The sequence below is a fragment of the Leuciscus leuciscus genome, assembly GCF_965113295.1.
Source record: "Leuciscus leuciscus genome assembly, chromosome: 7".
NCBI lineage: Eukaryota > Metazoa > Chordata > Actinopteri > Cypriniformes > Leuciscidae > Leuciscus > Leuciscus leuciscus.
The window spans coordinates 6,224,273-6,346,168 of record NC_138731.1 but is presented as its reverse complement, the minus strand read 5'-3'; the positions used below and the strand labels follow the sequence as shown (position 1 = coordinate 6,346,168).

At 41.2% G+C, this 121,896-nt stretch overlaps 6 protein-coding genes across 16 annotated transcripts in view; 4 read left to right on the top strand and 2 right to left on the bottom strand.

Moving 5' to 3' along the window:
- Positions 1-10,378: 10,378 nt before the first annotated feature.
- insig2 (insulin induced gene 2) lies at positions 10,379-20,538 on the bottom strand. 7 transcript variants are annotated; one of them, XM_082176297.1, is made up of 6 exons: positions 20,386-20,538; positions 19,084-19,365; positions 16,813-16,937; positions 15,879-16,045; positions 13,201-13,300; positions 10,379-11,828 (listed from the first exon to the last, which is right to left on the bottom strand). In XM_082176297.1, the coding sequence occupies exons 2-6, from the start codon at positions 19,316-19,318 to the stop codon at positions 11,787-11,789; spliced, it is 669 nt and encodes a 222-aa protein (XP_082032423.1). In that variant the 5' UTR covers positions 19,319-19,365; positions 20,386-20,538; the 3' UTR covers positions 10,379-11,786. The 7 variants fall into 7 exon arrangements, with proteins under 7 accessions (XP_082032423.1, XP_082032424.1, XP_082032419.1 ...); XM_082176293.1 differs by lacking the exon at positions 10,379-11,828 and adding an exon at positions 12,868-12,956 and having other exon boundaries at positions 13,143-13,300; XM_082176292.1 differs by lacking the exon at positions 10,379-11,828 and adding an exon at positions 12,875-12,956 and having other exon boundaries at positions 13,127-13,300.
- Positions 20,539-20,743: 205 nt separating this feature from the next.
- Positions 20,744-66,741, top strand: usp37 (ubiquitin specific peptidase 37). 3 transcript variants are annotated; one of them, XM_082176072.1, is made up of 24 exons: positions 20,744-20,902; positions 28,860-29,107; positions 32,463-32,628; positions 32,949-33,043; positions 33,123-33,238; positions 34,584-34,661; positions 35,070-35,158; positions 35,244-35,337; positions 38,636-38,791; positions 41,274-41,405; positions 42,263-42,386; positions 45,702-45,907; positions 47,463-47,580; positions 49,258-49,337; positions 52,496-52,660; positions 52,839-52,886; positions 53,591-53,708; positions 56,063-56,270; positions 56,623-56,783; positions 59,798-59,858; positions 59,952-60,067; positions 61,943-62,012; positions 62,103-62,241; positions 65,649-66,741. In XM_082176072.1, the coding sequence occupies exons 2-24, from the start codon at positions 28,934-28,936 to the stop codon at positions 65,728-65,730; spliced, it is 2,796 nt and encodes a 931-aa protein (XP_082032198.1). In that variant the 5' UTR covers positions 20,744-20,902; positions 28,860-28,933; the 3' UTR covers positions 65,731-66,741. The 3 variants fall into 3 exon arrangements, with proteins under 3 accessions (XP_082032198.1, XP_082032199.1, XP_082032200.1); XM_082176073.1 differs by having other exon boundaries at positions 20,747-20,902; positions 28,831-29,107; XM_082176074.1 differs by having other exon boundaries at positions 20,748-20,902; positions 28,891-29,107.
- Positions 66,080-70,995, bottom strand: ybey (ybeY metalloendoribonuclease). Of its 3 annotated transcripts, none has more exons than XM_082176303.1 (4): positions 70,555-70,995; positions 68,587-68,718; positions 68,419-68,487; positions 66,080-66,884 (listed from the first exon to the last, which is right to left on the bottom strand). In XM_082176303.1, exons 1-4 carry the CDS (start codon positions 70,969-70,971, stop codon positions 66,756-66,758), a joined length of 747 nt encoding a protein of 248 aa, XP_082032429.1. In that variant the 5' UTR covers positions 70,972-70,995; the 3' UTR covers positions 66,080-66,755. The 3 variants fall into 3 exon arrangements, with proteins under 3 accessions (XP_082032429.1, XP_082032430.1, XP_082032428.1); XM_082176304.1 differs by having other exon boundaries at positions 66,080-66,877; positions 70,555-70,989; XM_082176302.1 differs by having other exon boundaries at positions 66,080-66,857; positions 70,555-70,980.
- Positions 70,996-71,091: 96 nt separating this feature from the next.
- Positions 71,092-73,920, top strand: ndufb3 (NADH:ubiquinone oxidoreductase subunit B3). Its single transcript, XM_082176331.1, has 3 exons — positions 71,092-71,243; positions 71,726-71,854; positions 73,640-73,920. Exons 2-3 carry the CDS (start codon positions 71,727-71,729, stop codon positions 73,788-73,790), a joined length of 279 nt encoding a protein of 92 aa, XP_082032457.1. The 5' UTR covers positions 71,092-71,243; position 71,726; the 3' UTR covers positions 73,791-73,920.
- A 5,740-nt stretch (positions 73,921-79,660) lies between these two features.
- Positions 79,661-94,245, top strand: cflarb (CASP8 and FADD-like apoptosis regulator b). The gene is made up of 10 exons (XM_082176198.1): positions 79,661-80,125; positions 82,602-82,902; positions 83,843-83,948; positions 84,037-84,172; positions 84,940-85,001; positions 85,094-85,160; positions 85,666-85,718; positions 87,499-87,568; positions 87,817-88,318; positions 92,993-94,245. The coding sequence occupies exons 2-10, from the start codon at positions 82,619-82,621 to the stop codon at positions 93,120-93,122; spliced, it is 1,410 nt and encodes a 469-aa protein (XP_082032324.1). The 5' UTR covers positions 79,661-80,125; positions 82,602-82,618; the 3' UTR covers positions 93,123-94,245.
- Positions 94,246-98,272: 4,027 nt separating this feature from the next.
- Positions 98,273-121,896, top strand: part of dip2a (disco-interacting protein 2 homolog A) — a 162,527-nt gene continuing 138,903 nt past the window's right edge. Inside the window, 1 exon segment of the mRNA XM_082176032.1 lies at positions 98,273-98,789. Coding sequence (XP_082032158.1) covers positions 98,672-98,789 — 118 coding nt within the window. The 5' untranslated portion in view covers positions 98,273-98,671.

Below are 121,896 nucleotides of genomic sequence, written 5' to 3'. Positions count from 1 at the left end.
AAATTCATTATAATCAACACCTGCAAGTGTACACTTTGAAGAGTAAAAATGACATAGAAGGTTAGCTAATTCAACTTTATTAAAACTGCATATGGTAATCAAATTGCACTTCCAAAAGTCATACATTTGTGAGAAGAAAACAAACAAACAAACATATTATACAGGGAGTGGACTAACTAGCATGAGCAAACATGCGAAAATCTGGCAAAAAAAACGAATGAGACGACAAATCAAAGGAAAATATAAACAGGTGTGTGAGCAGTTACAAACATTTTTTTTTTTCTGTGCGTTTCCCCCCCCCCAAAAAAAAAAAAAAAAAGTAAAAACAATAACGTGCAACAAGAAGGCTACGCGTCGCTGCCTGTGCTGAAATCAATTACTCATCATTAAAGTAATTTTGGCTTCATACTTTTGCCATAAAGTTAAATATTTGTCATACCTGACCAGATGATGTTAAAAAAAATGTCACATCAGATAAGGAAGTTGTAGGTTGTGTTTGAATAATTACGTATCTTATTTAGCTGAGGTAAATTAAACGCAATTCTCACATATCCTTGCCTGATGAAGAATGAGACGGCCCAACGATCAGTTGAAATTCTATGGAGGGATTATTGGGTCAGATTGAAAACTAAAAGTCTAAAACTAAAAGTCTTAAACGAAAACAAAGTCTAAATTTGAAACTAAAAGTCTAAGTCGAAAATGAATTTGGTATTTAGGATTGGGCATTTTGTATTTAGGATTGGGCATTTGGTCATTTAGCCATTTAGGATTTAGGATTGGGAATTTGGGGATTTAGGATTGGGGATTTGGTATTTAGGATTGGGCATTTGAGGATTGAGGAGTGTATGCAAATAAGGAGGCGTGGCCCAAATACTGGAGGCTGGGTTTGAAATGGCTGGTGCAGAGGCACCTTATGGACAGCAGAGGGAGCTCCCAGTGCTAAGGAGCACACTGTAATGAAACCAAACAGAGCGAGTGAGCAGGGCTGGAGCGAGTACTGTACTTTATGATGTGATAACTTCAACTTAATGACAGCGTTGTAACATTTATGTGGCCTCACACACAAAGTCACCAGTGAAAGAAGTGCTATCGGTCTGACGACGAGAAAGCAGCAGACAGTGCAGCAGGTAAGATGCTAACATTAGCTACTAGTTATATTAGCTGATATTGCTAACATGCTTTAGTAGGCTATTGTTATCCGCCGTTTTTTGTTTTGTTTTTAACTATGGTTAACCCCACTGACAGGAGTAACGTTAGATACACTCCTTTCACATTGCCAGTAGATATGCTTGTTTCTGTTTTTTTTTTTGCTATATAGCCTATATATATATATTAACTAAAAGCATCAGAAAAAACAAGGTTAGGAAACAGTAACCGTACGTTCACACCGCCGCCGACTTGAGCTGCAAAGAAGCTCTGGCCGCCCTGTCAAGGACGCTTGTCAAAAAGTACGGGGAAGCTTGTTGACGCTTGTTGACAATGACAATGACAACGCTTGTTGATAGTGAGTGCGCGCGCAGATCTATTGTAACAGTACACAGTACACAGTGATATTGTGAAAGCCCTGGCAAGAGACAAGCAGCTTCTTTATTACTATACCTGTGTGCTGTCTATTATAACTTCTGCTTAAACAGGTGCTTCCTATCATTATCGGATTAATTGCACAGTTTAACCATCATAGAGTGAAAGTTTATCATTTGCATGTCAGTTTAACAAGGGCGCGCTTGACAGGGCATAAGAACGAGCAGAGAGAGAGAGAGACAGAGAGAGAGAGAGAGAGAGAGAGCGCGCACCCTCACTATTAATAATAATAATAGCTAATTATTCTTTTTTTCCCGACCAAATGTGACCAAAACGGTTATAAAAATGCTGTCATTATAAAAGGTTTCTAGTGGCAATGTATAGCTTGTTTTTTCTGTTTACATTTCATGGTGTGACACAGACTTCAGAGCGGCCAAAGCGTCAACAAGCTTCCCCGTACTCTTTGACAAGCGTCCTCCTTGACAGGGCGGCCAGAGTTTCTTTGCAGCTCAAGTCGGCGGCGGTGTGAACGTACAGTTACTGTTTCCTAACCTTGTTTTTTCTGATACGTTGCGTTAATATATATATATATATATATATATATATATATATATATATATATATATATAGGCTATATAGCAAAAAAACAGAAACAAGCACATCTACTGGCAATGTGAAAGGAGTGTATCTACTCCTGTCAGTGGGGTTAACCGTAGTAAAAAAAAACAGCGTATAACAATAGCCTACTAAAGCATGTTAGCAATATCAGCTAATATAACTAGTAGCTAATGTTAGCATCTTACCTGCTGCACTGTCTGCTGCTTTCTCGTCGTCAGACCGATAGCACTTCTTTCACTGGTGACTTTGTGTGTGAGGCCACATAAATGTTACAACGCTGTCATTAAGTTGAAGTTATCACATTATAAAGTACAGTACTCGCTCCAGCCCTGCTCACTCGCTCTGTTTGGTTTCATTACAGTGTGCTCCTTAGCACTGGGAGCTCCCTCTGCTGCCCATAAGGTGCCTCTGCGCACCAGCCATTTCAAACCCAGCCTCCAGTATTTGGGCCACGCCTCCTTATTTGCATACACTCCTCAATCCTCAAATGCCCAATCCTAAATACCAAATTCCCAATCCTAAATCCCCAAATCCCCAATCCTAAATCCTAAATGGCTAAATGACCAAATGCAAAATGCTCAATCCTAAATACCAAATGCCCAATCCTAAATACCAAATTCCCAATCCTAAATCCCCAAATCCTAAATGGCTAAATGATTAAATGCCCAATCCTAAATACCAAATTCCCAATCCTAAATCCCCAAATCCTAAATCCTAAATGATTAAATGCCCAATCCTAAATACCAAATTCCCAATCCTAAATCCCTAAATGCCCAATCCTAAAGCCTAAATGACTAAATGCCCAATCCTAAATGGCTAAATTACCAAATGCCCAATCCTAAATACAAAATGCCCAATCCTAAATACCAAATGCCCAATCCTAAATCCCCAATCCTAGATCCTAAATGGCTAAATGATTAAATGCCCAATCCTAAATACCAAATTCCCAATCCTAAATCCCTAAAAGCCCAATCCTAAATCCTAAATGGCTAAATTACCAAATGCCCAATCCTAAATACAAAATGCCCAATCCTAAATACCAAATTCATTTTCGACTTAGACTTTTAGTTTTCGTTTAAGACTTTTAGTTTTAGACTTTTAGTTTTCAATCTGACCCAATAATCCCTCCATAAAATTCAAAAGGCTGATTTTCGCGCTTCAGGGCAGTGACGAGTACATATGTTGTCCAGTGGTTGTCCAGACACCCTAGGCACAACCTTAAAGGGATAGTTCACTTTGAAATTAAATTTTGGTATGTTTTAGCTTACCTCAAGGGCATCCAAGATGTAGGTGTCTTTTTTTCCGCAGTAGTTTCAATTTTGATATTTTTAGGTCAAACCGTTCTTGTCTGTCAGTCATATAATGCAGGTCTATGGTCACTGTCTCAAAGAGCATGCACAGAGTCCAAATGAAACAATTCCCCATCGTAAGTACACATTGATGGCCTAAGACACGAAACGAGCGGTTTGTGTGAGAAAACGAACAGTTTTTATATCGTTTTTACCTCTTGAACACAGCCATGTCCAAGTGATCTGAGAGCGCAGGCGGGTATAGATATATACAATAGATGTCGCCTTGGCTACAGTTTAGCGCTAAAGAAACCTCATTGCTTGACTTGCTACTCTCTGCTGCTGACTCAGACTCAGGACGACATCTTCAGCCACCGTAGCTTCTCCTTCGAGTTTGAAAAGGGAGGGATAGGCCGTGAGTGACTGGCTGTTTGCAATTCGCAAATCTCCCTGAACGGTGGTTCAATGTCAACATTGTGACAACGCTGTAACAACCTTCACCACACAACGTAGTTATAGCAACCTTTTTGCCATGTTGTTAAACGTTGTTAGAAGGTTGGGTACGTTGCGCCAACGTTCTGTGTTTGCTGGGAGCAATCTTTGGAAAACAGTCTTGACCAGTCGAACCATGAACGCGGTGCTACGTGAGACTTGAAATCTGTTTTTCGCTTAATTATTAACACTAAATCATACCAAAATTAACCTAAATGCATGGGTTTTCAATTTCTGATAGTTCGTTAGCATTTGCTATGAGCATTAGCCTAATTTAGCCATAATGTTTTACCACTCAGATACTGGCCCCATTCTCCCTTGCGCGGCTGCTTCGCTAGGATCGTCGGATGCCGATCGCAATGCGGGAGTTAAGACCACAGTTTCAGTCGAATTGATATGGCTCTGGCCCTGTGTCACCCTCCTCCACTTCAGGAGAAGGTGGGGTAGAAAAGTCCTGTTGCAAAGCTACTTGCGTCACTCCAGTCACTCTCCATGTTAGCGAGTCTGACAGCAGCTGTCAATTAATCCGTCACTGCGGGTCTCAGGTGCACGCCCATGCTGTACAGAAATATCTGTGGGGTATTTTGAGCTAAAACTTAACATACATACTCATACACACATACACACATGTCCCACACTGGGACAACAGAGACTTATTTTACATACTGTAAAAAGGGGCATTATACCACCGCTTTAAACCGCTGCATTCATACAGGATACTTTTACAACGTCTTTATGCACTTTTTGAGGCCTCAATGTCTTTGGTTTCATGGACTATAAATTCTACCAGAATATTAAAAATATCTTTATTTGAACGAAATGAGCTTGAGTGATTGATGACAGAATATTTGGCTGAACTGATGCTTTAAGATGTTTATAATTGAACCCACCCTGAGAAAGAAAAAAAAAAAGGTAGCAAAAAGCAACTGTCCAAACATATTGGCGAATGCATTGTTGCTGCACAAAATAATTCATCCATTTATCATTCAGTGTTCAAACTGGTGGAAAACTAAAAATGAAAATCTAGTTTGAATGAATTCAGAGTCACGAAGCGAGATAAACGGCAAACAGCTGTGTGAGTAAATGCACTGGTTCACACTTGCTTCACACACTCTGAAACTGAGAAGAATGGATTAACTTGAGCGCAAAGCAGGTCTTCTGCATTAACCTTTACACAGCGAGCCGGAGTGTGTGTGTGTGTGTGTGTGTGAGGCAGCAGTCATATTTCTGCCAGATAACTGTCCGTGGAGAGTTAGAGATCACTGGTTGTTCAGGCTGTGAGCAGTTGCATGGGACCACACACAGACTGACACACACACACACACACACTGACACGGTTAAATCCATTAAACTGGGATTATAGCAGTCAGAGTTACTGAGAAATGGAGGAACCAGTGATGCTGAACATCACCCATTAAATCTACACACACCCAGAGATACACACACACACACACACACACACACACACACACACACACACACACACATACACACACACACACACACACACACACACACACACACACACACACTCTCTCTCTCTCTCTCTCTCTCTCTCACACACACACACATTGATTGGGTTTCCATGTTTTATAGGGACTTTCCATTGAAATAGTGAGTTTTATACTGTACAAACTGTATTTGTATGTAATTCATCTTGACAGCATTAGGCTATTTTATGGATTTATTTATTTATTTTCAAGTGGTTAAGTTTAGCTTTGGGGATATGCTTACTGTATTTGTAAATGAACGCTTAATAATAATGCAATTAATGTCCAATAAAGGTTGGTTTAAAGCACCCAATTAATGACATTTTCCAATATTCCATGACCTAATCTAAAGAGAGAACTATTAATAACATTTAATAAGATGTTAACAAAGCATTATCTAACTATTTATGTATGAGCTAATTAAACAATAACACTTTGTTTATTACAGTGACAATGATTTAAGAACTCACTGTATAGTCTATTAATGTATTATTAACTACAGTTTATAATCATAATCATACATCTTCTCTGAGGTCAACTATTTCCCTGTATTGTGCTTTTAATTTAATAACTATAATAATATTGGTTAAATCAGGTGGTGCTCTATCATGAGCGTGACCCACCCTGATTAAAGTTCATTATACCCTGAATACTGGATTCTGATTGGCTGGAAGGTGTGCAGTAAAACCGTGAGTTTAATTAATCAGCGCGCTGTTTTCACTGAAGCACACAGACACACCTCAATCACGTGCACGTCTATCGTCTGAAAAATAGATGTATATTGTCATATGTCATACATCTGATGCATTGATTGCATTATTGTCAGGGGTGCACATAACCTTTGGTCTGGTTCTCGCAGGAGGAGATCTGCTTGGACTCACGCTTCACACACTTATCCTACCTTCTATGGAAGTAGAATAATGTCAAATATTTTTGAAATAAAAAGCCTATTGAATTGCACTACTTGAAAAAAAATAGGCATTGCATTAACCATGCTTGCATTTTAATGCATTGTATTTTTAGTGCTGACATTTTTATGGGCTGAAATTCAACATGGTTGAATATTTAAGCTGTGAATATGTCAATTAAAAACATTTCAAACACCTTTTCATTATTAAAAATTCAATAATCCATATTCACCTTTCATATTTCACTTCCAAAATATTCAAACTGTTTAAAAATACAACCAATAATATTCAACAGGCAATTTTCGGTCCATTTTATTTCGCTTTGCAAATTCGCTTCCACAAATTCAGTGGTTCAAATTCGACAGTAAATTCAACATTGACGTCCAGGAACTGCAGGAAAAGCAGTAGATTGCCGAGCATACTCTCCATCTGCTGTTAGTCGACCTCACCATCAGATGGTGCAAAAGCGCGTGTTGTTGACGAAGACATTCATTCATAAAATGAAAATGATTATCTGTGTCAGTATATGCGGAAAAGATGATAAACACACAAAAGCTGTGTTTATGTTTCATTCAATAACTTCATTGTTACTTTCCCTGTGTATTCTACATGTCATCAGCTTTCTCTACCATGAACAGGATCGGTTTCCCTCAATACCTCATACTCAAGGATTTCCCTTCCGTTGATAATGAAATGAAAGACCAATCTTGCACCTTATTAGGGAAGTAGGTTGTAGGCTATTGTATAGGCTACAGGCAAGAAGATGGACTCAGAATATGAACTTAACGCGCAAAGTTTCATGCTGAGCGTTTCGTGATTTACTGGCATAAAATCAACACATACATACATATATATATATATATATATATATATATATATATATATATAGTATGCATACGTGTATTCCATTAGCTTAAACTGTCACAGCACTTGCATATTGTCCTCCTATTGTTAGTTTAACTGTAAATCGCTTTGGATAAAAGCGTCTGCTAAATGAGTAAATGTAAAATTGGCTTGACATTGGACATTAGCACATTTAGGGACCGTCTCTAAAGTTGCATACAACATTGGCATACACGTTTCTAACTTCAATAGCAAACTTAAATTTATTTGAATAAATATCAAAAATCCAAAGGGTGCGCAGTATGCCTGACACTAAATGAACACTTTACATTTGGTTTTATGACTGTAAGTCGTTCTATTCAAATGCTATCGGAGTTAGAAACGTGTATACCAAAGTCGTATACACTTTAGAGACGGTCCCTAAATGTGCGAATGTCCAACATCAAGCCATCTGTATGCCAATCTATCACTGGGAAACGCTCAGCATTAAGCTTTACGCGTTATTCTGATTCCATCTGTTTGCCTGCGAGTTTGATCTTTTACATCACTGTAGTCCATTAAGCTACGTTAAGCGTTGTATATGTCCAGCAGAGGAATCCTGAAGTATTGAGGGAAACCCTAATAGCCTGCATGCAGCACATCGCCACAATATAAAGTTAAGGCAACTAAACAACCAAGAGAAATATATGTCAACCTCAAAAATGTAACATTGGATCTGTACATCCGCATCGGGGAATAACATTATAATCTCGTTCACGGTAGAGAAAGATGCATGTAGGCTACACAGGAAAAGTAACCGTGAAGACACTGAATTTAACATAAAACATCCGTCATAATAATCACAAATACACTTACATTGCTGTAAATGAGTTTTATGAATGAATGACTTGTTCTAACTGTTCCTGGCCTTCAACACGCGCTTTTGCACCATCTGCTGGTGAGGTAGACTAACAGCAGATGGAGAGTATGCTCGGCAATCTACTGCTTTTCCTGCAGTTCCTGGACGTCAATGTTGAATTTACTGTCGAATTTGAACCACTGAATTTGTGGAAGCGAATTTGCAAAGCGAAATAAAATGGACCGAAAATTGCCTGTTGAATATTATTGGTTGTATTTTTAAACAGTTTGAATATTTTGGAAGTGAAATATGAAAGGTGAATATGGATTATTGAATTTTTAATAATGAAAAGGTGTTTGAATTTTTTTTTAATTGAAATATTCACAGCTTAAATATTCAACCATGTTGAATTTCAGCCCATAAAAATGTAAGCACTAAAAATGCAATGCATTAAAATGCAAGCATGGTTAATGCAATGCCTATTTTTTTTCAAGTAGTGCAATTCAACAGGCTTTTTATTTCAAAAACATTTGACATTATTTTACTTCCATAACCTTCCTTCTGACTGCTCCCCTCACTGTCTTCTTTTCTCTCCAACATGGTAGTTGATGATGATGATGATGATGATGATTTTTATTTTATCATCACTAATGACACAGACAACATCAGGAATATTAGGCTGCTGTCACTTTAAGACCGAATGCACGGACCAAATAATGATAAACATCTGGTTTCTTTCTCAACTGTTCATGTATGACATAACCGACATAATATTTGCCAAGACAGGTTTTTTGACATTATTTTGTGTGTGTGTGTGTCCGTTCAGTCGCAAGTAAACGAGAAAGAGGAATAAATTAAGTGTTCTAGCGCTGCTTAAAGCCAAGTTCAGACTGCACGATTTTCAAAGTAGTCGGGTCACTGTTCTTTTCACACTGCGTGACTATCTGGAGTAACATTCAGTTGCTGGTGTGTTCACACTGCATGATGCATCGGTGACAGGAGGTTTCACACTGCATGAATTTCAGGAGGAAGAATCGCAGACAACTTCTGTCTGGTCCGCAAACAGCGTTTCACAACCAAACACACGCGAGAAGTGATAAGGAAATAGCGCAAAATCCCGCGTGCGTAGACCGCAGTTCTCGTGCGAGACTGAAATTGTTATTAAAAATGATAGCCTGGAAGAAGCTTGCGATCCAAATTGTCTGTGCACTGATTTGCAGCGAAAAGGAGAAAAAGAAAAACATATTATGTATGAGGAAATGGCTGGGAAGACAAGGGGAGCAAGGACTGTGTGTTCTGCAAAGAGAGTTGGGGGTAAATAAATAATTTTGCAATGTGCTGCTGTTGCTGCTGGTCAAGCAAATGTTTGTGCTTTGTTTCTGTTTGATATAATTGTAAATATATTAAAATACTGATATTCTGGTCTATAACTCCTCCCTGAACTCCCCGCTGCTCTGTATCTTGCTCTCTCATTGGCTGTCGGTCATCGCCGATGTAGTTTTCAGTCAGAACACTTTCACACAGCAGGATTTTGAATCGCCGACAGGTCCAGATATTTAGCATGCCAAATATCTCACGGGCGTCGGCGACTCGTCGGCGAGCGTCTTTGCTCATTCACACTGCGTGATTGTCACTCGCGTGAACGAGCACCGATTTGCCTGTGATTTCGGGCATTTGTCGGCGATTTCTCAAAACCTGTCGGCGAGCCAAAATCGGGGCTAAAATCGTGCAGTCCGAACTCGGCATTAAGCGCCTCTCTCTCTCTCTCTCTCTCTCTCTGTCTCGGTGTGTCTGTTATAACAGCGCGCGAGTCCCGATTTTCGCCTCTTCTTCCGTGTTTAAAATAATTTGAATGTGTAAATTGGCCAGACAAAACACATCCAAATGACAAACTTTCTCTCTATGTTAACCGCGAATCACGTTAACCGTGGAGCTGGTCTGTTCGGATCAGCTGCGATCCGCGGAACCCTATAATAATTAATGAACACACACTTATCGTCATGACTGCTATCATACCAGAGATGGAGAATATCCAAATCCAGAAAGTAAACGCGTCTCTGTCCCCAAAATCGCAAAAAAAATGCTGGTACCCAGAAGCGCTTTCCTCCACGTGTTCTGCCGCGCGTCGTTTATGTTTACCACGCATGCGCACCTGCACACACCAGTTTGACCATTTTATAGATTTCTTTGCTTGTTTCTACCAACTGAATGAGTTTAAAAATGACTTTATGTGCATGCCACAGATCAGATAGAGATCAAGCGTCAATTAACCTCTCTTTACACCAATAGCAAGACGTTCAGGGTTAAATAGTCACTGATTGTAGAATGAAAGCCTCAGAAACCAAAAGAAACATATTATTATAATATTAAACACACAAATTAATTTCAAAGAAAGTCTCTTTTAATAATGCAGATAACAAACATGTGACTTCAACTTCAAAAAACAGTAAATGTGGTCAAATACAAACCATGGATCAAGTGATCGCCAAAGCATGAGAAAACATGCAGTTTCTGACGGTCACGGATGATTCGGATGAACTGCAATTACTCTCGTTCTATACAATTATTTCAGCTGTAAAAGATCATTGTAAACACTTAATAAACCATGTTGATCCCACTTACTCTAAAATGTCCTCGCAAATAAAAAGAGGAAAGATAATACAAAAACTCCCTTAATTAGTGGTCTGCCTGTCCCAGCCGTTCACCTCCAGCTCCAGTACATCTCGTTTTAATGAGTGTTGGGCAACGATTAATCACATCCAAAATAAACGTTTGTGTTTACATAATATACAGTATATGTGTGTGTATTGTGTATAATTATTTTGTATATGATACACACACATGCATGTACATATTTAAGAAATACTTATATTATATATAAATATACATATTTTATATATACATATATGTATATTTATATACAAGTATGTCTTTAAATATATTCATGCATGTGTGTGTTTCATATACAAAATAATTATACACAATACACACACATATACTGTATATTATGTAAACACAAACGTTTATTTTGGATGTGATTAATCGTTGCCCAACACTCATTTTAAGGCTTAGGTAATCAATGGAATGTCATTAAAAATCATTTTTATTCTGAAGCTGAAACGGGCGTTTATATGAGTGATTTCTGTGTGTAAGGATGCGTCTTTCAGTCAAACGGAGGAGATGTTTGGGTCTAGCAGGGAATGATCAGGCTATTACGAGGAACGCATCATCTTAAAGTACTGAAGTTGTAATAAACACCTTGTTGAACATTAATTCCCTCCCCAGTTGAATATGGTGACGCTCTGACGCCCACTAGTGCTGGATATGAGCCAGTGGCCAGCGGGTGTCCTGTGATGTGTAACAGAGGAGAGATTCTCCCTCATAATCATTCATATAACTGGTTTGGGATCTGATGAATGAGATGCTATGGTGGCGTTGTGTCCAGATGTCTCGTCACAGAGGAACAACAGAAGGAAAATCATATTCTCTGATTGACTGTGTGTAATGTGTCTAAATATTCAGTCAATATATTGTCCGTCTCACACCTGCAGTCATGAGGACAGTCCTGTGGTTTGACCAATCACAGTCCGTTTGGCACATCTCAGCGCTGGCGCAGACGGTGTGTTTGAGACTGTGACACACACACACACACACGTGGAGAAGCTGAGCGTCTGAGGAGGTGAATGGTGGATCATCATAACACTGTCGCTCCTCAGTGACGGGTCGCTCTGTCCCGTCGACGTCTCGCTGCTTCTCCTGCTTCTCCGGTGTGTGCAGAGGATTCTCCTCAATCCTGATGAGTCTTTTCCTGACTGACTTTGTACTCGTACTGCAGGAAATACAGAAACACAAATCAATGCACTGCTTAGTTTCAAAAGCAGCAGACGGGGGGGAAAACAGGACATTTCACAATTTTAAGAGCTTCCAAAATTGAGTAATGCCTCTAATCATTTGCATTTGATATATTGCTTTGTAAAAAAAAAAAAAAAAAATAGTGAAGACTTATTAACCTTACCTTATATACTCAAAACACATTACAAGTAACATGCATTATGTAATCAGATTACTTTTTTGATTTAATAAGTAACAAATTACTTTATAAATGTACATATTAATATTTGAGTCATTTTTAATAAAATAATTACTTTTGAGTTTAATTAATTTGAGTAAACATTTTGAAACTAGTGAGTTTGAATTCTCCCTCTTCTCCGTAACGCAGTGGCCGACACTCACACACTGTACAGTCAGTATATAACCTGGAATGTTAGAAGAGCTTTTGTTTGACACACATCGCTCTAGAAGTCAGGAAATATTATAAGTGCTCAGAATATTAATATTCTGACCGCCGGTTTCACAGTCAGTCTCAGACTAAAATGCATGTTTGAGCTGTTTTAACTGAGAGCGATATATCGTAAAATATGTCAGTTATTGTTTTGTTTTTCTCTAAGGCACGATTATTAAAGTTACTTCAATGTCCTGACTGAACAAAGGCCTAACTCTGGCATAATCTAAGCCCTATCTGTGAAACTGGACTAACTTTCCCCAACATACTGTGCTCTTCTGCTCACCAAGGATGCATTTATTTGATCAAAAATACAGTAATATTGTGAAATATTATTATAATGTAAATCAGCTGTTTCTATGTGAATATATAGTAAAGTGTAATTTATTCCTGTGATCAAAGCTGAATGTTCAGCATCATTACTCCAGTCTTCAGTGTCACAAGATCCTTCACAAATCACTCTAATATGATGATTTGATGATCAAGAATCATTTATGATTATTATCAGTGTTGAAAACAGTCGTGCTGCTTCATATTTCTGTGGAAACCTTTTTTTTTATGAATACAAAGCATTTACTTGAAACAGAAATCTTTTGTTATATTATGATGTGCCTTTACTGTGTCTTTTGATCAATGTAATGCATCCAGTCTTTCTGACAGCAGTGTGAAATCTTGCTGATCTCTCACACACACACACACACACACACACACACACACACACACACACACACACACACACACACACACACACACACACACACACACACACACACACACACACACACACACACACACACACACACACACACACACACACACACACACACACACACACACACACACACACACACACACACACACACACACACACACACACACACACACACACACAGGTTAAGAGCAGATTACGAGAGTTTACCAGAGCGAGCTGTCGTCCGATATTCCCCACAGTTATCACTCCTGCGAAGAAGATACAGGGCAGCCAGGACCGGATGTAGAGGAAGTCAGGAGAGGTGTATCTAGACACACACACAACATGCAGGTCTGTGTGTAAAGGCTGCACGCTTATTCAAAGTACAATCACAATACAGGATTATAAAGGCTGAAACCTGATAATAATCTAGTCCTGATGAATGATAGATGTGCGCTCTCATCATAACAGAGCGTGATGTCTGTTGGTGTGGACTTCAGACATCTTCAGTGGTTCACTTCAGAAATTTCCTGATAATTTACTCTCCCTCACGTCATCCAAGATGCTCATGTCTAGTAGAGCTGCACAATATATCACAATTATTGATATATCGCAAATGTATATCGCAACGGCTTGCAATAACTGGTCATGAACAAAACACAAAGAGAAAATCACTCACTGCTCTCGGCTGAATAACGTTTGTAGCTTTAATAAGAATCAGTTTTACATGTGATTATTCAGTTTCTGTTGTTAAAGGGCATCTTGCAGGTTTTTTTCATTCAAAATTAATATATAAACTTGTATGAAAATACCATATGAAAAGTTAATGCAGGATTTAAAATTGTTTTGCAAGACGTAATGCACAAATTTAGTAGAAACGTGACAGTTTCCTTGACCGTGTTGAAAAAGCTGTTTTTTCATCATCGCGTCACATGAGGGAGTCGTTTGCCGGGCTCTGCGTTCACTTAGTGCAGAGATAGGTTGGTGTTCAGTGAGAGCGCTCGTGATTCAGTGTGTTTTCGGTGGTTATTGTATTTCAATTAATCATTGTCGTGGTAAATTATTGTGAATTATGGCCTGTCAGGACTTCGAGTCCACAGGTTTCCGGATGATTGCGATTCAGGATGGTGCTATCTTCCGTGCCTGGCTGCGTTATGTGCAGGTGAAAAGACGGGACTTCACTTCTGCATCTGCTTCGAAAAACATGGTAGTGTGTAGCGTTCACTATAGACTGGATGATTATAATCCCTGCGATATGATGGAGTTATATGAGATGACGGCGATATGTGCACACTGTCACAGCATCTTCATCGGGTCGCCCGGTCTGTAGTCAGAATGTGGTTGTAATGTAATGTAATGCATTTATGTGTTTGTTATTAGTCTGCAGCCGAAACTTATTATTATTATAAATAGTTCTATAATTCATTTTCAATCTGTACAAAACCACTTATATGTTTGTGTTGGCTGTTTCTACTTATAAAGTTTTTATACAGTTAGACAGTTGTGATTATTTTTTATTCATTGTCACCAAAGGGGGACCATTCAAAGCCTTTATAAAGTCCCTCCTTCTCTGGAAACTTTCTCCTAATGGCTGACACAACACATGCAGATATTAAGGGTCCAATACTTTGCTATTGCCTGATAGGCCTACATGATAATAATCTGTACAATATTGTGATCGGAGTATAGTGTTATACTACGGTGACACATTGCTGCCACATAGCCTACATATTATTTTTTCCCCTCAATTATGTCGTAATCAAGCATGTTTATTAATGAACTCGTCTTTTCTAAATCAGTGTAGGCTGCCTGCAAACATATCTCCATACATCTCCGCTGTAATGTAGATGCGCCTTTCTTACGGACAGGATTACATACTCGGATGGTACCGTATTTGCTTTCGATTGGATTTTTTTAGTTGGTGGACATTTTTTTTTCTAAACTTTATATAGATAGTTATATTTCTCATGTCTGTGAGGCTTGTCTATACACTGTTCTTCAGTTCATTTTTGAGACGCGCTCCAATTCACAGAGATCATGAAAGCGCGCCCTGTTCGTTCTTTTCTTTTACAAAAGCACAACGTTTTCTTGTTGTTGTGAGTTTACACAAATAAAAGTAGTTGCCTGGCCTGTCCTGCTCTCTTGGCTGCATAGCAGGCTCATAATTAACTTAAATGGCTGAGGTCCGTCATACGAGTAAACATTTACAATTTCCTCAGCGTCCGAACTGTCATTGCAATCCATTGCTTTCCTATTGTTTACTTTGACCGCACTCCCTCCTGTTACGTCACTTCCGGCGGTTTTCAGATGCGGAAGTAAAATTCTCACAAAAACGACTCTAGAAGCCTTAATAGCGTTTTATAAGTATATATTTATATTTAAATCTAGTTCCTACATTATTTTTCTATACACTGACTCACTGGGTAGTCTAACCTGCAAGATGCCCTTTAATTAACCCTAATGTAGGATAACCTGAACCCCGAGGTTATTTTGACTGGTGTTAAAATAACTCTTCTTATGCTACTGTAAAACACTGATGTTCACTTTCAGAAGCTGTGGGGATGTTTTCTTGTCACGAAAAGAATGTGAAACATGTATGTTGGTTATTATAATTTTAAATATATTTTAAAACATAATTTAAGTTTATTTTACACATTTTAAGCATTATCATATTGAATATCGCATTATTTAATAAGTTATCGCATATCGCATTTTTTGGACCTTCGACCCCATTGAAGACACTATATGGAGAACAATCCTGGAATGTTTTCCTCAAAAACCTTCATTTCTTTTCGACTGAAGAAAGAAAGACATGACGTGGGGAGAGTGAATGATCAGGAAATGTTCATTCTGAAGTGAAGTAGTTCTGCCTTCTGTGATTTGGCTGTATGAGGGTGTGCACTCACTGAAAGACACCGTTGTAAACCAGCAGCTGAGTGGCGAGAGTGGCGAGTGTAGCGATGACGACACCGAGGCCGAACCCACTGCGAGAGCGGTCGAACGTCCACCACAGGCCCACGGACAGCGCAGCCAGAGTCAGGGACAGCTGCACGTTATTCACGAAGTCCACCTTCTGTCGGACACTGAGTTAAAGACAACAGCGCTGTCATCAGATCAGGTGCAGTTCAGCATTTATAGCTCCATCGACCTCAACTGGCTTTTTGAATGGGATTTTGGTTAAATATGAACCATATCAAGATATTTTCACACTCTATTCTGAGACATAAACGACACATCAGTAAAAGCTTTCACTTCAAGCGTTTGCCTGTCTAAACATGTAAACTCATCTACTCACTACTCCACTTTCACATCATTGTGTATTGTTTATTCCAACTAAAACTTTTAGAGAAAATGTTTTTTGCAGGATCAGCTCTTTCCTCAGATAACGGATTCAGTCTCTAAACCCCTCCTTTCCGGGAGCTTACTCTGCTCTGATTGGTCAGATGAACCAGTCTGTTGTGATTGGTCTACTCTGCTCTGATTGGTCAGATGGCCCAGTCTGTTGTGATTGGTCTACTCTGCTCTGATTGGTCAGATGGCCCAGTCTGTTGTGATTGGTCTACTCTGCTCTGATTGGTCAGATGGCCCAGTCTGTTGTGATTGGTCTACTCTGCTCTGATTGGTCAGATGGCCCAGTCTGTTGTGATTGGTCTACTCTGCTCTGATTGATCCGATAATCCGTTTCACTCGGATGTACGTCACAATAGGGAAGAAACGATCTGTCGCTACTTGCGTTACATTTAGACTAAGATAGACTGGATAACAGTTGAAGAGCTGGCCAGAACGACTGTTACAGGAGGTCAGGCATGAGAAGAGTGAGATGTTGTAAGAGAAGGATACAGCACTGGCATGATTGATGCCCACGAACACGGCCACACAGCGCATGACGTTCGACCACTCCCTCTTGAGGTTATGGGGCTCCCCGAGACGCCGGTCCATACAGGGGTACAGCAAACCTATCAGTGCTGAACACACAAGAGGGACAATCAAAGTGACATCATAGATCTCACATGCACACACACCTGCAAACCTGTGTGATGGATTTTTCAATTAATCATAACTAACATTTGTTTTACTTGCAGGAACAATATTCATATGCTTTTGAATTTGAAATGTATGTTTCCCCTTTCAGAAAACTCGTGACTTTGGTTGAGAGTGTAAAAATAACAAATATGGGAAATGAAACTAGACAGATGTCTAAACATGAAACCTTGTGGTTACTTATTAACAAGAGGGCTTGTCTATGAAGAACCAATCAAATTGTAGTGAAATTATGTAATGTTTCATGTAATTTTCTTCCATTCTCCTATCCATAAAAACTGTTGTATTTGTGTTCGCTGGTGGGATTCTCAATGGAGTTTGTCTGAGATCCTCCGGCCGTGCTTCTTCTTGGGAGCTTCTCTGGAGAACTGCTCTGAGATGCCCCGGCCGTGTGATTAAAGCATTTACAGGACATTTGCTGAAGGCTGTTTGTCGGTTATTGCTGCTCAGCAAGGAAGCTAGTTAGGGGAACAAGTTAGGGTAAGGAACTCGGCCAGGTGTCGACTGTAGACGCCAGAGCTAGAGTATAAAGATTATTGGGTGTCGATTATAGACGCCCCAGATATTTATTAGGGCAGTCATGGCCTAGTGGTTAGGGACTTGAACTGGTGACCCAAAAGTTGCTGGTTCGATTCCAGAACCGGTGGGAAATGACTGAGGTGCCCATGAGCAAGGCACCTAACCCCTAATCGCTCCCCGGCCGCCACACAAAAGGCTGCCCGCTGCTCTGGGTGTGTGTATCCATGTTTGCAGTGTGTGTGTGTTAACTACTCACTACTCTGCTCCTAATGTGTGTGCATTAACTTGGATGGGTTAAATGCAGAGGTCAAATTCCAAGTATGGGTTACCATACTTGGCCGTCACGTGTCACTTTCACTTTCACTTATTAGGTGTCGACTGGAGACGCCCCAGGTAAATTTATTTATGAAGTTTCGACTGTAGACGCATGTAATTAGGTTCCAGGTACGTAGTTAGGGAAAAATCTTAGGGAGATTTCCCTAAAAGATTAGGGAAAAATCTACCACACCTGACAGCAGTGTTCATGTGTGTGAGAATCCTGATCAGGGTTGTACAGACATGGTGAGGAAAAAATGAGATGGAAGGAAAAAATATATTTCAATGCTCGCAGAGTTCACTTGTAAAACTTTTGCGTTCTCTGCGAGTGAACACAAAGTTTCTCAAATGCAAAAGCGATGACATAATTTTTCCTCATCAGCATGTCCCTTTAGGGGCTCAGTAGGGGCTCAGTAGGGGCTCAGTAGGGGTGCAGGGTCTGCGGTTTTTCCGCATTTAAACTGTTGCCATGGGTTAATTTATTCCTGTGATCAAAGCTGAATGTTCAGCATCATTACTCCAGTCTTCAGTGTCACATGATCCTTCAGAAATCACTCTAATATGATGATTTGATGCTCAAGACACAGTTATGATTATTATCAATGTTTAAAACAGTCGTGCTGATCCATATTTCTGTGGAAATCGTGATGCTTGATTCTTTGAAGAATAAAAAGTTCAAAAGAACAGCATTTATTTGAAACAATATTTTGTGTATCATTCAGATATCTAGAAAACAGAATCTTGGCATTACCAGGTCAAGTAATGAAAACACAGCCTGTCGACAGACAGAGGCAGTTCAAACACTCACTGGTGCTGATAACAGTGTGTGTGAGAGCGTGTGTGTGAGTGTGCACGTGTGTGAGAACGTGTGTGTGTGTGTGTGTGTGTACCTGCAGCCGTCCCACAGCAGGGAGGAACCCACCAGGCGGAGGAGAAGATGCTGCTGATGAGTGTGTGTGTGTGTGTGTGTGTGTGTGTGTGTGTGTGTGTGTGTGTGTGTGTACCTGCAGCCGTCCCACAGCAGGGAGGAACCCACCAGGCGGAGGAGAAGATGCTGCTGATGAGTGTGTGTGTGTGTGTGTGTGTGTGTGTGTGTGTGTGTGTGTGTGTGTGTACCTGCAGCCGTCCCACAGCAGGGAGGAACCCACCAGGCGGAGGAGAAGATGCTGCTGATGAGTGTGTGTGTGTGTGTGTGTGTGTGTGTGTGTGTGTGTGTGTGTGTGTGTGTGTGTGTACCTGCAGCTGTCCCACAGCAGGGAGGAACCCACCAGGCGGAGGAGAAGATGCTGCTGATGACATCAGGAGGGAAGAGCGTGACGTTACGCTGCACCTGCAGGAGGTTCAGGACGAGCGCGAGAAACACTCCCACCGTGAAGAGCAGTGTGGCGCGCATCAGCAGGTTCAGCGCGCGGCTGGTGACGGTGCTGATGTACGGCCCGCGGGGCGTCACACCGCTCACAGTGTCCGCCATGACCACCGGGACTGAAGGACGAGCGCTACAGCCGAGACATCACATGCCTGTCAGAGAGAAAGAGGTCATAATGCTGCTCCTACAACCCCAGAAGCACAAGAGCACGCTTTACACACAGATATGAAGCAGCACAACGTTTAACACTGATAATCATCAAATCAGAATGATTTCTGAAGGATCATGTGACACTGAAGACTGGAGTAATGATGCTGGAAATTCAGCTTTGATCACAGGAATAAATTACACAGACACAACCGCTACATTAAATTATAATAATATTTCAAAATATTTCTGTTTTTACAGGGTTCGTTACAGAAACAAGGACTACAATCACTTATCAAAAAATATATTATCTTTCAAATTCTAAAAGAGGTAAATAGATTAATAAAAATAACTAATAAAGCAAAATGGTACAAATTAAGTGTAGCACATGCAATGACTGTGTGAATACAATCACTAAAAGGATACTATGACAAAGATATCACTTTCCTCATTTAAACTGATTACATCTCAATTATTCCAGACTTTTGAGTCAGGGCAATTTCATAATAACAATTAATTACATAGTCAAAGCTGAACGTCCTAGAAATTAAGTTACTGGGAATATAATACCATATGAGAAATATACACACTTAATATCTGCAACCAGAGTACTGTAAATCACTTTAGATAAACACACACACACACACACACACACACACACACACACACACACACACACACACACACACGCCATGATGGGTCACTGCGGGTCATGTTAGTTCAATATCTCTCACTGATCAAAGGCCACATCAGCAGGAGGCCTTCAGCTTCACCTCCATTACTGTCTCTATCACACTCCCACTACAGTTCACCTGGATAACGAGCGCTTATTATTCAGCAATAAAGAACACAGTGAAAGTCCTAGTAGATTGAAGATGATGAATTCTCCAAAACATCATCATAACATCACAGCTAAACTCGTAGTGTCTGACCCAGTGGGGGGCAAAACACGGTCATATCCTAAATTAGCTAACTTATTAACTCTATTACAATAGATATCTAATAACATGTCAAAAATGACTCACCTTTGCGCAGTTTTAACAAAATCTCCTCTCTGTCTCTCTGAGTCTGAACTGAGATATTAAAGTCCTATGCGAAAGAAGACCGTGGACACTGAATAATGCTGAACTTCCGCCCCGCTGATGGCGTGGCTCCCTCCGCAGCCAATCAGAAGGGGCGCTGATGACGTAAGGAAAAACCGTTTGACAATTCATAATGTTTTTATTTTTGTTTGTTTCCGGAGCAATCTGATTACGCTTAGGTTGTTATTCGTGCACATTTAATTCTCACAATTGTTGATAAAATGTTAATATAAAAAATAGTTTTTATAGTATTCTGAAATCTCGCGTGAGTTCACGCGCTTCTTCTCACCTCCCATTTCCGCTCTGAATTTTCACATTCCCGCCATCATCGGCTGCTCGTGTGACTCGCGCGCAGAAAACATCAGCATACCCGGCGAAACTCACACACTGACAGAGAGAGTCACACTGAGAGGATATATTCACTCCCCAGCGCTTTCTTTAAGGAATTACCCTCCCGCAGGTAAATGATATGTGGTTTATGTGCCGAATTCGCCCAGGGTTTTTCTCAGAATGGTCAGTTAGCAGAAGCAAGCCTGTCACTCGGCCTGGGCTGCTAATGCTAGTTAATTAGCCGCGTGTGGATGATGCGTGTGTCAGTATTTCACCGCGACGGGACATAAAGACCCGCTTCAGAGAAACGCGCGAGTGTTAGTTGACTGCGAGGCGGGGAAGTGAGCGCCTCCGAGAGGAAGATCCCGTTAGGCGAGTCGGCGGAGTTAAAGCGCGCGTGATGTCGTGATGTCCGATGCGTTTGTTTACCTTCATCTCTACTCGCTGTAACTCCTGCAAACATGCGGGACTTCTGCGATACAACCGCGTAGAGGACAGCTTTAGGCATAGATGTGATGCGAGGTTAGGTGACTGCTAATGTCAGAAGTTTGCCATAGTTGAGCTCAAGGCTTTTAAAGCAGCAATAATGTGGTTTGACTTAAGGGATTTTGTTTTATGTCACGTGGTATGTTTGTAAAGTTGTAGATGCGAGGAGTTTATCGTGTTAAAGCAGAATTATACTGTGCTCTAGTTGTCTGAAAGGTTAGTTTGAGATGTCTGGGATGTGATTATTAAAGCTGGAAGATTGTTAAAGGAATAGTTCACCCAAAAATAAATATTGTCATCATTTACTCACACTCATGTTGGTCCACACCTGTGTGTGTGTGTGTGTGTGTGTGTTTCTTCTGCTGAACACAGTAATGATATTGTGGAGAATGTTGGTAGCCAGACAGCTGATGCTAGCCATAACATTCCTCCAGAACATCATCTTTTGTGACAGGATAAATAAATATCTTCTATGATGACAGAATTTTCATTTTTGGTTGAACTAACGTTGTCCCTTTAAATGCCATTTACACATGATGGGTTCACACACTGTGACTTTGAGAAACTACGGCTTAGTTTATTATTTGTGAGTCAGCTTCATTAAAAACACAAGAGTTCTGTGTTCAGTTTTCATGTAATGTGTATTTGTCTCCTTCACAACAGATGTCTAGCATGAGGCATTCAGGGTCAAGTCTCCCTGTATCCCTTAAAACTCATCTTTGATCACCAAAATGACACATTTAAATGTTTTTTTCCTTGATAATATCTTGAATGAAACTCGACACCCTTCCCTCATTTATAGTCCAGTCATTTTATGAAAAAAAGGTTGAACAAATTGCAACAGAAGCAAACTCAACTGTGTATCCTCAATATGTCCTGAGGAAGAAAAAAAAGTCCCGAAGAATCCCATTAGGGGGAAAGTTTAGGAAAATACCCAAATATTCATACGCCTATTCATTATTTTTCTTACGTGAATAGGGTACACATTAACCTTTAGATATCACCATGAACATTACTGAGTTGATTACTTGCATCAAGACAAACAAAACATGTATTACAAGTTTTTTGAAATTGTTTGAAATTAATTACGTATGTGCTAATTTGCATAAATACCACAACAGGTCTAAACATTGGGTCTAGCCAGGTGAACATGTCTTGTTGAATCTTGTTGACACATAACAGTAAAAGACTTAATATTAAGGTCTGAATGGAGCCCATTACGGCTACCCATGAGCATTAATACATATAGGCAGGAAGAACCAGCCTTTATTAATTATTATAGCAGAGATGGGGTTTGGGACTGAGTCTGTGGGACTGTTTCTGGGGGTTCACTTTTTATTTTGCCTACCTTTTGTCTTCTGCATTCTCCTTACGCTTGTCTCCTGTTCTTCCCTCAGACTCGTCCCCCAGAAACAGTCCCATGGACCCAAACCCAATCTCTTAAACATTAATAAAGGCTGGTTTCTAAAGTACTTCTTCCTGCCTCTGTGTATTAATGCTCATGGGTAGCCGAAATCTGTTCCATTCAGACCTTAATATTAAGTATTTTACTGTTATGCGTCAACAAGACATGGCTATACCCAATGTTTAGATCTGTTGTGGTATTTATGCAAATGAGCACATACGTAATTAGATTATGCACCGTTTGTCCATGTTAACAAACAATTTAGAAATACCCTTGTAATACATGTTTTGTTTGTCTTGATGCAAGTAATCAACTCAGTAATGTTCATGGTGATATCTAAAGGTTAATGTGTACCCTATTCACGTAAGAAAAATAATGAATAGGCGTATGAATATTTGGGGCTTTCTCGAAACTTTCCCCTAATGGGATTCTTCGGGGCTTTTCTTTTCCTTACTCAGGACATATTGAGGTAGGGATGTCACGGTACCACAATTCCAGTAGTCGGTACCGATACCATTACAATTTTACGGTTCTCGGTAGCAATTTCGGTACCACAGCAAAATCTGTTGGAACAATTTATTTATTTATTTTACTATTTGAGAAAAAAATTAAATTCAATGACTTTATTTATTGACGGTAATCATAAGTAAATAATACATAAGCATTAAAGGCTACATGCTGTTTAAACGTAAATATTGCTTATTAAAAAAATCCCATGGAGACGTGGCCAGATCTACTGTACAGCCTAATTATTCCTGTCAATTTCTTCAAGTTAAACCGAACTTTTATTTTGACGGGTTGCCGTGAAGATCTTTGAGTTTGTGTGTGTGTGTATGATATGACGATAGTTTTTTCTTAAATTAAATGGTAAAATGCTCATGAAGTGACTCTCAGAGCGGCTCTAGAGATGAAGTTCATCATGTCGTCATATCGTGAGGCAGCAGAGACTGAACACTAGAGGTGGGCAGATCGATCCTTGAGTATCGATATATCGATACTGACGTGGTATCGAAAAGGATCGATCCTCACATAAAAATATCGATCCAAATGTGTTTTGTTTTTTTTTACCAGTAATTTTTTATTAATTTAGCACGCAATTCAGTGCGTAAAATAAGCTTCTAAGTGGAAAAATAAGCGAATGTTAGCAGATAATTGTGTAGGCTATAACTTTTTCTCCTAGTCATCTGGATACAAGACGAGACCAATCAATCACAGAGCGTTCGATGCTGGTGCTTCGCTGAGCTCACAGGACCAGTGCGTTTGGGAAATGAACCCTTGCTTAGATGACAGAGAAACAATCTGGTATTTTTTTTTTTATAAACAAAGCAAAAGTGTATATAACGGTTCAAAATGTTGACGTCAGTAAGATTTTTTTAATGAAATTAATATTTTTATTCAACAAGGAGCAATGCATTCAATTGATCAAAAGTGACAGTCAAGGGTTTTTCACTGTTAAAAAAAACTACTTAATATAAATGCTGTTCTTTCAACTGTGTTCTTTAAATAATTCTGCATCATGGTTTCCACAAAAAATATGAAACTGTTTTCAACATTGATAATAATAAGAAATGTTTCCTGAGCTGTAAATCAGTATATTAAAATGAATTATCATCATGACTGGAGTAATGATGCCGAAAATTCAGCTTTGGTCACTTGAATAAATTACAGTTTAGTATGACATAGAAAACAGATAGCCTATGTTAAATTGTAATATTACAGTTTTTACTGTATTTTTGATCAAATAAATGCAGAAGAGAATAAAAAATCTTACAGACCCCAAACTTTTAAACAGTAGGCTAGTGTACAATAGTACTTTTACTATAATTAGGGAAGTTTTGTAAAAGTCACTGACTAATAATTACAGGCGAGTTGAGAGCACAAATCACAAAATATTTAGTAGTCATGAAAACGTATTCAGATTTAGCATATTAATGATGCATTCACCTCATAAATCATGACACACTGCTCTAGCACAGGAAAGTGCATAAGTTCAAGTGCATGCTTTTAAAACGAAAAAGTATTGGTATCGGTATCGATATCGGCGATACTGACCCTGTATTTACTTGGTATCGGATCGATACCGAAATTTGGAGTATCGCCCACCTCTACTGAACACAGCGCGAGCGTCACTCGTGCTTCAGTGTGTGTGTGTGTGTGTGTGTGTGTGTGTGTGTACTGCGCGTCTGCACCATTCATTCACACAGAAACAAGCAGAACATGCAGGGTTAATATTTAAATAGTCTTTTTGCAGTTTAATATACACAGACACTATATATGGTGGTATATATCGGCTACAGACCGTGCTCTGCTCTAAGTAAAAGAGTTAGTCTGGAGCCGCGCTTAGATAAAAACACAGAAGCGACTTAAAGCAGCTCCTAATAGTGGGTATATACCCGGTACTACAGAAATGCTGGTATCGTCACATTATCAGTACCGACTTGGTACCGAAGTACCGGTACTTTGACAACACTATATTGAGGATACAAAATCAGTTGAGTTTGCTTCTGTTGCAATTTGTTCAAGGTTGACCCCCATTTTGGCTTAAAATGACTGGACTATTAGTATACGCAGTTCTATGAGTATGCAAATGAGCCCCGCCTCCACTCACTCACTCAGCTCAGAGATCCACTGGTTGACGATCACACGTTGATCTGATTGGTTACAAGGTAGTTTGTGACGTCAGAAACACCAGCGATTTCAAAGCGTGTGTTTGAGACTGTCTTTGGTTCACTGCAGTTTTAAGGAGAAAATACTCAGCAATGCTGTCGACTTATGAATTTATGGTTTGTCTTAAAGCTTATTAAAAACACCACATAGACACATAAACAACATTAAAAGCTTGATTTTCATTTCACCACAGGGGGACTTTAACAGAAACACTGGCTACGTTTACATGCAACCAAATTATGGGATTGTCGGCTCAATCGCACTGAAAGTCTTCATGTAAACGCATTAATCGATCCGATTGAGCTCGATCCCAACGACATTCCGATGGGATTGAAAGAGGAGGTTTATTCCTTTTCTAATCCGATCGAGGGAACGTGAACACTTGATCGGACTGAGAACTGAAACTGAAAGGACTGCGCATGTGCAGTGATGTAGAGAGAGCGTAATGACCAATGAGGAACAAGCTGTTCCTGATGAATAAAGTGTCGTATAAACGAGTGTCTCGTCAGTCTATAATCCTCCTTTCCCCTCGTCTGTGAAGTGGAGCAGGACAATGTCCCACCAGTCCCTGTTTCAGACTCTCATCCACACGCGACTGGTTTCAGACTCTCGTCCGTCCACACGCGACTGGTTTCAGACTCTCGTCCGCACGCGACTGGTTTCAGACTCTCGTCCGTCCACACGCGACTGGTTTCAGACTCTCGTCCGCACGCGACTGGTTTCAGACTCTCGTCCGTCCACACGCGACTGGTTTCAGACTCTCGTCCGCACGCGACTGGTTTCAGACTCTCGTCCGTCCACACGCGACTGGTTTCAGACTCTCGTCCACACGCGACTGGTTTCAGACTCTCGTCCGCACGCGACTGGTTTCAGACTCTCGTCCACACGCGACTGGTTTCAGACTCTCGTCCGCACGCGACTGGTTTCAGACTCTCGTCCACACGCGACTGGTTTCAGACTCTCGTCCACACGCGACTGGTTTCAGACTCTCGTCCGTCCACACGCGACTGGTTTCAGACTCTCGTCCGTCCACACGCGACTGGTTTCAGACTCTCGTCCGTCCACACGCGACTGGTTTCAGACTCTCGTCCACACGCGACTGGTTTCAGACTCTCGTCCGTCCACACGCGACTGGTTTCAGACTCTCGTCCGTCCACACGCGACTGGTTTCAGACTCTCGTTCGCACGCGACTGGTTTCAGACTCTCGTCCGCACGCGACTGGTTTCAGACTCTCGTCCGCACGCGACTGGTTTCAGACTCTCGTCCGTCCACACGCGACTGGTTTCAGACTCTCGTCCGCACGCGACTGGTTTCAGACTCTCGTCCGTCCACACGCGACTGGTTTCAGACTCTCGTCCGCACGCGACTGGTTTCAGACTCTCGTCCGTCCACACGCGACTGGTTTCAGACTCTCGTCCGTCCGCACGCGACTGGTTTCAGACTCTCGTCCGTCCGCACGCGACTGGTTTCAGACTCTCGTCCGTCCGCACGCGACTGGTTTCAGACTCTCGTCCGTCCGCACGCGACTGGTTTCAGACTCTCGTCCGTCCGCACGCGACTGGTTTCAGACTCTCGTCCGCACGCGGCTGGTTTCAGACTCTCGTCCGTCCACACGCGACTGGTTTCAGACTCTCGTCCGTCCACACGCGACTGGTTTCAGACTCTCGTCCGTCCGCACGCGACTGGTTTCAGACTCTCGTCCGTCCGCACGCGACTGGTTTCAGACTCTCGTCCGCACGCGGCTGGTTTCAGACTCTCGTCCGTCCGCACGCGACTGGTTTCAGACTCTCGTCCGCACGCGGCTGGTTTCAGACTCTCGTCCGTCCACACGCGACTGGTTTCAGACTCTCGTCCGTCCGCACGCGACTGGTTTCAGACTCTCGTCCGTCCGCACGCGACTGGTTTCAGACTCTCGTCCGCACGCGGCTGGTTTCAGACTCTCGTCCGCACGCGACTGGTTTCAGACTCTCGTCCGCACGCGGCTGGTTTCAGACTCTCGTCCGCACGCGACTGGTTTCAGACTCTCGTCCGCACGCGGCTGGTTTCAGACTCTCGTCCACACACGACTGGTTTCAGACTCTCGTCCACAGATCAATATAATATATGTGTGATCAATATAAACAGCGGCACAATGGCTCATTTACTCCAAATTATGACCAGAAATTAGGGGTGGCACGGTTCACAAAACCCACGGTTCGGTTCGTATCACGGTTTTAGGGTCACGGTTTTCGGTTCTGTACGGTTCTTGTTGTTGTTTTTTCTTTTAATCTTTAACACTCCAAAAATTTACTTCAGCATATGATATATAGCTGAATTATCTAATTATTAATTAATTAATTTCATAAATGGGGTGTGTTTGCAAAACGCAGCTTCTCATTTCCCGTGGGCTGTGTCGGACAGTTATTTGTCACCACTTTTTGCCAGGGTTGATATTATGTCCCAGCACGGATGTACCAATACAAATAAATAAAACATTTCCAGTTAACTAGCAAAGTATTCGTTTCGTTCGTTTGTTAAATAAGAAGCAATCTAGCGCTGAAATGTGTTTTTTTTTAATCAAGTGATCAAAGTGCTCGTTGCCGTTGCGATCAGTGGCGCTGATACAGTGTTCTCGTGGCTCGCGCACACACCGCAGCGGCCGCACATTCTTCACTCAGACGCGCGCTTCAGTCCGTTGAGGAGACTCTAGGCTACTCTATTCGTTCCGATGAAATCACAAAACAAAATTCATACAAATCTGTCCCTGCTTGATATACAACCGCTGATAAACATAATCGGTTTTGATGAAAAAGAAAAATATATACGAGTGCAGATTAGAACTCAGAACCTTTGACACGCTTGGCAAGTTCTGCCACTGGACCATTAAAGTACATACCGGTACGTGGAACAGTCGATCTATGTAGCCTATTTATTCACGTGAAAAAAACAACATATAGCCTAGTGGAGTTGATCTCATTAAATGTCTAAGTAAACCCAGTGTACTATTTAAATCGATTGCTGGACATTGTAATGTTATTCTACATTTGTCTGATTTATGATTTAGCATTGTATTAGCAGTAGCACGGGCACAAGGCTACATTGCGCATGCGTCGAACCGTGCGAACCGCGCGACGCACACACGCACCGAACCGAGACAAGCGAACCGAACGGTTCGGATGTTTTTTCATGTACCGTGCCACCCCTACCAGAAATGGATAAATATTAAATCTGCTGTTTAAAACAAATAAAGACCTGATGTAGGAGAGTAGTTATTATGAGCAGACAGTGGGAAACGCTGTATATTCCTGCAGTTTGCGCATGTCAAAGATCTATCCCGATTTGAAGCTTGTGACATATAAACACACACATCAACCTGATCACATGATTTGCCTTCATGTAAACACTACATTCAGATCCATCAATCGGAATGAATTCATTCAAAGTTGTGCATGTAAACGTAGCCAGTGATTGCAGATCTTATATGTGTGCAGTATGTTTATATACATTGTCCTCTTCCCAGTGTGAAGTGTTTCCGCTTCTGCATCTCAGGCGTGTCACCTGGTCTCTGGTCTCCTGTCAGGATCGTTGGCCTCTTCTGTGTGCCGGAGATCGAGGAGGTCCTGATGTCTGTCTCCGGGCCCAGACTGACCAGCGGCGGCCCGGTCCGCATTCGCATCCGCTGTGGGGAACTGGGAACCACTAAATGGAGAGAGGGCGTCTTCGAAATCCACGAGAGAGACAACAAGATAAACCTGCTGGTGAAGTTCAACAGCGGCGGCGCGCCGAGGATGTTCCAGGTGCAGAAACCCCGTCCTTAACACATGTGACACAATGCTCAGGAAACTATAGGGGTTTTTATTTAAAGTGGATCGAACCTTTAGACCAAATCTAAAAAAAAAAGTTACACAAATATGCATTTTTGAAGTATCATATTTGATGCATCAGTTTTTTATAACTCATATAGTGAGAGAATATCGAGGGGAATAACAGCTCAGGTTTATTCAGAAGCAAAACTGAGCAGAAATATGCAGTTTGGTGCAGATGCTGATATTTAAATGGACATAAAATCATATAAATATCAGTCATCTCTCTATATCTGCCAGTAATGTGTCTAAGTAATATGATATTTAATTAGGGGTGTAACAATACACACAACTGACGGTTCGGTACGTACCTCGGCTTTGAAGTCAAGGTTCGGTTCAGAGATATATATATATATATATATATATATATATATATATATATATATATATATTAGGGCTGGGAATCGATTAAAAAAAATTTACTAATTAATTGCACAATTTCTGTAATTAATTGCAATTAATTGCGCTTCCCCCAAGCTTGTAATCATCAATATTTAAACTTAGAATCACCTAATTAAACAACACAGGAAAAAAAGGGAACAGAAAATAGCCCTATATTAAACATCAATATATCAATATATTATTCTTTTTCAATAATCAATCAACATAATCAATTTAACAGATTATTATTATTATTATTATTTTATTAATTATTAAAAATAAGGCAAAAAAATAGGCAAAAAAAAAAAGTGCTGCGTCAATTGCGTTATTTTTTTTTAACGCGTTAAACATTTCAAATTAATCGCAAAGATTAACGCGTTAATTCCCCCAGCCCTAATATATATATAGATATATTATTTTTTATTTTAGTAAATTGTATTTTACCAAATAAAATGAGTCTCTGTCTTTAAATTAATTCAATTATAATTGAAAGATTCTTAAGGATAAACAGTTATCTCAGAAATGCTGTAAAACCCTATACTCGAGTATGCGTACACTCTAACCCTATACTCGAGTATGCGTACACTCTAACCCCTAACCCTATACTCGAGTATGCGTACACTCTAACCCCTAACCCTATACTCGAGTATGCGTACACTCTAACCCTATACTCGAGTATGCGTACACTCTAACCCCTAACCCCTATACTCGAGTATGCGTACACTCTAACCCCTAACCCTATACTCGAGTATGCGTACACTCTAACCCCTAACCCTATACTCGAGTATGCGTACACTCTAACCCCTAACCCTATACTTGAGTATGCGTACACTCTAACCCCTAACCCTATACTTGAGTATGCGTACACTCTAACCCCTAACCCTATACTCGAGTATGCGTACACTCTAACCCCTAACCCTATACTCGAGTATGCGTGCACTCTAACCCCTAACCCTATACTTGAGTATGCGTACACTCTAACCCCTAACCCTATACTCGAGTATGCGTACACTCTAACCCCTAACCCTATACTCGAGTATGCGTACACTCTAACCCCTAACCCTATACTTGAGTATGCGTACACTCTAACCCTATACTCGAGTATGCGTACACTCTAACCCCTAACCCTATACTTGAGTATGCGTACACTCGAACCCCTAACCCTATACTTGAGTATGCGTACACTCTAACCCTATACTCGAGTATGCGTACACTCTAACCCCTAACCCTATACTCGAGTATGCGTACACTCTAACCCCTAACCCTATACTCGAGTATGCGTACACTCTAACCCTATACTCGAGTATGCGTACACTCTAACCCCTAACCCTATACTTGAGTATGCGTACACTCTAACCCCTAACCCTATACTCGAGTATGCGTACACTCTAACCCTATACTCGAGTATGCGTACACTCTAACCCCTAACCCCTATACTCGAGTATGCGTACACTCTAACCCCTAACCCTATACTCGAGTATGCGTACACTCTAACCCTATACTCGAGTATGCGTACACTCTAACCCTATACTCGAGTATGCGTACACTCTAACCCTATACTCGAGTATGCGTACACTCTAACCCTATACTCGAGTATGCGTACACTCTAACCCTATACTCGAGTATGCGTACACTCTAACCCCTAACCCCTATACTCGAGTATGCGTACACTCTAACCCCTAACCCTATACTCGAGTATGCGTACACTCTAACCCTATACTCGAGTATGCGTACACTCTAACCCTATACTCGAGTATGTGTACACTCTAACCCTATACTCGAGTATGTGTACACTCTCTGGGTGTGTGTGAGGGATGGGCTATACTCGATAATGTCAAATCGCACATCGTTAAAACAACAATTAGGATATTATCGCAGATGATGTATATCACACTCCCCTAGTGGACACTGAATGACTTGCCTGAGGTAAATGTGACATTGTTTACAAGCTGTTTTATATTGGTCTTCCCCCGCTGAAGCACTGATTGAGCGACTGCTCGAGAGATGATGCGTTTCAGTGAGTACCGTATCTGTCAGCATGCCTTCAGGTGTCCATGTTTATTCTGTAACTGAGGAAGAGATGATCGTGTTCAACTCGTGCTTTATTTATAAAATAAATTCATTGTTTGAATTTCGTGATAAAATGGACAGAATTTGAAAGATTACACTTTTTCTTAAAAAAAAAGTAACAAAGCGCGGAGCTGATTGTGATTATTGGTGGTTAATGTGGTGGTTAGGCTTCAACGCAGTGTTCGTCCAGTACACAGAAGACACACGAAACATTCGCACGGCACACATGTGTACCGTTACACACCTAATTACTAATTACTGTTTAATCAAATGTCAAGGAAGAAAAACTTGTTTTTCGGTTCGGTTTGAGTATCGTTACACCCCTATATATATATATATATATATATATATATATATATTTTATTTGATCAAACCTCTGTAGTTTTAAAACATAATGCAATGCCATACAGTAATGATTGAGAGATGAACAAATAAACCTTCCTCTAAAGCCTGATGATCATATTTGATCTAATAAATGATGGATAATCAAGAAAAACTGCTTCAGTAAGTGTTCATCTTGAAATTTGACTAACAATATCAAAGTTATTCTTGCGTTTCCTTGATAAAATCAGAGCAGATTTGACACAGAAAGACTCGTGAAGCTCGAGCTGAAGGAGGACGTGTGTACAGTTATACTGAAGACTTTTACTGGGTAAAACAGTGTGAACTATCAGTCAGAGACAGAAGGACTGGAGGACGACAGCTTCTTTAGCATTTAGACGCCTCAGAAATATGGGTTTAGAAACCACTGTTAGAGACACACAGTCTGATTAAGACATGAGCATTACATGTGTTTTTCTGAATGCTATTTAACCTCATTTTGTTTATTTTATTTCAGCTGAATCACAATGTAAAGCAGGTTTCGTGGTATCCAACGCACGGCCCGAACCGAGTGACTCTGACCCTGAAAGACTCGAGTGTTGTCATGATGGACAAAGTGAACATGTTGGTGGCAAAAAAAATGAAGGAATACCTTGAAAAGGTCCGGCTCGGTAAACCAGCAGGTGTGTGTGTCCGCCCGTTACACTCTCTAGTCGGCACAACCCTGTCAACTGTGTGTATATGTGTATATGTTTATTAGGGCTGTGCAACGATTAATAATGATATTTTATTTATAAATAACAAATTTTTCTTAAATATATACATGCATGTGTGTGTGTTTACATATACAAAATGACACAGTACACACACACACACACACACACATTATGTAAACACAAACTTTTATTTATTTTGGATGTGGTTAATCGTTGCACAGCCCGACTGTCAATTCTTTATAGCAAGTCATGTTAATGTGTGTTTGTCGTTTTCATCCTTCATTCAGTGCTCAAGACGAACCAGGGAAGTGCTAGTTTTGGGTTAGTTCTCGGGAATCGCGCCGCACAGAACGACTCTGGTCTTTCTCCGTCAGATAAACAGGTAGCGCAGCATCACAAGCCCACAAATACTCTTCAACTCTTCCCTAAACGTCACATGACTGAGCTGTTGTTTCTTTCAGACCCCCCCGAGGCGTCCCAGTCTGGACAGCAGAGAGGACAGCACGCCCCGAAAGCCCCTCGCGAGCCCCAGCCGGGTCACAGCCACACCGGGCCGGAACGGGCTCTCCGAGAACAGGTGCGCACAGTCACCCTGGCGATGCCTTTAGGTTTGAGCACAGTGTCTCTAGTAGGGCCGCCCTTGACTAAAGGGATACTCCACTTTTTTTGGAAATAGGCTCATTTTACAACTCCCCCAGAGTTAAACAGTTGAGTTTTACCGTTTTCAAATCCATTCAGCCGAACTCCGGGTCTGGGGGTCCCACTTTTAGCATAGCTTAGCATACATCATTGAATCGGACAGGACCATTAGCATCTCTCTCAAAAAAATGTCCAAAGAGTTTTAAACCTATTTAAAACTTGACTCTTCTGTAGTTACATCGTGTACTAAGACCGACGGAAAATGTAAAGTTGTGATTTTCTAGGCTGATATGGCTAGGAACTATACTCTCATTCCTGCGTAATAATCAAGAAACTTTGCTGCCGTACCATGAGTCCAGCAGGCGTAATGATATGACGCAGCGCCTGAAAATAGGTCTAATAGGTTAGACAAACATAGTCCCGCTCACGCTGGAAGTTACCGAGCTGGGGACTATTTTCAGGCGCTGCGTCATAATCTATGATAGTCATGAACTATGCTAAAAGTGGTACCGCCAGACCCGGAGATCGGCTGAATGGATTCGAAAACGGTAAGACTCAACTGTTTAACTCTGGGGGAGTTATGAAATGAGCCTATTTCCAAAAAAAGTGGAGTATCCCTTTAAAGATGTGTCTAGTCGACTAGTAGTCGTACGTTTAAGCCTGTAGTCGACTAATCGCGCGTTTATATTAACAAGCCATAAATCATAATAATAATCACCTTTAATTGCCTATATAAAATACGTATAGCCTAGTCAGCGCACAAACTCAAACACAAAGCTTGCCTCAGCGCACCAGTAAAAGTAATGATTATCAATGTGTCGTGATAAAAACAGATTGAGACTACCGATAACTTATTAAAAATGTTTAGATGGTGTTTTCGGCTGCAGGTGCGCACATTCACCCCCGCAATGCTTTAGATTTGGGTTCAGGCTCTCTAGAAAGTGTGTTGTTTCACTTTTTCAATTCAATTCACATTTATTTGTGCAGCGCTCTTCACAATACACAGCTTTACAGAAAGTGCACGAGTCCACATGAGTGATGTTATCAGAGGTGACTGTCTTAGAAATGTACATGTACAGAATCACACAGCATAAAAATGTGTTTAACAATTTAATAATTAAAGGCAGAATCAATGAAGTAATGAATACTTGTTTAACACATGATTGACATTTAGAAGATATTTGCATTGGTGCTTGTAGATTAAGAGTTTACTTTAGCTTTTGTTATTTTGAAAAGCACATTTATAGCCTTGAGCTCAGCTAAAAGAAACTGCTGTCCTGTAGGAGTGAGAAGAGGAAGAGGATGATGAACTCTGATGGAGATCTGGCCGAGGACTATCCCAAAGAGAACGACTCTTCTAGGTGTGTGTGTGTGTGTGTGAACTTCAATGATTTTGACACTGCTGTGCAGAAGTTTAGGGGTTAGTAAAGCCAATCAGCTTATGAAATCTGATGCATCCAGGAGAATCTTTACAGATGGTCTTCTCTCAAATCTCAAACATGCACACGCTGCAAGATTTGATAATTGTAGCACATCACACACTGCAAGATAGTGTTAAAGCAGTGGTTCCCAAACTAGGGTATGTGTACACAATACTGAGTCTTTACTTGTCTTTAATAATGCTTGAGATTTACATTAGTTAGGCTAGTTGTTTTTACTGTATTTCTGATCAAATGCAGACTTGGTGAACATGATTTTTTTCCTTTTTTTCAAAATCTTTAAAACTTTGGTCCTTAAATGAGAGTAAGCTTTATTTCTCTGGTTTCCAGCAACAATAAGGCCATCACAGACGCGTCCAGGAAGTTCCTGCTCAGCTGCAAAGAGAAGCTCAAGCAGTCCGAGGAGAACCGAGCGTCGGGTTAGTGCCTCACACTCACTGTGTATCAGCTGTGACGGCTTCTCAGCCGGGTTCATCACACGTAATCCTTGCTTTGTTTCCTCAGCGCCACACACTCCTGCTCCTCTTCAGCCAACATCCTTTTATGGGAGCCGATCAGGAAGTAAAGACTACACACAAACCCATTCGTTCCTGGACAGGTAAAGAGCCGTGACTCAGCAGGCTGTGCACTAGCGCTGGCAAAATGGCTGAAAGGATACATTTGATTTTCTTTCTTAAAGGAGAACTCCGGTGAATTTTTAAGTTAATCTTGATCGTTTTACCTTTGTGAGTACTGTCTATAGAAAAAAAAACGAACCGGATCGGTGCTTGCAACGCGGAGCTGTTACAGTTAATGCCCAGAGCTCCCATTCAGCTAAAACGTTCAGTAAAAAAAATCACGCGCACTTTTTCCGACTACAACTGAGTTCCCACGGGACTTCAGCGCGAGACTACAGCTAGCCGTCTAAAACACTATTTAGGTGAGTTTAAACAATGGCTAAGTTGCTAAACGCATCTTGTTGTCATGTAAGGGCCCTGTTCATAATGGACAGACAGTTTAATTGCATTTTGTGTCTGTTAAGAGGCACAAAGACACTCTTTAGGTTTATGCCCCCAAAACTGCCGTTTTAGCTGAATGGGAGCTCTGGGCATTAACTGTAACAGCTCCGCGTTGCAAGCACCGATCCGGTTCGTTTTTTTTCTATAGACAGTACTCACAAAGGTAAAACGATCAAGATTAACTTAAAAATTCACCGGAGTTCTCCTTTAAATATTAGCAAAAATCTAAATATATTCGATTTGTGAAGGCAATACTTGAAGCTGCAGTCCGTAACTTTTGGCGCTCAAGCGGTTAATAAACAGAAGGCATGTGGTGTAGGGATGGCTCGATACCACAATTTTGGTTTCGGTACGATACCAGAACCTAATACCCTCGGTATCGATACTAAATCGATACCACAGGTGACAAATAACCGGCCTCAAAATTTAAGTGAATTGAAACTATTTTATTAAAAAACACTGCTTGAAACTCTGCAGTACCGAATATGCAAACAAAAAGTATCAAAATGTAAAAAATTAAAAATAAATTTAAAAAAAACAGTCAGGGAACATACAGTAGCCTAGGTTAAATTTTGATTTTGGAAAGAAAAGAAAAAACCTGAAATGATACAATTAAAATAGGTTAATATCTATAATAATAAATTAATATAGAATAATAATAGAATAATGAAATGACATGTTAACCATTAGCTGTCAACAGAGAATTATCAACATTTATAGCATTTATTCATCTTGGTTTGAGTACTGTTTGGGTTCATATTAGTTTAATGCATTGCATAAAGTAGGCTAATGTTAACATGCTAAACATGTATTAGTATATTTAAATAATAATTACTGATTGATCTAGATTAATACATGTTATAATACTGTTAGGTCAGGTTACCTAATGAATGTTGACAAATGTAGCTTAATTGTAAAGTGTTATTCTAACATTCATATTAGTAATATCCATATTACTACTATTACTCTTTCTCTCTCGGCTGATTCCTAGGGGTCGCCACACTAGCAATTTTACTAGCACTAATACTAAAATGAATATTACTAATCTCTTTATTCATTCAAATTCAATTAATATATGATTGTTTGAATGTGCAAAAATTATGAGACCTAAACTTCATTGGTTCTAGCGTGTCATGCAAGCACATTTGAGCTTTCGTGTTTACCGTATCATATTTAATTGATAAGCTCTTATGTATGTGCGCTGATCAGTGTTGTGAATAGAAGTCTAAATTAAATCAGTTGAATGATGCTCACCTGTCGATCTCTGAACTCTTTGAACAAGTCAGGATGAGCAAGTGACAAGTGCTTAGCCAGACTGTGTTGCCTCCCGTGGCTAATTTAAAGCAGCGTTTGTAGAGTGGTGCATTGAGGTCTGTTGCTTCACCTTTCTCATTACTTTTGTAAGCAAAGTAATGCTATATTTCACTCCTACTGCTCTCTTTATTTATTAATTTCGGGCGTGTAGAATCATAGACAGTATGTGTAGAATGAGCTTCATCTGTTTGATCCATCGTGTTCCTCCGTTGTCACGTTTGCCGGTTTTGCGTGACCCGCGTCAGTTTGGGTAGCGCACTGCCGCCTAGCGGTGAACTTCGAAACAGCAGCGCATCAAATACCGAATTGAGCAAAATTATGATATTGTACCGTTTGAAATATAATATATACCGGTATTTTTGCAGTACCGGTATACCGCGCATCCCTAATGTGGTGCGAGTCTGAAGTCTGAATATAAACACTTATTACAGGCGTACTGTAGTGATTTGGGATAAGACAAAAACACAATTTGTAAAATGGATTCATGATTGTACTTGCTCTTGTGATATTGATATTTTTGTCCGTGAGTTCAATATGCGCAACACCCTTTTTCCTGAGCATGTGATTGGCCAAGACTTTCCGTCCCTGGAACTAGCTTGGAAAGCCTGTTTTTTTCACAGTGATTGCTTTTAAAATATATTATTAGGGGTTTAAACCATTTTGGTCAAATAGAAGAAAAAAAAGATCAGGCACAGTATCTTTAATATTAGAGGATAAAAGTGCTGTATTGTCTCCTATGCCCTCAAGAGGACGCATGCGAGCGCAATAAGCAAATATACACCAAATCAAGCATCGCATCTTTTATTGAAATGAAACGACATTCACTTTTGAAAGTGCATTTACTTTTGAAACATTTGTTCTTTAATTAAATATAATGTCCTTTATGTGCGTGCAAGGAATTGAAGGTGACAATAGTGCATACAACTGTGTGTGTGCATCAGTGACCTGAGAAAACACACTTCAACACACATCGTAATGAACTACATGAACACACATTCAGAAACACTCCACTTCTCTTCACTACATCTACATCTTCATCATCATCATCATCATCAAAACACCAGACGCTCAGCTCAGATTTTTGCCTCCAACTGAGTGTTTTTCGTCAGCAGGGCTTTTCCCACCATTTTTAAATGATCAACGTAGTTGCACTGCTAACAAAAACACTTGTCCGTTACGTCGTCATGTCTCGCGCACCTCTTGACATACCAAAAATTCGAATGTGCAGGTTTTTTTAATATATATATTCAACGAATATTCACATTTTTCTTTGCCAGCCCTACTGTGCACTTTCTAAACCGGGCACTGATCTACAGCATCACAGCCATAACGTACATTTGATCAAAGTTCATACAGAATAACTAGTGCAGGCCAGGTCACAAACACCAGACCATAAGTCGTTACAGTTAATCAGTTTATTGAGTCCTGTGCTGAATTCATCAGAGTGGTTACTGGCCCACAAGTCTTTACGTCAGTAATGTGTAGTAATTTCTCAGGGTTTTTGAGACTAAAATCAGTGCATGACTTGCTGAATGAGATCTGATTCTGAGATCTGACCCTGTGCTCCTAAATCTTCATTTTCAGGCCCAGCAGCACAGGCCAGTGTCCGTCTGCCAAAAGAAGCCTAATGTTACCCAATCACTCAACTCCCTTTAAGAAGGTGCGCCCCACTCTGGACTACGGTGGCTGGAACAAGCCCAGACCCTCGGCTCTGGCTCAGCCTCAGCCTCCGCTGCAAGGGTGAGTTTCCGAGACCCGCTGACCCTGCCAGTACAGCTCAGTCTGCTGCTTCCCCCACAAGTGCCATGCTTTCAGTTTCAGTTTTCCTAAAATATTGATATTTTGCTGAGATTCCACTGGATCACCATATCAGTGTACATGTTAAAGTTTAATAATGTGCGTGTAATGCCATTCTCCCTGCGTGTTCTGTGGAGAGCAGCCCAGCACATGTCTTGTGCTGACGGTATAACATGAAACGATGTGCATCAAAAACAACATTTCACTCTCTGAGTTTGAGCACCAAAATGCACATCGGGAAAGTGACGATCAGACAGTCAAAGACATGCCAAAACGAAAAATATCAGTGTTTCTCAAACCCCGTCTCTGTTGAACACCCGTGCTGACGGCACACATGCTAATATAACCGCTGGCTCCAGTTGTGCCACTGTAAGAGAGAGAGAGCGAAAACGACAAGACACAGGATCTTCTTTGGTGTCAGAGAATGAACACCCGAGCACAAGTGCAGAAGGGCAGAGTCTTTCGTGCACAGCGTGGATGAGCTACGACAGGTAAACATGTCATCTGTGTGATGCTAACGTTAGCGGTAACAAATACTGTTTTTAATTTATTCTCTGGGTGTGCGATATTTACTATCTCTATTAATTTATCACTTAATATTAACTGCTTGTTTATTGAAATGTATAAAATCAATATCACATTTGTAATCATGCTGATATTTGGAGAAAAAACTGCACTCTTCGTGTGATGTTAACTATATTAAACGATATAAATATAAAAGATATAGAGGTATTTTTGCCCCTTATATTGAATATTGGGGTCATTATAAATGCATTTTAAAGTGAGGGACAAACTCAATGTCAGATCACACATCATTAAAACAACAATCACGATATTATCGTAAATAATACAATAATTGAGACTGATATGGATTCTTATTCTCGATTAATCGCAGTAAGCTTTGTTACTTACAATAAAATCTCACCTTTAAAATTCTGTTTGTTTTAAAATGAAATTCAAGCGATAAGTGTGTTTTTGCCGCTCTTTAATATGGCATGATGGATCGCTGTAGGTTCAAGCGCTCGTGAACCCATAATCTCTTCCGCTTTACTACTAGTTATAGCATGAAATTAGCATGAACGAACATCAGAAGGAATGCAGGACATCATATCTCAGATGTATTTCAACCGCAGAAAGACGTCGTTAAAACAGCTTGAGAACAATGTCACGTTTACCGCAGAACAACCGTTCAGTGACCGTCAACTTGTTACTTGTTAAAAAAATTAAAATAATCTAAAAACCTTTATTTTCTTTTTTTATATAATTTTTTTGTCCTGGATTGTGTTTTATGAATTTTTAAAGATGCTGTATGTAGCTTTTCTACTAAAACGAATCCTTTTTTTATTGCCTGTGTGTGAAGGGGTTGTAATCTCACATTAAAATGATCCATTTTGCGGGTTTTGCTATTACCTCTGAAAGCAAGTATTCTTATTTTTATGTGAAGGTGCCGGGTCGGATTTACCGCGAAATCCAGTGACATCACCTGCATGCGCGCTCCCGAGCCTCTCGCCTCGTCTACTGACTCTGCACTCAACAGCGACGACACTGCAACTTATGACATGGACTTATGAATTATGCAACTTATGACATGTCTGATGACACTAAGAAACGACCTGCTCCCAGCACAACACGTCACAGACTCCAACACAAACTCCAAATATTGATAAAAAACAATACCTTTTTTTTTCTGCTGAAGCTCGTATTAAAGGCCAGACGTGAATCGGATAAACTTCGGGTGAAAAAACACGGATCAACATCGGCAGGGCATTTGAATCATGGAGAAACCTTATCTACAAACCTAGAATGTACATTTCCTGAAGAAAATGTGAAGTAGTGCTTGCAGTGGCAAAATTCGGCACGGTTGATAGGGTTCCATACTAATCATGGTACGAGCATGGAGCATTAGTTCAACGTCAAGCTGATAAAAGTAGCCTATTATTGTAACGTTGCAGTGGGAGTTTACCTGAGTTTCCAGCATGTTGTGGGATGCTTTCTCCGGTGTGTTGCGTGACACGTCTCAGTCTGGCCGGTACCCACAGCGCTCGTAAGAGCACGCGCTCGTCAACTTATTGGTTGCAATTTGAAACATCACCGCTAGAGGCCGCTGAAAACTACATACAGCTCCTTTAAATAAAAAATGGTGGTAATCAAATGAATGCTTAACTTTTATTGCATTTGTATTAACCGTAGTTTATAAGTCTGTTGTCAACAAGAGAATCTCAGAGAAGTGCGTTATTTAGTCTGTTTGGTGTAATCGAACAGGTTATCATGCTTTTGATTCTTTTGAAAAGCACATTTTTCTCACACATTATTGCAGTCTGTCTGGAACGCTCTTGAGTCCTGCAGAGAAGCCGAGATTGCTCTGATTGGCCGGCTGACGCTTGGCTCTAGCTCATCACATGCCTGTTGTTCGCTTCTCCTGCAGATTCTCCAACCTCGGGAACACCTGCTATATGAACGCCATCCTGCAGTCCCTCTTCAGCCTGCCCTCGTTCTCCAGCGACCTGCTGAAGCAGGGCATCCCGTGGAAGAGGGTCCCCGTCAACGCCCTCCTCAAGTACGTCTGGGGCTTTCACCACCAAATAAAAAACAATTTATGTTATACATTCCTAAAAATTCACTTAAAAATAGGGTTGCACGATTAATCGCACTGAAACCGCACGCGATTTGGCAAAGGCTGTGATTATTTTATGCGCAGTTTGAGGGCGTCTCACACACACACAAACCACATATCCCTCTGAACACCAGAGGGCATCTCTCTCACACACACACACACACACACACACACACACACACACACACACACACACACACACACACACACACACACACACACACACACACACCACATCCCTCCAAACACCAGAAGGCGTCTCTCACACACACGCCACATAAGCCCTACAGAAGTAGATAACGCACATCATTCCAGGAAACCCATCATACTATCGCTGTATCTGAATAAACAGAAGATTGAAACGCTTTGATTAAACATGGCTAATAAACACGACTGCCTTATTCTGTGTCAGAAGCTCATCATCTCACAGGAGGAGCAGCTCAACTGTCCTTATGAAGTGAGTTTGGAGTAAAAGCATGTTATTAAATGTCTTTTGTTGGTTCATAAATGCTTCTCATGTTTGGAAAGATGTTTGACGCGTGTTGCTTTTTCAAATGCAGGTTATAAGAGACTCAAACTCCAAGTGCTTTCAGATAGAGCCGTGTTTACAGAGACGTACATCGATGACAAGCTGCGCATAAACATCACAGCATTTGCGATTTTCATAATCACGATAAGCCAACTCGATATAAGTGTGACTACATGTAATTGCGATTAATCATGCAGCCCTACTAAAAACTGAAAAGTTTATACACTGTCTGACGAGCCTGTTGATGATTGGCTGTTGTCTCCACATGAAGGCGGTTTGCTCATCTGCTGGCGAAGAAAGACGTCTCTCCTCCAGAAGTGAAGAAAGATCTTCTCCGGCGAGTGAAGAGCGCCATCTCCTCGACAGCTGAGCGCTTCTCTGGGTACATGCAGAACGTAAGACATTCACATCTTCCTGTCTTGACCTCAGGCCCGTTCACACCGAGGACCATATGCTAACCTAAATATATATGTATTATAATAATCTAATATATCCATGTTCTGTGTGAAAATTAAAAAAGGCAGTGAATTGACATGAACCTGAACTTTAAAGTGGACTCAGCCCTATTTGTTTGTTGATGCAGTGCCTCCGTCTACAGTACGTTGACACTGGTGTTTTAGAAAGCCAACATTACAGTACTTTTATCCTAATTTTTACACTTGGAAGAGCTTTTATTTTGTCGGAAAACTACAGTTTCTGTGAAAAATGGGTTTACAAACACGTCTCATTGCAAATCTAGTAAAACGCTGTAATCCTCTTCCCACAAAAATATAGGAAATTATGCAAATGTGGAAATAATGCGTAACTGGTGGCGCTAATGCCCGATAAGCTCACACACACATGCAGAGATGAGGTTCACTGCGTTCACTTACTGTGAGCCGCTCTGAGACGTGGGAAACACCGGGTCATCAGCTGATCCCGTGAGGAAAGTGCATCACATACTCGAGTCGCAGTCTTATGCGGTTTGATGAGAGCACAGAGCCATATTAGATTTTAGTTCGTTTGACTACTTTGCTAAAGCAATGGCTCAAAACAGTGTAGGAGACCGTGTGATGAGAAGTTTTCAAATATTTTGGCTTCATTTTGAAACTGAGCTGGAGTCTAGGCAAACTGTGAACCGCTGATGAGCGAAGAAGCTCATTCTAGCTGAAAAGCTAAATTTGAATTTCTTAAGGCGAGACACTACAGGTGAATAGGGTAAAAAAAATTAAATAATATATATCACCGTGAAACGTCCTCAGTTGATTACTTACACAAGTATATACATTTATTACAAGTTTTAGAAATTTGTATGTTTAATTATGCAAATTAGCATTATCTCATTAAATATGCACGATTTTGCATATATTTTCGGTAGATAGATCTGAACATGATAAAGCCAGGTGCAAAATTCTTTTTTCATTTTGTTTACACACACAAGATGAAAGCCAGACACATCAAAATAGAATCATCATGACTAACATGTCAAGCTCTATCAATATGGTTAAATTGTTTAAAGCAAGCCCCCCCCCTTTTCATTACCCTTTGTTAGCTACATCAGCAAAATATCAAAAACATTGTAAGGGGTTAATATTCCAGTCAATCATTTCACAATACAGTCAAAATAAAAAGAACATTGAGTCCATTTTCAAAGTTCCATTAAACCAAGGTTACAATGAGTCAAAAGTTTGTTAGAAGGTTAGATCATATCGAAAGTTCGTCTGGTGGCCACATCCTAAATAAAAGGAAGTATGAATTATTTTGTTTTATTGTTAGATCTGGAATGTAAAGTTAGTCACCATCAGACATAAAAATGGGAAGTATGATAAAAGTTTATCATAAGTTTAAAATCTAAAGTCAGATTTCCATGGTTAGTAACATAATTCATCTTATCTATAAAAAATCTACCGCAACTGCTGTGTGTATAACTGGAGAGTGTGGTGTACACGGGTGCTACAGGCTGAGATGTTTGTACTGGAGAGTGTGGTGTACACAGGTGCTACAGGCTGAGATGTTTGTACTGGAGAGTGTGGTGTACACAGGTGCTACAGGCTGAGATGTTTGTACTGGAGAGTGTGGTGTACACAGGTGCTACAGGCTGAGATGTTTGTACTGGAGAGTGTGGTGTACACAGGTGCTACAGGCTGAGATGTTTGTACTGGAGAGTGTGGTGTACACAGGTGCTACAGGCTGAGATGTTTGGACTGGAGAGTGTGGTGTACACAGGTGCTACAGGCTGAGATGTTTGTACTGGAGAGTGTGGTGTACACGGGTGCTACAGGCTGAGATGTTTGTACTGGAGAGTGTGGTGTACACAGGTGCTACAGGCTGAGATGTTTGGACTGGAGAGTGTGGTGTACACGGGTGCTACAGGCTGAGATGTTTGTACTGGAGAGTGTGGTGTACACAGGTGCTACAGGCTGAGATGTTTGTACTGGAGAGTGTGGTGTACACAGGTGCTACAGGCTGAGATGTTTGTACTGGAGAGTGTGGTGTACACGGGTGCTACAGGCTGAGATGTTTGTACTGGAGAGTGTGGTGTACACGGGTGCTACAGGCTGAGATGTTTGTACTGGAGAGTGTGGTGTACACAGGTGCTACAGGCTGAGATGTTTGTACTGGAGAGTGTGGTGTACACAGGTGCTACAGGCTGAGATGTTTGTACTGGAGAGTGTGGTGTACACGGGTGCTACAGGCTGAGATGTTTGTACTGGAGAGTGTGGTGTACACGGGTGCTACAGGCTGAGATGTTTGTACTGGAGAGTGTGGTGTACACGGGTGCTACAGGCTGAGATGTTTGGACTGGAGAATGACAAACTCATTTTGAGAAAACGGCAGTTAAAGAGTTAAACGGCTCTAAATGAGATTTCGTCATTAGCTTTAAATCCCCTTTTGGACATTCATGATTGGTTACTGATAGAAAGGAAATGTCCATATTTGGGTTACATAGCGTTGTGCATGAGACTCAGAGCTTTACAACGACACTGGTCATGACAGACTTCAGTGAACAGACGGAGCTCGGCGTGTCGTGCTGGAATGCTGACTTCCTGGTAAATTCGGGAGAAACTTACCGCCGCAAGTAAACAAAATGTAATAAAATAAACATCTTAATGTATATTTTCAGCGTTTTCTTTGTAACCGCTTGAAAGAACACATACTGAAGGAGTAAACTAGCCCAAAATCTCAGAACTGAACACTGCATGAAAACTCAAAGGCAATCTACATACATCTTCATATTCATGATCATCAAACCACCAGACGCTCAGCTTGATCTCAGCGAGTGCGGAGCGCTTTCTGTTGACAGTGTTTCCAGCTGATGACACACACACACACACACACACACACACACACACACACACTCACACATACTCAGCTCTGAAAATGGTCGTTGCACGATTTTTCCCACAAACAGTGTTTTCGTCTGGTGGGCTTTTCCCACCATTTTCAACATTAGCATCGCAGCCTCACCGCGGTGAACTGGCTAAACTAACTAAAACACACCGCGTCCGTTACATCATCATGTCTCGCGCGCCTCCACACACCAAAAATGCGCGATTTTTAACATTCGAATGTGCCGTTTTTTTGGGTTGTTTTTATTCAACGAATATTACATTTTTATTTGACAGCCCTAGTGTGGATGCTAATAAAGTTCTCGTTCTTGGTGTGAACGGGTACATAATGTTCATATGACGTGAGTGCCAATGGTGTGTGTTTTTTGTTTTTTTTCCCAGGATGCCCATGAGTTCCTGAGCCAGTGTCTGGACCAGCTGAAGGAGGACGTGGAGAAGATCAACAAGAGCTGCAAGAGCGAGCCGTGGGCCTGGGACGAGCCTCAGAGCGCGCGGCTGGCGGAGGAGGCGGACCCCTCGCGCGTCTACACCTGCCCTGTCACCGTCAACATGGAGTTCGAGGTGCAGCACACCATCACATGCAAGAGGTGAGCCAATCAAGCACTTCGAGATGGGCATCGATTCAGTGTCCCTTCGCAAGCTCTCAGTTCGAAAGTTCATGAATGTCATATTCCTCCCTCAGATATCAGACCCATGGTTAACTGGTGTATATAGTGGATAGGTGGCAGGAGGAGTGGGACTCGTGCAAGAATAAGCTATATAAAATTAATCTGTAAATGTTTAATCGACAGTGACTTTTAATCGCTCTTAAAGCTAGATCTGATCCAGTGGTGTTCAGCAGATGTCATGTAGATCTGATCCAGTGGTGTTCAGCAGATGTCATGTAGATCTGATCCAGTGGTGTTCAGCAGATGTCGTGTAGGTCACACAAGCTTGGCTTTTTTGCTTAAAGATGAAGACCAACTCTATACATGTTTGTAAGATTCCTCTCTCTGGAAAACACATTTGATTGGACTGTCCTGGGTTTAATACAAGTAGAATGCTCTTTTATGAAGTTATTTCACTTAAGGGTTTATTTAGTCAGATTATGCCTGAAAAGCTTTTGGCTTTTTTAAATAATGTTAATTAAAAAATATATATTGTGTTTGTTTACTTGGTTTTGTTGTATTTATATTGGAATTGCATTTTTGCCATGAAAATAGCCTTAAATGCTGACATGGCATTATTATAAAACTATATCTCTCTCAATTCAATTTTCAATTCCCGATTCGACTCATGAATATAGATTTAATACAAATCCTATATTTATTTTTAAAAAAGAACAGTGAACATAAGTTTACAAGTGGTTAATTAATAATTAAATATTTCAAAGGCACAATGAATAGACAGGATTTTGATGCAAGATAAAAAAAAATTGCTGCTGAAAGTTGGACGAGTGAGAACAGACGCCTTGATCAAACAGCATCAGGTCATCTTATGTTTAAGATGAAACACACATAAGATCTCCCAGCATTAGCTGTAACATGAGCCTATGAACAGTGGAGGGGAAGCTAATACTGGCGTTTGGGTGATGGATGAATAAATATGGAAGAAATCGGTTCATGGCTTTGAGAATCGATTTTGAAAAACGATTAATCGAAAAATAAAAAAATGTGCCCAGCCCTAACCGCACTCACACACGTGTCGTCTCGGACGCTTAATAACTCGGTCCTCGAAAGGGGAAGAGAAACCGGTTTGTGATTAGTGGAAGAATGTCATGAGTGTAAAACATATTTTAATAGAATGTCCTTTTTTATTAAATGATATTAGACAACGTTTTTATTCAGAAAATATATTAATGGACATTTTTAAAAGGTTTCTCCTGGAAGTTTTTTTGAGAATTTCTGACAAATTTTAAATTGAAAGATTCTATGTAAATGTTATTATTACTGTTGTTAGTATTGGTATGCGTGTCTGATTTTGTATATTGATTGTTTTTAAGGAAATTTGTTAAATTATTGTAAACAATGTTTTAAATTGGGTGTAATCACTATTATTTAAAAAATGTAAATCCTGTTGATTGCCATGACCTATAGCCATCGCTGCTGGTGTTACATTAAACCATGACTAACTCACTCTGGTGTCTCCCCCCTCGGTGCGCAGCTGTGGAGAAGTGGTGACGAAGCGGGAGCAGTTCAATGATCTGTCCATCGACCTTCCTCGACGCAAGAAAACACTCCCGATGAGGTCCATACAGGACTCTCTGGACCTCTTCTTCAGGGTGAGCCTCGTCATGATCGCTGTCGAATGTGAACGAGCGAGACATCAAAGGCCTGTTCGCACGAGACTGACCAGTACGGCATGTGCTTTTGGTCACATGCCCAGAACTGTCAAATTATGCTAATTTGATTCCTAAATTCTTGTTGTTTCATGGACAAGAAACGCGTCAGACTACACGTTGCTATCGTTCGCCAGCACATCTTTTTGTGTCTCCTTCATTGCTAACTCCCCCTAGCAGCACCAGTACCCTCGTCTCTCTGTAGATTAGCGGTGTAAGGAAGAGCGTCTGTGCTCCTGTGTGATGGGACTGAGCCCGTCGTGGAGGACCGGAAAATTAGGCATGCTAGTCCGGGACGTTGTGAAGCGCTACAGACACGGCGTCTGTCGTCACTACATGAGATCACATGATCGATTCTTGCGTCACGAGTCTGAACCCGACTCAGTTTAGCAGAGAAGAGTCCAGCACTGGCTCTCTAGTCTCTGCGCTCTTGTATTCAGTGTTGTTTAATAAACATCACCATGAATAAAAAAAAAATGAATGGCTCTTTGAAAGCATGTAATACTGTTTGCCCTTTTGTTTAGTTTTTTTGTGAAACAAACGTGAAGTTGCCCAGTGCTACTTTGTGTACCGGGGTAACTTACTGCTGTACTAGTTTACTTTTTTATCTTTTTATAAATGCGACGTACTGGCAGAAAGACAATTTGCATTTTTTATTCTGTCTGACCGACAAATCTAAAGCAGAAATCAGACTGAAATTTTCGTTCCAAACATTCGTGACTCTGAACAGCTGTTAAAGGGGTCATCGGATGCCCATTGTCCACAAGTTGGTGTGACACTTTAGGGTCTTCATGTAAAGTTTGTAATATACTTCTGTTAAAATTCCTCAATGGTTGTGTAACACACCCTTTAACCTCCTCAAAAACAGCTCTGTTCACAGCGACCCGTTTCGGTGCATGTCTCTTTAATTCAGGGTTTCTCAAACTCGGTCCTGGAGGGCCACTGTCCTGCGCAGTTTAGCTCCAACCCTGATCAAACACACCCTGAGCAAAGCTAATCAATGTCTTCAGGATCACTAGAAACTCACAGCTAGGTGTGTTTGATCAGGGTTGGAGCTAAACTGTGCAGGACAGCGGCCCTCCAGGACCGAGTTTTAGAAACTGCTTTAATTGATAATGAGCAATTGCTCACTGCACCCCCTGTTGATTGGCTGAGGGCAGAAATATGCTAATACGGGACAGTCCATCAGTGTTTGTGGGCGGAGCATGAGCATTATGACATCATAGTGCTCAGAAAATCCAAACGGCTTGATTATTGAGTGTTTAGACTTTGTGAATGGATTTTCTTCACTGTATGGTGGCCGTCCACACACTGCAAAGACACATTCATATGCAAACACCATGTTAAAGTGAATTTTGCATCCGATGACCCCTTTAAGTCCAACTCTTTAAACCCTTTTTTGTCACTTCTACTGAATGGTTTTCCTGAAATCTGGTCTGGCTTTATAAAGCAGTTTTGAGGTTTTATTTTTCCCTGATGCTTTATAACGCCTGTAAAAGCAATGCTTGTGACTGACAGTCAGTGCGAGGTTCATTTGTGTGCGGATATTGACTTCTGTTTCACTATATGGTACTTTTCATATGATACAATTCTCATCACCTTCTGACTTTGTGTTTCTAGATGGAGGAGATTGAGTATTCCTGTGAAAAATGCAGTGGAAAAGCAGCGACGGTGTCTCACAAATTTAGCCGGCTTCCCAGGTTGGGATTAACACACATGCGTACTTTAGCAGCTTTGAATTGTGGGTCTATTGAAAACACACATTTGACAGGGTTCGTACAAGCTGCTTAAAGTGCTTGAATTAGAATTTGAAGTCCTGGAAAACCCTTGAAAACGGCCATATTTATGAAAAGGTACTTGAAAAGCACTTGAATTATTGAAAGACTGACAATATATGCGAAATTAGGGTTTTAATTTAGTCGATAAAACAAAAATCAACGCTGCAGCCCGTCTGATACAGATATAGAGCCATTTCGCATGGCTATGAGTGTGATATTACTCATAAATATCCAAGTATATGATACAGCTTTCATTCTTCATGTCAGTCATATAATCATGAGGGGGAAATCAGTTCAATAAATAAAAAAGCGATATCTCTGTCATAGTATCCTCTCAATGATTAAAGTATTCACACACAGTCATTGCATGTGCTACACTTTATGTGTACCATTTTGCTTTATTAGTTTATTTTTATTAATCTATTTACCTCTTTTAGAATTTGAAAGATAATAAAGATATTGTTTGATTAGTGAGATCTCTGCTTACAGTCCTTGAAAGCCCCAAAAGTAGTGCTGGGAAAGTCCTGTAATTTCACTTGACCGTGTGTGTGTGTGTGTGTGTGTGTGTACGAGCCCTGACGTGTGTTTGTGTGTGTACGAGCCCTGACGTGTGTGTGTGTGTGTGTGTGTGTGTGTGTACGAGCCCTGACGTGTGTGTGTACGAGCCCTGACGTGTGTGTGTGTACGAGCCCTGACGTGTGTGTGTACGAGCCCTGACGTGTGTGTGTACGAGCCCTGACGTGTGTGTGTACGAGCCCTGACGTGTGTGTGTACGAGCCCTGACGTGTGTGTGTACGAGCCCTGACGTGTGTGTGTACGAGCCCTGACGTGTGTGTGTACGAGCCCTGACGTGTGTGTGTACGAGCCCTGACGTGTGTGTGTACGAGCCCTGACGTGTGTGTGTACGAGCCCTGACGTGTGTGTGTACGAGCCCTGACGTGTGTGTGTACGAGCCCTGACGTGTGTTTGTGTGTGTACGAGCCCTGACGTGTGTGTGTGTGTGTGTGTGTGTGTGAGCCCTGACGTGTGTGTGTGTGTGTGTGTGTGTGTGTGTGTGTGTGTGTGTGTGTGTGTGTGTGTGTGTGTGTGTGTGTGTGTGTGTGTGTGTGTGTGTGTGTGTGTGTGTGTGTGTGTGTGTGTGTGTGTGTGTGTGTGTGTGTGTGTGTGTGTGTGTGTACGAGCCCTGACGTGTGTGTGTACGAGCCCTGACGTGTGTGTACGAGCCCTGACGTGTGTGTGTGTGTACGAGCCCTGACGTGTGTGTGTGTACGAGCCCTGACGTGTGTGTGTGTACGAGCCCTGACGTGTGTGTGTACGAGCCCTGACGTGTGTGTGTACGAGCCCTGACGTGTGTGTGTGTGTACGAGCCCTGACGTGTGTGTGTGTGTACGAGCCCTGACGTGTGTGTGTGTGTACGAGCCCTGACGTGTGTGTGTGTGTACGAGCCCTGACGTGTGTGTGTGTGTACGAGCCCTGACGTGTGTGTGTGTGTACGAGCCCTGACGTGTGTGTGTGTGTACGAGCCCTGACGTGTGTGTGTGTGTACGAGCCCTGACGTGTGTGTGTGTGTACGAGCCCTGACGTGTGTGTGTGTGTGTGTACGAGCCCTGACGTGTGTGTGTGTGTGTGTACGAGCCCTGACGTGTGTGTGTGTGTGTGTACGAGCCCTGACGTGTGTGTGTACGAGCCCTGACGTGTGTGTGTACGAGCCCTGACGTGTGTGTGTACGAGCCCTGACGTGTGTGTGTACGAGCCCTGACGTGTGTGTGTACGAGCCCTGACGTGTGTGTGTACGAGCCCTGACGTGTGTGTGTACGAGCCCTGACGTGTGTGTGTGTGTACGAGCCCTGACGTGTGTGTGTACGAGCCCTGACGTGTGTGTGTACGAGCCCTGACGTGTGTGTGTGTGTACGAGCCCTGACGTGTGTGTGTGTGTACGAGCCCTGACGTGTGTGTGTGTGTGTGTACGAGCCCTGACGTGTGTGTGTGTGTGTACGAGCCCTGACGTGTGTGTGTGTGTACGAGCCCTGACGTGTGTGTGTGTGTGTGTACGAGCCCTGACGTGTGTGTGTGTGTGTGTACGAGCCCTGACGTGTGTGTGTGTGTGTGTACGAGCCCTGACGTGTGTGTGTGTGTGTGTACGAGCCCTGACGTGTGTGTGTGTGTGTGTACGAGCCCTGACGTGTGTGTGTACGAGCCCTGACGTGTGTGTGTACGAGCCCTGACGTGTGTGTGTACGAGCCCTGACGTGTGTGTGTACGAGCCCTGACGTGTGTGTGTACGAGCCCTGACGTGTGTGTGTACGAGCCCTGACGTGTGTGTGTACGAGCCCTGACGTGTGTGTGTACGAGCCCTGACGTGTGTGTGTGTGTACGAGCCCTGACGTGTGTGTGTGTGTACGAGCCCTGACGTGTGTGTGTGTGTGTACGAGCCCTGACGTGTGTGTGTGTGTGTGTACGAGCCCTGACGTGTGTGTGTGTGTACGAGCCCTGACGTGTGTGTGTGTGTACGAGCCCTGACGTGTGTGTGTGTACGAGCCCTGACGTGTGTGTGTGTACGAGCCCTGACGTGTGTGTGTGTACGAGCCCTGACGTGTGTGTGTGTACGAGCCCTGACGTGTGTGTGTGTACGAGCCCTGACGTGTGTGTTTGTGTACGAGCCCTGACGTGTGTTTGTGTACGAGCCCTGACGTGTGTGTGTGTGTGTGTGTGTACGAACCCTGACGTGTGTGTGTACGAGCCCTGACGTGTGTGTGTACGAGCCCTGACGTGTGTGTGTACGAGCCCTGACGTGTGTGTGTGTACGAGCCCTGACGTGTGTGTGTGTGTACGAGCCCTGACGTGTGTGTGTGTGTACGAGCCCTGACGTGTGTGTGTGTACGAGCCCTGACGTGTGTGTGTGTGTGTACGAGCCCTGACGTGTGTGTGTGTACGAGCCCTGACGTGTGTGTGTGTGTGTACGAGCCCTGACGTGTGTGTGTGTGTGTACGAGCCCTGACGTGTGTGTGTGTGTGTACGAGCCCTGACGTGTGTGTGTGTGTGTGTGTGTACGAGCCCTGACGTGTGTGTGTGTGTCTGCAGGGTGCTGATCCTCCACCTGAAGCGCTACAGCTACAACACTCAGCTGTCTGTGAACAGCAAGCTGGGCCAGCAGGTGCTGATCCCCAAACACCTGACGCTGCTGTCCCACTGCACCGACGTCACACGCCCCCCTCTCAGCCTCGGCTGGAGCGCGCAGGCCGCCCTGTGAGCACACACCTCACACTCATGATCATAACTACTATAATAATACCTGTTATTTATAGGCTCCTTTCAAGGCACTCAAAGAGCTAAAGGCTATTCTAACTTACGGTGGACTTACTTTACTGTGGACTGTTGTTTAGCGTAGCGCCCTCACACTCGCTAACGGCTCGTTTCGTTTTAGCTCCAGGACCCTGAAGACGTCACAGTCCGTCAACTCCTCGACACTACGGTGAGAGCGGCCCTCTGATGATGATGTGCATGCTGAGGTCATATTCAGCCTTGAGTCTCGAGTATTTCAGTAATCGAGTATTATACCGATTATTTCATCGATTAATCGTGTAAAAAAAATTGTGATAAAAAAAGATCCAAGTGAACAACAGCCTTTAAAATGACTTAAAATACAGATATAAAATAAGCAACAATAATTGGTTCAAATAAAGTATCAAAGTAAGTAAATATTGGGTTCTTGAACTGAATCGCAGCCTTTGTGATGTTCCCAATAGCACTGCTATATTATGATTTTAAAATGTTATATATATATATTAGGGCTTTGACTTCGTTATTCGAATATAATTCGAATATTTAAAAAAATAATGATATTCGAACGAACATTATCGGGATCGGGGGCGAGGCAGGCCAGAATAGTCTCCATGCTATCTCCGTCATAATATTATTAATAAATATTCGAATATTAATATTAATAAACAAATGAACTTCGAATATGATTTTTGGGCAAAAGTCAAAGCCCTAATATATATATATATATAGCTTAGCCTTAGTAAAAGTGGATTCTCGTCAGTTGAACGTGCCGCTTCCAGTAAATAGCAGTCGAGGATGTTTTTATAAATCGAGTACTCGTCTTTAGTCCAAGAATCGTGACGGCCCTAGTGTTGGTGTGTTCATACTCATGTGCTGTAAATGTGTGTGTTACAGGAAAGGTTCTGTAAAGCCGGAGAGCTCGGGGAGTGTGTTGTGCGACTCTGACAGTGAGGAGGAGCTGGTCAGGAAAGTCGGTCGTAGACTTCATCCAGAAGACGACAGGACGGACGAGGTGAGGGGGAGAGTGGTGTAGGCTAGTGCTGGAGTCAGTCCACACGGCCTTTGTAAATCAAATCAAACATTTATGCAACAAACTACAATCCACGAAGCTGTCACAAGCTGTCATGTCACGAGGAGGGATGGATATCGTTTCAATTTGACCGATTCCTATTTCGATTCCAACAAGGAATAAAAAACCTTAGATATCATTCACATTTAGTCTTATTGCAAAACATTTAATTCTTGACTTGACATGCCAGTAGACTTCATGACTAGAGGTCGACCGATATGGGTTTTTTCAGGCCGATGCCGATCTTTTGAAATCCGGGTCGGCCGATGGCCGATAAATGCTGCCGATTTATTTTGGCCGATAAATGCTGCCGATTTATTTTGGCCGATTATGTGCTTGTTTTTACCTCTATTTGAAAGATAAAATGTAACACAAATAATTACTTAAGATAGACAAGATTTCTCAACAAAAACATTTATTGAACACTTGACCAATCTTTGTACAAAAGACAAAAAGACCTTGAGATATGTTTGGTAATTGTACCTGAATGAATTGAAAATTAATTTGCTACATTTCAGATTAATATATTTGTTTTCCTTAATTTTAATAAACAGGAACTTAAACACTTTGCAGTTTGAATGATGTCTTGTATAAACAAAATGACAGAGTATGTTTTTATGTTTCCACTGTTCGATCGCATCCGTGCCTCACACACACACACACACACACACACACACACACACACACACAAATATAAGTAAACACTTTGCGACTTTAAACACGCGACTTTTCGATCGCGCCCGCGCCCCTCTCTCTCTCCCTCCCTCTCTCTCTCTCTCTCTCTCACACACACACAAATATAAGTAAACACGCGACTTTTCGATCGCGCCCGCGCCCCCCTCTCTCTCTCTCTCACAACATATTCCAGCATTGCTATCTTTACATCGCAGCCTGCTTCAGAGCTAAGGCGGAGCTACAGATTAGGTGTCCCTAAAGAACCCGCGTATCTAACAGTAGTTCCGCATTACATTAATTTGCACGCGAGTTTTATTTATTTTTATAACCATGTATTCTCCGTGTAAATTTATACACCGAACCGTGACGCCCTTACCGTTTCGGTTCAATACGAATACATGTACAGTTCCACCCCTAGTCTACAGTGAAATAGTCACACATTACACTGTTTGGCCAGCATTTTAACCGTGTTTAATCCAGCTACTAGCTAACAGTATGCTAAAGTTAACTGCTGTGAAGCGATGTTTCTGTTATTCTAACGTCCGTTTCTAAGAGAAGCACAGGCATAACAGTAGCACCGAAATGAAGCACAGAAATCCGCATTGATATTCGGTCCGGTAAATAACGGTCGTTAAGGCACCAGTGCCGTATTAGCACCGGGTCTGTCTGTAGCTACCCAACCCTAGCGATGACGCTAGCAAAGCAAAGCCAGTCCTTCACTAGCCTATAGTGCGTTGGTCTCTTTTTTATTAGTTATTTCTCTGCATTGAGTGACAACCCTCTCAAATATAAGACACACAAACAGAACAAATAAAAGTCTCAGATTCTCTGTCTGTAATTGCAAAATTCTTGCTTGTTATTGTGACATGATAGCAACCCTTCTGCTGTGCTAATGCAACCTCAACTACGCTATCAATATCCAAAGTAGCCGAACGTCATGTCGCCTATTCATATTTTTTCTCGAAGTTGGCAGTAACATATCAAAAGTTTTTAATTAAATATAAAGGCGTTTTCTCCAAGGAACTTAGCTCCTTCCTTAGGCACTGGATGAGGTCTGCTCACTCTGCTGGAGAATGACTCCAGGCACAGCGTGCGTCAAACACGTGTTCCACAACAACAACAACACTAGGCTGCCCACAGATGCGCCCGCCTAATAATCGGGTTGATATACTGGATATTGGCCGATGCCGATTATGTTAAAAAATGCAAAAAACCGGCCGATTAATCGGTCGACCCCTATTCATGACCACATGACGTATTGTGCATATTGATGCATATTGTGCATATACAAATAGATCTTACGATTCTCCCACAATTCTGAACAGACAACTAAACAAAATAACATGTAATTTACTAGAGGTTCTGACAAAATGTTGTTGTGATTGGTCTACTCTGCTCTGATTGGTCAGATGACCCAGTCTGTTGTGTTTGGTCTACTCTGATTGGTCAGATGACCCAGTCTGTTGTGTTTGGTCTACTCTGATTGGTCAGATGACCCAGTCTGATGTGATTGGTCTACTCTGCTCTGATTAGTCTGGTCAAAATTTTACTGACCCTAAACTTTTCACCCCTGTTCAAATTAAATATTCGCCAAAATGAATCGGACCAACTCATGTACCCAGGTGCAGCACAGTGAGCAGTCTGAGTTTAACGGCATCAATGACGAGGAGATGCTGGCGGCGGTGCTGGAGTTGAGTCGGCACGACACCAGTGTCCACACGGGCCCCGAGGACGAGCCCACCAGCAGCCCTGACACGGGCTTCGGGGACGCTGAGGGACACGACCCCACGCAACACCTGGACCTGCTGGAGGCGGAGAGACAGCCGGCCGGTAAACCCACGCCTTAACTAGAGATCAGGCTCCATTTCACACTCGAGCTTCCTCCAGTCTGGCACTGGCGCCTTTTTTCGCCATTGGCTTTTGTCTATCTATCTAAATGAACTAAATTAATATTTTTTTTTTACAACAGAAAATCACTGAACTTACTAAAGCTGGACTGTGATGCTATTTTCTTCTAGAAACAAACCCTGTTGCATTATTTTCACAGTGAAGCTGCTTTGAAACTCTGTGTATTGTAAAAAGCGCTATATAAATAAAGGTGACTTGACATGCCAGTGGACTTAATGACCACATGAAGTGTGTGCATATTCTCAGCGTTGAGCACGAGCTGTGTTGTGTGTAGATGCTCTGGAGTCTCTGGATCTGACCATGGATGAGAACAAGGAGAACGAGACGCCTGAGGGAGCGCCGGGCGAGCTGGACTGGGTGCAGCAGTTCAGTCTGGAGCAGGAGCGTGAGGAGCAGGAGCTGCAGGCGGCACTCGCCCAGAGCCTGCAGGAACACGTGAGCCGCACACACACCTGCACACACGCTCGCACACACACCTGCACACACTCGCCTTCAGAGGAAGACAACTGAGTCAGGAACCCTAGGGTTTTATATACAACTTGTGTAAATGACTCGTTAGCGCTGTCAAAATGGCTGAAAAGCTAAATTCCAATTTCTTTCTTAAATATGAGCAAAGTTTGAATTATATTTGAATTCTAAAGGCAATAGTTAATATTAGAGGATTAAAGTGCTGTATTGTCTCCTATGTCCTCAAGAGGACGCATGCGAGCGCAATAATATAAACCAAATCAAGCATTGCATCTTTTATTGAAATGAAATGACATTCACTTTTTAAAGTGCATTAACTTTAGAAACATTTGTTCTTCAATAAAATATAATTTCCTTAAAGGTACAATATGTAAGAATTTTGCATTAAAATATCCCAAAATCTCAAGGCCAGTGTTATATATTTTGTTAAGTTGATTACTTACAATATCCCAAATGTTTCCAACTATTTTTAAATCGTGAGAAAATTGCGATTTTAACCAAGGAAACGGGGCGTTAGAACAGGGGGGAGCTGGGAGTCGCCAGTCAATACCGTCATATCCGCGTTACCCTCGGTTTCCGCTCGTACTGCGTGGAGTCCTGGACAAATGCGAAAGTTGTAGTTGTAGCGTCTATCAAGCTACAAACTTTAGCTTGTTTCTTGCAGTCGTTATGGGACACAATTATTCTTTACCGATTGCTGCTGGTTCTGTCGACAAAGCATGCTTAATTTTATATTTTCCAAATGTAGCATTCGGTAATAGTTATGTTTATGTAAGGAAAGTATTATTGCTTTAGATTTGTGTTTAGTTTATTGACATTGTTTATCACGTCTGGTGTTTATGGCCATGTAAATAAACATAGCATGTGTTATACATAAAGATTAATCAGTATTTTGGCAAATGATGTGGGCATGTTCGAATTTACTTTTACAACAATTGTTTAGAACATGTAAAACTGCGCAGCGTTATCACAACAACGAATTCAACAAATACAGTAACATCTATGAAGTATTAAACCTTACTTTTCTTGCGGTTAATTCATTTTAATGAAATAAAAGTGTGATGAGGTTTAAGAGTCAGGAAGGAAGAAGACAGGGGTCGGCGCGTGACTGGGACTCGTACTTTATTAAAATAAAGCAAAACAAACAAAAGCCGCGCACAACGCGCATTCACCGTGGCAACCGCGACGGCTCAAAACAGTTCAAAAATGAGAGCTCGGATCCACCGGTTCTCTTTCTCTGCGTCCAATTTTCTCTCCAGTCTCTCTCTCGTTCCAGCGCGGCTTATAAGCTCTCCACGCCAATAATACTGCAATAAGACACAGGTGCATTTGCACTTGACCTACTTGCTCGTCTCTTCTCTCTCCCATCACAGACCGCGCTGAACCACGCCCCCCTCGCCACAAAAAGCATGTCATTAAACGCAACATTTATAAAAATAGAACTTAGCCTCATCCATGAACATGATTTTTCGATTCCCGTCTGACTGATTTACATCCACGGTGGAGTTTAAAACGACAGTTCCCATCATTCCACGCTCCTTCACATCGTCATCAAGCTACGCCGTTGTTGTTGTTTGGAATGTAGCGCCCTCTAGCGGCAAAAATTCTTGCATATTGTACCTTTAATGTGTGTGCAAGGAAAATTAGGTGACAATAGTGCATACACCTGTGTGCAGTTTTATAAATTTTTTGACAAATATTCAAAATTCTAATTGTTATTTGACAGCGCTAAAAGCCTTTATGTCAAAAAAGTTCTATAAAAGGAGAAATGTCTTAAATTATTGCATAATACTATCATGTTTAATGAGTTTATTTAAAACATTTTTTAGAGAAAGTATATTTCTGAAAGGTTTAATTCACAAAATGTAATCAAAATAAACAATGAATTAAAATTTGATTAAATCCATAAAATGATCCCATGATTCTGTATATGAAGCATCAGACACAGAACCTTAGAACCTTTGTCTATCAATACATCCTTTACATGATCTATTTGTGTTGTGGATTTTACAGTCCTTGATCCTGTGCATTTTAAACCTGGTCTGTGTGTTTGCGTCAGTGTTTCGCTAAATTCTCCAATCACATTTGTGTCTTCGGCATGTTTGTAGAATATGCTGATAAACTGAATCACAACTGAACTTTAGAGGTAATTATGCATCATATCATTTAATAAAGAATCAAAATTTAGTTTAGCTAAAGCTAAAAGTGCCCCTATTATGCTATTTTAAAGGCTTTTGTTTTGTCTCCTGCAATAGTTTTACATGCATCCAAGATCAAACACTCAGTCTCATGAGATCCACTGCAGCATCAGCTCTTTTCTCTCAGTGTCTGAAACAGTTTGATCAAGGATTCGGTCTCTAAACCCCGCCTCTCTGAGAGCTTACTCTGCTCTGATTGGTCAGACGGCCCAGTCTGTTGTGATTGACCAAAACGCTCATTACAACTACAGTGTTAATCAAACTCTTCCAGTCTCAGATAAACTACAGTGTCTGAGGTATAAGTAGACGCTGTTCACCAGCAGCCAATGAAGATCATAGACTGGCATTATGCAAATGTGTAACAAACACACGTAGATTCAGCTGGAAGTGAGACTGGAATGGCTGACGACTCGTTTCATCTCAGAATCACTTTCTTTTAGGAGACGACTTTATTATCTGCACTTAAATAGATGTTTGAATCTATGCGGACCTTTTACATTCACACACAGCTTTATTACACACTACAGGAAAGGGAATATCTGAAAAAGCATAATAGGGGCTCTTCAATAAAACATGGCTGAGATGTTTTGTTTCGTTTTTCTCTATTTCGGGTTAAATGGCACGGACATATATAGTGTTAGTTTTTCAGCACACTCTTCTTACCAGCTGTAACTGTCCAGCTGTAACTGCCCAGTGTTGCTGGTGTTTGACGTCAGCACAGCTTTAACTGATCATGAGGACAGTTGCTGTATAATGAGGGGATATTATCTGTTAATTGCGCAGGAGGCGAGAGAGATGCGAGAAGATGATGATCTGAAGAGAGCCACTGAGCTCAGCTTGCAAGGTCAGTATGATGTGATGTTCTGCCTCACATGACTTCTGTTTTACTGTGAGCGTTTGTGTGTGTGTGAACGTGTGTGTGTTTCTGTTGTTGTAGAGTTCAATAACTCCCTGCCCGAGCTGCTGTGCTCCGATGATGACTCGGGCAATGAAGACGGCCTGGATATGGAGTACAGTGAGGCTGAAGCGGAAGAGCTCAAGAAGAACGCTGAGGTGCGTCTGTGCTTAATCACTTCTGAACCCGTAATCCAATCGGTCTGCTTTAAAAAGTCCCGTAAAGAGGAGATTCTTAGCTTTTCAGTGGTGTCGTTTGTCTCCGTTAGACATACAGAAGCTCCGTAGTGAACGTGATTGGGTCATCAAGTTTTGATCAGCATTGATTCGTCAAAGTATTTGAAATTGTTCATGTTAATACAAATACAGAACATGGAGAAACTGCTTTTGCTTCCTCTTTCGTCGAGCCAGATGTCTTTTCTGCACACTTTATATATAAGTATAGCTTTAACAAGAACATCTTGTTCCACTGCGGTCTGTCTAGTGCAGGGTTCCTCAAACTCGGTCTTGGAGGGCCGCTGTCCTGCACAGTTTAGCTCCAACCCTGATCAAACACACCTAGCTGTGAGTTTCTAGTGATCCTGAAGACATTGATTAGCTTGATCAGGTGTGTTTGATCAGGGTTGGAGCTAAACTGTGCAGGACAGTGGCCCTCCAGGACTGAGTTTGAGGAACCCTGGTCTAGTGGGACTTTAGACTTTGCTCACATCTTACAGAAAGAAAAAGGTGAACTTAAGTCAGCTACACTGAGACAGATTAAAGCATTAAACACATATTTCAAGTGATAATACTGATAAACACAACAAACTATACGATTTCTTCAGATATGATTGACGAATCAGACCAATCACCCATTCCAGTATGAATGATGAAATTGTAAAACCTTCGACTCATCACTCTAAAAAACCGAGACCGCCGCCCGCAGCCAAACATAACTATTGTTCTTAAACGTTTTAATAACTTTTGAACCTCTAAACCAATCAGGATGCTTTAAAAAAGTCCCGTAAAGAGGAGATTCTTTGCTTTTCAGTGATATCGATTCTCTCAGTTGGACATTCAGAGGCCTCGTTGTGAACATGATTGTCAGGTTTTGATCAGCATTGATTCGTTAAAGTAACCCATGTGGTTTGTTCCTCTGAGCCGAACAGGAACGATTGTTGATGCTTAGTCCCGCCCCCGTACACAGATTGGTTGAAACTATCATCTACTCAAACAATAAACACAGGTTTTGGTCTTTTGATCCACCAATTAGCATCTTTCTTTGTAAATTTGAACTGATGTAAAGTGAAAGTACTTGCGTGAGTGCATGAAAACAAACATAAAATAACAGATTTGCATGAGAGCACTCTCTGATAAAGCATAACACAAATCAAAGACAAGTATAAAACTACTTTACACATCGGATGAGGCACTGAAATTTGTTTTAAAACGAGTTGTTACACAATGACCCAGTGGAATCGTATAATACATTTTGTGAAAATCATTTGCTGTTTGTATTTTTGTTGCACAAGATGTTTGTTTTTTTCTTACAATTGTTTACACTACTTACTGCACTGTGTGTGTTCATTTTCAGATTATATGTATGTATATGTATATTTGTCACTTAGCTTCAGTGTAACATATCATATCTCATATAACAATGTTTCAATTTACTTCCTGAACTTTTTTTGGACGCATCAAAAGTTTAAGTTTTTCACTGAAAAGTGCCTAAAATAATGTTGTAATAAATGGCTATAACTTGCTTAGGGATTTTTACATGTAGATGATTTCATCTGGAAATCTAGAATATCCAAGTATAACGTTCTAAAGGGAAAAAATCCCCAAAAAATCCATTCTCAGACTAAATAAATGTACTAATGTGGATTTAAATGAGCTAGATTGAAACTTCAAGTTGTCTTATTTAAAATGATACAAGGCACTTGAAGCTGACTTCTATAATGGGTTAGATACAGGCGAGTCAGGTGACCCAAGCATGTTGTAGGTCTCCGAGTGGCAGTGTGTGTGTGGTGTTAATGCCTGTGGTTTGTCCTGTAGACTGGAGAGCTGCCCAACTCGTTCCGGCTCATCAGTGTGGTCAGCCACATCGGCAGCAGCTCCTCGTCAGGTACTGCAGGTTCACCCTCGTGTTGCTGCACTGCAGACTGAGTGTGTGTGTGACCGGCTGCTGTGTGTGTGTGTGTGTGTGCTCCTGTAGGGCATTACATCAGTGACGTGTACGACATGAAGAAGCAGTCGTGGCTCACCTACAACGACCTGGACGTCTCACGCACGCAGGAGTCCACCGTTCAGAGGGACCGCGACCGCAGCGGATACATCTTCTTCTACATGCACAAGTCAGTGTCCTCAGTCACACACACCAATAACTTTCATACTAAAATGTGGGAATGCCTGAAACCACACGTACGCAATACTCTCATACTCTTGGTGGCCTTATAGTAGTTGAGCCTAAATGTATTAAAGGAGTCATGACCTGTAATTTTCACTTTTCCACGAGAATCAATGTATGTTATGATTGCCTAACGATTATACACTGGCCGGGAAGCCGATATTTAAAAGTGAAGCGTTTGTTTAACCCTGGGTTCGTAAACCAGCCCACGTGCACGCGCACTCAAATACGAGATTTTAATTTCTGCCCCGACTTGACGTCAAGACAGGGCAGGATATACCATATATGGACACCGCAGACCTATGCTGCAGGAAGCCGCCCGCCCTGCCCCTCTCCCCCTCATATTCAGTCGCGAAAGATGCAGAAACGTAGTGCACACGTGAGTTGCTCTGTTGTTGACTGCCAGAATCAACATGTAACTTAAATGTGTTTTCTCTCCCAAGAACGGACCAAGCTGTCAGGGACCAGTGGATTAAATTCATTTTTAATGACGCGGTTCCTACAACCCTTCCCACTGGCTTAACGTTAGGTGTCTGTGCTAATCATTTTACGCCGGAATCGTTCACAAATTTGAATGTCTAAAAAACCACAACGTGAAACAAGGCAAAAACACCACATGATAGCAAACGTTGATCTCAATAACCACTGTAAGCTGATAAAAAAAAAAGTAGACTACATCTCCGTTAATGTAATCTACATTAAATAAAAGGTATAATGTATGTCTCAGTCAAAATGATTGTCTTTACCATTCAGAGACATCTTGATGTAGACGTCCTTCCATCGACTCTACATCTTCCCTTTCCAGCTCAGGTTCAGAGTCTGGCTCATACATATACGGTTGAATTCCGTAGGTCGCGGCCAGGTCGGGTTCATTCACAACTTGCGCCATGATGTCATTTTGGAATGATATGCTGAAGTTACCTGCGGTGTCAACCCCCCTCCTTCCTGCCACCAATCAACGCGCCCCTCATTTGCATTATTAAAATGACTGTCCACGACAGCCAAAATATCGCATCAGATCTCGCGAGACAATAATGCCTTCAGAAATAAGGGTCAGAGGAGCTCTGTGTTTATTTTTCTTCCACTTTTCTTTTTTAGAAGGGCCTGAAAGACTATAATAGAGCGTGGGTATCCAAGGTAATACTAGGTTATGACTCATTTAACTAAAATCATAAAACAATTTCCTTGCTTGAACTCATTTTATTTCAGCAACTTCACTGACATTTCTGATTTTCGCTTACTTTGAGTACTAAACTAGGGCTGGACGATAAAACGATAATTATCGCGATATAATTTTCAAAGAGTTTTATGAATGTTTGATAATGTTTATACGCTAAAAGCAGAACGAAACTCGTTTGAACCGCGTCTCACACACCATTTATCGGCAGAGCAGCGCTAACTAGCATAAGCGTTTACTCGCTATACAACACACGTCCCGGTGATTTAAACTAAAGCCAGACGAAACGGCGCTGATGGACAGGAGAAACAGGATACAGTCTGAAGGCCTTCAATCTACAAATCACACTTATTTACCATGGATTTACTGTAGTAACTCTAACTGCACCGCGGTATTGTGGCAGGAATGCGGGATATTCATCAATTTAGTAGGGATGTCCTGATCCGATCCACGTCATCGGTATCGTGCCGATACTGGCCCAGAACGCTAGAGCGGATATCGGAGGGGAGAAAAAAATATGATCAATACCTATTAGGGGTGGAACGGTACATGTATTCATATTGAACCGAAACCGTACGTACGTCACAGTTCAGTGCATGGATTTACACGGAGAATACACGGTATAAAAATAAATAAAACTCGCATGCACATTAATGTAATCCGGAACTACTGTTAGATACGCGCATAGACATGCGGGTTCTTTAGGGACACCAAATCTGTAGCCCCGCCTTAGCTCTGAACGCGCGTATATATCACTTCAAACACTCGCTTTACACGCGCGAATGGATTCAAAATGTTCAAGCGTCGAACTAGACGCGAATTTGACACACTATCGCGTTTGGTGTGAACGCAGCATAATGAACAGGCTGCGATGTCAAGATTGCAATGCTGGAGTGTGTGTGTGTCAGAGAGAGAGAGAGAGAGAGAGAGGCGCGGGCGCGATCGAACAGTGGAAACATAAAAACATACTCCGTAATTTTGTTCATACAGGACATCATTAAAACTGCAAAGTGTTTAGCCTTCTTATATTAGAGTAAAACACAACATTGTGCTTTTGTCAAACTGTAACCTACAACGTTCACCCAACCAAAATCACACACACACACTTTAAAAGCAAAAATTATCTCATCTTTTGGACATTCATCATATTGCATTGGTTTTCATCTCTTGTCCTCAAACAGACTAATCTGTTTATTTTGAAGTCACACATTCTACATTGATTAAAAAAGAAAATCAAATGTGTTTTTAATGGTAGTACTTTATACAGAAATCATTTATAATTAAGATGAGAATAACGTTAAAGTTAATAAAAATTAAGGAAACAAATATATTGATCTGAAATATAGCAAATTAATTGTAAATTCATTCAGGTACAGTTACCAAACATATATCAAGGTCTTTTGAGTAAAGGGTGGCAGTCTTTCATCATCAGCTGTTGTTGTGGACTATATACTGGAGAAGTATTTGTTCTCCATTTGAGTGAGATGTTCTTATGTGGATAATTGAGCAAAGTGCTTACATATATTTTATTATTAGTAGTATTAGTTCAAGAATAAAATAAAAATATCGGATTGATATCGGTATCGGCAAAAAGCCAAAGCTGCGGCATCGGAAGTGAAAAAGTGGTATCGGGACATCCCTACAATTTAGGCATGTATTGATATGTAATCAAGGCCTTCTGAAGTGAACCATGGGTTTTTGTAAGAGAAATATCCATGTTTAAAACTTTATTTGCTATAATAACTGGCTTCTATAATAACTGGCTTCTGGCAGACGGCCGGAATAATTTCCATGGGATAATTTTCATTGTTGTGTGAACTGTCCCTTTAAGCTGTAGCATCTGTGCACTTTATACTGAATGTATGTAGGCTACTGTTTTTCCATACAAATACCATAGAAAACAGTTATATTTGGCCGTGGTATTGAGGTCATGTGTGGCTTTAACTGTGGTGATCATGATCTAAATGTCTAATACTGTGGAAGAGCAGGGCTTCACTTCAGGGCTTGACATTAACTTGTTTTTGCTAAGCAGCCTCTGTGGTTCTTCAGAGTTACTCGTCGCCATTCAGCATTTGTTGCAATTACTTGCAACTCACCCACAATTTTGACATAGATAACATTAGGAAAGAGTGACAGCAGCCTAATACATTTATTGCCATATGTGTGTGTGTGTTCAGAGAGGTGTTCGAGGAGCTGTCGGAGCTGGAGAAGTCTGGAGGGAACGGTGACGCCGCACGCACAGTCCTGCAGCCGCTCTAACATCCCATAATGCCCCTGAGCCCAGGGTAAAGCCCACAGCCTTCATCAGCGCTACTGAAGACCACACACACACACACACACACTCCCTGTGAACGCTGTAGACGTGCAGTTAGATGGATACATGTTCTAGAAACTCATAGAGGAGCAAAATGTTTATGGGGAGCAGCACAGAAAATAAATATATGAATATCGAAGGCATTTTGAGTTTCTCGAGAGGTGCAACTTCAGGATCACAGAAGTTCCCGCTTAATTTCTTCTTTTGTTTGCCTTTAATATGAGAAGTCCCTCTGGTCAACTTCTTATGCATTAAATATTTGAAGCGTGTTTCTCTATGAAATCTTTTTGTTTCTTCTTCTTCTTTCCCCTCTGCAGATTTTTAGCTGGCCTTCCTGGTCTATTGCATACAGAACTTTATTCTTGTACATGTGTGTGTGTGGGGGGATGTTGAAGACACGGGGTGTGTGTGTTTCTCGTTTGATATGCAGCTGAAAATGTGGTGCAATATTTGCGTTTGCCAGTCGGCTTTTATATGATGCCCTACAGCGATGAGAGATTCGGCTCGTTTATATTCAAGGCTTTACTGATGATGACTGTTTGTTGTTTTATTCTCATTTTATAAGCGTTGTTCCAACAAGCTCAATGGTATTGATGATGTAGCTTGTCCTTTTTTTAAAGATGGCCTCTCCGACAGACCGAGTGAAGCGTTTAGTTGTCCCTTCTGTATCGAGCTTTACGTCGTGTGGAGAAGTGTGTGTCTAGCTCGAGAGAAACGTTCACACACACACCTTTACTGCATCCCATGTGACTTGTGCGTCAGCTGATGTTATTTATTTTAGGATGTTTGTGAGTCTTGTTTCCATGGTAACCACTTTATTCATGTCCTCTGTTCTGGTCGTCTCCAGGAGATTGTGTGTCTGAAGCAACAGTGCTATAAGCTCTACTTGATTGCTTAGTATTCAGTCTTTGGATTCCTTGAACACGTTTTAAAATAAAACTGATTTAGAAAAACGAGGTGCTGGTGTGTTTCAGAGTGTGTGTGTGTGTGAGCATCTCTTGGTGAGCGGCTGGAGCCGGCGACCCGTGAGCCTGTTGAACTCGCTGAGGATGTAGCTCTCCTTCTGCTGCATCTGTCCGAGACCAGAGAGAACACACTCCTCAGTCACACACACTTATCAAACAATATCTTTAGGATTTTTTTTTTACTCAAATTACAGATATGTGACCCTGGATCACGTCACCAGTCACGAGTCACACGGGTATATCTGTGGCGATAGCCAACAATACATCGTATGGGTCAAAACTATAGATTTTTCTTTTATGCCAAAAGTCATGAGGATATTAAGATCATGTTCCATGAAGATATTTTGTACATTTCCTACCGTAAATATATAAAACATGTATGTGTGTGAGTGAATGCAGGACAATCGCCAACATAAATGAACAACTTTAAAGGAGATTTTCTCAATGTTTCGATGTTTTCTGAACCCTCAGATTCCAGATGTTCAATAGTTGTATCTCAGCCAAATATTGTCCTATCCTAACACACCACACATCACTGGAAAGATTATTTAATCAGCTTTTTCGTGATGTATAAATCTCAACAACAACAAAAAATGTACCCATGTGACTGGTTTTGTGGTCCAGGGTCTCAGATATAAGGTATCAAAAATACAAATTACAATGTATTTAATAATATGCATTAAATAAATAATAAATGCAATTCAAGGACTTTTAAAGCACTACTTTTTCTGTTTTCAAGGACAACAATCTGAGATCTCACTTATCAAACAATATCTTTAGGATTTTTTTAACTCAAATTACAGATATAAGGGTATCCATAATACAAATTACAATGTATTCATTAATATACATTAAATGCACAGTTTATAATGGCTATTATTGTTCAATAAATATTTTATATTATAATGTTGGTGTACTGCGTATCGAGAGTCTGATGGGGGGTTATCAGCTCATTCTGCGTGACTGCTATTTTATTTTTTTTTTATTTTTTTTTTAACAATGAAATTTCATATATATATATAGTATTTAAGTCGAGCACTTTTCAGTACCTCTTCCTAAATATGCCTGTTTTCCAGGACTTAAATTTCAAAATGTTTAATTGAAGTACTTCCAGTCAAACCTAAATGTATTCAGACACCTTCAACATTTCTCACATCATCAGTTTATTCGCTATAGTTTAGAAAACTCAGAGTTATGAAGTTATGAGTTGATATTTGACTGGTTTTGTCCATCTTCTGTTAGACTGTCTCTCAGAGGAATGATGTTGAATATCTGTCAGCTGTGTAATTTAACTACACACTTAGATCATACCAGTTTAGCTCAACCAGTGACCCAGCAATGCTTCATTTTGTTCTGTGTGTGTGTGTGTGTGTGTGTGTGTGTGTGTGTGTGTGTGTGTGTGTGTGTGAGAAAAGAGCATTAGCAATTAAAGGAGAAACACTTCAGCAAAACATGATCAGATCAAAGTGTCCGAATCATTTCTGGTCCACAATGTTTATAAATGTTACTGGTAGTCGCTGTGTGAAGAATTTATAGGTATAATACGTCACAGTTTACTTTATTTTGCTCTCCTCACTTAAATACATTTTCCCCTTCTGACAATCCTAAGTAAATTCCTGATTATCTCTCACACACACACACACACACACACACTTAAGTATGTTGTACCTCATTCCAGTCCTCTTCAGTTTCATGTCTGTATCCCAGTAAGTGGCAGATCCCATGAGCTGTGACCACCTGCTCAACACACACACACACAGAGAGAGAGAGAAAGAGCAAACCTTGACTGTGTCCGTCTGTGTGTGTATAGAGTGATCAGTAATCAGTGTGTCTTACAGTGAGTGTCTCATGCAGGTCCTGTGACGAGTCTCTGCACTGCTGCATCACACACTCCACCCCGAGGAAGATGTCCCCGAGATTATACTCGTCTCTGTGCAGGACACACGGCATCTTCCCCGGCCTCAGATCCTACACACACACACACACACACACATCATTATACTCGTCTCTGTGCAGGACACACGGCATCTTCCCCGGCCTCAGATCCTACACACACACACACACACACACATCATTATACTCGTCTCTGTGCAGGACACACGGCATCTTCCCCGGCCTCAGATCCTACACACACACACACACACACACATCATTATACTCGTCTCTGTGCAGGACACACGGCATCTTCCCCGGCCTCAGATCCTACACACACACACACACACACACACACCATCATTATACTCGTCTCTGTGCAGGACACACGGCATCTTCCCCGGCCTCAGATCCTGCACACACACACACACCATTATACTCGTCTCTGTGCAGGACACACGGCATCTTCCCCGGCCTCAGATCCTACACACACACACACACACACACACACACACCATCATTATACTCGTCTCTGTGCAGGACACACGGCATCTTCCCCGGCCTCAGATCCTGCACACACACACACACCATTATACTCGTCTCTGTGCAGGACACACGGCATCTTCCCCGGCCTCAGATCCTACACACACACACACACACACACATCATTATACTCGTCTCTGTGCAGGACACACGGCATCTTCCCCGGCCTCAGATCCTACACACACACACACACACACACACACACACACACATCATTATACTCGTCTCTGTGCAGGACACACGGCATCTTCCCCGGCCTCAGATCCTACACACACACACACACATCAGCCTCAGATCCTACACACACACACACACACACACACACACACACACACACACACATCATTATACTCGTCTCTGTGCAGGACACACGGCATCTTCCCCGGCCTCAGATCCTACACACACACACACACATCAGCCTCAGATCCTACACACACACACACACACACACACACACACACACACACACACCATTATACTCGTCTCTGTGCAGGACACACGGCATCTTCCCCGGCCTCAGATCCTACACACACACACACACATCAGCCTCAGATCCTGCACACACACACACACACACACACACACACACACACACACACACACACACACACACACACACACACACACACACACATCAGCCTCAGATCCTGCGCACACACACACACACACACACACACACACATATCAGCCTCAGATCCTGCACACACACACACACACACACACACCTGTATCTGTGTGTAGCTGCTCATGTAGGGAAGCTCGTTTCCTCAACAATGAACGAGTGAATAATAAAGATCATTGCGACTCATCTCAAAGTTTTGACTTGAATGTTTATATTTCAAATTTCTGACATAAGTTGCAAAAGTCAGAACTGCAAGTTATAAGCTATATTTTGCAATTTACTTTTTTCCTCTGAATTGTAAGATATAAACTCGCAATTCCAAGAAATAAAGAACTGCAAAAGGTCTGAACTGCACAAACGTATTCTGTCTTTACTCAGATTTGAGAAACTCACAATTGCAAGAAAAAAGTTGGAATTTTGCAGTTTTTTCTCTCAGACTTAAAATAAATGAACAATTTTGAGTTATAAAGTTCACATTGTAAGATATGAACTCGCAACTCTGAGGAAAAAGTCCAGAATTGAGATATAAACTCGCAATTGCGAGAAAAGCCAGAAGTGTGAGATAAATAAACTCACTAAATTGCCAGTTTTTGTTTGTTTGTTTATTATTGTTATTATTGTTCCGTGTTGGAAACAGGCTTCCACAGACACGGGCTAGTTAACGGTGATGCTCTAGTCAGCTGTCAATCACACACACACACACACACACATGTACTGTCTGCAGTCGCTGGAGTCAGTGTGGAGAGTGTGTGTGCGGGCGGCTGTACCTCATGGAAGGGGAAGGCCAGCACGTCGGTGGGCCGGTCCCGGCGCCGGTAGACCCGGTTGATGCGCTGGATCCTGCGGTTATCCACGCAGATGATGCCCATGTCGAACCGCTGCACGCCGAATATGTGCCTCAGGATCTCCACGTCTTTGCGCATGCGCGCGCGCCTCAGAGGAACCACCGTCTGCAGGTTCCGCAGGACGAGCCCCATACCCAAACTACTGTCCACGCGATCAATAGATGAGTGTGTCAGACGTATATATGTATTTACTCTACTGCTTACGGACTGGACAAATACGTTTCTATAGTAAACACATATATATATAAAAAAAAGACCGGTCATTTCCATACATCTGCCATGTTCCAGACTTTGTCCATTGATTTGGAAACTGAAAGTGCGCATGCGCCATTCGACCATTCATACATGTCAAAATAAAAGTTCTGTCATTAAACCGTTGGATTTTTTTCTTCTTCTGAGTATATACTAAATATTTTAATATGAAATTATTGTAATAACAATTTAGAGGTTTTTTTATATACATATGTAAAAATATATGCTTATCTTTTTCTTAGTATTTATTTCGCTTGTACTGTGACTTTTACTGTTCTCCGGAAGTAGAAACTAGGAACTTCCAACACTGTTTGTGCGTTGGTGTTGGACTGGTGTTGGAGGTCACTTTGATTTAAAAGGTAAGTTATGCTGCTATTTAACACACAACAAAATAATGTACACCGATTTATTGTAATTTTAACTTTTACACTGGACAATGTATGCATGTGTTACTGAAAACAGCATCGGGGTCGGTGTTTGTTTGCCAGCTGTCATTGGCTGCTTCGCTTGTGTTGTTTCTGTGTGTATCTGAACACTTCAGTCACTGTTAACACGACTGAACAGCTAATTACTACTTAACCGCTCAGGTGCAATTATAAAATATGAATTTAACCGCCATACCCCTACACAAAGGCTTTATGCTAAATTTTAACCACACGTTTTTGAATCTTTCTTTGATGTTATACACTTGATTCGACTCGTTCGTGAGTGATTCGGGTGAGTCGAGTCACTTAAACTGGTTCTTTTAGATTAGTGACACACTTGAGTATGCAGAATAAGAGTGAGAGACACTACTTTGCTGTTTTATTTCTGCACACTGATAACTGTGAGGTGTCTTCAGTATGGGTGGGGATCATGGACACGGAAAACTGTCGATGCCGGACTACCGGGTGTGGAAGTATGAAGGGACACCGCTGGAGATGACCCAGCAGAGGCTGGCCCGCAGAGGACTCCGGGACCCCTGGGCTCGGTGAGCTCACACACACACACACACAGACACAGACACATATGCAACTCAAGTGATGGCCCGGAGTCGGCTATTGACTGATTTTTAATTTTTAATCATGCTAATGTACTCAGCCTGCTTTAATTCTTCCTATTTGTCCTGGCCTTTGCTATTTAAAGAAAAGTTTATGCGTGAGACTTTTGTTCATCTTCCGAACACAGATGAAGATATTTTTGATGAAATCTGACATTTCTGATCCCTTCATTGACCGCAACGTCACTGCAACTTTCAAGGCCCAGAAAGGTAGTAAAGACATCGTTAAAATAGTCCATGTGACTCCAGTGCTTCAACCTTAATGTTTTGAAGCAACAAGAATACTTTGTGAGCAAAAACCCTCCCAAAATAATTCAACAATGTCTTCTCCTCTGTGTCAGTATCTGATGCTGTTCACGTAGTAAACACAGCGCAGCTCTTCCAGGTTCTACGTCAGAACGCCGGCTCACTATTGGCCGTCTCAAGTGACCAGCGTCAGCCAATAGTGAGCCGGCGTTGTGATGCAGAACCTGGAAGAGCTGCGCTGTGTTTACAGTGTCAACAGTGAAGATGAACGAAGGGTTTGGAACGATACGAGAGTGAGTTATTAATGACTGACATTTCATTTTTGGGTGAACTAACCCTTTAACACAGTTATTTTTGTTTTATTCCTAACCACAAATGTTCATTGTTCTAGATCTGACATTGTGGTCTTGCAAAATACAATGAAAATCAATATGTTCACAACTAAACGTGTAAGATCTAGTTGATATCTATCTATATATATATCAACATATACGGTAGAGACAGTAATATTGTGAAATATTGTTATAATATAGAACAGCTGTATGTGAATATATAGTAAAGTGTAATTTATTCCTGTGATCAAAGCTGAATATTCAGCATCATTACTCCAGTCTTCAGTGTCACATGATCCTTCACAAATCACTCTAATATGATGATCTGATGCTCAAGAAACATTTATGATTATTATCAGTGTTGAAAACAGTCGTGCTGCTTCATATTTGTGTGGAAACTGTGATAGATTACTATTCAAAACTGTTGAATGGTAAAAAACGGTTTCCAAAAAAATATTAAGCAGCAGAAACCGATAATAAGCATATATAATAATCACATCATCATATCAGAATGATTTCTGAAGGATCATGTGACACTGAAGACTGGAGTAATGATGCTGAACATTCAGCTTTGATCACAGGAATAAATTACACTTTACTATATATTCACATACACATATCTTACAGTTCAAACTACAATCCGGCCTGTAGCTCATAAATGCCAGAGGAGAACTGGCCCCCGACTGAGCCTGGGTTCTCCCAAGGTTTTTTTTCTTCATTAGGTCACCTGATGGAGTTTTAGGACACCATTAGGTCACTTGATGGAGTTTTTCGGTTCCTTGCCACTGTTGCCTTTGGCTTGCTCAGTTGGGGATATTTTGGGGATATTTAATTTAATTGTATCAATCAATAAATTCCTCTTGAAACAAACTTTGTTGTATTATTTTAATTTAATACTGTGAAGCTGCTTTGATACAATCTGTATTGTGAAAAGCGCTATACAAATAAACTTGACTTCACATACAGCTGTTTTATATTATAATAATATTTCAGTGTTTGTAATGTATTTTTCATCAAATAAATGCAGCCTTGGTGAGACTGCATGTTCATAAGTGTGTGTGTGTGTGTGTGTGTGTGTGTGTGTGTGTGTGTGTGTGTGTGTGTGTGTGTGTGTGTGTGTGTGTGTGTGTGTGTGCAGGAACGAGGCGTGGAGGTTCACGGGTAGCTTCGGGGTGCCGGTGACCTTCAGAGAGGTGCTCCTGCGGGGCTTCAGGACGGGCTTCGCTGCGTTCGCAGTCGCTCTGGCAGTGGAGTACGCTTTCTTCCCGCCCAAGAAGAGCGAGCACTGATCGTGTGTGTGTGTGTGTGTGTGTGTGTGTGTGTCTGAAGCCTGTCGCTGTTCCTCCATGAAGACTTCAGCTTCTAATGCTTCTGTGTGTTTCCCTTGACCAGTCTGTACAATAAATACAAGATAAATGATTTGGCCTGAGCCTGATTTTTATTTATTTTTATTGGATATTGTAGTAAAACCTTTAGAGCCATCCAAATATACCTTGAAATGATCACTCAGAGTAAAATATGATCATGTACAGTAAGTATGAATGCCAGTGTCAGGATGTAGATGCTGAAAGCCGTCAGTGCCGTGATTTAAATCTTACTTTTTCTAACACTAATCTAATTTCACTTCCCATAGAATCCCATTCATACTAGTGAAGATACTACAGAATCTCGACGTAACGTAAAGATAGAGGAACTGAATCACGTGACATGCCTCCTACATCACTGTGGCATGAGGAAGTGAAACTGTATCATGTGAGTGAAATGCTGAAGGCTAAACCCCTGAATGATACAACAGGCCGACTTCTCACTGTATTATAAACTGTATTAGCTTTAAATGCATCCAAGGTTAAAAAATAAACACTTTAATTGTCTCATAATATCTATTGCATCATCAGCTCTTTCTCTCAGCGTCTGAAAGGATTGGTCTCTCTAAGCCCCGCCTCTCTGAGAGCTTACTCTGCTGTGATTGGTCACTTGGATCATTCATCTGCACTTTGCAGAGCTTTTACATTCACAATCAGCTCTATTACACACTACAGGAAAGGGAATATCCCATAATATTTGAGTCACATGGATGCAAATCTTCTAAGACAATATGAAGTTTTCTTAATAATGCACTTCATTTATGTCTGTCTTTTGAAATATGGCGTACCAACTAAAGCATGAATCAAAATGGTCTTATTGTCAATATTGTGGTATTGTTCAGAATAATGCTGGCGATATTGGGAGAGCTAATATTTAGTTTAATGGAGAAATGTTTTCGAAATGCTATGAGAATCAAAACGTACTCGGTTACTAACGTAACCTCGGTTCTCTCTAGAAGAGGGAACGAGTACTGCGTAAGATATCTTACGCTAGGGGAAAATCCTTTTTCCGCGAGATATTGAAGCCAAAAATTATCCTTAATTTTGTAATAATGCAAAACGCGTTGCGGCAGCATGGAGACATAGGCGAGGCAGCTCGCGCGCCTATTGGCTGCTCTGCGGCAACTGCAGCAGCCTATCGAGCGAGGCCTGGCGTGACGCCAGACCCAATCAGGGCACTTCACGCCCGCTGCGTCACGTCCCGCCGAAATGGCCGTGGTCTAGGCCTATAAATACCGCTCGCAGGCAGCTATTATCTGGTTTTTCATCATCGAAGCAACCAGAGCGTGTGCATGCACGGCAAGATACGCAGTACTCGTTCCCTCTTCTAGAGAGAACCGAGGTTACGTAAGTAACCGAGTACGTTCTCTTACGAGAGGTCTCTCGTACTGCGTAAGATATCTTACGCTAGGGGGCAAAACGCCGTGCATGCTGAGATCTGACACCAAAGACCCAAGGGCGAAAGCCCGGGGTACATATAGTGCACAATCACTCAGGGAACTCACAGGGAGTCCGGGAAGAGGGAGGGGTGAAGCCGCACTCTTCCACATATGGCAGCGTCTCTTAGACGCGAATTTCATCATACAGACAGGGCGGGGTACGGCCTGAACTGATGGGGGAATGTGGGTCTTACACAGTTTGCCCAGGCACATCTCGTGCTGCTACTTTTCACTGTCGAACATTGAGCTGTGCTCAGTAGACGCAGCATTCTGAGCTGATAGCATCAGGTCAGATAATACTGGTAAACTTAGACCGACAGCAGCCTGGCCTGCAGGGCGGGAACCTCTAGGTTATAGAACCTTATAAATGTAGACGGGGAGGCCCAGCCTGCCGCCATACAAATATCTTGCAAGGCAATCCCACTTGACCAGGCCCACGAAGAGGCCATGCCTCTCGTGGAGTGCGCTCTGACACCCAACGGGCACTGCATGCCCTTGGAGGCGTATGCCAGCGCTATAGCATCAACTATCCATCTGGATAGGCTCTGTTTCGACGCGGCTAGTCCCTTAGAACGTCCGCTAAACGAAACAAAGAGCTGCTCCGTCTGTCTGAAAACAGACGAGCGAGACACATAAGCTCGTAATGCCCTGACTGGGCAAAGGAGGCTCGCGTCTCTTTCCTCATCAGGGACCGGTAGGGCTGACAGGGAGATAACCTGCGCCCTAAACGGTGTGTTGAGGGATTTTGGAACATGGCGAAGCAGACCGGATGCCCACGCTCTGCGTGGGACTCGCGCTTTCAGCCAAAACTGCAGTGGGCGCATGCGGAGCAGGCCCAGCTGGAGCACTGATGATGCTGAGGCCATGAGACCTAGCATCTTCTGAAATTTCTTGAGCGGGACAGACGCGCTTCAGCGGAACGAGTTCGCTGTGCGTTGAATGTCTACTGCGCGCTGTGGTGATAATCGCGCTATCATGGACAGTGAGTCCAATTCTGTGCCCAGGAAAGATATCTTCTGACTGGGTGACAGAGAGCTCTTCGCCCAATTGACACTGAGACCCAAATTCTCGAGGTGATCGAGTAAAACGGTCGTGTGTTCTATGAGCACTGAGCGAGATTGCGCTAGAATCAGCCAATCGTCCAAATAGTTCAGTACTCGCATGCCTCTCATTCTGATGGGTGCGAGTGCCGCATCCATGCACTTCGTAAATGTATGGGGTGCCAGGGATAAACCAAACGGCAGGACTGTGTACTGATATGCCTGGCCCTCGAAGGCGAATCTCAAGTATCGCCTGTGACGTGACGCTATCTGTATTTGAAAATACGCGTCTTTCAGATCTATTGACACAAACCAATCTCCTTGGTGAATCTGCACAAGGATTTGTCTGGTCGTGAGCATCCTGAACTGTCGCTTCACAAGCACTCTGTTCAGTTGCCTTAGATCTAGTATGGGTCTGAGACCCCCGTCTTTTTTCGGTACCAGGAAGTATCTGCTGTATAGCCCTCCTTCGCTCTGAGCTTGAGAGAGAGGCTCTATGGCCCCTTTGCTCAATAGTTTCGCCACTTCGGCTCGAAGTAAATGTGCTACTTCTGTTTTTACCGTGGTCTCGACGTGCGCCGCATAGCGGCGAGGGCGTCGGCGAAACTGTAGCGAATAGCCTCTTTTTATAATGTTCAGCACCCACTTCGAAACCCCGGGCAGCTTTGCCCATGCGTCTGCATGGATAGCTAGGGGTTGAATACGAAGCGCGCTCCGCTCGCTCAGCGATGGAGAAGCTTCGGCGTGCTGCAACACAAGCGTCGCGCTTGTGACATTTGAGGCATGGGGCGCGCTGATAACAGCGGGCAGATTGCCCGCGCTCGACTCCTCTGCGGTGGTCAACCGCGAGGGGGAGGGCTGGGCGGTTCCCGTGGGAACTGTCATGTCTATGTGTGGATGTGGGCGCGGGGCAGCGGGCACATTTATCACACCGAAAGCATCGTTCGCTTGAGTGAAGCGAGTGCACGTTGGTTTCGTTTTTACAGAAACCGTGAGACATGCATAACGTGGTGTTAGTGGGCACTGGGTAGTGGGCACATTCACCATGTTTGAAGCGCAACCGATCTGAGTCGGTTTTATGTGCGTGAGCCCTGTGTGACAGGCTGTGCTTGTGTGTAGAGATGGGCACTGGGCAGTGGGCATTCTTACTACACATGAGACACCATCGGCCGTGGCCGGGACACCAGAAAATACACTCTTTTGGGGATTTATCTGGGTAGCCGTGAAAACGGCATTTGTGTGCAGGCAAGCGGGTGACAGAACCGGCTTGTTGGCTGCAGAAAACACTGGAACAGTCACATTTGCTGGAACTGGACGAGCGAATAGCTTTGGTGTGAGTCTGGCCGCAGCGGGACTTGAACACCGTCGTTTTCCTAGTTGTGCTAGGACGACTTCGGGGCCTCAGGCTTCACCGTAATCCTAGGTCGTGAGCCACGCACGGCGGGGCGGCGACCGGATGAGCGGGAGCGCGGTCTCGCGCTTCGGGCCTGGCGGCGCTGCGAAGTGGAGGCAGTGGACGGTGGCTGTGAGCTCTGAGCAGACGGTTTCGCACGGCCTGCTGCAGAGCTGGAGCGCTTCGGGAGGAAGTGCTTCATAGCCTGTGACGCTTTCTGTACCTCTGCGAATCTCTCCGCAAAATCCTTGACGGAGGATCCAAAGAGGCCTGTGGCGGAAAGCGGGGCGTCGAGGAACGCGGTGCGCTCGGACTCGGCCATTTCCGAGAGCGTCAGCCAAAGATGTCTCTCGGTCACAGTGAGAGAGGCCATATTCCGTCCAATGGCCTGCGCTGCAGACTTAGTAGCACGGAGAGCGAGGTCCGTGGCACTTCTTAAGTCCGGCACGCAGATCGCGTCAGGTCCTTCCTCATCCAGCTTACGGAGGAGATCGGCCTGGAAGATCTGAAGCGTAGCCATGGTGTGCAGCGCTGACGCAGCTTGCCCGGCGGCGGAGAAAGCGCGGCGGAGCAGGCTTGACGTCGTGCGGCAAGCTTTAGAGGGTAGGGCCGACTTAGCGCGCCATCCAGCGGAGGGCGGACATAAGTGGGCCGCTATCGCCTCTTCGACCGGCGGCAGCGAAAGGTATCCTTTGTTCTTGGCATCGTCAACTGCGGAGAATGCCAAAGAAACAGCAGGACGCACTCTAGCTGAATAGGACTTAGCGACTTCTTCGTGTAACTCAGGAAGAAAAGGCGCCGGTCTGGACGCAGGCGAAGCGCGCTCCCCAGGCAGGAAAAATCCATCCAGCCGGTTGTGAGCGGGCTGCTCAGGTGAAGACCACTCGAGGCCGAGGCTCGCCAGGGCCTGTGCGAGTACTCGCATGAGCTCCGTCTCGATGGACGCTCTCTTGCCTGACGATGTGCGGGCAGGGGGCGTGGGATCCTCAGAGCCCGCCCAATCCTCACTGCCTGACGCCAGGATAGAGCAGGAATCATCCTCTCCCAGCAGGGCTTCCTCATCAGCGATGTCGACGGAAGCGGCGGCAGACGGCGGCCACTGTCCGTCAGGAAGCGAGGCTGACGAAGCCGGGGAAGCAAGCGGGCGAATCGGCGAGCTTTGGCGGCTGGGGGAAGGTTCCGGGACCCGCTGGGCACGGCGCTTTTTACGGCGCGACGCCGCGGCGGGCGGGGGAGCAGTCTCGGCGAAGAAGGCCAGGCGAGTCCTCAGAGTCGCCATAGTCATCAGCTCGCAGTGAGGGCAGCCGCCGTCAGCGAGCGCGAGAACTGCATGTTCCTCACCCAGGCAGGAAACGCAAACCACGTGGCGGTCCCCGTCGCTGAGTGTGGCTCTGCACGAGCCGCAGGAAGGCATCTTGAAAAAGACGCTAGCTCTTTTAGAATGTGAACACACACAAACAGAGTACAGTGTAATAGAAAGGATATAAGCGCCGGAAAGCGCAGCAGGAAGGCAGCGCGGCCAGCGACTTCAGTGACTCGTCCCGCTGAAGGTGCTCTCTCTCAGACGGCGCGGCTTCTTCTCCAGCTCCAGCGATGCGTGTGCTTCTTTTGAAGGATGAAAAATAAGATAATAGCTGCCTGCGAGCGGTATTTATAGGCCTAGACCACACCCATTTCGGCGGGACGTGACGCAGCGGGCGCGAAGTGCCCTGATTGGGTCTGGCGTCACGCCAGGCCTCGCTCGATAGGCTGCTGCAGTTGCCGCAGAGCAGCCAATAGGCGCGCGAGCTGCCTCGCCTATGTCTGCATGCTGCCGCAACGCGTTTTGCTTTATTACAAAATTAAGGATAATTTTTGGCTTCAATATCTCGCGGAAAAAAGATTTTCCCCTAGCGTAAGATATCTTACGCAGTACGAGAGACCTCTCGTAAGAGAACTGATATATCATTTCAATCTCCTTTTAATGTCTTCTTGACAGCCGAACAAGTCTAAGACTAAACTGCATTTAATACTAAAAAAATATACTCCAAAAGTTATCACTATGAACTAAAAGCATTATTTTGAATGTTCCTGCCAGTGAAGAGAAATATCAGATCAGATAATGACAGGTGCTTCAGGGACTTTCCCCAGTGTATGCCATTAAAAGGTGAATTTCAACAAGTGGGATGTATATTTCTTCTTAGGGTTTAATCAAATAGGCTAGGTCATCTAATTGTAACGTTAGCTCACATGACAATGACGCAAGTTCCTCTTTCCACTGCTTTCCGGAAGACTGGTTTCCACATTGAACGAATTTACCATTTCATCATTTCCTCTTTCCAACTCTTTATCAGCGCTATTAATAATGTGCAGAGGCTCCAGTTCAGTCCAAAGAACAGCTCTCTCGAGGTAAGCTTTATGTCTGATTCTTTTCATCACAGAATATTTTAAGTTATTGACTCAATCAACACATAAACACGTAAGCGTTTTAGGCGCGCGGTCACGCAACCTTTACCACGGCAACCGGGTACAACATCCATAATAGCACTCATCACTTGTCTTTAGCTAAAAGTGTGAATAAAGTTATTGTTGATATAGTAAAACAGACTGTCATCAAAAAGAATTAAGCATATTGTGATAGAAATCTTGAAGATATTCATTTAATATACGATTATACAGTGCTATTTTGGCGGAAACAATGGTTACCATGTTATTATTATTATTATAGACGAATCGTTTTATGATAGTCATGCTGATTGATGCCATTTGAAGATAAATGTAAAATAAATATCCCAATATTTAGGCAAGGCAAGTTTATTTATATAGCACATTTCATACACAATGGCAATTCAAAGTGCTTTACATAGAAGAAATTAAAATAATGAAAAGAAATAAGAATAATTAAAACAGTTTAGAAAAATAAAATAAAATACAGTACTTTTAAAAAAGAAAAAAAAGAATATTATTAAAGATCTTTCCTTCAAAGGATTCCCTTAAGACTTAAATCTTTCAACCTTCTTTTAACCTTCAATCTTCTTACGACTTCCATCTATCAACTTTCCTTTAACTTTCTTTTCTCCCTCATTTACTCACACGTTCTTTTCACTTTCTTTAGCACTGCGTTCACATTCTTTCTCAGACGAAAACTTTAATATCGTCATTTAAATACTGTTCTACTTTCAAACCCACATTAATACACGTCACTTTCACATTATCTCTTTCTTTTACCTTCTGAGTGGGCATTTACAGTTACGGGCTAAATGCCCTGCTGACATAGGAGAAATTAAAATAATTAAAAGAAATAAGAATAATTAAAACAGTTTAGAAAAATAAAATAAAATACAGTACAGTACAAACAGTCGGACGAACAGCGGCACAGTGCTCATTCAGTAAATGCACAGCTAAACAGAAGTGTTTTGAGTCTGGATTTGAATGTGACCACTGTAGGAGCACCTCTGATCTCTTCTGGAAGCTGGTTCCAGTCAATTTACCCTAGTCAAAAGAGTTGATTAATGAAATACATGCTCTTTTTACATGGCTATTGGCTTAGTTGAATTCTAATGTAGGGCTAGAATGCGGTGTGTTATGTAAGGGATAATGTATAATTTTTTTTTATGTATAGCTATACATTATCCCGCTTATTACATGGCTACCTACAAAATAAATCAATAATTTGACACAAAATATTGATTTAAAAAGGAGTTTATTGATTTAAAAACGATTGTATTGCTTCCGCTAAAGAAAATAGTCCGTTCCGTCTCTACGGTTAGAATCCAGTTAGAATCCTGCGTCCATAGCAACGCTCTGTTTTTCATGGCAACAGTGTGTTATACTTAGCAGCGGTCTGTACTCAAGAAATAACAGACCGCATTCTACATTGGAATTCAACCAAGCCATGTAATAATTCTTGATAACAGACCGCTGTTATCGTTACAGCATTTGAATACAATCGTTGTTAAATCAATAAACTCAAAAAATATTTTGTGTCAAATTATTGATGTATTTGGTAGGTAGCCATGTAATAAGCGCTTCGCGTCGGGGTCCTGATTAGCCTGTCGAGGTTGTATTCGCTATAACAACCGCCTCGCTCTACATTATCTCTTACTTAATATCATGATATTATCCTGCAAAAAAACAAAAATAAAAACGCTAAAACCAGCCTAGGTTGGCTGATCTTAGCTGGTTTCAGCGAGTCTCCCAGCTTGACCATCTAAGACCAGCCTGGTCAGCTAAAACCATCACTGAATTTACTTAACTTTGTTGCATTATTTTCCTGTTATTACCGTAAAGCTGCCTTGAAACTCTCTGTATTGTAAAAAGTGCTATATGAATAAAGGTGACTTGACTTGACTTAAAAAGTGTCCAAAACCCCTCTAAATCCAGCCTGGGAGACCAGCTAAAACACGCCAACCAGCTTAGGCTGATTTTATCTGCTTTTTTTTTTTTTTTTTAGAAGGGAAAACTACCTTTTCAAAGTTTAGCTCACCTTGACAATGAACCATCTGTCTCACTATATATGCAAAATGCAAAAATGTGCACGCAAATATTCTAGTCTAAAACTAGAGTCAGTATGTCAGTAAATGAACCACAATGAGAGAGGTGTAAAGTCATGACGTCAGTGTCTGTGCTCCTCAGCGTGGGTTTGCAGCAGAATGTCAAGATGTTTGGTTTAATTTCTTCACTCATTTAATTTCTTTGTTATCTAGTTGATGACTAGTCTATTCTTATGCTATGGTTTAGACATCTATAACATTTTCTCTGACTGGCCAATTTTTGCCTTGTTTTAGCCTAGACGTCTAGGGCTGTGTTTAGACGGCTATTAGACGTCTTTTAAACGCAGTATTGCTTGTTGTGAAGGTCTAAGGTGAGTGTTTGTGCTCCTCAGCGTGTGTTTGCAGCAGAATGTCAGGCCTGTACCACACCATCAGTCAGATCACAGAAGAGCTGAGCACAGACGAGTGCAAGCGTATCTCGTACCTGTGTGGAGACCTGGACCCCGATCGCTTCTCTGCAGATCCCAGAGGAACACTACACACACTGTTGAGCCAAACCGGGGTGGACTGTGTGTTCCTGATGGAGCTGGTTCTGAAGATCAAGCGCTACGATCTGCTGAGAGAAGTGCTGAGCACCAGCAAGAGCTCGGTCGAGGGCATGCTGAGGAACCGGCAGACCGTGCCAGAATACAGGTGAAGCTCTCATTCATGATCCACTGATGCGCAGACGAGAGTGTTTTAAAATCATGATGTCACTTTTCTAACTTTAGTTAGTGTGTAATGTTGCTGTTTGAGCATAAACAACATCTGCAAAGTTACAACGCTCAAAGTTCAAAGCAAAGGGAGATATTTGCTTTTAAAGAAATCGCTTTTTAAGGACTACAACTAACGGCTGGTAGAGACTACAATGAGCTGCTTCACGGGCTAGTGACATCACCAACCCTAACATTTACATAAACCCCGCCCCCGGAACACGATTTATAGATTATCAAGACAGAATATGCTAATCAATGACTAGAAGATAACTACACATCAGCTTCATAAACTCATCAACTAACCATTCAGAAACATCCTGTTGCTTCTACATGTTGTCACTTCTTCTTTGTCCGACTTCGGTTTGAACATAAAAGGCTAAAAGTTTTTGAAATGTTCAGTGCGTGTGTGTGTGTGTGTGTGTGTGTGTGTGTGTGTGTGTGTGTGTGTGTGTGTGTGTGTGTGTGTGTGTTTTAGCAGCTTAGATTACCTCACACACACATGCACTGAACATTTCAAAAACTTTTAGCCTTTTATGTTCAAACCGAAGTCGGACAAAGAAGAAGTGACAACATGTAGAAGCAACAGGATGTTTCTGAATGGTTAGTTGATTAATTTATGTAGCTTATGTGTAGTCTCTACACACAATCTCTTGAAGCTCCGCCCTCTATGCCGGGAGCAGCAGCTCATTTGCATTTAAAGGGACACACACACAAATGATGCGTTTTTGCTCACCTCAAAAAGCGACAACTTTAACATGCTAATATCTGAGGAGTATATTGAGTTTAAACTTCATACACACACTCTGGGGGCATCAGAGACTTATTTCACATCTTGTGAAAAGTGTCATTATACCACCCCTTTAACCATGTGTTTTCAGGTCGCTGATGGCTGAGGTCAGCGAGGACATGGACACCGAGGACCTGAAGTCATTGGCATTCTTACTCAGAGACACTTTACCAAAACAAAAACTGGAAAACGTCCAGGTATGTTGTATTTCTGGCGTTGTTCTTCAGCTTTTTGCTGTTGGTTTTTTCATGTGTGGAACTGATATGTATTTGCAACTATTTGCAGAGTTTTTTAGACATTGTAGTGGAGTTGGAGAAACTCGACCAGCTCTCCAGTGAGAAGATGGACTTCATCGAAAGCTGCCTGAGGTCCATTCACAGGGCGGATCTGGCCAAGAAGATCAGCCGCTTCCAGCACACAGGTAGGCTGACCAGTGGCTCGCTGTTATTGATGGTTTTTTAGATTTAAAGTGCCACTATTATGCGTTTTTTGGATTTTACTTTTCATGTAGTGTGTAATAGAGCTTTTGTGAAATGTCGTTCATGTGGAGAAGATGCTGTTTTCTGCTGCCAAAGCAAATCCACTGTGATGAGATTGAAACTGTAAAACCGGTCCATCAGGTCCATCGTTATTGTACAATAACTTTTACTACAATAACTATTGTACAATAACTTCAGGTCCATCGTTATTGTTCGCTGTGTATCAAGTGCTGAGATTTTGTTTGGTTTCTGACCAATCAGAGCAGAGCAGCTCTCAGAGAGGCGGAGTTTAGAGAGACTTAATCCTTTATCATGTCGTTTCAGACACTGAGAGAAAAGAGCTGATGATGCAGTGGATATCATGAGAAAATTAAACAGTTTTTTGAACTGGGATGCATGTAAAGCTTGTAAAAAATTAGGAACTTATAAAATAGCATAATAGAGGCACTTTAATCATATAATAGAGTAAGTAAAGTATCATATAGTACAGTGAGTAGTCAGCCGGTTGTTTCATTCATGGCTTCAGTATTTCACTCACATGAGACGGTTTCACTTCCACATTCCACAATACTGTAGTAGAAATGTCCTGTGATTCAGTTCCTCTTTCTTTACGTCAGTAGTTGTAACTAGTATGAATGGGGATTTTAGGGGAAATGTAACTGATTAGATCAGGTTTCCTTTCTATAATAACTGAGAACCGCTCTTTCAGCTGTAATGACCAATCCAGAAGCGTGTCCTCCAGGGCGTCCTCAACACTTCAGACCGCCACCGGTGAGGTTCACTCCGCTCGCTCCGTCATGCAGAACACATACACTGCTTCACGCTTCAGTTTCAGTCATTCTCTCTGTTCCTGTCATTCACAGCCACACACCTCGTTTGGTGTCTCACCGGTTTCCTGTAATGTGACTCGCAAGACTAACAAATTCTGTGGTGAGTTGAAGGAAATACCAGTCAAAAGTTCAGACAAAACTTCATTCTGTCTCAGGGCTTCGCAAAAGTGACGTCACAAAAACCATGAACTGTGAAGTTAAAAAAAGTCACACAAACTATGTTAAGTCTCCAGTCTCCACCCTTTATCTAAAGCAGTTTATATTATCTACTCTATAAAAAAAGAATCATTGAGAGAAAAGAATCATTGAGAGAAAAGAATCATTGAGGAAAAAAGAATCATTGAGAGAAAAGAATCATTGAGGAAAAAAGAATCATTGAGAGAAAAGAATCATTGAGAGAAAAGAATCATTGAGGAAAAAAGAATCATTGAGAGAAAAGAATCATTGAGAGAAAAGAATCATTGAGAGAAAAGAATCATTGAGAGAAAAGAATCATTGATTCTGTGAATGTTAAAGTTCTTCATGAATGATGCCAATAAAGATCCTTTATTTTTAAGAGTGTATGACGTAGCATAACATTTGTCTTTTGTAATGTTTTCTCGTAGATAAGCAGACGACAGTGAAGAAGGAACTGCCGAGCTCTAGCTCCCGCTGCCAGGTCATTGTTTTTACTGTTTTTATGATGTGTGTAGCATGATTTTTAAAGTTTGTGTTTACATAATATATTTGTGTGTGTGTGTGTGTGTGTACTGTGTATAATTATTTTGTATATATAAATACACACACATGCATGTGTATATATTTAAGAAAAATATTTATATATAATATATTTATATATTTATATATATATAAATTATGTATAAATATATGTTCAGTGTATATACATCTTAAATATATACATGCATGTGTGTGTATTTATATATTTATATATACAAAATAATTATACACAGTACACACACATTTATTATGTAAACACAAACCTTTACTTTGGATGTGATTAATCGTTGCCCAGCACTAACGTTAATTATATTTGTTCAATACAAGGAACATCGATGGTCAAAGAAATGTTGGATTTTATTCAAACAAAAGGTTAATTCTATAACTTGACCATATGCAAAATAACTTCTGAATAACTTCAAAAGATTATGAAACGGATAGTTCCAGTCCTTGATTCTGATTGGTTGAGCCGCGTTCGAAGCCGTTGTAAATGACTCAACAAACACACACACACACACACACACACACACACACACACACACACACACACACACACACACACACACACACACACCTGTGACCGCGTTACATTAGTGTTACTGCGCAACTGCCGTTTGTGATTCTTTGTTGCTGTCGCACGTGTTGCTAGGCAACCTCTTAGGAACTACATTGCTTGGCGGAGGAATAAATGTGTTATAACGTTATATATATTTTGGTTGCTGGTGTTTATTTTATGAATGAAATAAATATTAAAATGAATATTTTTGTGGAGTAACCGTTTTATAAAAGCAATAAGCCCCTTGGCTTGAAGTCGTGTTTTACAGTGGATTCATGGTGCCTTCACGTGCTATGGAAAAGATGATATTTTCCACTCGTGAACTGGTATTTACCAGTGTGTTGTGTTCAAGTGCTTTTGTTGTCGTAATGTAGGTAAAAAAAAATTGGACTCACAGATCCAGACCTGTTATTTGGCTAAAACAATTTTAGATTGCTTAAGTCAGTAAATCATGGTGTCGCTGGCGTACACTACAGACAAAATACATTCACGTGAGTAATTTGCCTGACCGCTCATTACTAGGAGGCTCCTATTGACTGCTAGCTAGCATCTGCTCTGGGTAGGTAACACCAAACCATAACGGTATTTTTAAAACTGACACTGAGTGTTAACGCATTATATTACAATTGTTAATGACACAACATTGTATAGGCTACAAAAACTATCAGCTAACAGTAGCAAAAAACGTTTAGTTGTGTACAATGCTTATTCACGACTCTTGCGTTGCTCTCCGCCATTTTGAAAAGGTCAAAGGTTATCTCATCTCGGCAACTCGTGCATCAAAATATTCTACGAGTTGCCCAGTGGAAAATACCACATGAGGGGGTGTTCATGTGCATTTTCCACGTCGGCTTTTGGTATTTACCATAATTACCATAGCACGTGAAGGCACCATTAGAACAGCTAAGAGGGGTTTAACTCCGCGTCGAGTCTAACAGCGCCCCCTAGTGGTTCAGTTTATTAAGGTTATCAGCTTGTAGACTGAAGTACAGTTTTGCATGTAGGATAATATTCACTTTAATAGTCACTTTAAATATTTTCAACATAGCATTACTCACATAGACATTATTTCCCAGTAAGACTTTATGGTAATATAAGTGAGTGTGTGTGTGAGGATGAAGGATTGTCATCATGTGTGTGATGAGTGTGTTCTGGTGTCTAACAGGAGGAAGTGTACAGTATGACGGACCCCAGAGGAGTGTGTTTAATCATAGACTGTGTCGGCACTGAAGGAGGTGAGAGAGAGAATCACTTACACCATCATTACTTCAGTCTTCAGTGTCACATGATCCTTCAGAAATCATTCTAATATGATGATTTGATGATCCAGAAACATTTATGCTTATTATCAGTGTTGAACCTCCTAAATATTACACAACGCACCTTTAAAGAACCTTTTGTGGAATGAATGTTATCAAAGGTTCTCAACGGAACCATCACTGCCACTCTCAAGGAATGCTAATGCCCCCTGTGTCCCTCCCAGATGAGCTGGAGCAGACGTTCACGGCGCTGCGCTTCAGTGTGACGGTGCACAGGCTGCTGAGTGTGCGAGAGGTCGTGTCCACGCTGAGGGAAGTGTCCCGTCAGCAGGAGCTCCACAGGGCGGGTGCGTTCATCTGCTGCATCATCAGCCGGAGCCGCTCCTCACTCCTGCTGGCCACCGACCCGCTCGCTCCGGGACTGAGCCTGGACTCCCTCAGGACACTCTTCAGCTCACACTCCTGCCCCGGCCTGGCCGGCAAGCCCAAGCTCTTCTTCATCCAGAGCTACGAGGTGTGTGAGGAGTTAGGGGTGTGTGTGGGGCAGGACGACGACGAGCTGGAGACCGACGGGCCGGTGTCCTCGTGCCGGTCCCGGACGGTCCCGGTGGACGCTGATGTCTTCTGGAGCCACTGCTGGACTGATGGACACCAGCTGGAGACGCCCAACCACCGGTCCGTGTATCTACAGGCCCTCAGAGCCTCCCTGACCGAAGCACAGAAGAGGTGAGGCGCTCTTATTTACGGGGCTGTGATGAGATCTCGCTGTATTTCCTGTGGAGTACGCAGTGAAAAGCATCTGCTGTAAAGTGTAACAACAACAATCACCAGGCCGTTGGCGCCCTCTGCAGGCATGTGTTATAATACATAATGTACATACATTGAATAGGATTACATTATTAATAAACACAGAAGAGGTGAGACGCTCTTATCTATAGGGGTGTGATGAGATCTCGCGAGGGTAAAGGGGGGGTGTAATGCCCCTCTTTACGAGATGTAAAATAAGTCTCTGTTGTCCCCAGAGTGTTTTATGTGAAGTTGTTCAAAAAAGCTAATTTTTTACAGCATGTGTGTGTGTGACTGAGACTGAAGGACAGAAGAGGGGGTGTGTTATTTACAGGGGTGTGACGAGATCTTGTGATATTAAAACGTGACGGTGTTTCCTGTGGAGTACGCCATTAAAAAGCAAGGATTTGATTGGCTGTAAAGTGTAACATAATCACCAATCGCTGTCATTTTTTGAACAAGAACATGTGCACATCAAAACATGCAAACCAAGAGCGACGGTTTAAACTTTTATTATGAAATTGCGATGAACAACAATTTGCATATTTAGAAACATATTTATGTATTCTATGGGGGGGCAAAACCAGCAATGCAGGTTTGAGAGGTGGTGCCCTGACAGATCTCGCCAGAATCACGACTTCCTTTACGGCACGACATCACATACATCAACAACATGTGAAGCCAACTCTCTGGAAGACACTAGCACACATCTCAGGCGTGAATCATGGCAGAGTCGACTATAGTGTGCCTTTAAAGGGATAGTTCACTTTGAAATTAAATGTTGGTATGTTTTAGCTTCAACAATTCCACATCGTCCAAATTAAACAATTCCCCATCGTAAGTACACATTGATGGCCTAAGACACGAAACGAGCGGTTTGTGTGAGAAAACGAACAGTATTTATATCGTTGTTACCTCTTGAACACAGCCACGTCCAAATGATCTGAGGGCGCGGGCGGGTATAGATATATACACTAGATGTCGCCTTGGCTACTGCAGTTCATTGGAACGAAACCGTACCCAATGCGACATCTAGTGTATCTGTATATATCTTGGATGCCCTTGAGGTAAGCTAAAACATACCAAAATTTTATTTCAAAGTGAACTATCCCTTTAAGCGTTGTAACTTTTGCAGATGTTGTATATGCTCAAACAGCAACATTACACACTAACTAAAGTTAGAAAAGTGACATCATGATCAACCCCCCCTTTAAAACTTCCTGTTGAGGTGAAGGGGTTTGTGGCTAAACTTCTCTTCAGCGTGAGAATCGGCCAGTTGACGCTGTTCTCACGCTCTCACACTATAGGCCTACGCATTTCTCACAAACTAAATTAATCAAGGATTGGATCTTAGAATAGAATAGAATAGAATGAGGCATTTATATAGTGCTTTCATATGTACTACTGTACACCCAAAGCGCTTTACAATCATATCAGGGGATCTCTCCTGAACCACCACCAGTGTGAGCATCCACTGGGATGATGCGCCGGCAGCCACAGTACAACGGCACCAGTGCGCTCACCACACACCAGCTATAGGTGGAGAGAGAGTGATAGAGCCAGTTCAGTGGATGGGGATTATTAGGAGGCCATGATTGGTAAGGGCCGATGGGTGGAATGTGGCCAGGACACCGGGGTTACACCCCTACTCTTTACCAGAAGTGCCATGGGATTTTTAATGACCACAGAGAGTCAGGACCTCGGTTTTACGTCTCATCCGAAGGACGGTGCTCTTTGACAGTATAGTGTCCCCATCACTACACTGGGGTGTTAGGACCCACACAGACCACAGGGTGAACAGCGCCCCCTACTGGCCTCACTAACACCTCTTCCAGCAGCAACCTGGTTTACCCAGGAGTATCCCATCCAGGAACTAACCAGGCTCACCACTGCTTAGCTTCAGTGGGAGACCAGTCTTGGGCTACAGGGTGATACGGCTGCTGGCTTGATCTTGATTTATTTTTTTTGGCATGTTACTTTACTCACTTTGCTGGGGAAGTTTCGTGTAAGCCAGATCTGTGCAGATTTAGTGCAAATTTCAAAGAGTCATCATGATATATTAAAAACAGCGTATATCGCCGAAACAGTGTATTATCTGGCTTACTTGAGCACACACACACACGTCACTACACAGCACATAACAGCGTGCTCGTTCAGTGGCACTGAAGCAAGAGTGGAGATTAAAGAGCATCTGGTGGACAGAACATACATTCTTCCAACATCATAGACTGTTCTGATGTTCTCTGAACTGTGTTGATCTGTCCACCGTAAACACGTATTTGCTGAAGAGGAAGAGGAGATGCTGGATGACAGGATTTTGTTGGAATAAGAAAGGAATGTATGAAATCTAATAATTCATAATACATAATAATTTATATATACTACTGGTCAAAAGTTTTAGATCGGTAAGATTCTTTATGTTTTTAAAAGAAGTCTCTTCTGCTCACCAAGGCTGCATTTATTTGATAAAAATAAAATAAAATAAAAGTAATATTGTGAAATATTATGACAATTTAAAATGACTGTTTTCTATTTTAATATATTTTAAACTGTCATTTATTCCTGTGATCAAAGCTGAATGTTCAGCATCATTACTCCAGTCTTCAGTGTCACATGATCCTTCACAAATCAGTATAATACGATGATCTGATGATCAAGAAACATTTATGATTATTATCAGTGTTGAAAACGGTGTACAATTTTTTTTCAAAATTCTTTGATGAATAGAAAGTTCAAAAGAACAGCATTTATTTAAAATAGAATATTTTCTAACATTATAAATGTCTTTACTGTAACTTTTGATCAGTTTAACTCATCCTTGATGAATAAAAGTATTGATTTATTTTATTTATTTCCCCCAAAAATAAAATAAAAATTCTTACTGACCCCAAACTTTTGAACGGTCGTGTTTAATGTTACAAAAGCTTTAGATTTCAGATAAATGCTGTTCTTTTGAACTTTCTATTCATCAAAGCATCATGACATAAAAATGTAAATAACTGTTTTCAACATTGATAATAATCATAAATGTTTCTTGAGCATCAAATCATCATATTATAATGATTTGTGAAGGATCATGTGACACTGAAGACTGGAGTAATGATGCTGAACATTCAGCTTTGATCACAGGAATAAATGACACTTCACTGTATATTCACATAGAAAACAGATGATTTACATTATAATAATATTTCACAATATTACTGTTTTTGTTTGTATTTTTAATCAGATAAATGCAGTCTTGGTGAGCAGAAGAGACGACTTTTAAAAACATAAAAAATCTTACTGACCCCAAACTTTTGAACGGTCGTGTGTATATGAGTGACATAGTTAATCTGATTCATTTCTGTAAAATGTATACGCTAAATTGGCTGGTGAGTGAAAAAGTTAATTTCAAACCCTGCATGTGTTATAATACATAATGTACATAAATTTAATAGGATTACATTATTGTTCAATTAAACCATATGATTAATTGCTTTTTCATACTTTATTTGATTAAAAAATGCACAAAAAAAGGTCTGCACTCTAAAAATACTTCATATGTTACAAACAGGAGATAAAGACACGTTTCTGCTCTTCGCCTTCGTCACTCGGACAATTTCACTTATTCTTTCATAATTATATAGAAAGCAAGTTACAGGTCTTCAGCATAATTACACAATCATAATAATCAGACTCCAGTTTAACTCCATCCGGGACAATCAGGCAAGAATTACATCCTTGATTTGGTCCAATTATTATTGCCTCATTGTTATTGTATATGTATTTTAAGTCGTTTTAAAGGCTATTGTTCACTCAGGTCTATTTTTATTACCACAAAAAAAATCTGATTACTTGATTAATCGTCAAAATAATTGACATATTACTCGATTACCACAATAATCATTAGTGCCAGCCCTAGATTAGATTAGATAGACATTTCTAAAGCACCTTTCAGTTTGAATATTTCTGCAGTCATATATTTGATCATTGAAGGTTTTATTAGAGAAGTAGTAGAAGTAGTGTTAAACTATCGTGTGTCGTTCTCGTGGGGTGAGAGTTCACTATTACACTGACATTGTAGATCACATGTTTCTGCATGTCAATGTTCACTATTATTCAGTATTATTACTCTTACATTCTGAGAGTTCATTCGTGACATTCTGAGGCCAGTTTTGTAAGGAACAAATGACTCATATTATTAGAAAAATACCGTATACTGCTATTATATAAGGTGCCAATATTTTAGTAGTGTTATACTTATATGTGTATTTATTGTCATAAAGGAAGTTTAATATATTGTTCTTTCAATCAAATATTTTAGTTTTAGTTTTTATATTTATTACTATTAGTTTTTACATGTAAATGTTTTCATTTTCCATCTGTTTATTGTCATGCTGTGTGCTTATACTTCCAGTAATGCGGTCACGATGCACAGCATTGTTTTACTAATACTTCAACGGCCTGGAGTTAATTATTCCGGTTACCTCAAAACATTGTTCACATATTTTATTTCAAGACATTTGTCAGGTTTTTGTCTTTAAAACTCACTTCTGTGGGTGTAAGATATTCTTTTAAGCTTTATGTAATGTAAGTATTCGGCTACTAATGGTTGTTTTTGTCTCATTTCAGGAGGACTCATGTGGTGGACATGCACATGGCGGTGAATCGTGCCGTTTATGAACACAACCGCAAATCTGCTGAATCATCATACGTGATAAATCTGAGACACACTCTCAGGAAGAATCTGTATCTGTCATGAACCCTTACGTTTAAGTGAAGGTCGATGATAATGCCTGAACATCTGATGTTTGAATAATGATTATCATCATAATGATGTTGATATGAATTGTATCAATTAAGATTTGCAGTGTTTCAGTGAATATTTCTCAGTTGTTTGACTGTAGTATCCTATATTGTCCACATGTGGGCACTGTCGTCCAGCGTTGGTGGTGAACTTTACAAACACTTGTTAACATTTTAAAACTTTTTCTTAATTTTATTAAGACCAATCAGTTGAGATGTTTTAAATTATTTGTTAAAATTATAAATTATTTGTCTGAATTGGTAAACCTCCAAACAGTAATAAACTATTTAAACACTGATCAGAAAACTGTATTACTCATGATCAGAATTTCACCATTTATGACCATAAAGGGAGACCTGGGATTTTATTACTTTTTAGATGTGAATTTTTACATTCTTATATATTGCTATTATATAAGATGGCAATATTTTAGTAGTGTTATTTATTGTCAGAAAGAAAATATACCACATTTTACTGCGTTATCAACAACACAAATCCACTACGTTTGTGGTTAAGGTGTAAACTGTATCAGTAGAGGATTATCTTTAATATTAAACTCTGTTACCATAATAAACTCTGTCATAATTACAGTGTTAAGATGTAAACTGTGTTAGTAGAGGATGATATTTAATATTCAACCCTGTTACCATCATAAACGCTGTCATAATTACATAGTTAAGATGTAAACTGTGTTAGTAGATGATGATCTTTAATATTTAACCCTGTTACCATCATAAAATGTCATAATTACATAGTTAAGATGTAAACTGTGTCAGTAGAGGATTATCTTTAATATTAAACTCTGTTACCATAATAAACTCTGTCATAATTACAGTGTTAAGATGTAAACTGTATCAGTAGAGGATGATCTTTAATATTCAACCCTGTTACCATCATAAACTCTGTCATAATTACATTGTTAAGATGTAAACTGTGTCAGTAGAGGATGATCTTTAATATTCAACCCTGTTACCATCATAAACTCTGTCATAATTACATTGTTAAGATGTAAACTGTGTCAGTAGAGGATGATCTTTAATATTCAACCCTGTTACCATCATAAACTCTGTCATAATTACATAGTTAATATGTAAACTGTGTTAGTAGATTATGATCTTTAATATTCAACCCTGTTACCATCATAAACTCTGTCATAATTACATAGTTAAGATGTAAACTGTGTCAGTAGGGGATGATCTTTAATATTTAACCCTGTTACCATAATAAACTCTGTCATAATTACATAGTTAAGATGTAAACTGTGTCAGTAGAGGATGATCTTTAATATTCTGTTACCATAATAAACTCTGTCATAATTACATAGTTAAGATGTAAACTGTGTCAGTAGAGGATGATCTTTAATATTCTGTTACCATAATAAACTCTGTCATAATTACATAGTTAAGATGTAAACTGTGTCAGTAGAGGATGATCTTTAATATTTAACCCTGTTACCATAATAAACTCTGTCATAATTACATAGTTAAGATGTAAACTGTGTCAGTAGGGGATGATCTTTAATATTTAACCCTGTTACCATAATAAACTCTGTCATAATTACATAGTTAAGATGTAAACTGTGTCAGTAGAGGATGATCTTTAATATTTAACCCTGTTACCATAATAAACTCTGTCATAATTACATAGTTAAGATGTAAACTGTGTCAGTAGATGATGATCTTTAATATTTAACCCTGTTACCATAATAAACTCTGTCATAATTACATAGTTAAGATGTAAACTGTGTCAGTAGAGGATGATCTTTAATATTCAACCCTGTTACCATCATAAACTCTGTCATAATTACAGTTAAGATGTAAACTGTGTCAGTAGAGGATGATCTTTAATATTTAAACCTGTTACCATCATAAACTCTGTCATAATTACATTGTTAAGGTGTAAACTGTGTCAGTAGAGGATGATCTTTAATATTTAAACCTGTTACCATAATAAACTCTGTCATAATTACAGTGTTAAGATGTAAACTGTGTCAGTAGAGGATGATCTTTAATATTTAACCCTGTTACCATAATAAACTCTGTCATAATTACATAGTTAAGATGTAAACTGTGTCAGTAGATGATGATCTTTAATATTCAACCCTGTTACCATCATAAACTCTGTCATAATTACATAGTTAAGATGTAAACTGTGTCAGTAGAGGATGATCTTTAATATTTAAACCTGTTACCATAATAAACTCTGTCATAATTACATAGTTAAGATGTAAACTGTATCAGTAGGGGATGATCTTTAATATTTAAACCTGTTACCATAATAAACTCTGTCATAATTACATAGGTAAGATGTAAACTGTGTCAGTAGAGGATGATCTTTAATATTCTGTTACCATCATAAACTCTGTCATAATTACATAGTTAAGATGTAAACTGTGTTAGTAGGGGATGATCTTTAATATTCTGTTACCATCATAAACTCTGTCATAATTACATAGTTAAGATGTAAACTGTCAGTAGAGGATGATATTTAATATTCAACCCTGTTACCATAATAAACTCTGTCATAATTACATAGTTAAGATGTAAACTGTGTCAGTAGACGATGATCTTTAATATTCAACCCTGTTACCATCATAAACTCTGTCATAATTACATAGTTAAGATGTAAACTGTGTCAGTAGACGATGATCTTTAATATTCAACTCTGTTACCATCATAAACTCTGCCATAATTACAGTGTTAAGATGTAAACTGTGTCAGTAGAGGATGATCTTTAATATTCAACCCTGTTACCATCATAAACTCTGTCATAATTACATTGTTAAGATGTAAACTGTGTCAGTAGAGGATGATCTTTAATATTCAACCCTGTTACCATCATAAACTCTGTCATAATTACATTGTTAAGGTGTAAACTGTGTCAGTAGAGGATGATCTTTAATATTTAAACCTGTTACCATCATACACTCTGTCATAATTACATTGTTAAGGTGTAAACTGTGTCAGTAGAGGATGATCTTTAATATTTAACCCTGTTATCATCATAAACTCTGTCATAATTACATAGTTAAGATGTAAACTGTGTCAGTAGAGGATGATCTTTAATATTTAAACCTGTTACCATAATAAACTCTGTCATAATTACAGTTAAGATGTAAACTGTGTCAGTAGATGATGATCTTTAATATTTAACCCTGTTACCATCATAAACTCTATCATAATTACATAGTTAAGATGTAAACTGTGTCAGTAGAGGATGATCTTTAATATTCTGTTACCATAATAAACTCTGTCATAATTACATGGTTAAGGTGTAAACTGTGTCAGTAGAGGATGATCTTTAATATTCTGTTACCATAATAAACTCGGTCATAATTACATGGTTAAGATGTAAACTGTGTTAGTAGGGGATGATCTTTAATATTCTGTTACCATAATAAACTCTGTCATAATTACATAGTTAAGATGTAAACTGTGTCAGTAGAGGATGATCTTTAATATTCTGTTACCATAATAAACTCTGTCATAATTACATAGCTAAGATGTAAACTGTGTCAGTAGAGGATGATCTTTAATATTTAACCCTGTTACCATCATAAACTGTCATAATTACATTGTTAAGATGTAAACTGTGTCAGTAGGGGATGATCTTTAATATTTAACCCTGTTACCATCATAAACTCTGTCATAATTACATTGTTAAGATGTAAACTGTGTCAGTAGAGGATGATCTTTAATATTTAACCCTGTTACCATCATAAACTCTGTCATAATTACATAGTTAAGATGTAAACTGTGTCAGTAGATGATGATATTTAATATTTAACCCTGTTACCATCATAAACTCTGTCATAATTACATAGTTAAGATGTAAACTGTGTCAGTAGAGGATGATCTTTAATATTCAACCCTGTTACCATCATAAACTCTGTCATAATTACATGGTTAAGGTGTAAACTGTGTCAGTAGAGGATGATCTTTAATATTTAACCCTGTTACCATAATAAACTGTCATAATTACATTGTTAAGATGTAAACTGTGTCAGTAGGGGATGATCTTTAATATTTAACCCTGTTACCATAATAAACTGTCATAATTACATTGTTAAGATGTAAACTGTGTCAGTAGGGGATGATCTTTAATATTTAACCCTATTACCATCATAAACTCTGTCATAATTACATAGTTAAGATGTAAACTGTGTCAGTAGAGGATGATATTTAATATTCAACCCTGTTACCATCATAAACTCTGTCATAATTACATAGTTAAGATGTAAACTGTGTTAGTAGATGATGATCTTTAATATTCAACCCTGTTACCATCATAAACTCTGTCATAATTACATAGTTAAGATGTAAACTGTGTCAGTAGAGGATGATCTTTAATATTTAACCCTGTTACCATCATAAACTGTCATAATTACATGGTTAAGATGTAAACTCTGTCAGTAGAGGATGATCTTTAATATTCAACCCTGTTACCATGATTTAGTACAGCCAGTAGCTTATTATTGAGAAGTGGATATTTGTAGCATCATCACCATGACTTTGAGCATGAAGCTAATATGGCTAAATGAACTAAAATTGCTCACCCTGTTACTGTCACAATGCTGTGTTGTAAACACAAACACAAAGATGAAGTAAAACAGGCAGTCTTTAATAAATCCATCCAGAGAACAGCAATCCAACACAACTTAACCACAGATGAGACCATAGGCTACTGTAAAAAATAAAATAAAATAAATTAGGACGAGACCGGATACCAATGAACAGAAACAAAGGAACTTAAGTAGACTACACTGGCAAACAACGAAACACAACTGACCTGAAAGATGAATCACATGAACAACCATGACAACAAACTCAACTCAGAAAAACAGTGCAAACTGAAAAACAGTGTAAATGGTGACCTATACAGCATGTTCGCCTTTTAAAGGCCATTTCTATGCCTAAGATATCTCGAATATATAGCCTACTAAAAGTTTTAATTTAGCTTAAGTGTCACAATGTATGTTTATTTGACACATGATATTAAGATATTTGTCTGATCGCATGCGTAAAATGTACTTGAATTATAATATCGAGGAATGGTCATTGATCAGTGCATGTCACCGGTGTGTGTGTATTTGTGTGTGTGTGTGTGTGTGTGTGTGTGAGAGACAGCACTGACTGGAGCTGCTCTGCTGCAATGGCGCTGGCGGCTCGCTGAGGATCGGAGTTGGGCGAGTGTTTTCTCTTTGTTTTACGGAGAATCGCACGGAAATCTTCAGTCATGCTCGGCCACCAGCGCTGAATCCTGCTTAGAGAAGCGTGTGGATCTGATATCTCAACATTTGATCTGCGGTCCGAGTGGAAGGGCTGAGTGCAGCTTACATGCAACCCGCCCCGATACTCCTCACATCTGCATGCGATCCGCGCCCTCTCTCCTTCAGCCGATCCGAGCACAGCGAGCCCTGTGGACCTGGAGCTGTCTGAGCCTGACCCAGCGGCACCTGGACCTGTCTGTCTGACCCATATTCATGATTATTGACCATCATCACTATGGCAGAACGCGGTTCCTCCGGGGTACTGATGATGATGCTGGACCCGGGGATCGCGACGCCTCTCCCGGCGGGGGTGCGAGAGAAGCTGGCGGAGCTGGAGCTGGAGCTCTCCGAGGGTGAGTCTCATCTCAATGTATATATCAATGCGACAACTCGGGCTTGAGCAGATTTACTGTGAATATGTGCATTCATTGTGACGGACGCGGGCTAGTTGACATGCATGCCATAGCTTTCCATATGTGCTCTGACATATCTGTCATGTACACCTATAATAGGGCATCCAGCGGTTATCATGATGATAGGTGTATTCAGATCACAATGACCATTCAATCCCAATAAAGCAATGCTAGGCAGCGGACTGCTAAAGACAGGGATATGTTGGCTTAATTCAAATACTTTGGCAAACAAGCAGAAACATTAAACGAGCATGCTGTGATTTTAAGCGCTGCTTTAACAAACGCAAGGCTTTTTCATCATGATCGTCGGGTTGTAGACATTGACAACTATGCTGAATGAAATGAGATCTGGATTATTCCCAGCGATCCAGCTTATCTGGCAGTGGAAATGTCAGACTAGAACAACAGCATGCTTTGCATTTCATGAGTGACATCATGCGAGTGTGTGTGTGTGTGTGTGTGTGTGTGTGCTGCACTTCTTCCCTGAACATGCTCTGATCATAGACCTGCAGCTTCTCACATGAGAGAGTTCAATCTCTTCCTGATGGTGTGAACACTCAGAGATCTTAATACTTTTCCTTTCAAACCCACAAGAACTTGACTTGTAAGGAATATCCTTTTAGTTATATTTGTTTAAAATAAAACCACTTAAAGCCAGTATGTCTTTAATAAGATGAGTATAATGCGTTTAAACTGGAGCATGAGTTCAGGAGAGCTCAGTCTGAGCTCATTACACCCGGCCTGGGCTCGTCTATAGGGACGGGAATGAGATTTGATGACTGTTATTTTAATGAAAGTTTATATGATCATGTTGTGCTCATCCACACACTATTACAGCTCTGTCTTAACCTGCTTTACTCTTTATAGAAATGTTTTATGTATATTAATTCAGGGGCGTTCATAACTAGCTATACGTTCTGCTGAGTATTATTGTAGAGCAGTAACATAATATCAGAATTATTCACAGGATCTGAATGTGAATTGTGGGAATATACACTAAGATTTCATAATGTTTCTAAAATAAACTAATATTTTTATTTATCAGGGATGCACTAACTTGATCAAAAGTGACACACAGTTATGAAGTTACAAAGGATTTCTATTTCAAATAAATGCTGAACTTTCATAAAATCCTGGGAAATGAATCACGGTTTCCACAGAAATATGAAGCAGCACAACTGTTGTCAACACTGATAATAATCATAAATGTTTCTTCAGCAGCAAATCATCATACAGTATTAGAATGATATCTGAAGGATCATATGACACTGAAGACTGGAGTCTGGAGACATTCAGCTTTGATCACAGGAATAAATGACACTTTACTATATATATTCACATAGAAAACAGCTGATTTACATTGAAATAATATTTGACTGTTTTTACTGTATTTATGATCAAGTAAATGCAGCCACATTAACAGATCTCACTGACCCCAAACTTTCGGATGTTAGTGTAGATCAACACGGGCAGAAACGGCGAGTTCTGACCCGTATCTGGTGTGATTCGCTGTGGGACGGGCCTAGTTTCTCAGCAGGGAAGTTTCACAAACTGGAAATAGCAGCAGCTCTTCTGTCACGGCTGAACATCACAACACCTCAAACCCCCAGCGCTGCTTTACTTAGGGAAAAGTCTTGTTTTTGTATAGTGAACAACACAAAGAGCGCAGCGGGATGGCAGAAAACAGCCCCTGTCCACTTCCTGTTTGCGTGTGCATCACTTCCTGTCCTGCACGCCGTTTGATAGCCATTGTTTTCCTTCATCCCTTTATTCACAGACGTCACCACTAGACCCAGTGATTCCGGCTTTCCTGCTAGAATGGAGGCATTAAAGGTTGTAAGACTTAAAGGTGACATATGATGATGTAATATAAATCTCTGGTGAAATTTCAGCTCAAAATCCCCCAGATCATTTATTATAGCTTGTCAAATTTGCCCCTTTTTGGGTGTGAGGAAAAACGCACCATTTGTGTGTGTGTCCCTTTAAATGCAAATGAGCTGTTGCTCCGCCTCCGTTCAGAAGAGGGCGGAGCCTTCAGAACTCCAGCAATAACAAAACACACCGATCTCACTCATCCAGAGTCTCAGAATAACCAGTAGCGAGAGCAGCTTTACAGAGACGTCTCTGAATGCTTAGTGGAGACATGGATGTAGTTGTTGTGGAGTTACATTGATTCATGTCATCGACTTGCATGTACCGTCATGTTTAAAGGTGCTCTAAGTAACTTTTTTACCTTAACTGAACAGCTTCGGAGTCAGTGGAATGGTTATATTACTTATTTCGGGGTTGAATGGTGGTGGTTTCGCACCCCCCTGGTGCCCGAGAGCGGAAAAAACTCACTTGCAACTTTGGGCCGGCGGGTCGGCGGCCTCGCTGTCAGGAAGTATCGCGTGATATCAGGTCTCGCGATGTAACGAACTGCTTGACGGCACTGCACACGTACACGCCCCCATTCAAGCACCGGCTAGCTATTTGCAAAGGGCAACGATAGATTGAGTTATGGCTGAGCCTGTAAAAAAGAAGCAGAAAGCTAGGAAATCTTTGTCGGAGGACCAACGAAAGAGGAAACGGGAGACCGAGCAAGAAGTCAGACTCGAGTAAATATCGGACCGGCTTTTTCAGAATGGGGAGAACTGAGATAAACAGAAGACGGATGCTGACCTGGCCTTCTTGCTGTTGCACTTGTATCTTTGGAATAAACTGTGTTTAATATTTAAATTTCAAGTAATTGCGACCTCAGGATGTTTGCTATTGTCTGTAAAGGTTTTTATTATGATCGCTGTCTGTTACGGGCTTACTACGCTAGATACTGTAACTTTGATGTTAGCATTGTCATTAGCAAACACGTTTGATTTCTGTAACGTTAGTTGTTTGGCCGTTCATCTGTCGGTTTTATTTATGTAACTTACACTTTTATTTTATGACACTAAGTCAACGCGTCTGATAATAGGCAATAAACATGTTGAACTTGATGAACTTATAGACCTTGCTAATATAACTTTAGACAAATATTAGCCTCCGATATATATGTATTTTTTTTATGCTCATGCCCATTCCTCCCCCCCACGAAAGCAGTAGTTCACCTCGTTCATATCGTTTGTTCCCGGTTAAAATACTAGTATGCATGACAACACAAATCGCCATCAGTTGGAAAGAAAATATTGCTTTACTTGCCTCGGTAGACATAACTGGGTTTTGAAATAGCCGGTTCCTCTGCTCCGCTGGGTTGACAGCTGATCAGCTGGGTTGTCTGTGGCGAGGGGGGAGGGACAACAGTTCGTTTTTACGACAGTGTGTTTGAAAGCTTGCCTGTTGTCCATTTAACTTTTACACAAGTTAGTCTTTATAAGACAGCGGTGACATGTTTTGGTCAGTAGTGTCCAGTGCTCGTCTGTGCTCAACCACAGAACGGTTTCATGCTTTACTCAAACTTTAGCCATTGCGCTGGAACTGGTCACTGTTGTCGCTTGAGAAAGCAAATGTCAGCTGGTGTGTGTAAACGTGCAGATTAATGACGGTAATATTATAATAAGATCCTCTTCTTACGTCAGAAGGGGAGTGAAATCTGACCAGCTTATTTTATGACATGTTTGCAGAGAAAGGCTTAACAAAACAAAGTTACTGGGTTTCACTGTTCATGTTTTCTGGGTTGGTAGAAGCACTGGAGACCCGATTATAGCACTGAAACACGGGACAAGTCAGATTTTCATCATATGTCCCCTTAAAGTAAACTTGAAGTAAGGCATTGGTAACAAAAACGGCCATTCCTTTAGTCTTGAGCAGAAAGCAGTGAAAGGAAAGTTGGACTTTGGATGTGCTGCTGGCCGTAGAGGATCCAGCATCATGTTGGTTTCAGGACACGGCTTCAGTGTTACTCTCGGCTAACCACAGGAATCAGTCAGTTCAGGACTCTTTCTCCAGTGTTTCTGAGCATTGATGTGCTGGTAATAATGACTGAGATGAAGGATGCATGTCAAACTGCACTGCATTGTTAGCTAAGCTCAGCTATAATAGATGTGTGTGTCTCAAGGGACGGCTGATGTTCAGGCGTATGAATAGCTTCAGTGTAAATCATTCACGTGTTTAACTGAGATGTTTCGCAGTAGATTGGCAGCAGGGCTTTAACACAGGCCTGTTTGCTCATCAGATACTGTGGTTTTCCAAAGTTACTCGCCACTCAGCATTTCCAACGGCCACAATTCTGACATCGATACCATGGGGGAAAACTGCCATATATCTATTTCTCATATTATCTCATACTTTGGCAGCAAGTTTATTAGGCTGCTGTCACTTTAAGACCTGACGCATTATACTGTTACTCGTGCGTTTTCTTTCTCAACCGTTAACATTCACTTAAAACAGAACTGAGTGTGTTTATGTCACCAAGACCGGCATTTTGACATTATTTTGTGTGTGTTGTGTTTGCCCTCTCTACTCACTCTATACTCACTCTATATACTCACTCTATAGTCACTCTATAGTCACTCTATAGTCACTCTATACTCACTATATAGTCACTCTATACTCACCCTATAGTCACTCTATACTCACTCTATACTCACTCTATACTCACTCTTTACTCACTCTATAGTCACTCTATAGTCACTATATAGTCACTCTATACTCACTCTATAGTCACTCTATAGTCACTCTGTACTCACTCTATACTCACTATATAGTCACTCTATAGTCACTCTATACTCACTATATAGTCACTCTATTGTCACTCTATAGTCACTCTAGTCACTCTATAGTCACTCTATACTCACTATATAGTCACTCTATAGTCACTCTATACTCACTATATAGTCACTCTATAGTCACTCTATACTCACTATATAGTCACTCTATATACTCACTCTATACTCACTCTATAGTCACTCTATAGTCACTCTGTACTCACTCTATACTCACTATATAGTCACTCTATAGTCACTCTATACTCACTATATAGTCACTCTATTGTCACTCTATAGTCACTCTATAGTCACTCTATACTCACTATATAGTCACTCTATAGTCACTCTATACTCACTCTATAGTCACTCTATAGTCACTCTATACTCACTATATAGTCACTCTATATACTCACTCTATACTCACTCTATAGTCACTCTATAGTCACTTACTGTAGACCGGTTGCTGGAGTTTCTCTTTGTTTTTTCTTTCAGTTACGCTTTGCTATTTGAGAATGTTAAGTATGTATGGGTATTGCTAAATGAGATTTTAATTGCAAGGCAATACACTCTGTGTGCTATTTCAGAACCACTCTGATTGTGCAATTTTTCTGTAGTTTCTGATTGGCTAAAAATACACGACGATCCCCTGACAAGTGTTTTCCCAGAGTCTGTCACAGAGACAGGTGTGATTTCAAGACAGCTCTTTCAGTGAAATCTGTCCGAGTACAGACCTTAAATTTATGATATTACAGAAACAATTGCATACAACTATACATACAATATACAATATATATAGTGAACTAAATCACTTTTTACAACAGAAATGAACCTGAAATAAGCTGAACTGTGATGTTATTTTCTTACGAAACAAACTTTGTTGCATTATTGTCCTGTTATCTCTGTTTCAATCTGTATTGTGAAAAGCACTATATAAATAAAGGTGACTTGGCTTGACTGAGATGATCCTGATCTGCTGGTGTGTGTTGCTGGAGATCTTCTGCTTTGTGTCCTGCTCTCCTCAGGCATTAGTCTTTGAGTGTGGAGCTGTTGACCTCGATACGGATCAGCACTGGAGAGATGGGGCGTAAACGAGTGCAAGAAGACAAATCATGTGTATTAACTCCTGCGGCGAGACCCTGCTCGTCCAGATCAGTCATTCTCTCGCTCATCATCTCTCATCTCTCCATCGCTCGAACCTCTCCGCTCAGAAACACATTATCCGTACAGGATTGCTCAATGTCTGGACGATGCAGTCTAGCCCGACAACAGTCATATGTCCGGTCATGTGATGAGGATCACGGGTCAGGGTTTGTCCATCGCTAGTCCCTCTCTCTCTGCTGGAGATGTGTGTGTACAGGAACTGGAGGGATTTCGTGGGATGTTCAAACGGTTGCGGTCACAGTGTTAGTTTGGTCAACAATTCGATCAACTTTTTTATATCCAGCAACATTTCTGAGCAGCAGAAGTTCTGTTGCCACTGTTATAGATCACTGACACACTAGCTAGTGAACGGCATGAAGCCAAATGGTGAAACTTTATTTCTTTTTTTCCAGGAAACATTTCGCTCCTCGTCTATATATAACGTTGTTATTGCTGGTTAGTCTTTCTTTGTCCATGGTCAACAACGTCAAAGTCATATTCCCATCTTATTGTCATATTTGTGGTCTGACCAAAGTTCTCTCTGTCCAGCTCTACTGAGTATGTTTCTTCAGGAACACACACACACACACACACACACACACACACACACACACACACACCACTGAGTGAGAATCAAGAGTGACCAAGGAAGTGCAGAATTGAGACGAATGTTGCTCTTTTGTAGAGTGACGTAAAAGTCACATGATTCAGTGGCATTGCTAAACATCAGACCTGTATCTGATTTACTACCACATGTGGAAGTGTCCCAAATCACTCGAAAAGATCAGATTCTGTGTGTTTTGTGCCGTTCACACTGTTATATGAGCAAACATTTGGGCCACTTTTGCCTGCAGTGTGAACTAAGCTTCATTTAAGCTTCTGAACTCCTGAAACGCCTCCATTGTAGTCTTGAGTTTCTTCCGGGAACGAACACGTCACAATATTCCTCATTTACATTTACATTTACATTTAGTCATTTAGCAGACGCCTTTGTCCAAAGCGACTTACAAATTAGGACAAAATTCAGCGAGTCATCATAAAGAGGCAAAAGCAACAACAACGCAAGAAGTGCTCAAAATACGAAGTTCAGGTATTATTCAGAGTAGCATAAGCCTGATAAGTGATGTTTCAAAGGGAAAGGACATTTTATTTTTTATTTTTTTTATTTTTTTTCTATAAGGTTAAGTGCTCACGGAAGAGATGGGTTTTCAGCTGTCTTTTGAATGTTGTCAGGGATTCTGCATTCCGGATGAGGGTGGGGAGAGCGTTCCACCAGCATGGAACTGTGAATGAGAATGTTCTGGAAAGTGATTTTGTGGCTTTCTGTGATGGAACCACGAGACGTCGCTCGTTGACCGATCGTAGGTGTCTGGTAGGGATGTAGACTCGTAGGAGTGAGTGAAAGTAGGAGGGAGCTGAGCCTGTGATGGATCTGTAAGCAAGCGTCAATGCCTTGAACTTGATGCGAGCAGCGAGAGGTAGCCAGTGCAGAGAGATGAACAGAGGAGTGACGTGGGCCCTCTTGGGCTCGTTGAAGACAAGACGAGCTGCAGCATTCTGGATCATCTGTAGGGGTTTGGTTGCACATGCTGGAAGTCCAGCCAGAAGAGCATTGCAGTAGTCAAGCCTAGAGATGACCAGGGCCTGGACGATAAGTTGTGTTGCATGCTCAGTTAGGAAAGGCCTGATTTTCCTGATGTTGTGCAGTGCAAACCTGCATGATCGAGCTGTCTTTGAAATGTGATCTGTGAAGGTCAGCTGGTCATCAAACGTTACTCCAAGATTTATGACCATTTAAATAATTCTGTGATGAAGACGAGCCCACCAGCTCGCCTTCGGGGAGAAATGTGAGTCCGTGTATGGATGTAAAAGGATGGCGCACTCGCAGAAGCACTTCGTGCAAGGTGGAATTTATTTACAGTGCCAATAAGAAGACCGTCCACAGTGAAGTATATGTACAGGTGCACACAAAAAGGGAAAGAAAAACCCTAAAAGTACAACAACAAAAAGATAAAGACGAAAACTCTTCAACAAAAACGTATCTACAGTACACAAAGGTTTTGTTCGCTTGAGGCACCACAGTTGCACTCTCGCTTTCTGACTTGGTTAACAAGTGATGACTTTAGGTTTGGCCTTGGCTTAAATAGGCCAAACCCCGCCCCTTTTTGGGACACACCAATTCCCGAAACATATAACAATTAATACACACACAAATACTTCATCTATTTGATTATCCATTCCCAATATATTATATATATTAATAATACACATATACCCAAATAAAACACATAATACATTCACACATAATACACTTAACACATAATTTTTCCATTTGACTACACACCTATTCACACTAGACAATGGTTTCGTCTGCTTCCGGTTTCGATGCGCCGACGCGACCCTGCCATGACGTCATAAACGGCCGCCGCTCGATCGTTCGGTTCGGCCGATGGCGCCGGAAGACTGACTACGCCCACACGGACAAACAACACGAACGAAACAACCAGACAGTGCAATGTAAGTGTATGAAATGACCGGGGAATGAATATGGAAAGGAGAGTGGAGAAATGGATGAATGTCCAGGTGCTATCATCATCGCGTGTGCACCCGTTCCTATGATAGCGTCTATGGTAGGGAGGAACGAGATGTTGATGAATGAGGTCAGTATGTATGTGCGTATATATGCATGTATGTGTTTGTGCCAGTGCTGCTTCCCCAGCGGTGGCAGCTAATGTGACTTTATCACAAATTCATACGCAGAATAAAGGGGCGGGGCCTGGTTGAGTGGTTGAGTTAAACTGGCGGTTATGGTAAGGGGCGGGACATTTCCTAAACATACACGAAGCACTCGACCAATCACAACACACTGCTCCAGCCGACCAATCAGAGCACAGTGTGCTTTTCAGAAGGAGGGGCTTCATAGAGACAGGAAGTAAACAGAGCGTTACTGATAGACTGGGAAGAGACGAGCCGCAACAATGGAGAATATGAGGAGAATAATCAACATTCAAGCAGGAAAACCTGTTCTAGTAGAGACAAAAACAACATCAAGACTTAAAGGGCATTATATGGGCTCTCTAATCATGGCTCTGGATGTGTGTTACTCCTGTGTCTGAGGGGTTTCTGCGGTCTATCATTAACACAAGGCCAAGATAGACAGTCTGGAGGTTTCCTCGGGCAAATCGTGAGGTGGAATTAAGACGTGTAAAATCACACTATACTGAGAACGGGGTGGGCATACAGTCTAGGACTCAAGCAGAGAGAACTCAGAAGTGTATACGGAAAAATAATGGGTGAAGGATTTACTTTCATGCCCAAATTGCTATTCAATTTCACAAAAACTTAAAAAGAAACAGAAAGTAGCAAGTCGAAAAACTGGTATTTTTTTGTAAAACACTCCAATAGTATTTGTTTTATTTACAACTTCAAAGAATATTAGTTTACAGTGTTCTGTTATTGCTGTGGGAAGTAACACTCATAATATTGCACTTGGTAGAAGTTGCATTTGGTTCCTAAATCCCAAGTGTTTGGTTGGCAGTGCGCTTGAGGGAAACTCTTCCCTGTCTCCCAGTCTGATTACTGGTTAGGGATGAAAAGGTCAGGAACAATTCTTGGAATATTTTGGCAAGATTCCTGTGATTGTCACTGTGTGCGTACCATTCAGAATTTAGTAACGCTTTACAATACGGTCTCCTCTGTTAACATGAGGCAACAATGAACAATACTTCTACAGCCCTTATGAATCATAGTTATTATTATTTCAACATTTACTAATACATTTCTACAATCAAAAGATTGATCTGTTAACATTGGTTAATTCATTGTGTGAACCAACATGAGCAAACATAAAAACATTCGCAAATGACCTAAGATCAATATTAATGGATATATGGCTAGTGGTTAATGCACATGAACAATTGAGACCAACTTGTAAAGTGTGACTCAATATCTCAGATTTCTGCCAGTAAAGAGCTTGGAAGATGATATATAAGGAAACTCTAGCATTATTTCTCAGCTGTATGATTTTCCCTGCATATGGAAGCACGTTTTCTAATGCAATGTTGGAACTTTGACACATCGATGCATGTTTATGTGTTTAAAAGTGAACATTTCACTGTGACAGCCATTGCTTTAGTGAGAGGAAATGGCTGATAACCTCACTAAAACATGCTCAAACAAAAATCCCACATTGTTTGTTTAATTGACTCATTAAATGAAAAGGTTTCTTACATTTGGCGAGTCCTGCCGGCTAGTGTTGGTCCTCTGACTCGGAGAATACACTTTCTGAGGCGGTCATACATTTTTAAGCTTGTGCCTGAAAGCCTGGGAAGACTGCAGAGTGTTGCTGTGCAGCCGTTTAGGTGTGTGTGTGTGTGTGTGTGTGTTTTATGGGCCGTGTTCTGTTTGTTAATACGGTCTCTTCTCTTTCAAGCGCTCCCCCGCCCCGCCGCATGCCATGCTAGCTCACAGACGCCGTGGGTTTCTCTCTCTGATGTTTATTTTTTGCCTAACTTCTACTCGTTTCATGCTATAAGATGAAATATCATTAATTTATGAACCGCAGTATGTGAAAGCAAATGTTACGGCTGCTTCGGGTTTATCTGACCCACCACATCACATCTCAACATATCACACTCACTCTTCTTTTTGTATTTTTGGGCTAGTCATGTTTTATTTAGCGATGTTTCTCTTAGCACAGTCCAGCGCTCGGGCTAATGGAGTCACTCAGCGCTTTCTAATGATTGGATTAAATCCTCATTTTTAAATCTGAGTCGCGACCACGGACCACTTTAGCAAAACTTATGAATCTGATGCAAAATTCATGTGATGAGGAGCATTTTGAGGTCTTCAAATTCCACTGTAAAAAGTAAATGTGAACACACAAGTTTTAAGTCTAAAACATTATTACAACATTTCATCACGTTGCATTTTGGGTGCTATTATGTAACATCACAGTATCGCACACCTACACGAAAAAAATCGAATAAAAAAATACTAACACTTTATTAGTAACAGTTTATTTTACATTGACCTTGTTACATATGTTACATGTACTTACCATATTAATATAAGTAATTTATGCATAATTACATGCAACCCCTTAACCAAATCCTAACCTTATAGTAAGTACATGTTGTTAATTAATATTACCCAGTACTCCAGTGCATAATTACACTGTAACACGGACACATTCAAATAAAGTATGTAAGTTACAGTATGTAAGCACTTTATTTTACTGTCCTTGTTACATGTGTTTCAATACTATATTAATAACAGTAAATATACATAATTACACGCAGCTTGTCATGAACCCCCTGTTTTGTGTTAAAGGACTTTTATTTTGAAGCATATTTTCTGTCCCTATCCGCCTTTTTCTTGACCGTGGACGTCTCGCCTGGACTCATCTGACTCCAGTCTCTAGTGTTTTCAGTCAAATTAGCATATTTTCCAAGCTGATAATGTAACGTTGAACCAGTTTCTGTCATGACAGCTCTCTGAGCGTTTGGTCTGGTAATGGATATGAGAGTGTTGGTGTGTTTGGTCTTGGAGGAATAGATCTGTTAGACTATAGCAGCTCTACACAGGTGGAGCTGGGGAAGGAGGAGGGTTTCTGAAAGAGTCCTGCAACTGCATCAGCAAATGAAGGTTGAGCAGTGATCTCATTGGCTACTGATACAGCAGGAACCAATCAGCCGCGCCCTATAGAGAATGATGCGATTGCACACAGATTGAGTTAAAGGGATAGTTCACTTTGAAATTTATTTTTGGTATGTTTTAGCTTACCTCAAGGACATCCAAGATGTAGGTGTCTTTTTTTCCGCAGTAGTTTCAATTTTTATATTTTTAGGTCAAACCGTTCTTGTCTGTCAGTCATATAATGCAGGTCTATGGTCACGGTCTCAAAACACATGCACAGAGTCCAAATTAAAACAATTCCCCGTCGTCCAAATTAAACAATTCCCCATCGTAAGTACACATTGATGGCCTAAGACACGAAACGAGCGGTTTGTGTGAGAAAACGAACAGTATTTATATCGTTTTTACCACTTATACGCAGCCATGTCCGAGTGATCTGATCTGACGTGTACGCAGACTGGTGCATAGATATATACACACTAGATGTCGCCTTGTCTACGGCAGTTCATTGAACGAATGTCTTTAAGGCGACATCTAGTGTATATATCTATGCACCAGTCTGCGCACACGTCAGATCAGATCACTTGGACATGGCTGCGTATAAGTGGTAAAAACGATATAAATACTGTTCGTTTTCTCACACAAACCGCTCGTTTCGTGTCTTAGGCCATCAATGTGTACTTACGATGGGGAATTGTTTAATTTGGACGACGGGGAATTGTTTTAATTTGGACTCTGTGCTTGTGTTTTGAGACAGTGACCATAGACCTGCATTATATGACTGACAGACAAGAACGGTTTGACCTAAAAATATAAAAATGGAAACTACTGCGGAAAAAAAGACACCTACATCTTGGATGCCCTTGAGGTAAGCTAAAACATACCAAAAATTAATTTCAAAGTGAACTATCCCTTTAAGGACCGATCAGCCTGCGCCATCTAGAGTAGTTCATGACAGAACGTTTTGGTCACGTTGTAAAGATAGGCTAGTTGTCTTCACTTGTGTTTGTAAAGCTGTTCCCTGTTTTACTGTGGTTGTCTTCCTCGCCTCTTCCCTGCTCAACTGTAGCACAACTATCCCTGAACCAAACCCTAACCCTATCCCTGAACCAAACCCTAACCCTAACCCTAACCCTAACCTAATCATGTTGTTAATTACTCAGTACTTAAATGCTTAATGTTTCTGTAGACTTAAATGTATGATTACACTGTTACAGCATAACGAGACCGTTCATTTGTGAAACGTTATATTTAGGTTTAAATCTGCACTTTTATGCTGATTTATCACAACTTTTAAAGCACAACAATAAAGCATATCATAATTTGTCTAGGCTTTGGTACAGAGCTATGTGTGTGTGTGTGTGTGTGTGTGTGTGTCATTCATCTCTTTCACAGATATCCTCTGGCTGGCGTTCGCTCTCTCAGGAGGTGTGTAGTGCGTTCAGGCTCTTGGAGAAGGACTGAGGCGGTGTGTTTTGTAGTGAATTGATTTATTGCTGGCAGGAGTCCATGTGTGTGATTGAAAGCCCATGAGCAGATTGCTAGTGCACATTTTTAATTTGACTCCCAGGATCCTCTGCTCTTTCGGGATAACTGCTGCTGTCTATGGTGAGACTGAACAAGTGTTTTATAATCAATGCCTTTGATCCCAAGACTACATAAAACATGTTAAGCTCATTGTTTTTGCCAAGATCCCAAAGCAGAGAGTGAGAATATGTGCAAAGTAAGGATGGATGGCTTTTCATCTATAAAGCTTCACACCCAAAGATTTAAGAGTCTTTTAGGGTGAATCTCATTAAAACATGTCCGGGTCATATTTCACCGGCTCAACATTGGTTGGTTGTTCGGCTGGATCACTGTGCTCTGATTGGTCGGCTGGAGCAGTGTGTTGTGATTGGTCGAGCGCTTGGAGTGTGTTTGGGAAATGTCCCGCCCCTTACCAGTTTAACACACTACTAACTAACTCAACCAGGCCCCACCCCTTTATTCTGATATAGAGGAGAACTCAGAGCTTTTTCATGCTCAAACAGCAACATTACACACTACAGAAAGATAATCATGGATAAGCGGTCACTCTTAAATGTGTCAGGTGTGTATTGATTGTAACACTATCTAAAGCTCTGCATGAATGCTGTTTCTCAGATAGTGTGTGTTTGCGTCAGTGGTTCTGCCACGAGGACACGAGTGTGTTTGATCTCAGACAGCAGTGATGTCCACTGTCCAGGATCCCTCGATGCCTCCGTCTGTCTACATGCAGAAGCCACACGCTGTCCTCTGATTGGCCCGCTGAACACACCAATCACAGCCTCGAGCGGTCTGAGCCGAGAGCAGCACAGAACTAATCTCATCCACAGCTCTAACACTGGACAAATCATGCTGGAGAACAAATTAAAAACATAAAAAATCTCAAATTATATAAATTTTTAGTTAATATTAATAATAAAAAAAAAATATTCCCAAAAAATTTACATTCATTCAAAGTAAAAATTTATTATAAAAGACCAATATATATTGTCTTTAGATGTAAGATAAAATGTTACTTAGTAGGTCAATATAATATATGTATATTGCTGTTTTACAACTTATGTTCACCATGAACAAAAGCTAAATTAGCTATAAGGAAGTAGAATTTTCACTTAAAGGGGTGGTTGAGTGTGATTTCACTTTTCTAACTTTAGTGAGTGTGTAATGTTGCTGTTTGAGCATAAACAACATCTGCAAAGTTACAACGCTCAAAGTTCAAAGCAAAGGAAGATATTTGCTTTTAAAGAAAAGGACTACAACAAACGGCTGGTTGGGACTACACCACATTCCTCTCGGGTTAGTGACATCACTAACCCTAGAATTTACATAAATGTTGAGAATGTTGAGAAGAGGAAAAGTTGTTGTATAAGAGTACATTTGTGAGTCAGCTCAAACTTTAGCATCCATCTTTTCACATGCAATAGAAAGTCACTCTGTGTGCATCTCACAACAGTTCATATATGAGCAATTTATAGATTTATCATGACAGAATATCCTAATTGAAGATAGTTAACTCCACATCAGCAACATAAATTCATCAACTAACCATTCAGAGACGTCCTGTTGCATTCTACATGTTGTCACTTCTTCTTGAGTCTCTCCATCCTTATCTGACTCCGTTTAACATTAAAGGCAGAACAGTTTCTGTCATATTAGTGTGTCTGCGTGAGGTAACAGCAGCTGCTAACCCCGCCCTCTGCAGCAGCTCATTTGCATTTAAAGGGCCAGGCACAAAACGGTGCGTTTTTGCAAACCCTCAAAAAGTGACAACTTTAACATGCTATATAAAAATATCTGTGGGGTATTTTGCGCTAAAACTTCACACACACACTCTGGGGACATCATAGATATATTTTACATCTTGTGAAAAGGGCATTATACCACCCCTTTAAGATAAATTAATTTAGTTTATTGATTTAGTTTACTCACTTTAAATCAAGACAGGAATATTCTCTTCAAAAGATTTTAATATTTTTTATAATGTCTTTTTAAAATATGCATCATATTTTCTGTATGTGCTAAAAAACAAAAAAAACAAAATAACAATCAGTAAAGCTAGCCAGTGTGTGTCCTGCACAATAATACTCTGGTGTCGAGCCTAAATACTCTTTAAACAAAATGTGTCTTTATGTTTTTTGCTTTCAGTCCAACTGCACAAAACAAGTTAAAAGCAGAAACCATGATTTTCCATTAGAAAGTGCCAAAGCTACATAAGGGCCGATTGATGGCTTGTCCATCCAATCAAATAACACACAAAATAGTTTTTTTAGAAAAACCTAGCAACATCATAGCAACCACCCAGAATACCCTAGCAACCGCCTAGCAACACCATAGCAACCACCCAGAATACCCTAGCAACCACCCAGAACACCCTAGCAACCACCTAGCAACACCATAGCAACCATCCAGAACACCCTAGCAACTGCCTAGCAACCACCCAGAACACCTTAGCAACCCACTTGAAACACCATAGCAACTTTAAACTACTTCAAACTATACTTTAAACTTTAAACTACTTTAAACTTCTACCTACTTTAAACTTTAAACTACTTTAAACATCAAACTACTTTAAATTTTAAACTAATTTAAACTTTAAACGAATCTAAACTTCAAACTACTTTAAACTTCAAACTACTACTATCTTCAAACTACTTTAAACTTAATTCAGACTTTCTGGTCCAAACTTTCTCAAGCCAACTTAAAGTTTGTCTCGACAAACTTTTTAATCTAGTTTTTTTAAGAAGTAATAAGATCCTGGTGGACGAGCGCTGAGCGCTACTGTTTACATATTGGTACAGTTTGGTCTCCTGAAACAATTACGCTTGTAGTATTCTGCTAGTTGAGGCCTTTTCAACAGTGTATAAGAAAATCTGTTATGAATGATGCTTCACAGATCACATTTTAAGTAAAATTAAAATTCATAGTAAATAGGAAAATTCTAGGCATATTCTAGGAAAAGAAAAATTCATTGTTTTGGTGTAACCTAAATAATATTTTTAACGTGAATGAAAGCCTTTTTTCAGTGAATCTCATTGTTTGTTTTTTCAAGACAACGATAAGATCAAATTGAGAGGAAATATCTCCACCTCCATCTTCTCAGATAAGCCATGAGAACAAGACCTAATCTCACATCAGTGAAGAGAGAGCGAGGGATCAGTCATCAGTTCCCCGACGGGCCACTACTCAGGTAATCGACCCTCGAGATCTGATCGCAGTCATCGTTCTGTTTTCAGTGTCTCTCAGTATTTCCTTAGTAGCGTTTCACAACTTCTGTCGAACTCACTCGGCTCCAGTGTGGCCTGTGCTAATATACAACACATGATCTGATCCAGTCGACTAAAGACAATCACCTGACATTGGTTTATTGTGGACAATAAAACCTGTATTTGTCTTGAGGATCGGGCCTGGAGTTTTGAGAGAAAAACATTTGTTATGAACACCGACACATGACCCGTAACCGTTGAGATGTTTCGCTCCTTTCACAGTAAATATTATGCGTAATTGAGGAATGCCCATGTGACTTTGTGTCAGGGGTCAGAGGTCAGCTCCTTGGAGTATTTCACAGATCGGTGTGTCCGAAGCCTTCAGAGGTCTATGCCTGATCGATCTGTTTCCCTTCATCTCATTAAAGCCAAACAATGCGTCACTCCAGTGGGTTCAGTGTCACAGAGGGTTCAGATCCAGACGTTTCTTTATGGTGGCCACGTGAGTCTAATCCCCAGCTGAACCGCAGGGATTTATGAAACCCTTCTCCATGTATGTAATTTCTGGGTGAACGGCCAGCACTTTGCAGGCACTGGGGGGTTTGTGTCTGAAGTCTTTTCACAAAGAAAACCCATTATCACAGTAAAGGTGCAACACGGCTGGACTCATGTCTAAATTCAGCTGAGGGATTCTTACTGTCTTACTGTTTTACACCACTCAGAATAAAGGTTTAGGGATGCCATAGATTAGACAAACCATTTTTGGTCTCCCGACGAGCCCCTAGACGCTTTTCCTCTGGGAATTCCTCAACGCCATTTTCAAGTGCGTTCACCGTTCGTCAAGTGGGCGAGGGAAGATTATCTGGACAGACCCTCGAACCCTCGATTTTGACAGAGGGATTGAATGGTTGGCTTTAATGAGATGTTTGGCTTCAACATGTTCACTTCAGGCAGATCCGTAGACCACAATGCAACACGATTGTGACGTCACAGCAAGTCGCGCCTAATTTCCCTCCATCCCACACAACTCTAGTGTGTGATATTGTGATATATCGTGAAATACTTGTATCTACCTTAAGCTGACTGTTTCTTTACACTGTTATAGTTTATTGTATTATTATAATTTTTATATTTTGTAATTTTTTATATTTTCTCCAACAGCCCAAGCACTCATAAGGGGCTTTCGCACCAGGTAGTTATGGGAACTCAGTTATGGGAACTCGCCACCAGGGTGGATCCCCGAGAACTAGTGGTTCCCTTAGGAACATTTTCCTGGTTTCGTTCACACCGCCAGTAGGAACTCTGAAGTGACGTAAGACAAGCTTGATGTTGAGACTTTTATTTTGACGGCATTGAGAACGCCAGAGCCTGAGCTCACAGTGTTCATTAGTTTACGATCTGTCTAATACTTTATTAGATAGAACTGTTATACATAGAAAGTAGACAGTAATGAAAAGGTATTAGCGTATGCCGCATGGTAGATGTTCTCGCTAGCTGAGCAGAAATACATTGGCTAATCAGGCTTCTCTTGGTCTCCTCAAAGTTGTGTTGGATTTTCTCCTCAGCGTAAAGGTTAAGAGGTCCATCTATCACTGTTTTATATGTTCGTAGAGTTAGTTTCTGGAGTAAATATATAGGCTATAATCTGTGTGTTTACACAGCTATTTTAAAATGGCGGGTGCTGGTGTTTCATGTGCGTTCGGCCAATCAGCGTACATTAATGTCACTGTAGTTCCTATAGTGCTGGTTTAGACCGACTCTGAAGTAGGAGTAAATTAGTTCCCCTAAAAGGAGTTCCTAGAACTAAAATCGTTCCTAGTTCCTGCGGTGCAAACACGCCGAAAAACGGGAACTTCCGCCAATATTTCTAGGAACTATGAAAAGGTTTCTCCGGTGTGAAAGCCCCTGTACAGGCCTACAGGATGGTGTGTAAATCCAGTGTATAAGGAAAAAAAACTGTAAATAATAATTGCGTGATAAAGGTCTTAGAGACGTTCCATTTAAACACATTTCAGGGTTCGCCAGTAGTGGGCGCTCGAGCAACGTCATCAATGATGTACCTCAGAGTGAACGAGACGGAGGGAAGTTAAACGCAGCCCGCATCTTTAAAGACCATTGTTTTTAAAGATCTAAAGAATCACTTTCCACTCTAAAGAACCTTTCGTGGAATGCAAAGATTCCGTGGATGTTAAAGGATCTTCATGGAACCATCGATGCCAATAAAGAAGCTTTATAGTTAGGAGTGTACTCTCATCTTATATCTGAGTGCATATGAATCTGTTTCATCATAAGTGTGCCTGGAATTCATAACATTCTAAAGCAGCATGTTTCTCCAGGCACAAACGCTGTTATGAGGAGGCCTGATTAGGCGCCGGAAATGCTTTGAATTGCTCTTTCCAGCACAATGCAAAGGTACATTAGTGTTGTGTGAACCGGGACGCCTCTGCTGGCTCTCAATAATTAACCATTAATTTACATTCCCTGAGTTCTTTCAAGACACATTCTTTCCATTAATAAAGTTGAAACTCGGATAGAAATAGACCTAGACCCCCCATTTGAAAAACATAATGTTCTCCGTACATGCCTGATTTCAGCTGAAATGGAAAGTCATCTATGGAGCTTCATGATGGACGACACACTTTTTTGGGCTTCAAAATCTCGATCTCCATTCACTGCCATTATGAAGCTTGGAAGAGCCAGGACATTTTTAATATAACTCTGATTGTATTCGTCTGAAGGAAGAATGTCATATACACCTAAGATGACTTGAGGGTGTGGAAATCATGGGCTAATTTTCATTTTTGGGGTAACTATCCCTTTAATAGGCTGATGCAGAATAACATTTACTATGATAAGAGCATTAGTCACTCATATAGTTCCATATAAATGCCTGGAAAATAATGAAAATGTACAACAATGATGAATAAATACTTTCAAATTAAAATAAATAATCAAAATAAAGTATATTAAATAATGTGATCAAGATTTTTACATAAAAAAAACATCCTAATTAAACTATAGCTTCTAAATTAGGATGTTTTTTGATGTAAAAACCTTGATAACATTATTTGATTTGATCATTTGTTTAAGCTACTTTCTATCCTGTTTTTGAGCCTCTTTTTCAAACACTCTGTTTTGATAGGCGTGTCACATTTAAGACTTGGAAACAAACGCCCACTGCTATGATTCTGCACTTTAAAATAATCTTTTCTGTCTGGAAACTCTAAACTATGTCATTTGGATCAATCGGATTACAAATACTTGGAAAACAAGCAAAGGAAAAAGCCTGACTGAAGTGTTTCTCTGAGTGTTAGCATGAGGTGCTAGTGCGCGGGCGTGTGTTTCGGTGTGGGCTCTTGGGTGGGTGAGGTCTGTATTTAAGGACCGGACAGGAGGCTCACGCAAAACAAATAGGCAGAAAATCCATGGAATGTGTCCCTGTCCAATCAGAGTAACCGGCCAAAGTCCTCTCTTATTATACGGCACGAGAGCGGAAGGTTGTCTAGCTGTGAACCTTTCAAAGCATCGGCACGTTTTCTTTCTGCAGTGTCCCTGTTTTACATCGCTTGAAGAAAGGAGGATGAGAGCGCAGCCGTGACCTTAGTGCTGTTTGAGTTTCAGAACAGAAAAACTCAGCTTGGCAAAAGCGTTGCACATACCAGGCAGTGAGAAACATTCTTCATCTTCCCTGGAGAGAGTCAGTGGAGCCAGAGGCTCTTTGTGTTTTATAAAACACATTTCTGCCCTCAGGATGAAGATCCAGGCTGTGTTGAGGGGATCTGGATTCCCTGGGTGTTGGGAGATTGAACTGAGGGATGAGAGCTCAAAAAAAGAAGAAAAGAAGGAAGAGGAGGGGAGAGATAGAGGTTGATGTTAGAAGATGAGCCAAAAGCTTGTGAAAGTATTTGCGGTCAGAGCCAGTCAGCTTAATAACGGAATATTTTTGTATTTATTAAAGGGACACTTCACCCATTTACATTAAGCTTTGTATTGTTAGAAACCCAGTCATATTTTTGAATGGTCGTGCATTATTCCCTCATTTTCCCCCGAGACTGGAGAAATACGGATTTCAGTGTTGCAGTTCCTGCTTATAATGATGTAAAAATCGTCATTTTGCGTCATTCTAAGCAGGAAGTCCCATATCTTTGTAGAGGGGATGAGACTACAAACACTCGTTCCTCATCATCCCACTCACGTTACAGACCTATTTCAGATCAGTGAGTGGGATTTCACTTTCTGAAACTAAAAGCAATATCCTCCATCTTGTTTGGAAGCTAAGCTAACAGGCGCTGTGGAGCCAGATGTGAAGTTACGACAATGGCGGAAGGTACTCAATATGATATGGAAGAACAGGATTTCGAAAGTCTGATGCTCGAATCAGATGTTCGTGGCTATCTTTACGAGCCGCAATAAAGCGAAGAGCAACGGAGGCTGATGGAGGAACAGGAGGCGGCTGCTGCGTCCGGGGCGGAAGACCTGCCTGTCGCGGACGCGGACTGAACATCCGCAATAATTCACCATTTTGAAAGAAATAAAAACGAGGAGTAATTCAGTAATGAGTTTGCCAACTAACTAGAAATTTTGTGTGAAATGAATTTCAAGCTCTGATGGTAGCTAGCCTTGTAGACGGAAGAGTGATTTCTCTGATAGGCGGATACCTCATATGCGCCATTCTGTATTAGTGGGAGTGGCTTGCGGAGCTGTGCGGAGCTGCCTGGAAGACCGTGAGTTCCCGCCTAGAGCTCAAGTGTGCAACCTGCATTTTACGCGGGATTGCTTATCCAACGCAATAGAGGTGGAAATGGGCTTCTCCACACAGCTCGCACTGAAAAGCGACGCAGTGCCAAACGCTGCTCCTCCTGCATGGACTCCACCACCTCAGCGGCGTCTTGATGCGAGTGATCATATATTTTTAATCACAATTTATGGTTAGGCTAAGTTAATCCTCTGGGGTCGACAAACGCGCCGGCGAATTTTGCTGGATTTTTCACATAGCGGCAAAATATGAATATGCCTACAGAGAGCGCGCGCTATTGACATCAACTCGATAAAACACATCAGATGCATGTACTTTACGTCGTCTTGCGACCCTGTGAGTCACTCTCCATTTTAGAGTCTGACAGCAGGTCTCAGGTGCACGCCCCCCCGCTCAGCCCCGGCCTCGGTTCGTCCCCTCTATCTCCGCTGGGGTCTGCCCACTTTTCTAGCATTTTTCAAATATTGCCAGTGGGTGGAGTCAGGCTCTGACCAGGGGTTTAGTTACTCTTTAATAATAAGTGGCAAAACCCCCACACAGACTGAATCACACCAACTGGAGACACTGTCCTTTGTGCAATTAGTGGTTTCAGGGTTTTTTTTCACGCTGTCTATCTCTCTATCTCTTCATCTCTCTCGTTTCCTCCATCAGTGTGTCCTCCTCTCCTCGCTGTGGTGAGACTGTTGTCTGTTGTGGTCGGATGCTGTCAGAAGTGGTTAAGTCAGGCTTACAGAGTGAAGACTGATGTCTCTCCACAACTCACACTAGATGTTCGTCATATGATTTGACTGGATTTGGAGTGCTGTCGATCTGGGGTGCGTTTCCCAAAAGCATCGTTAGCCAACTATGGTCACAAGTTCCGTCGTTATCAGCAGTTCAACGAGTCGGTGTTTCCCCAAAACCATCGTTCCAACGAACATTCGCAAACAGCATCGCAGAGTTGTGTGTTTGGAGCGACAGATCTCGACCTGTGGTTAGAAGAGGAGTTTAGTTTACATGACATGTGGACTCAATAAATCCTTATCTTGAGCAAAATAAGCAAGCTGACATTCATTACAATCTGTATCTTTATAATACATACAAATGTAATTTACGTCTTTTAGTTTGTCAAGAGATTTAAAGTGTCGTTTTTGAAGAGTGTGCATGTGTGAACGTGCTCTAGTGTAAGAATGAGTCTATAATTGAATCTGGAAATAAAGCAAAATAACTGAGAAAAATTAGAAATAGTCCTCAGATGCCATGTCTGTAATTTATATTAAAACATCTAGTGTTAATTCGATCTCAAACAGATTCATTAGAAGTAGTTATTACTCCACCACATGCGTGACGTCACAAACCAATGTGGTTGAACGACCAATTTGCAACGACAATACAGTTTGGGGAAACAGTCATGACTAGCTAGTTGATTTCTTCAACGATGCATCGGACTATGATAGTGAAGCAGCGAGTTACGCTGTTGTATGAGAAACACACCTCTGTCTGTCTGTCTGTCTATCTGTCTGTCTGTCCACCCGTCTGTCTGTCTGTTTGTCCACCCATCTTTCTGTCTGTCTGTCTGTCCACCCGTCTTTCTGTCTGTCAAGGTTTTTGCTGCTTATTTTCAATAAATGTTTTTGGACAGGAGGAAGTTTTTAGTCCTGAAATAGTATTATTATTTCAAAAGATCTAAAGATAAAAGGAAAATGTGGGTTCTCTTGATATGACCCATTTAAGGTCTTTGTATAATCTTTTGAGATTGTTGAGCCAGTTATAGTCTGCTGTGCTTCATCAAACATTTGCAAAAGTGACTGTGTGCTTTCTCCGAGGGCTTGGTCATGTAAGCAACCCATCCCGACAGGATTCAGTTTGTGTGTTTGTGTTGAGTTCTCTTGAGGTTAGCGAAAGCTTTTCCAAGTTTAATCCATAAGATGCGTATTTGCAGTGTTCCTCAATGCCGGCGTATATCAGAGCCGGTTCTGGAAGCGAACAGCAGTCCTGTCCCGTCAGAGCCCCCGGCTCGTTCTCACACACTCCGGAAGATTTGTTGTGCTGTGTGTTTCTCTAAGGGGAGCCCAGAGCGCTGAGAGCGTGCCTGATGGGCCGACAGCCAGAACACAGGGTCACGCAGT

Bases quoted from the DNA above. Each gene is read 5' to 3' on its own strand.
- ybey (XM_082176304.1), bottom strand. From the start codon at position 70,971: ATGGTCGAATGGCGCATGCGCACTTTCAGTTTCCAAATCAATGGACAA. The intron at 68,719-70,554 runs GTACAGCCGCCC...GTGTGTGTGTAG, and splicing joins TGGCCTTCCCCTTCCATGAG to GATCTGAGGCCGGGGAAGAT. The intron at 66,878-68,418 runs GTACAACATACT...CTGAGGAGTGTG, and splicing joins CTGAAGAGGACTGGAATGAG to TTCTCTCTGGTCTCGGACAG.
- insig2 (XM_082176292.1), bottom strand. From the start codon at position 19,318: ATGGCGGACACTGTGAGCGGTGTGACGCCCCGCGGGCCGTACATCAGC. The intron at 16,046-16,812 runs GTATCCTTCTCT...AGTGTCCGACAG, and splicing joins GCATCAATCATGCCAGTGCT to AAGGTGGACTTCGTGAATAA. The intron at 12,957-13,126 runs GTGTGTGTGTGT...GTGAGAGATCAG, and splicing joins GTGTGTGTGTGTGTGTGTGT to CAAGATTTCACACTGCTGTC.
- usp37 (XM_082176072.1), top strand. From the start codon at position 28,934: ATGTCTGTCTCCGGGCCCAGACTGACCAGCGGCGGCCCGGTCCGCATT. The intron at 33,044-33,122 runs GTAGCGCAGCAT...TGTTTCTTTCAG, and splicing joins TTTCTCCGTCAGATAAACAG to ACCCCCCCGAGGCGTCCCAG. The intron at 62,013-62,102 runs GTACTGCAGGTT...GTGCTCCTGTAG, and splicing joins CGGCAGCAGCTCCTCGTCAG to GGCATTACATCAGTGACGTG.
- ndufb3 (XM_082176331.1), top strand. From the start codon at position 71,727: ATGGGTGGGGATCATGGACACGGAAAACTGTCGATGCCGGACTACCGG. The intron at 71,855-73,639 runs GTGAGCTCACAC...GTGTGTGTGCAG, and splicing joins CTCCGGGACCCCTGGGCTCG to GAACGAGGCGTGGAGGTTCA.
- cflarb (XM_082176198.1), top strand. From the start codon at position 82,619: ATGTCAGGCCTGTACCACACCATCAGTCAGATCACAGAAGAGCTGAGC. The intron at 85,719-87,498 runs GTCATTGTTTTT...GGTGTCTAACAG, and splicing joins GCTCTAGCTCCCGCTGCCAG to GAGGAAGTGTACAGTATGAC. The intron at 88,319-92,992 runs GTGAGGCGCTCT...GTCTCATTTCAG, and splicing joins CTGACCGAAGCACAGAAGAG to GAGGACTCATGTGGTGGACA.